The sequence below is a fragment of the Anabrus simplex genome, chromosome 2 (genome assembly GCF_040414725.1).
Source record: "Anabrus simplex isolate iqAnaSimp1 chromosome 2, ASM4041472v1, whole genome shotgun sequence".
Taxonomy (NCBI): domain Eukaryota; kingdom Metazoa; phylum Arthropoda; class Insecta; order Orthoptera; family Tettigoniidae; genus Anabrus; species Anabrus simplex.
In genome coordinates, this window is record NC_090266.1 from 832,137,903 (window position 1) to 832,244,502 (window position 106,600).

The following is a 106,600-nucleotide window of genomic DNA, read 5'->3' on the forward strand; positions in this document are numbered from 1 at the left end:
TTCTACATATTCTGCCCTTCCAGCTTATGATTTTGGGCGCCGGCTATAATCCTAAGGTCGTACACGGGTGATCCCTGGTGATATTTCGAAATAAAATGAACTGATCTTAAATTAATAAGTAGGAAGGGTAAAAGAGAAAATATAATAAAAAGATTATGAATGAGAACATTTTTGCAAACAAATTTATTTAAAACCTAGGCAAAGCGATAATGAAAAATAAACGAGAACACTAAAAGAAAGAAAATTTGTTACTAAATTCTCAATAGGTCAACTGAAACCCATACTTACTTATCAGTGTTACAAGATCGGTTATATCCTCGGAATATTATCTTCCAATTAGCACAAATGCTTCATTTGTTAAATTGAAGAGATCGGCTTATTTCAAATTTAATTAGATTCCACTCATTAAATCACTGACAGAAACCAATACTCTTTCTTAATCTCAAACTCCTAAGCAAAATACGTGTTGAGTGGTTGAAACTTTATTACATAGTTTGATGGGTCCATGTTTACGGCCTCATTATAATACATTTTGCCGACTTCAGTTATTAATTAATTTCATTTTAATTACCTCTTATTGGGTTTCAATATTAACTTACTCAACATTATTTCCGAACTAAAGTTGATCTCTACTACCTTTAAAAGTTAATTTAAGTTACATTCTTTAAAACATTAATTACATTTAATACATCAAAATCAAATTATCGAATTTCCAAATATCAAATTTTAAATTCATTAATTCCTCATCTTTCGTGGCTTGCGACATCTCATCTACAATAGCTATTACGAAACGAACGCGGACTGACGAGTACATCCGATATAACTACAAGATGAGAAAATGGGATTCGAATAAACTTGAATTCACGCATACATAACCAGCTGTCTCAATATTAAGTTCCACTAACATGGAAAATACAACATTAACAATCACACTGAATAAAAATATATGTAGCGAAGGGCCCTACGTAATATGAATAAACACGAAATCCCACAAAATCTTACAACTACACTGGCTTTACTGCAGTGGGAATGGAATCCCTGCCTCAAACATAGCAACCATATGGAACTGAGTCCAAATCAATAAAATCACAACAACTACAAATCAGCATTTGCGTTGCCAACTACACAATGACCATATAATTCACACATGACAACAAACTAAATCCAGCAATGATAGTAATCAGTAAACCACAAGTCCATTGACCTGGTCAAGAGAGACGTCCCTCAGGACATTCAACTACAGTAACCTGAAATTCCCTAATCTAACTAAAGTGGTACTCAGATGACGTTAAACATTTAAATAACTTTGTGCTGTTGTCTACCTGATCAATTGGAATTATATAAAGAATAACATCGTAATTTGTCTGCGGTGACCCTATCTCAACGGGGTATAATCTTTAACATTCGAACACTGTGGCGTGGAGAGTCTTGTCTTGAAATAAAGACATCTGCTTTCTTCGCACCTCGACTATATATCTGTCAGCACTCCGCACTATCTCCGTCCAAGGCAATTTCATTCAGTCTCTTCCAAATACCTTATATAATATAGCCTCCTTAGGCTCGTAACAAAATATTCCTCGCAATCTACATTCAGGAATGCACAATATGTTGCCTTCATTATAATATCCACTGGTTCAAACCTCACCAGGATTCACAAAAATTGTCCCTCAAGAATACTTAATCTCCTGCATTCAATTATCAACTTTGTCATATTTTATTCCTCTCACTAACGTTTTGAATGTTAAAGTATCCGGTTATGTGAATGATGTTGATCCACGAAATATCACTGTAATATTTGTCACAAATGGAAGATAATAATTGCTTTTACTCAAATAAAGTCTCAAATCAAAGTTTGATTAAGAAATAATTCGAAATACTTTATTTTAGAGAATACGTACTTAACTGTCTTACAACTACTATTTCTGCTACGTCGCAGCGCTTCTGTAAGTGTTTCGTTTGTCTAACACTGTCGTGTGTGATGTCTTCGCTCACTGAAGTTCTTTGGTGTCGTTTTATTGATTTTTCTCATTCGATGTAATTTGAAGGGCTGTCATTTCATCTGCCCTAACTGATTCAATAAACGATTTATTGGTCCAGAGATCATGCTATTTTCCTTTTTAAATTATATGTTGGTCCAGGGATCATGCTATTTTTCTTTCAACAAAATACGCGCGCAGGACATATGGAAAAAAGAGAATTCACAGACATAGCACTCCCATTCATCGGTGACAGCCTTGGACCTCAAGAAAGAAACAAAAGACGGCGCGAGCAACGGAATGAGACGTAATGCAGTCCCTGTTACAGACCGTAAAAACGTATACATATGTCTCGCTAGTAACGACGGTATTTCTTAATCAACCTACTATTTGAGACTTTTTTTGGTTAAAATTAATTACCATCTTCCATTTGTGACAAATATTGCAGTGATATTTCGTGGGTCAACATCAATCACATAAGCAAAGTATCCTATCTCAGACAAGGCACAGAAATAAATTCAATAATGAAATATTGGAAAACATGAACTTACAGCACATATAATTAACCTGACAAAAATCAAATAACTTATATACTGTATGAACAAAGACTCTAAGTATAAAGTGCGATATTTACTGATGGTCACTGGTTCAAATCCGTAGCACAACATAGATGAATCTTTCTCGAGGAGCGGAAATAATCATGCAACGTGCCATACTGCTAACATGACCCACGAACTACTTAAAATGTACTAAATCCCATCGAATCTTACAAACATTGCATTAACCCACGCTGATATTATTTCAGAAGATTATTTAACACACGCTTAAGAATATATTCTGAAGATCAAATCTATATATATATAAAATAGCTTGTCCTGACTGACTGACTGATTCATCATCGCCGAGCCAAAACTACTGGACATAATGAAATGAAATTTTGGGGATACATTCATATTAAGATGTAGGTGCTCGCTAAGAGAGGATTTTTGGATATTCCGTTGCCAAGGGGGTGAAAAGGGGGGTGAAGTTTTAAAATGAGTGCACCTATATCTCAAAACTTTAAAAGTTTACAAATGTAAAAATTGGTATTTAGAATCTTCTTTGAAAATAAGGAAACACGTATTTTTTAGTTTTCAGAAAATCCCAATAGGAGCGGTGAAAAGGGGTGAAAAAGTGGTTGAATGCCTTTAATCAGGATACCGGTACTTATATATCAGAAACTGAAGAAATTACAGACCTGAAAATTGGTACTTTTGATCTCTTTTAAAAATAAAGGAACACGTATTTTTTTGTTTTTGCAAAAGCCAATTAATGGGAGGGTGAAAAGGGGGTGAATTTTTAAAATGAGTGAATCTATATCTCCAAACTTTTAAAGTTTGCAGATGTAAAAACTGGTATTTAGAATCTTCATTAAAAATAAAGAAACACGTATTTTTTTGTTTTCGGAAAATCGCAATAGGAGGAGTGAAAAGGGGTGGAAAAAGGGTTGAATGCCTTTAATGAGGCTACTTATATCTCAGAAACTGAAGATATTACAGACCTGAAAATCGGTGTTTGGGATCTCCTTTAAAAATAAAGAAACACGTATTTTTTTGTTTCTGGAAAATCCAATTAAGGGAGGGGGAAAAGGGGGTAATATTTTAAAATGAGTGTATCTATATCTCAAAACTTTTAAACGTTATAGATGTGAAAATTGGTATTTAGAATCTCCTTTAAAAATAAAGAAACACGTATATTTTGTTTTCGGAAAATCCTAATAGGAAGGGTGGAAAAGGTTGAAGAAGGGGTCGAATGCCTTTCATGAGTCTACTTATATTTCAGAACCTGAAGATATTACAGACATGAAAATTGGTGTTTGGGATCTCCTTTGAAAAGAAACACGTATTTTTTTGTTTTTGGAAAATCCAATTAATTGGGGGGTGAAAAGGGGGTGATTTTTAAAAATTTGTGTATCTATATCTCAAAACATTTAAAGTTTATAGATGTAAAAATTGGTATTTAGAATCTCCTTTAAAAATAAAGAAACACGTATTCTTTTGTTTTCGGAAAATCCCAATAAGAAGGGTGTAAAAGGGTGAATAATGGGTTGAATGCCTTTAACGAGGCTACTTATATTTCAGAACCTGAAGATATTACAGACCTTAAAATTGGTATTTGTAATCTACTTTAAAAGTAAAGAAACACGTATTTTTTCGTTTTTTGAAAATCCAAGTATTGGGGGGTGAAAAGGGGGGGTGAATTTTTTAAAATGAGTGTGTCTACATCTTAAAACTTTAAAATTTACAGATGTAAAAATTGGTAGTTGGAATCTCCTCTAAAAATAAAGGAACACGTATTTTTTTTTGTTTCCTGTAAATCCCAATAGGAGGGGTGTAAAAGGGTGAAAAATGGGTTGAATGCCTTTAATGAGGATACATATATGTCAGAAACGAAAGATATTACAGAACTGAAAATTTGTATATGGGATCTCCTTTAAAAATAAAGAAACACGTATTTTTTAGTTTTTGGAAAATCCAATTAATGGCGGTTAAACAGGAGTGACAAATTGGGGTGAATTTTTTGAAAGACTATATCTACAGAATATCTTGGAAACGTAAAATGTTACAGACGTAAAAAGTGGGTGTTTGGAATCTCCTGTAAATGTAAAGAAACATAGGTGATTTGTTTTTGGAAACTCCACTTAAGGGGAATTCAAAAGGGGTGAAATTTTAAAATGAGAATTTTTACAGTATATCTAAAAAAAACTTAACATGTTACAGAAGTGAAAAATTGTATTTTTTATCTCTATTAAACATAAAGAAACGTGTATTTTTAGTTTTCGGAAATATATCACTTTGGCGGAGGGGGGGGGGCGGTAAAAGTGACTGAAAATGGTGTTGAATTATTTTATTTAGGCTACTGATATATCAAAAATGAAGATGTTACAGACGTGAAATTTGATATTTTCAATCTGCTTTAAAGGTAATGAAACACGTATTCTCTTAAAATCCAATGAAGCGGGGGGGGGGGATGAAAGAATTGAATAATTAATTGGCTTAATTGTATGAGAATACATACATCTAATAAAAACTAAAGTTGTTACAGACGTGAAAATTCGTATTTGGATCTCCTTTAAAAACAAAGAAAAACGCGTTTTGGGCGGGAAACCATCTTGGAGGGCGGGAGTGTAAAGGAGTCGATTTCCTTTCATGAGGACACATAAATAAAAAACTGAGGAATTTAGAGTCGTGATAATTGGTATTTAGAAGATCCTTTACTATTAAAGAAACAAGTATTTTTGCGGGAAAGTTCACTTAGGTGGGGGGGGGGGAGTAGTGTGAAATGAAATGAAAAAAGTAAATTACTTTTATGGGGATACTTATACCTCAAAACTAAAGGTAATAGACGTGAACATTGGTGTTTGGAATCTTACTTAAACATAAAGAAACAAGCCTTCTTTTAATTTTTTTTTGGGGGGGGGGTGCGGTAAATAAACTTAACGGCGGTGGGGTGTAGAAGGAGGTGAGACCAATTGATTTTACTGTTATTAATGTACTTATAAGGATCCTCCGTGGCTCAGGCGGCAGCGCGCCGGCCTCTCACAGCTGGGTTCCGTGGTTCAAATCCCGGTCACTCCATGTGACATTCGTGCTGGACAAAACGGAGGCGGGACAGGTTTTTCTCCGGATACTCCGGTTTTCCCTGTCATCAACCATTCCAGCTACACATAATAGTAATAATAATAATAATAATAATAATAATAATGTTCCGGACCGTCGTCAAATGTGCTGACGCGCTGGAAACGTTTCCTGGACAGCTAATGACTAAGAATGCAGTCCGGCCGCGTGTTCAGTGCCGCCAAGGCACCCAATATGACACCACGCCGTATCTTCTGAAGGATTCTATCCATATTAAAAATGATTATAGGAAAAGATGGCAAAGATTTACGGACCCAACTGACCGGGAGGAATACCTGAGCCTAGCCCGGGAAGTACAAAATCGATTGCTGGAAAGGAAGATTGAAAAATGGGAGGAGACACGCCGTTATCTAATAGAAAACGAGTCAGATCGGGAATTTTGGTGGATTCTCGCCGAAAACGAGTCAGATCACAAATTTCGGCGGATTATATATCTAAAACAATAAGCATTCAATTATAAATTTCAGTATAATACCGTAGCGAAGCACGGGTATCTTGCTAGTATATTATATATACATACGCAAACCCCCAAAGCATTGGTACCACAAAATAAACTACCTAAATCTAGCTGACCCTTGCTACATATTTAAATAAAACAAATCTTAAACATTACTTGCAAGTGGTAATTACACATTTACACAAGCAGCTAGTAATGCATGGTATGAAATAAAGTAAAATAAGATGTCTTCAACCCTGAGCGGTCCGCTCCATGTGTCAGCAATGCACCATCTCAGCTATTGGGTCGACACTTCGATGCGGTGCTCACTTTATCACGACGGAAATACAACCGTCTTTAGGGCTCTCCTCCACAATTCTCCTCTTGAAGTCCATGTTCCCGACACAATTTCACGTACGGCACAATCAGAACACTCGTGTCCGCACAATTCCGATATTTACTGAGCATAAAACATACAATCAATTATGAAACAAATTACAAAACACAATAAATAAATAATTCTCAAAACACTCCATTCACGTAACAATTCGATCTGTATCCTATTTCCACCGGAATCTGTTTTTCAATATTTGTTCAGGTTCCAGCGTGCCCCGCATTTTTGTTATTAACTAATTATAATACTGCTTGAAGAACAAGTCTCTCGGTAGTTTACACGTTCTAATTTAATCTGTGACGATTTAATACTATTAACTCCCTTGTGGGAAAATCCCTGCGGATTAAATCCAGAATCAAAATAATGTTTTGTTTCTATCTCAAGAAATGTTCAGTATTCACGTTTTCCGGCGACGATCACAACACGCGTCCGACATATTCGGTCCCGAAGCTAAGAGTGTGTCTCTCTCCAGCGCTTGGCGTCATCAAGTGCGCGTGCCTTGTAGGCCAAACGTCTCAGGGATTCCCCAGCTCGATTACATCACGTCCTGTCTCTGCTAACCACATATTTAATCACAGAAGTTTGCCAGGATTTCTTGATTATATTTTTACGAATATCTTAATGTCTTGTTTACTTTTAGTAATCATTTCTTATGGATTTAGACTTATTTCATAGTGCTTTCACATTGGCATACTTGCCACTGCACCAGTTCTTCCTTCGCGCGCTACCTGGTGATTTGTTGATTCGAAAGTTCAGAAAACATAGCTTAGTATCTCAGTCTCATTTCGAATTCACGTTTCCCTCCCTTCAGAGTAGAAAATTCCATGACCCTTTTCTGATGCAACTTTCGCTGCTCCTTTACATGTGTGCTGTTAAGTACATAATTCAAGCAGTTCAGATTGCTTCATTCTACAATGATTCTCGACGCATAAGAACACCCGTGTATATACGAAGTTTTCATGGTTACAAGGATCGCACAATAAAACATACATTGACACTTAAATCTACGATCTCTCTTCTCCATGATATTACCGAATGCAGTTATAATTATAGCCAACAGATAGCTCAACAAGTTACCAAGGATACCCGTGCGTAAGAACTGAGATATCCGGGGCCGTCAATAACCGCTGGCCGCAGTGCTACGGAGATCTCCGGGACCGGTCGTCGATGTGTTAAATTGGTTTATTCTTGGTTAAAGATTTATTTCAGTCTACCGAGGTAGGGGGCTTGGAGCTGAACTTAGGGGGCTGTCACACAGGCTCGATCGAACGACTGCGATCAACCGACTAAGAAAACAAACCTACAGAGGGCAGTGGCATCTCCTCTCCATACTCGAGATCAACTCAACACCTGTATTTTTTTTCGGCTGGGGTGCCCTCAACTCTAAAATCGCAACCCAGTCGGCCCACACAAGCAGAAATAGGCAGACTCCTAGTTGGTTGTCGCCTCCCCACAAAATCATGTATTATCTCTCCCTCATCACAGGTGTGGAAACCAGCCTATCAGAACATGTCATCAGGACCCAACTACGGAAAGCCGGCCTCCGAGTCTACGATGTCCGCAGACTCCTGGACAGCGCAACCTCTCAACCGTCCACGCAAGTCTTGGTCTACCTTAGAAATGACGTTGACGCATCAGTTATGGAAGTCGACGGAGCAAAAATAAACAACAGGATATACACAGTGATACCAACCCCTGACTATATAATGCAGCAACTGGATGAAAACCCCAACACTCTTCCCACTGTCATGGCAAATCAACCCGCAACCCAGGAACCCCCACCACCTCCCTCCGCCATTTCGTCCATATCAATAACCACTACCACTACTACCATCACTACCTCGGCCATCACTCCTACCCACACCTCTATCATTACTACCACCACTTCTATGCACCCCTCTCCCATAATGTCAATACCCATCACCCCCCTCAGTCCCTCACAACCTAGCACCCAGCAATCCCCTGTCAACAGAGTAGACGCAACCATCACACCTCAGCCAGCCACTCAAGAAGAAGCAACGCCCAACCAAGTAGAACCAACCAGCACAGCTCAGCCAGCCATACAAGAAGAAGCAACAGCCACACCACCAGCACCCCAGCAGCCACCAGCACCGAGTTGCGTCATTCGGGGCATTGACCCTACAATTACCACAAGTGACATCCTCGAACAACTCAAAGCAGCAGGCATCCCAGCCCTCAGAGCATTCAGAATATTCAACAGGAACGGCCCGACATACATGGTCCGCATCCATCTCCCTGCTGAAGAAGATGTACACCACCTCGTCACCACCGGCGTCCGAGTCAACTCACAGTACCACCGAGTAGAGCAATCCCGCTCCCCACCCCCACCCACCCGTATTCCTTCTAACAACTCCCACCGCCGCCCACGCCCACCGCCACCCCCAACCCCTCCACCAGTCATCCATCCACCCATTCCTCAAACCAACTACTTTATACCACCCCTCCCAATACTAGACCTTCTCCGACTATTAGCCACCTCCATCACAAACATCACAACAACCCTCCACTTCCTAACATACCAAACCTACCCGCAACCATACCACCACTTTATGTAAACTTCATTGTATTTGTAATCTCATTTGTATTGTAAACCTAATATGTATTGTAACTAAATGTATCATGTATTGTAACTAAATGTATCTTTAGTAAAACTCAATAAAAAGCACAAGAGCAGGTACTGCACCCTTAGCCAGGAGGCCAAACACCCCCACCTCACAAAAACCTAACACCGCCCCTCTCTAACTTCAAACCACTCCAAATCCCCGAACCCCGCCAAATCTCCTGGCCAGAGAGAAGGCGTTACCTTCTAGGTGGCCCGCCCCTCCCCTTCGGGGAGGGGAATGAAAACATCCCCCTTGGTCCTTGGAGGGCAGTGGCACCAGTCACACAGCATCGATCGTCAGCGATCAACTACGAGCGATGAAGATCGACTGGTTTGTGAAAACAAACGTGTCCGTTTTTCAGTCGCAGTCGTTCGATGATGGCGGACGCAACATAGTCATCTGTTGATGAAATCGAAACATTAATTTGCTTAGTGTATGAAAACAAAGTGGTGTATAATCCTAGACTCCCTGGATATAGTAATAGGGAGACCGTGAATTTTGTATGGCATTCTATAGCGTCGAGAACTGGGACAAAAACTGGTAAGTAATTATTATATTTTTACGATTATCTTATGAATAGTGTTATCTTAGATTATTTATTGATAAAATATATTATACGGAATAGATTGGTAAAAAAAGTTACACTAGGAGAACTAGTAATTATCATTTTGTAACTTAATTGAAGAAATGTTTGGAAAACATAAGCAGTGCTTTCCTAACCTCCATCTCGTACCTAATGAAATGAATAGGCCTACCATTGTTCGCTTTAATGACAAATAAGTGTAGGCCTATGCCATAAGTAGGCCTACTACATGTATATTTTCTTTGTCACAATATTCTGATTCATTGTTTCAGGAAAAAGTTGTGCCAAAACAAGGCAAATTCTGAAGGCTGGAAATCGAACTTGGAGAGATAACATCCTCCCTCTCCTCCCAGGTTCTGCTGTACAGAAAACATAAAATGGGTCTACTTCAATGCTCTCAACTTTCTGGAACTCTTCATTGCTGGAAAAAGGTACAATTCTGTAATATTTATTTTTAAAAGTAGGCCTACACTACAGACCAGTGTTCTAGTTGTGAAAGAGTGAGGGGAAGATTCAGTCTGTAGGCCATAAGTTCCACCCATCTGTTCATTAATTTATCAGATATAACTGAAAGTAATATAATATAATCCAACCTAACAATCATCTTACTAAAATAATTATTGAAAGTAACAATTTCTTAAGCAGAAGGCTTGTGTCCAGACTAAAATATAGCTCCAATTTAGAAGAATTGCATTAATATGTTGTTCATTTTTTCAGTTCTGTAACAAACACATCTATGGAAGTGATACCTGATGTGTGAGAGCCTTTTCACCAAGCTGAAATAGAGGAGGAGGAAGCAGAAATAATTTGTGTTGGAGGGGTCTTACTCCTACAGATCAGAAATTACTGAAGGGTCTTCAACTTCCAGTCCAGTGGGTTCTGCTTCCACAAACAGCTCTGCCAGCAGTTAAAAATAAAAGAAACAGAAATGTGAAAGTGACAGTGACAGTGATGTGTTAAGTGAATATTTAGAAAAGATACTGAAAACTGAAAAGAAAATGTAATCAGTGTTATTTTTAGTGTCTTTGTGATGACATGGAAAGAATGAGTGTACTAGGTCGAAGGGTTTTCAAAGTCAAAATTCAGGAACTGTTGTATACAGTGTTAGATCAAGAAAGAATCGAATAAAATTTATGTTCTTGAGAAATGTTCTACTTTTTTAATTAAATCAGTTTTTGTTATACTTATCTATCAATATTTATTTGAATCCTCAGTGAGTTATGTGTATTAGCACTTGATGGGAAAGAACCTTAACTCCAATTTTTAAAAATTATTAGCATTATTACAACATCTTAATTTGTGTATTTTATGTGGTAGAACATGTATGGTTTACAAGGAAAGGAGTATTTTGAAATACATGTAGTAGGTCCCTTCTGTGTGTATGTAGTAAGCAGTTGTACAGCACAGGTGGTCTGAAACCAGACCGGCGTATTGATAGTTCTGTCCAAGAGCTGACTTCCTTCTTTTGGTACCTATACTGTTGATCACAACTGCAAACTCATTGCATTAGGTATGTACAGCACAGGTGGTCTGAAACCAGAGCAGTGTAAAGACATGAGTATTTTTGTCCAGGAGCTGACTGTCTTCTTACAGAATACTGTTGAACACAACTGCAAGCTCATTGCATTGGGTTTACTGCATCTATATTCAATGTTGCTTACTATACTGCCATCCTGGAAGAATACACATCCTAAATACCTATTTGAAATTATCTACCTGTTCCAATTTTGTATTCTCAACCTGACATTCAGTTCTACTACTCTTCCCTACTGCCATCACTTTAGAATTGAAACGACTAATTTTCATGTCATATTCATTGCATCCTTTTTGAAGTTGCAAGATATTAGATTGCACAGTTTCAATAGACCAAGTCGTCTGCATAGGACAAAATTCTTACTAGAGCTATACCTGACAGAATCCCTCCCTGCCACGTTATACCTTTGTAACTTAGGTAGCCTTTATCTCCTCATTCCAAGTACTCTCCTGCCATTGGTACCTGTCGGCACCAGCAATCGCTACTTTCATGTCTGTTACCGCACTTATAATTTATTAATAACATATAGGCCTACAGGGGGCATCAAGGTAGACCGATTATTTTATTTCTTGTGCTGTAGATCCATATAAACAATGAAAAACAAAGATGAAAAATTCATTTGTAACTATTTTGACAGGTGTTTCTAACAAAGTTTGTAGATTTTAATCTACAACATAAAAAACTCTATTTTGTGTGATGTGATATTAAGGGGATATGATGGCAGAACATGTACATATTTATAAAAAATATCTCCATATGACAGTTACATGCTTGTAATAAAAGGTTGAGTAGATTAATTACCCTGTAAGTCAATCCAAGATCTTAAAAGACCCATACACCCTACTCTGTCAAACATTAATTTATATAATTGGTATTTACAAACAGTTTTGACAGGCAATGTAAGATATAGCAAAATTAAATCATTTACCACCTGAGCAACAGGCCTAAATAACATTTTACTGTAGATGGCAATAGTATTTAGTTGTTAGAAAGGCACACTCTTCACTTCTAAAAATAGAAGGCAAGGTGCTTGTTATTAGCACCTATTATTTTTTGCAGTGTTTGGTTCTCATTTTGGGTTAAATTGAAGGCAAAGTTTTCATTTTCCTTGAACTGATTCATAAGGAAAGTATTTCAGGATGGATAGATAGGCTTGGTAGTGTTCATATCAGTAAAGAAGTTACATATGAACAATACACAGAAAGGCAAAATCAACATTGAGGTAAGAAAGAGAGTCCTACCAGACCTTTGCAGAAAAAGTTGTTACTCTGTACCAAGGAGTTTACCAGTAACTTGGATGGAAGTGCAGGATTTATATTAATTGGTTTATTATTGTCAAGTGAGCAATTAGAGCAGCTTGCCAGTGCGAAGTTTGGGGGGACAGTACTTTATGCTTAGTGATGAGGGTAATAAACAAGACCTTGTGTGTAATTTACATGTAGTTGTGACAAATATCAGTCTATTACACTGCCAACTTATTAGAACAATATTCCAGAAGCTTTTCCTATAGTTATTAAGCTAGTGTAGAGCACTAGCCTCACCTGAACTCCTCAAGAAATGTACACATATGTGAATACACAGAACCCCAAAGAGAATTTACTTTGGAAGAGATGTCCATAGACAACCTTTCTTCACAGCCATTTGGTAAAATTAGCTGCTTTTGAAGCTGCTGTAGTCTTCAATGATATAAATTAAGACAGGATTGTCATTCTTGCAAAGTTTGGATATGGACCTGGATTCTTTGCACAAAACATAGTAGGCCTACAGAAATTCAGCAACATCTTTGTCATGAAAGCAATATGATACTATTCTGAACATGGCACAATAACAAAGAAGAGGAGAGGCAACAAGAGATTTGCAGAGGATCATGAGGGAGAGAAACAGTGTAAGGAACTCCAATACTTTTATCATTTTTACAATATTCAGAGCATATGTGCATTTTTCTTTCTTTCAAAATTATTTACAGGGTTGTAATGAAACTTGACACATTATTTCTACATTAGGTAATGTAAATTTTGACTGGAAGCATTTCTTGATATGTCTATTGTTTTGGTAGGTGGGATCTCACCAAGTGGTATGGAAAAAAAAGCTGTTAACCTCCATCTAATAAACACCTCAAAATATAATTTGAAAAGACAGTAATTATGCTCCAAGATCCAGCATCATTAAAACAAATAAGCATAAATGGTATTAGTCTTATATTTGAAGTACAATGAGCCACTGTTGTGATGCTTTTGTTGGAACTTTCACCCTGTCAAGAATTCTGGCTGTGGTGCTCTATGAATGGCATCACATATAATAGGAACAAATCCACTGATGTATTGTGAGCAATCCTAAATCTGTATGAGTCACCAATGTCCAGAAACCTGTAGGCCTAAATAAATATATTTCCACTGGTCATTGTAGCACCTTCAAATTATGAATTCAAATTGATGTAGGCTACATAACAGTTTTCAGTCCTTTTTTATCAATACTTTATTAGAATCCTACAGAATGCAAAGAAATGTACCTGCCACTAATCTTTTATTTGATATATTTTGCCACGGACATACATTAGTTGTTTCGGAGGTGAACATCACTTCTGACTTTAAACCTAAAAAATTCGTTGTGAATATTGAATTTAACGATAGTGTCAGCCTTTCCTCAGAACTTATACTTTTCCTGTAATTTGTTTGCCTGATATTTATTAGTGACTACATTTTTTCCTCTAATTCCTTATACCGTAATTATTGATGAACATTCGGTACTAGTTCCTGAATTTTTCTTCGTCATTCCACAACGAAGGCACACTTTGGTGGAATTCTCCATGGCTCTTTACCTTGTCCACTGCGATCGTCTGGTTCTTTCCTTTCTCCTAATATATTCATAGGTTAGAATCATATTTCCACCCGAATTATCGCTTTCACAACACATTCTTTTTCTCTCGTGAATATGAATACGTCTGTAGCCTGTACGGTACTGGGCGGGAATATCAGCTGTTTCCGTGCAGTCGATCCCTCTCGATCGATGAGCAGTGTGACAAGGTAAATTAATTTAGTCGTTAGTACTCGATGCCAGTTGGTCGCTCTTGATCGTTCGATGCCCTGTGTGACAGCGGGCTTAGAATCTTGAAAAAGATAGCGACTACACTTTGTACTGATAAGACTAGGGAGATTGTGTAAGACTTAATAAATATGCTTTATTCAAAGGGACGTAACGTAGGAATGCACCCTCAGGGGCTTGGAGCTGAACTTGAAACAAGCTGGCGGCACGGGTCTAGGGAGATGGCGTAAAGCCTAATACATCTGCTGTATTCATACGTGCGTAACGTCGAAATGCAACCTCAGGGGCTTAGAGCTGAACTGAGAATTCCGAAAAAATACATTATATGGGACTAGAGAGGTTGTGTAAGTCCTTATATGTTTGCATTGCTTATATGGATGTAACGTTGGAGGGCGATCTAAGGGTCTCGGACCTGAGCGACTGCAGAGTCAACTGCGCTAGCGTTTGTGCTGATGCTAAGCATTTTGTATCTTAGTGTCTGGAACACCGAATTTTTAATTTTAAGTTTTCGAGCTAATAGATTTGAAATTTAGACTTCTAATTGCCTCCCGTAATGTTAATCAATCAATCAATCAATCAATCAATGTCTGCATTTAGGGCAGTCGCCCAGGTGGCAGATTCCCTATCTTGTTTTCCTAGCCTTTTCTTAAATGATTGCAAAGAAATTGGAAATTTATTGAACATCTCCCTTCCTATAAACGAATGTTTGCCCCAATTTGTCCTCTTGAAATCCTACTTTATCTTCATATTGTGATATTTCCTACTTTTAAAGACACAACTCAAACTTATTCCTCTACTGATGTCCTCCCACGCCATCTCTCCACTGACAGCTCGGAACATACCACTTAGGCGAGCAGATCGTCTCCTTTCTCCCAAGTCTTCCCAGCCAAAACTTTACAACATTTTTAAAGCTACTCTTTTGTCGGAAATTGCCCAGAACAAATCGAGGTGCTTTTCTTTGTTTCTTCCAGTTCTTGAATCAAGTAATGCTGGTGAGAGTCCCATACACTGGAACCATTCTCTAGTTGGGGTATTACCAGAGACTTATATGCCCTCTCCTTTACATCCTTACTACAACCCCTAAATACTCTCAGAACCATCTGCAGAGATCTGTACCCTTTATTTACAATCATATTTATTTGATTACCCAAATGAAGATCTTTCCTTATATTAATACCTAGGCATTTACAATGATCCCCAAAGAGAACTTTCAACCCCTCAAAGCAGTAATTAAAACTGAGAGGACTTTTCCTATTTGTGAAACTCACACCGTGACTTTTAACCCCGTTTATCATCATACCATTGCCTACTGTCCATCTCACAACATTATCTCGGTCATTTTGCAGTTGCTCACAATCTTGTAACTTATTTATTATTGTGTACAGAATAACATCATCTGCAGAAAGCCTTATCTCTGATTCCACTTCTTTACACACATCATTAATATATATAAGAAAACATAAAGGTCCAATAATGCTGCCTTGAGGAATTCCCCACTTATTTATCACAGGGACAGATAAAGCTCGCCTACTCTAATTCTCTGAGTTCTATTTTCTAGAAACAGAGCCACCCATTCAGTCACTCTTTTGTCAAGTCCAATTGAACTCATTTTTGCTAGTAGTCTCGAATGATCTACCCTATCAGATGCCTTACGCAGGTCAATCGCAATACAATCCAATTGACCTCCTGAATCCAGGATATCTGCTATATCCTGCTGGAATCCTACAAGTTGAGCTTCAGTGGAATAACCTTTCCTAAACACAAACTGTCTTCTATCAAAGCAGTTATTAATTTCGCAAGCATGTCTTATATAATCAGAAAGAATGCTTTCCCAAAGCTTACATGCAATGCATGTCAAGCTGATTGGCCTGTAATTTTCAGCTTTGTGTCCATCACCCTTTCCTTTATACACATGGGGCTACAATAGCAACTCTCCATTCATTTGGTATAACTCCTTCATGCAAACAATAATCAAATAAGTACTTCAGATATGGTACTATATCCCAACCCATTGTCTTCAGAATTTCCCCCGAAACCTTATCAATTCCAGCTGCTTTTTTAGTTTTCAAGTTTTGTATCTTACTGAAAATATCATTGCAGTCATAGGTACATATTTAATACTTCTTTAGCATTAGTCGCCTCCTCTATCTGGACATTATCCTTGTAACCAACAATCTTTACATACTGCTGACTGAATACTTCTGCCTTTTGAAGTACCTCCCATACACACTCCCCTTGTTCATTAACGATTCCTGTAATATCCTTCTTGGAACCTGTTTCTTTCTTAAAGTACGTATACATACTCCTCCATTTTTCCACTAAAATTTGTACGGCCGCCAATTATGCTTGCCATCATGTTATCGTTAGCTGACTTTTTTGCTAGATTCCATTTCCTAGTGGGTTCCTTCAATTTCTCCTTACTCCCACCACCATTTCTAACTCTATTTTTTCCAACCTGCACCTCCTTCTTAGTCTCTTTACTTCTCTGTTATAATATAGTGGATCTTTACCATCCCTTACCACCTTTAAAAGTACAAACCTATTTTCATATTCCACAACAATTGCTTTAAACCCATTCCAGGGTCTGTTTACATTATTATTTATAGTTTTCCACCGATCATAATTACTTATTAAAAACTCCATCATGCGTGTTTTATAAGCCATGTGGTACTGCCTAATAGTCCTGATTTTAGTATCTTCCTTTCTTTCACATTCATTTTTAACTACCACAAAACAGCTTCGTTATTACTAATACCATTTTTTACTTCGGTTTCTCTATAGAGCTCATCTGGTTTTACCAACACCACATCCAGAATATTCTTCCCTCTAGTTGGTTCCATCACTTTCTGAATCAGGTGCCCTTGCCATATTCACTTACTTGCCATTTGTTGGTCATGCTTCCTGTCGTTTCCATTACCTTCCCAATTTTCATTTGGTAAACTGAGATCACCCGTTACAACCACCTTCCTTTCCTTATCGTTTCCCATTATCAAATATTTCTGAATCAGCGTCTGCGCTACCCTATCATGGTCTGTACATTCAAAAGACATCAAGTTGCCTATTATCTTTAGAGATGAGCCTTACCCATAGAATTTCGTGTTGGTCATCTTTAACTTTTATTACCTTACAAATTCTTCTTTCACCAGAAAGAATACTCCCCCTCCCACCATTCCTATCCTATCTCTACCATACACCGTCCAGTACCGTGAGAAAATTTCTTAGTCTCATTCACCTCCGTACAGGCCATGAAGGCCCTTGGAGAAGTGGAACGTAAAGGCCTCCACCATTATTAACCTCGGCACGTAATGGGGTAGAGTGGTTAGCTCTACGCCCGGCCGCCTTTGCCGCCATGAATTAACCTGGTACTCATTTTTGGTGTAGGCTGAGTAAACCTCAGTACCATATGCACCTCCGGAAGTGGAAATCTCGTTTCTTAAATTTTACGACTTCCTGACGGGGATTCGAACCCACGTCCTTCCGGGCGAACCGAGCACGCCTTTACCGCCTCGGCCAGGCAGCCCCCGTGAGAAAATTTCTGCATCCATTATATCATTTCTCAACCATGATTCAACTCCTATTACAATCTCTTGTAAGTGTATATCTATTAAATTATTGTTGTTGTTTGAGTCATCAGTCCATGGACTGGTTTGATGCAGCTCTCCATGCCACTCTATCCTGTGATAACCTTCTCATTTCTACGTAACTATTGCATCCTACATCTGCTCTAATCTGCTTGTCATATTCAAACATTGGTCTACCCATACCGTTCTTACCACCTACACTTCCTTCAAAAACCAACTGAACAAGTTCTGGGTGTCTTAAGAAGTGTCCTATCATTCTATCTCTTCTTCTCGTCAAATTTAGCCAAATCGATCTCCTCTCACCAATTCGATTCAGTATCTCTTCATTCGTGATTCGATCTATCCATCTCACCTTCAGCATTCTTCTGTAACACCACATTTCAAAAGCTTCTATTATCTTCCTTTCTGAGCTAGTTATCGTCCATGTTTCACTTCCATACAATGCCACGCTCCACACGATAGTCTTCAAAAACACCTTTCTAATTCCGATATCAATGTTTGAAGTGAGCAATTTTGTTTTCTTATGAAAGCTCTTCCTTGCTTGTGCTAGTCTGCATTTTATGTCCTCCTTACTTCTGCCATCGTTAGTTATTTTACTACCCAAGTAACAATATTCATCTACTTCCTTTAAGACTTCATTTCCTAATCTAATATTTCCTACATCACCTGCCTTCGTTCCACTGCACTCCATTACTTTTGTTTTGGACTTACTTATTTTCATCTTGTACTCCTTACCCAAAACTTCATCCATGCCATTCAGCAACTTCTCGAGATCTTCTGCAGTCTCAGATAAAATAACAATATCATCGGCAAATCTCAAGGTTTTGATTTCCTCTCCTTGGACTGTGATTCCCTTTCCAAATTTCTCTTTGATTTCCTTTACCGCCTGTTCTATGTAAACATTGAAAAGGAGAGGGGACAAACTGCAGCCTTGCCTCACTTTTTTCTGGATTGCAGCTTCTTTTTCAAAGCCCTCGATTCTTATCACTGCAGACTGATTTTTATACAGATTGAAGATAATTTTCCGTTCTCGGTATCTGATCCCTATCATCTTCAGAATAATAAATAGCTTGGTCCAATCAACATTATTGAATGCCTTTTCTAGATCTACGAATGCCATGTACGTGGGTTTGTCGTTCTTGATTCGATCCTCTAAGATCAGACGTAAAATCAGGATTGCTTCACGTGTTCCTACATTTCTTCTGAAGCCAAATTGATCTTCTCCTAACTCAGCTTCAACTTGTTTTTCCACTCTTCTCTAAATAATACGTGTTAAAATTTTGCAGGCATGAGATACTAAATTAATGGTGCGGTAGTTTTCACACCTGTCAGCACCGGCTTTCTTTGGAATAGGTATAACAACATTCTTCGGAAAATCGTATGGGACTTCTCCTGTCTCATACATCTTGCACACTAAATGAAAAACCTTGCCATGCTGGTTTCTCCTAAGGCAGTCAGTAATTCAGAGGGAATGTCATCAATTCCAGGTGCCTTGTTCCTATTGATGTCACTCATAGCTCTGTCAAACTCTGACCTCAAAATTGGGTCTCCCATTTCATGAGCATCAACAGCATCTTCATTTCCAGAATCAATTGCTTAATTCTATTCCTTCCTTCACAATACTTCAACAGTTGAGCACTAACATTTTTATGTCATACCTACTTGATTTCCAGTTCTCTGTTCCCTTAACACCGCTCCCTAGGCTACCCTGTTTCCTTGAATGTACCTCCCTATAACACTTCTAAACAAATTTCCTAACTTATACGTACCACTGCGGTTTAAGTGAAGGCCATGTGAGCGCAGATCCCTATCTCCTACCCACTCATTAGTATCTAGAAATCTCACTCCTAGTTTCCCCACATATCCACTCCATAGTCTCAATTAAATCCCCAATCACCTTCCAGTCAGTATCCCTCCTACACAGGATTCCACTGATAACAATCTCCGCTTCCTTAAACTTCACCGTGCTGCATTTACGTGGTCCTACACATCCCCGACTATGTTGGTACTTATACCTGCTTGTCTTACGTGTTTAGTACCAACGTGAAACACTACCTTTCCCTCCTCCTTCTCTTCTACTTTTCTCAACATCCGCCTTAACTGAATTCCTGGATAACACTCTACCCTGGTTCCCTTTCCTCCACACACTTTTCCGACATGTCTAACGGTGGAATCTCCCATGACCAGAGCCTGAACCCTACCCACTTCATTTGATCCCCGCCCCTCCTGGTCAGCCATATCTTTTCTGACAGCTGCAGAAGAAACTTCCTCGTTCCTTTTCTCCATTCCATGACCCTGTTCCACCTGGCTTTTCCTATCCACTACTCCACATTTTCCTTCCCTACTTCTCCCCTTTCTCCTACTTCCACATATCTCAGCATCAGTTCCCTGTTCCTCATCTTCCCTCGGTTGTTCTTCCTGCTGTGACTCGTACCGATTTCTCACAGACACATGTCCTGAATTCTGATCCTGAGTGGAGCCCTTAGCCTGCAATCTCCTTCCCCTTAAAACATTAGGGCACCTGTCTTCTACAATTTCTCCCTTTCTTTCCCATCCCTCCTTTACACCTACTGTATCCTGTACATTGCTTTAGGGAGGCCTACTTTATTTCCTCTCCTCTGGGAGAATCCTAATTATCTCCCTCAAGGTCTCCAACTCCTCCCTCATACTCTTTAACGCCTGGCCACACCCACAGTTCCTACAATTGCACTCCTTAGCCATTCTTCACTGAATAATGAAAAGGAAAGGAAAAATAAGGTAACTTTTTCTGTGCAAAATAAAAATGAAAGCAAAGACATATTGTCTAGGATAGTTCACAAAGATCACATAACAGTAAGTTAATTAATATAGGCTACTACTACACTATAATACTACTTAATTTTACGATTTTTTCCCTACAACACCCTAACAGGATGAAAATTTCTCTTAATTATTGGAAACAGATTAATACACAAGAATTACACAATTGGGAACATGCATCATTTTCAAAAATATTTTTTTGAAAAGTACACCAATGAAATAGTACGTAAACGTATTGCATTGTGGTATGTTGCCTTGTTTTCTATCATTAAAAAATATTTAATAGTGCCTTTCCGCAAGGCGAGTGAAACGGCCTCTGACGTAAGCGGCGCGCTGTGACGTCACGATCCAGTACCGCATGGAGCTCTACCAGCCGTTGTGCATCAGCCGTTGCTAAAAGCCGATTTTTTATTATTCATGATCGCGAATAACTTCGAAATGACAGAAGAAAGGTTCAAAACAGCACAGTCAGCCAATCTACCATGTGTAGATGTCATCATTCTTGAAAAATGTGACTTTTGTGGCCGCAGAAATTCGCGGATAACAAGGAAGTTTGTAAGTGGCGTCTTTTACATACGTGCAATGTACTGTAACCCATAGTATTAGGATAACAACAAACCTGGATAGAAATAACATCACTTTCAAAATTTCTTTCTAGACTGATTCCCATATTAAAGAATAACATTACATTTTCGGGCTTTCAGCATTAGTAAAGTAAGAAATCGGATTTCAGCACTAACATAAACATATATTTGAATTTGAATTTATTGATCATGATTTACATGCCACTGAGACTGAAGAGCCCCTTTATGCAGCGTCTTCTTTTAATACCATGCAGATTTATGAAAACAGTAACTACATTTTTATAATATTAAAGTATTAAACTAAACAAGAAACTTAAAAAAAATGAAAATACAGATACCAAATCCAGTAAGGTTAAGACATACATATATAATAAGTAAGAAAGTAAATCATTAAGTCCTTCTGTTATTCTGGACTACATGGGTTTAAAGAATATAAAGCTAAAGCAGAGAAACAATTTTCTTCGAAATATACATATTCCTGATTGTTCGACACAAGAATGCCTGATCTCAGCCTCTTGCGTACTCCTCCAGAAAGATAGATGTTAAGAACTGCTTTAGTTGGGTACAGTTAGTGTTACTTGCGAAACGGTGAAGATTAAAGACGTTAAAGATACGTGATGCAGTGCAAACAAAGGATTTGTTAAATTTATTGGTACGATGAAGGGGAATTTGAAGGGTGGTTTTTGTAAACCTATTAAAACCTGTTATGTACCGACTCCATAGGTTTAAATGCATTATAAAGGTAGGATGGTGTCTTCAGTTTGAGAATTTTCTGCGTAGCAACAGCTACTGAGATTTCCCGACGTTCATGGAGTTTCAACCATTGTAGCTGTATATAATAGGGTGTTATGTGTTCATCACGCCTGGCATTTGTAACGTAACGAACACATGCGTTTTGTACCCTCTGTAGTTTTATGTTCAAAGTTTCAGATAAGTCGTTGTATACGACTGAACCATAGTCAATTACTGGAAATATAAGACTTTGAACAAGTAGTTTTAGCATGAAAGGTGGTGTACATGACACGTTACGTTTCAAAATATGCATGGATGACACAACTTTTCGGATTACATTTGACGTATGATCAGACCAGGATAAGGTTCTGTCGAAAATTAGACCTAGATTGTTAACGGTGTCACTATAATGAATATCTGTCTCTAGAATTTTTATTGCTGGGAGGGATTTGAGGTCAACAGTTTTCAGGAGTTTTGTGTAACCTATGCAAATAAGCTGGGTCTTAGCCACATTTAATTGGAGGTTATGATTTGCGCTCCATTCAATCAATCGAGAGATGTCATGGTTAAAATACGTTATAGAAGAAGATGCGTTAGTGGGACAAAAGTGGAAGTAAGCTTGTAAGTCATCCGCATACATGTGAAAGCTACTGCTTTTAAAGACTTCAGATATGTCATTAATATAAATAGAAAAACATAAAGGACCGAGGACTGATCCTTGTGGTACGCCACAGTTTACTGATTCCCAGCTAGAGAATCGACCGTCAACGAACGTGACTCTTTGTGATCTATTTGACAGATATGATTCAAACCACGACAAAGCACTCAGGGAGGAGCCAATTGACTTCAGCTTAGCAAGAAACAACTCATGATTAACAGAGTCAAATGCCTTAGAGAAATCAAAGAGACATAAGATAGTAAGCTGCCTCTTATCGGTGGCCGCGCGTATATCATCTGTAACCTTTAGAAGAGCAGTAGTAGTACTATGGCCCTTCTTGAAGCCAGATTGGTAGGGATTTAGAATGTTGTATTTAGACAAATATTCACATATCTGCTCATGAACAATTTTTTCTAGTGCCTTACTAAGTGCACAGAGGATGTTGATAGGCCTAAAATCACTACAGACTGTTGGTATTTTCTTTTTGGGCACAGGAAGTACATTGGCACGCTTCCACTCTGAGGGATAAACTCCATTCTGTAGAGAGAAGTTAAATAAGTGCACAAGGGCAGGAAGAAATATGTCCATGCAGGTAGAAATCATGGATATTGGAATATTATCTGGACCTTTAGCTTTAGTTCGTATTGATCTGACTGCTTTCTCTACCTGTGAAGGGTGTACGTACATGAAATAGAATTTATCTCTGTTACTTGGAGTGAGATGTCTATAATGTTTGGCAGTCTCTGATACTTTCGGAGAGTTGGAGTTAGAGACTGATGTCATATAATATTCACTTAATTCAGATGGAGTAACAGGCATCTGGCTATCTAGAGAGTGACTGACTCCAATACCAAGAGATTTTGCAGCACGCCAAGAAGCTGAGGTGCTCTTACAATTACGGAAGATGTTGTACGTATACTTCACTTTAGTGTTCCTAATTACTTGTTTTGTCACGTTACGTAAGATCCTGAATTGCTCGTAATCATCTGGAAGTTTAGTTTTAATAAATTTCTTCCTAGCTCTGTCCCGTTTGCTTATCAATTCCTTAATACGCTTATTGAACCATGGTGATGACCGGTGTTTTACGAGAATTCTTTTTTGTGGCGCATGCTTGTCATAGAGTAAAAGTACAAAGCTGTTGAAGAGAGATACGTTTTGATCTACGTCATTAGACTGAAAAAACATATACCAGGGTAGTAATTCAGCGTCAGCACGAAAATTGTTCACGTCAAATTTACTGAAGTCTCGAACAAGAATAGTTTTAGGAATTTGTTTTGGCGTGGATAAAGTGAATACAGCATACAGCAAGTCATGACCAGAAAAACCGGCAGCTGGTTCCTGTCCGTATTCTACTACCAACTCATTGCAGTTCGATGAGATTATGTCGAGAGTGCTATCGGAAGTGGCAGTATGAAAGGTTGGATTGAATGGAAGGCAGTCGAGGTTACAAGCGTTGAGCGCATCACGTATTTTTTCGCTTTCAAACGCCCCAGTTCCGAACCGAGCATTAACATCTCCCACAACGAATATATATTTATAATTCATAACATGAGAATACATATCATTCAGGAATGTATCCATGAACCCTACTTTTGGTGGACGATATATACAAGCGAAAAGAATTTTAGTATCTGAAAGGGCTAAATCAAGGATTATGTACTCAGGTTTCTTACTGTACTCTCCAGGAGATTTACTAAGTACACTACATTTTATGCTATTCTTCAAATAAACTGCAACACCACCAGCGGCTCTGTTTAATCTGTCGTTACGGAAACTATTATACCCATCGAGACAGATGGCAGAATCTGGTACTGAAGGTTTAAGAAATGTTTCACTGACTGCGATAATATCAAACGAACTCTTGCCAAAAATGTGCCGGAACTCAGATATATGGGCGGAGTCGACAAGAGACTGAGAATTGATATGAATGACCTTAAGATTTCTTGTGTTTCTCACACTAACATCGTATAGTAAATCAGATAAGACACACTCATTACTTGTCATGTGTACAATATGGTACAAAGGGTTCAATAGTTCAATAGCAAATCGTACAAAGAAGTACGTAGTATTATAGTACTAGTCCGCTTCTGTGATGTAGTGGTTAATGTGTGCCACTCCCGGAGGCCCGGTTTCGATTCCCGGCTCTGCCATGAAAGTTGAAAACAAATAGTACGAGGGCTGGAACGGGGTCTACTCAGCCTCGGGAGGTCAACTGAGTAGAAGGGTTTCGAATCCCACCTCAGCCATCCTCGAAGTGGTTTTTCGTATTTTCCTACTTCTCCTCCAGGCACCTAAGGCCACGGCCGTTTCCTTCCCTCTTCCTTGTCTATCCCTTCCGATCCTCCCATCCTCCAACAAGGCCCCTGTTGAGCATAACACAGGTGAGGCCGCCTGGGCGAGGTAATGGCCCTCCTCACCAGTTTCATCACCATACTCAAAGTCTCACGTTCCAGGACACTGCCCTTGAAGTGGTAGAGGTGAAATCCCTCGCTGAGTCCGAGAGAAAACCAACCCTGAAGGATAAACTGATTAAGAAAGAAAGAAAGAAAGAAAGAAAGAAAGAAGGAAAGAAATAAAGATCATAGTACTATAGGGCTATAATCTATCATTCCCAAAAAAATATATATTTATGGTTGGGACAACTGGCCTACCCACTTCCGGGGCCCATGAAAGAGAATTAAATACCTTTGTGGAGGGAAAAAGTTAAACATGATAAAGATAAATATGACTTCATCTAGTTTTCACAAGTCGGGCTGAGTGGTTCAGACTGTTGAGGTGCTGGCCTTCTGACCCCAACTTGGCAGGTTCGATCCTGGTTCAGTCCGGTGGTAGTTGAAGGTGCTCAAATACGTCAGCCTCGTGTCGGTAGATTTACTGGCACGTAAAAGAACTCCTGCAGGACTAAATTCCTGCACATCGGCGTCTCCGAAAATCGTAGAAGTAGTTAGCGGGGCGTGAAGCCAATAACATTAATTACATTTGGCTTTTAACAAGCTGCGCATATCAGGAAAGAAAAGTGTCCTGGTGACATTTTAGTCGCTCAATACAGGAATGTCTTTGGGTGCTGTGACTTTTACTTTTTTTTTTTGCTGTTTGCTTTACGTCACACCGTCACATATAGGTCTTATGGCGACGATGGGACAGGAAAGGTCTAGGAATGGGAACAAAGCGGCCGTGGCTTTAGGTACAGCCTCAGTATTTGCCTGGTGTGAAAATGGGAAACCACGGAAAACCATCTTCAGGGCTGCCGGCAGTGGGGTTCAAAACCCACTATCCTCCGGATGCGAGCTCACAGCTGCGCGCTCCTAACCGCACGGCCAACTCGCGCGGTATTTTTATCCTTCGGTTTATTGACTTGGCTTGTATAACCAAAAACTTAGGCGAAGTTGGATAATATTTTAAACACCTACATCACTATTTTCACCTGTGTGCAATTATGTTATTTATTTCATTAATATTATGATAATTATTATAATTGAGCATTGTTAACTTATAAGACCCCAACAGACAAGCATTGGTTTTGTGTAGAGTTATACATTTGTTAAATTCACGTTGTTTCCTTTCATGATGTACACGCCTATTCTTTGTTACATTATAGAGTATTTAGATATAGCCTAAATTTCTTTACCAATTAAGCTCTTCAATAAAGACATACATAACTGTCCCATGCCAAGATATATTGGTAGAATTAGAGCTGTCAAAATGGTTCATAACCCCTTTGATTTATTATCTTGACATGGATCACCCAAAACCTAGGTTAGGTTTGGAGAATACTTTAATAATCAGCATTATTTAATGCACTGTTTATTACTTTCATATTCCAAGATGTAATTGAAGCATTTAAATAAAGCATCATACATTAAAATTTAAAGTTTTACCACTAGAACAGCTGACATGGAAAAGTGATTTGAAAATTCAAACAAATTCATCTTACGTTAAAATCTTCAAAAAAATAAACTGTAGACTTTTCCGATATATCACCAGCATTTCTCCGGCTTGCCAAAATCCATTTCTCCCTAGTTTTAGCGTCTTTGGAACATTTATAAACAATTTGTTTGGTACGGTATGCGATGTGCTATTGCACATCGGAACTCTACACCATTTATAAGTTTTCTGCCTCACTGTCTGCGCAGGATTCATTTTAAGTCTAAAATATACCACTCAGATTATTATCCAATGTATAGACCTCGAATTTAACCATACTAGACACTAATGTAAAGTAGAAACACGCGAAGTGTATCCTGCTTCTCACAGCACACTATGTGTTATTTCGTCTGCTAATTCAGTCAACCTGTACGATGACGTCAGACCAATGAGATCGCGTACTTGCGTGACGTGACATTTTCGTAGATTTTTATCATGTTTGGAGTTATTATTTGTACATTCTGATCACATTTTTGAATTCTGCATGAAATTTTGAATCAGATTAGCATATTTTTAATTAAAACCCCGGATCATGCATGTTCCCTATTCTTAACTGCAGTTATGTGTACCCTAATTACTACAACAGAATTCTAGTAAGAGAGTTACTAAAGATAGCACAGTTACGGTACTATACTACACGAATATTTCACAGTAATAGAATAAACACACTATTTTCTAATAAGATATTATAATACGCTACAGTTATTTTAAACTACGTTCAGACTAAGTTCAGATACTACAATACACTACAATAATTTTAAACTACGTTCAGACGTATTGTAATTATTACAGGTTATTACCAAGCGTAAACAGAAAGAAAATTACCATTAACGTTCGAAATTCGTAAAACTACTCAAAATAATAGAATAGGCACTCTAATTTCTAAAAAGTTACTATACTACACTACAATAATGTTTAAACTACGTTCAGACGGATCCTAATTACAATAGGTTATTACTAAGCTCAAATAGAAATGAAAATCCCAATTAGGCCTAAATTAGATATTCGCAAGAACTACCGGTACTCAAAGATTACCAACAAAGTTAAACACGTAGGCAGATTAATATTAGTACTACTTTATCCTACTACACTGTAATAGAAATGAAACCTGCCGTCTGCACAAAAATACACACGAATATAACAGGCAAGTACACTACAATTCTCAACTGAAAAGTGGTTATGTGATTATTACAGATGGTGGATTACTATTATTTTCCCTACTGCGCGGTTTTGGAGGATAAAAGTGTCCTTAAATGCTGAAAAATATGAGCTTGTTTACAATAATTTCTCAAAAGTATTTCTGTCTAAACTACGCCAGGGACTTGAATTGCAATTATTGGGATGTAGGAACTTGAGTATTTGCTAACCCCTCATAAATACTGAAAGATCGTGGGTGTGAGATATAAATTACGGGTCCTATAACTGCCTACTCAGAACTACAAATGATCGGAATACAAGAATAAGCTGATTTTTATTTATATTTTCTTGACACACTACACCTTGTGTTCACGACTGTAGACAAGGCCAATATTTGAATACGAAGAGCGAAATAATAAATAACAATACGACTGTTCAATATTTTGCCAGTGGAATGCTGTATATTCTGTTGACATCCTTTCTTTAAACAAAATTTACAACAGTATCGCGTTATTTAAAGAAGATATTACCTTCGTGATAGGTGGAACTGTTGAACTGCTATTTGAAATACCCTGTAAAATGCCTGCACTAACGGACTATAACCGCTGCCGAAGTTACGACTCTTTTTAATATCCCGTCTTTGTAAATATTGTATAAACAAACCTACTTATTTTAATACTATTATTAAAAAGAAAGAGGTATTTCTTCTTTCACGCAGTCCTAAATTACCGGTTGTAATCTAGCGACCGCCTACGGAACTACTCAGTATGAAAATTGAAAATGCATATCACTGATCGCAGATTACTACAAACAAACAATAAACACCAATATTTGTTGAACTAAATGTATCTCTCTCTCACACACACACACACAAAATTTGCTAAATTTTACTATTATTAACTACTTTATCACAAGATAATACGGAGCTCTTGGAACAGCCAACCAATCGCTAGCGCATCCAACAATGAATCTTTATATCACATAGAGATTAAATCTTAATGTTAAGAATCGAAAAACAGTTTGCGCTACAACTGTATTGGGAGTCTGCGGGTTTTTGACTTGATGCTATATAGACGACCTGCACAGTTAGAGGTGAAACCTAATTCCAACAACCTACCGTCTTCCGAGTTCGAAAGCAACTTAGGCTAAGTAGCTCAGGCGGCAAAGCGTTAGCTTTTGTATTCTTTAAAACTGCATGGCCACCAACCCAAAGAGCTGATCTAAGAATGTCAGAAAAAAGTGTTGAAGCATAGCAGACTAACTTAAGCTGAAGAGCATAGGCGGCAATGCTCTAGGCTTTTGAGTCTTAAAAACTGCATCGGCTTCAGCCCAATAGGGATAATCATGAATTTAGACTTTAGCTGAGTTGTGAGAATTTTTGGAACAAATAAAATAAAACTCGGAATGTAAAGTCTAGGAATAAGCCATCATTGCGTAGACTATAAATGAATTTTATTCATGCTAGCTGAAAAGGTAGTTTAGTGCGTGGAGTCCAAAATTTTATCCTCGTATATCCGCGCTAGTAGCAGTTTTATCGAAAAATATTACATAACGAAAATTGTAGAAAATAAGATTTATAATCATTTTTGTCTTAAATTTTTTTCTGTATAGGTTATAATAACAGAGATAATCGTGAATGTGTATTGTCGAGGTGCTAGAAAATGGTTGAACAGAATGTAAAGGTCAGGAATAAACTGTAATCGTGTAGACTATAATTAACTTTATTCACTCAATAAAACAAACGTAAGAGTACATGTCGGTGACAGTAATTAGATGCTTGTAGGCCTACCCCTTATTTCTATAGGCATAAGGAATTATTTTTACTAACTTGTTATAGTTCATCCTTTCTACATGTGATGACACGTTTGCAAAGGTAGGTGCGATGAGTTCGTTGACGTAACTTACGTGCAATGCGCTGAAATCTTCTTCTACTATTTCATCCTGCTTTTCTTCTTCTTCTTGAGATGTTTGCACAGCCTATTTCCTGTAGTAGCTCAGGAAATAAAGAAGAGTGAAAAAGCTCTGATGGTAAAGAAAATTAAAGAAGCGCTTATTCACTCTCAAAGAGAGTTTTTAAGTACAGATAGCATTGCAGTAGCACGTACTTCATCAAAACAATTTCTACCGCTTCCTACACATCAACTGACTGCACGTAGTCTCAATGTTAACAACAAGAATCTGTTACCCTATGTAGATCTAAGATACTATAAAGACCACAACTTACTATAGAACGTTTGCAACTCTTACAAGCTTATCAAGATGCTGGTTACACAGAGTATGAAACAGAGATTCTAGAAATAGAGCAAGAATTGCGTCGTACGGGTGTTATTGAGTAATAGCTCTTCATAGTAAAGACCCCGCCTGTAAAGGTGAGCATTGCACATAAGTTACATCAACGAGCTCATCGTACCTACCGTTGCAGACCTGTCATCTCATGTAGAAAGGATGAATTATAGGAAGCCAACTTAGTAAAAATAATTCCTTATTCCTCTATAAATAAGGGGTAGGCCTACAAGCATCTATTCACTGACTCCGATATGCACTCTTACGTTTGTTTTATACCATGAATAGAATTAATTATAGCTTAGACGATTACACTTTATTCCTGACCTTTACAATCTGTTCAACCATTTTCTAGCAGCTCGAAAATATACATTCACGATTATCTCTTATTATAACCTATACAGAAAACATATTAAAACAAAAATGATTAGAAATCTTATTTTCTACAACTTTCCTTTTGTAGTATTTTTCGATGGAACTGCTACTAGCGCGGATATACGAGATGGCAAATTTGGACTCCACCCACTAAACTACCTTTTCAGCTAGCATGAATAAAAATCATTTTTAGTCTACACAATGGTGGCGTATTCCTAACCTTTACATTCCGAGTTTTACTATATTTGTTCAAAAAAAATCTCACAACTCAGCTAAAGTCTAAATTCATGATTATCTGTGTTGGGCTGATGCCCATGCAGTTTTCAAGACTCAAAATCTTAGCGCTTTGCCGCCTGTGCTCTTCAGCGTAAGTTAATCTGCTATGTTTCAACATCACCTTTGTCTGCCATTCTTCGATCAGCACTTAGAGTTGGTGGCCATGCAGTTTTCAAGAATAAAAAGGCTAACGCTTTGCCGCCTGAGCTACTTAGCCTAAGTTGCTTTCGAACTCGGAAGAGGGTAGGGTGTTACAATTAAGGTTCATCTCTAAATGTGCTGGTCGTCTATATAGCATCAAGTCAGAAACCCGCAGCCTTCCATTACAGTTGCAGTGTGAATTGTTTTTCGGTTCTGAACATTAAATTTAATCTCTAAGTGATGTAAACATTACGGCAGGCAATTAGAAGTCTCTAAATTTCAAACCTATCAGCTCTAAATTTAAAATAAAATTTCAGTGTTACAGACACTAAAACAACAGTGCGTTCCTCATCAGCACAAACACTAGCGGAGTTGACTTTGCAGTTTCTCAGTTCCGAAACCCTGAGATCTCTCTGCAACGTTACATACATTTAAGCAATGCAAACCTATTAGGCCTTACACCCGTCCCTAGTCCCATGCAATGTATTGTAGCCATCTTTTTCGGAATTCCAAGTTCAGCTCCAAGCCCCTGAGGTTGCATTCCGTCGATACGCACCTATGAATAATGCAGATATATTAAGCATTACGCCATCTTCCTAGACCCGTGCCACCATTTTGTTCCAAGTTCAGCTCCAAGCCCCTGAGTTTGCATTCCAACGTCACGTCCCTATGAATAATGCATATGTATTAAGTCTTACACAATCTCCCTAGTCCTATTAGTACAAACTGTAGTCGCTATCTTGTTCAAGATTCCAAGTTCAACTCCAAGCCACCTACCTCGCTAGACTGAAATAAATCTGTAACCGAGAATAAACCATTTTAAGAGCGGTACTGGTAACGTGGTACCTTATGAGAAGTGCATGTATCATACTAGATAACCATCAGAATAGCAGTTGAAATTTTGAAATCGAGCATCATGCTTCGATTGACACTTTGATATGGGGTGTAGCTGCAATTGTTTATAAGTTAACATTTTGGTACTTCGAAGGCAGTTAGCCTTACCGTTGTGGTTCATATTGGCGATATGTGATATATTTCTGATGAAATTGAGCCTCCTGTGTCGATTGACACCTTGATATAGGGTGTAGCCGCGGTTGTTTAGAAATTAACATTTTGGCACATTGAAGGCCGATAGTCTTGCCGTTATGGTTTCATATGGGCAGCATGTTGATATATTTCTGATAAAATCGAGCCTCCTGCGTCGTTTGACACCTAGATATGACGTGTAGCTGCGATTGATTGGAGTTAGTCCCATAAGACCCCTTGTATAGCGGCCATCTTGCGCATTAGCCCCTGCATCAGTCTTCTCTTATTATGTTAAGCCCCTATGAATAAAGCATACGTATTAAGCCCTATAGCCACCATCTTGTTCCAATTTCAGCTCCAAGCTAACTTAAGTCGCTTTCCAATGTTCCATCCCTATGAATAAAGCATACGTATTAAGCCTTATAGCCGCCAAATTGTTCCAAGTTCAGCTCCAAGTGCTGGGAGGTTGTGTTAGGTTAACGCGTGGTCAGCGTAACATTAGGCCTGAAGTTTTATACAGTTAGCCCGGATATCGAACTTGAAGTCTGTTAGGTTAAGCTTCCACTCTTATACGGTTAGCCTGTGTGTTGAACTTTGAGTCTCTTAAGGCTTCGAACTGGGGTCTCTACTGTTAACGCCATTAAGCCTGGGGTCGAACCCGGGGTCTGTAATGTTAAGCCTGGGCACGTAGCCAGCGTAGGATCACGTAAGGTTAAGAACGTGCTCTTAGTCAACCACTGTAGTGAGGTCATTTGAGGTTAAGCACGTAGTCTTTGTGAGCACATTCCGGGTGGTGGAGGCCTCTCCCGGGGGGCCTGTCGTGGTGGTGGCTCCAGAACCATCCAAAAGGGTCTACTTATAACTTCTCCCGTTTGACGTTCACGTAGTCCTGGACTCATAACCCGTTAGTTGTGTGAATTAACTGTCCTCAGAGGTTGTTGTTCGTCGATAATAAAACGATCATCATATCGATGTTGTTTTACTACATAAATTAAGAACACACTTCAACTTATAAATTGCAACTTATACAAAGCTTCCCAGAGAGTCCTCATATCACCTGATGTTACACCACTCTTAAATAACAATGCACACAAAACAAACTACACACCATAATATCAATCTTACAAAACAAAAATAAAAATACAAGGAATAAACAGAAAGATTACCTATGAGAAATTCCTGCTTGCTAACATGACGCTTGAACGGAAGTAAATAACTCCTCAGTGTAGTTTCCGATGGAGTGGCAGCGAAATTAAGTACCCTAGCTAGAATCGCTGTTTGCATCTCGTTCAAATATTTTTTGGAAAGATTGATGACAATTATGCTAGCATCAGGGCTCGTGCGAGAGACTGCCTGTTTATGTTTCATGCAACATCGCCCACACATAAATATGTATCAGTGTCAGGTCTACATTATTCCGTAGACGCTGGTAGGGTAAGGAGCAGGGACAATTAAGCGGAGAAATGAACAGAATTTTAAAAAGTTACAGAAAAGTCCCACAACATGATATCAAATTAACAGTAAACTTTCCTTAACGACAGTTTCCCCAAATTGTTTGTGGAAGAATGCAAAGACGATAAACCACAAAGAAAGAGGGGCGGATAAGAAATACATTTTCATGAGATTAATGGACTATCAATATTTATAAATATAAAAGCGGATTAAGTTGAAAATGGAATAAATTGGAATTCAATAAAAATTTGAAAATTGAAAATAAGTAAGTAACCTGCCTAAAATATGTGTTCTCGAAAACCAGCAAGAAAATTCCGTTTATATAAATGGTACCTATTTGTTTTATACAAGAACAGGTATACAGGAACACAACTATATTTTATTGCTTTAGATAGTCTTGACAACATATATACATACATTCAAATAAAACTTTCCTCCAAGCAGTATGAAAATTATAAACAGTTAACGTTGCTTGAATACTGAAATTCAAAAAGAATGTACACTTTATATACATATATACATGAATCTATCTTGATGCGAAAGTCCATTGAAAAGCTAGAGTTCTTGAGAGTTGAAAACTATCTGCTCTATACCGTCACAAGTGTAATCAGTAGCGAAAGCTTGCACTAATAGAATATTAGTGGTTTCTGTAACTTGTCAGGAACTGACATTGAAATGCATAATTAGTAGGATACTAATTGATGTGTTTGAGCCTAGGTGGGACTGCGGGAATATTGTCATCGGGCTCGACGTGGCTGCAGGAAACGGGAGCGGAGGCAGTAACCCGAGGTGAAACCTCAAACATTCAGAATCAGTCCACCTATTCGAGACACCTTTTTAAGAGGGATAGACTCCGTGTTCGACATTCGGCGTAATCTGGTGCTGGGCACTGGCAAGTCCTCGCCTGTGGCTGGAAGGCAGCGCCTTTATATAGCTGGCTGATGTAACAGGCAAGCGCAGTGCATACGTCTCGTAGAGTCGAGAACAATCCAGGCCAGGGAGAGGGCGACACCCTCTAGGTGGCCCGCCCCACCCCCTCAGGGTGGGGAATGAAAGCGTCCGAGCGAGCGAACAATCCAGGCTGTTGCGTGCGCGGAGCAGGCGAGGAGCGCGCAGACACACGACACTATTCATAATCAATTATTTCAAAATCCCCGAATCCAGGTAAGTGTACCTACAGTAGCCGTCATTTTCTGTACTTAGCCTATTCAATCGTGTACTTACCACTGCATACAATGCCAGAATGTGTATCATTTATAAATATGTTATACTGCGTCAAAATAGACCTCACTAGAAATGAGGGAGTAGTATTATTTACAGGAAATCGTTGGAGGAGAGCAGATGCTGTGAGGACTTCCCAGTATTACCGTTTTCACTGGTTATGTTAGTAGTTAGACGTTATTTTTTCTAGGTACAGCGGAGCAGAGGGTTACAGATGTGTGCTGTTGTTACCATGATTGATTTATTTTACTGAAATTTTCTGGTCACCTTGGCTGATTAGCAGATGATTACATTTTGGTATGCAATGTTATAAAGACTGAATCGTTGGGATATTCAAGTTGTACGTTAGATTGATAGATAGCTAGACGATGGAATATAACAGATAGAATATGGGAGGACAAACTTTGGACCAGTAAGTGACAGAAATGAATGAACAAAGTGAATGTTTACAGAATTAATTTCGATTAGCAGATATTTCAAAGAACTATTAAGCAATTCAGTGATCAGCTTTCAGAGAAGTTGTGTTGAATTTAATTATGGAATTTTAAAAGAAATTAATGTCAGATAACTGTTTATGATATGTTTAAATGAAAACCAACAAAGGTCAATCGGCCTTATATTTATTATTTTCAATCATGTTGTCTTGTTAAATGATTATTATTATTATTTTATTTCGCACGAATAATTAATTAAAGTGGAATATCCTTCCAAAAATTATGTTGCGATATTCTTATTCTATTAACTTATGATTAATATGGCCTTATGTAGTTAGGTGGGACGTAAAGTTTACTCTGTTTGTATGAGCCTGACGTTGAATAAGAAAGATATAACCGGTACTCGTCAAATGTCCATGCCCACGAGTGGAATCTCTTGTAATCCGTTGACACCAGCCGAGGCGTAATCGTAAAATAAAACATATCATTCCGAACCACACCCACACGAACGGTTATAATATCATATTTTGGTATCAATTTTCATTGTTGTGATTATTTTTAAATATTTGGCGCAAGGCATTTGTGACGAGACTGTTGCGGTGTTGTGAAAGACGGCAAGAGCAAATAATTTTTACAGCAGTACACAATTATAATAACTCCTACTAGATGTAACCAAGTCCGCCTCTGTGGTGTAGTGGTTAGTGTGATTAGCTGCCATCCCCGGAGGCCCGCCCGGCTTCGATTTCCGTCTCTGCCACGAAGTTTGAAAAGTGGTACGTGGGCTGGAACGGGGTCCACTCAGCCTCGGGAGGTCAACTGAGTAGAGGTGGGTGCGATTCCCTCCTCAGCCAAATGAGTAATATTTAATAATTATATCTTTATACATGTCGCTTGTCTGTTTAACCTGTACAGTTAACCAGCTTTGAATATACCGTTGGCATGTATTGGTGTCCGGAAATGGGAACAACCGAGCGTCTGGAAATAGGAACAAGTATGTCCATCATTCAAATTTCACGCCATGGTCACACGTGCCGTGACCTACATATTCCACCCACACATTGCCTGGATAAACCTTTCATCTTCAATACTACAGATTCTCTTACTCTAAGTTTGTACATTTTCTCAGTTTAAGTGAAACGAAAGATCAGAATAAATATACAGTAAAGGAAAACAGTGGTCCTTTTGATATTGTATAGAGCAAGAACCGTGCCACTCCTGCCGTTCACTACCGTCACTCTACTGCAAGAGGGTGCCGTCAACTAGTTATCCGTTTCGAAAATACATCTGATGCTTATTTCAAATGTAAACCACATAGACGTTACGAGTGTTCGTAAATAGGAGCTGTCCGGATATTGCCCCCCCCCCCCCTTTCCCTATATTTGTTTTCTTTGCGAGAAGTGTGTAGGGCCTCTCAAAGGCTCTGACCCGCCTGCAATGCAGGTCCTAACGTAACGCCCCTGGCTTCCACTATCAATACCCTTGGTACTCTATGTCCCGACGCCTTTGCTGGTAAGCTGGTAATCATTTTTGGTAGAGGCTGAGTGAACATCAAGACCATACGAACCTCCGGAAGTGGAAATCTCGTTTCTTAAATTTTACGACTTCCTGAGTGGGAAACGAACCCACTTCCTTCCGGGAAAACCAAACACGCCTTTACCGCCTCGGCCAGGTAGCCCCTTAGAATTACAACTACTTATTCGCAAAAAAGGAGTGACTACCAGAATAACTTATAGTTTAAGTTGCTAAGGCAGCCTGAAAGTACGAATACTACTAAAGAATGCTTGACTGCCTTGAAGTGTCTCGTGATACTTCAAAAGGCGAATCGTACCAGATGTATTTCTACTTTCGAAACTAATACACCGGAAACAAATATTACAGTGCACTTTATTTTCTGAGACTTTTCATGATTTTCTTCCTGTATCCATCAATACTGTATTCTTATGAATTTTTATTCTTCTTCCACCACTTTTCCCACACGCTGGTTGGATCGCCGATACGAACTGTGTGGACTTAGCCCTGTTTGATGACTGGATACCATTCCTGACACCAACCCAATGTCCAGGAATTTATTCACTGTTGTGTGATTCTGTGGTGGCTGGTAGTGTAGTGTACTATTTGTATTTCAAGAGGATTGTGTTGGTACAAACACAAACCAAGCCCCGAATTAGAGGAATTAACCTAAGCGGTAAAATCCCTGACCCTGTTCCCGGGGCCGCCTTACCGTAGGCCTCGACGCAGACCATTTAGCCAAGGAGTCGAACTTTTGGTAGCCACCAATATACTGTAAGCTAAATAAACATATGTACTGAATTCCCTATATTGCGAGCAGAATGGTGCAGATCTTTGCCATTCAACACACATACTGGTGTAATTAATTTGTTTGACAGGCTGAAGGCCCAGTCAAGGTCAAGGAAATGACAAGATTCTGCCATTCGCTTCATAGTTTGACTGGACTAATTCAGACCTACCACCTATCTTACCGCTTGCGTATACGTCTTTGCTATTCAAAGTGGACGGAAGGCCAAACCATCTTCTGACCAACGAGCACAGAATAATATAGAGAACCGAGCTCGATAGCTGCAGTCGCTTAAGTGCGGCCAGTATCCAGTAATCGGGAGATAGTGGGTTCGAGCCCCACTGTCGGCAGCCCTGAAAATGGTTTTCCGTGGTTTCCCATTTTCGCACCAGGCAAATGCCGGGGCTGTACCTTAATTAAGGCCACGGCCGCTTCCTTCCACTTCCTAGGCCTTTCCTATCCCATCGTCGCCATAAGACATATCTCTGTCGGTGCGACGTAACGCAAATAGCAAATAATAATAATAATAATAATAATAATAATATAGAGATGGCGACGTGTGCCGCAATGCGCTCGCTCGCTGAAGCCAAGTTTTGTGTGCGTCGCCATATTTGCAAGAAAAGTGCAAGTGAATTTCTATGAGAATCAATCATTTCACAGATATTTTAGTTTTTACTTCGTCCTTTTACCAATTTGACGCAATAGAAAAGCATGTTTGTCGTAATGATACTCACTCGACAGTCCTACACTTTTAAAATCTGAGTAGCTTAAAGATTCTTAATTATGCGATCAAACAGCCTAGTATAATAGGCCTACCAGTGGCGTATACTGGGGGCTACCAAGGCTACCAGTGAAGCCCAAATCTAAATTGAGAATTATAATGTAAGCATCTGACACATTGCTCCATTTACAAAACTTGAAAGCAATGATAAAAAACGTCGCACGTATTTCTGAGAGCAAGGCATCGGAGACTGATATTGCAGACCAGTCTCTCGTCCCTCTCCCCTAGACTCGCCACACGCGACTTGCTGCTGTATATCGGATTGGAGCGGGGACCGTGGGGGGGGGGGGGGGATAGGTGTGCTAGGCTTCGGTCCGTTAGATCGCCACTGCTATCAACCATGCGTTACTCATCGTATATACTCCCTCACCTCATACTTCTTACATGGATAAGAGTGCTGGTATTTCACTTCCGTTTACATCTACACCCTTTTAAGGAGACACTTCAGGGCTGCTGTTATAGGAGCAATATGGTTTACTTTTTATTGGTAGATCTACTAAAATGAAATTCAATCTTTCAGATTTAGTGTTCTCTTTTGTTGGTTGGAATCGAAACTGTGATCATGGGTCGGACACCACCACTGAACTCCCGAGGAAGCTAATTAATCAGTAAAGGATGGGTACGACCGCTGTAAAATTCAACATTTTATTTAATATAATAATAATAGTCCGCCTCTGTGGTGTAGTGGTTAGCGTGATTAGCTGCCACCCCCGGGTTCGATTCCCGGCTCTGCCACGAAATTTGAAAAGTGGTACGAGGGCTGGAACGGGGTCCACTCAGCCTCGGGAGGTCAACTGAGTAGAGGTGGGTTCGATTCCCACCTCAGCCATCCTGGAAGTGGTTTTCCGTGGTTTCCCACTTCTCCTCCAGGCGAATGCCGGGATGGTTCCTAACTTAAGGCTACGGCCGCTTCCTTCCCTCTTCCTTGCCTATCCTTTCCATTCTTTCCATCCCTCCACAAGGCCCCTGTTCAGCATAGCAGGTGAGGCCGCCTGGGCGAGGTACTGGTCATACTCTCCAGTTGTATCCCCCGACCAAGAGTCTGAAGCTCCAGGACACTGCCCTTGAGGCGGAGAGGGTAAACAGATGATGATGATGATGATGATGATGATGATGATGATGATGATGATGATGATGATGATAATAATAATAATACTAGGGGGTGGCATCTGTATAGGCTTGGTGGTGACTTAATGAGGATAAAATGAATGGCGAAGACCCAATTCCCAAGCCAGGGGAATTAACTGTATGAGGGTTTTGAAAACTGAACCGCGGCTATCGGACTAAAGGCAAGCATTCTATCCATTTACCTACAAAGCCGGACTTTCATTTGCTCATCTCCACTGATCAGGGGTTGAGCATTGGCAGTAGAAGAGGCCAGGGCAGTAGCTTTTGAAGCAGCCTTGACAACACAGGAGGCTTCTCCGTTGGCTATTAGCTGCAGCTCAAAACGCTGAAGGCTTCACGTTCACTAAACCAACCATCGAAAAGAGGTAACCCAAGTCTCGTGGTAGCCCACGTCTTGATCCCAGCATACGCCACTGAGGCCTACTAAGTTGTATTTAGCTGAAACGTAGTACATATTAGTTAAAAATAATAGAAAAGTTTTGCAAAGGCATATATTAGATAAAAGAACAACACTGTGAACGTTTCATGAGTGTATAGTATACACACATAATACCATACACAACAAAAAGTATACACAGTAGGCCTGTGTATAAATAAGATAATTGCAAGGCCATTAATGAAAATTTCCTAAATTTCACGTACTACCTATACAGAAAACTATCATCCCCCACACCAACCATACATAAATATTATAACATATTATAACATTATATTATACATAAATATTATAACATTGTTAAACCAAGGAGTTTATTCAAGTAAATCATATAAATAGAAAATAGAAACATAATTAGATATTAGTAGCCTACATTTGATGAAATGAACTATCCGGCTCCATGGCTAAATGGTCAACGTCTTGAACTTCGGTCCCTCGCGTTCGATTCCCGGCGGGGTCGGGGATATTAATCGTAAAGGTTAATTTCCTTTGTTCGGGGATTGGGTATTTGTGCTGCACCCAACATTCCTGCAACTCATATATCACACACCACATTATCCTTCACTACACTACCACACAGTTTCTTATGCATGCCAGACGCCGCCCACACTTACAAGGGCAGCATCAGGCTAGCATCATGAAATGATTGCAGACGAACGGTGTCCTCCAAGGCGATCCACTCAGCCCTATCCTGTTTAATGTTCTCACGAACGATGTCACCAAAGGAATGGCAGGAACAAGCACATACGTATACGCTGATGACATGGCCATCGCAGCGACAGATATAGATAAACTGCAAGTATCGCTAAACACACTATGTGAATGGGCAGAGAGAAACGACATCCAGATAAACGAAGAGAAGACGGAATTGGTAGTATTTAGGAAAGGAGGAAGACTCACGGAAGCAGAGAACATCAAATGCAATGGCAAACTACTCAAGAGGGCTAACAATTTTAAGTATCTAGGTATCACAACTGCCTGCTTTCATTTCTTGATGGATACAGTACTTTTGCATCCATCTCTTGGCACAGGCCAGAGTAAAGTGTAGCTTCCACCGAAGTCCCAGTCAACATCCATGGCTGTGACAACATGGAAGTTGCTGGGGTATGGGTAGTGCTGAGTAATGACATTCAGAGCATGACTAGTGCATCTGAGTGTCATGAAAGGTGCTGCTCATAGGGTCAGTTGTGCTGCAATAGTACTTTCTGACCCAGTGAGGAAAGCAATGGCAAACTACCTCACTCCTCATCTTGCCTAGTACGCCTCATTTTAGTGCTGCCATTGGTTTTTGGGGTTTCCTCATAACCGCATAACCTTTGGTGGTGCTATTTGAGGATCCAACCAGCCTCTGGGCTGATGACCTAACAGACAGACAGGTATCACAATTCAAACAACGGGGAAGAGTTTCAGTTTACATATAAGATCTAGAGCAGTGGGGGCCACTAGGGCTATGAATGAAATCAGAAACATCACACAACTATCGATCAGCACAGCTATGGACTTTGTTAGGTTAAAGATACTACCTGTTCTGACATATGGCCTAGAATTAGAGGGAGAATACCTCACGTACAAACAGTTGGAAGAACGGGAGCGAGTAAAGGCTAGATACCTGAAGAGAATTTTAGGAGTCCCGCAGAATGCAAGATCGAGGCTGGTGTATGAGCTTACCAGGGAGACCTTCTTAATAGAGGATCTGAGATGCGAGCTCATACTTCAAGCTAGTACCAGCTTCAAACAGCTTATACAAGATCTGCATGAGAAGAAAAACAACATCCCAGAGGACTTCTATGCAACATCTGCTATGCAAGACAGGATCTGGATGGAAGCTAATCTAATCATGATATGCGACACGTGACGACGAGATTGGTGATCCATGGTTTCCACCACAAGGTGTGCTGCAACAAATTATTTCACGAACCAAATGACGAATGGGTGTGTGAGTTGTGCTTGGAATTCTGTGATAAATACCATATTGTAAAATGCAGGAATAGACAGAAATCCATCGTAGCTTATAGCAAAGAAAAGTAATGTGTATGTAATGTAATGGTACTCTGCACGGCATGTGCGCGGTTTTCAATAATAATTATGAAATAAACTAATTTAATTGGCCAATTTCTAATAAAATGACATTAATTCGCCAAAAGTGATTCTCACAAATGAATACCGGAATGGTAATGAAATGGCAAATGATTTTAAGCTCTTGTCGTGACGGTAGAGCTGTTGCGGTTTATTAGCCGAAGTCTTATCTAGCTGTCGTTTACGGGGTTGGAACACTTGCACGGAGTGACACTTGCAAGGAGCCTTTCACTCTACCTGATGAGTCAGAAGTAGGATGGTGTCACTTGCACGGAGACTTTCACTATCTAACACGAGTCAGAAGTAGGATGGTTATACAAATATAAATTTTGGATACCTAATCTAATTTGTTAGGTAGTTTGACGAAGACATACATAAACACTGGCCTCTCCTGGATATCCAATACCACACGCTTAAATGCTTCAACACGTAAGAAAATGACTCAAAAAGTATAAAATAGTCTTCGACTCGCCAGATGCAGGTCTTTTTTATTTGACTCCCATAGGCGACCTGCGGGTCGTACACCCAGCCCCCCCGTGCCAGCTGAATGAATCCAGAACCCATTATGATTAAACTTCCTGACTGTGCCGGGAATCGAACACAGGACCTCTGTGACCAGAGGCCAGCACGCTAACCATTTGGCCATGGAGCCGGACAATAAATTCCATAAAATGACCACATAACAACTTACAACTTTATAAAATGACCTAATAATACAACATCCTAGCTCTGGTAATCACGGAAGTGAATTTAGATGCAATTTATAAGTAACTATTCATTTTATAAATGCCGGCCCCATGGTGTAGGAGTAGTGTGCCTGCCTCTTACCCGGAAGGTCCGGGTTCGATTTCCGGTCAGGCCAGGGATTTTTACCTGAATCTGAGGGCTGGTTCGAGGTGATTAAATTAGAATTGAGGAGCTATCTGATGGCGGGATAACGGCGCCGGTGTAGAGAGTCAAATATAACTACCGTGAGGATTCGTCGTGCTGACCACAGGTCACCTCGTAATCTGCAGGCCTTCGGGCTGAGCAGCGGTCACTTGGTAGACCAAGGCCCTTCACGGGCTGTTGCGCCATGGGGTTTGTTTTTCTGGTTAATTTTGTACATTGTAAGAGACATTTAGCCGACTTGGCGCCGTTTTCAGGGAACACCACGGGGAGGTAGCCTCTTTGCGTTCCCCACAGATAATTATTTTTCATTTTATGCAAGTTCGACAAGTTTTTATTTTTAAGTGCTGATTCAACATATTTGCATGATTATCCAGTGATATTCCATTGTCACGCTTTTCTTTATTAATTATGATTCAGAATATTTATATATGTACAATATTTTCATGATTTACAAATCCTGTAATATTCCAGGGTAGTTTCACTGAAGTTTCTGAGCGTACGCAACACAAACTAGAAATTATATATATATATTGCTAGTTGCTTTACGTCGCACCGACACAGATAGGTCTTATGGCGACAATGGGACAGGGAAGGGCTAGGAGTGGGAAGGAAGCGGCCGTGGCCTTAATTAAGGTACAGCCCCAGCATTTGCCTGGTGTGAAAATGGGAAACCACGGAAAACCATTTTCAGGGCTCCCGATAGTGGGGTTCGAACCTACTATCTCCCGAATACTGGATACTGGCCGCACTTAAGCGACTGCAGCTATCGAGCTCGGTAGAAATGATCTTAGTTTGCCATCAACTTCAAGTCTTTTTAAGGCCTTCGACATCCTCTCATCGATCTTCACCGCTGATTTATTTCTTCTCTTCCCATCGATATTCAAAACTATCCTGTCAAATTGGTGACATTTTCACATTCGGGTGCGCTCTCGAAATTAAACTGTTTATTTTTTGGTTACAGCTTCCAGAAGCGTTATTGGTCCGATGCCGCCTTCCACAACAGTTCCATACATTCCTTGGCATCTGCTCGTTATCCAGCTATTGATCGACGACATAGTCGTAAAACACTTGTAGATTCTGATTTTCAGGCGTGCTGTCCTGAATACATAGCCGACCATCATCAATCATTTCTGGAGGAATGTGCGCTAGTGCTGAACACATTCGAATATGAAGTCTAATTTCTTCATTTTCCCTGTACGCAGTAACAAGGACAGAATCTTGTACTTTCGTCCATAGACACTGATTAAAATGATAGTTGCCACCAAAAATCTCAAACTTGAGGAAACAGCGTTTTAGCTGATTGGACGATGGCGATTTCGAAGTCCATAATAAGTGTCACAGGGTTCCAGCCTGATACGTTGTTTTTAACAGCTTCAAAAAACGAGCATATGTTTCCCGTTTCTTGTTTGGTAACAGCGCGTAGACAGCCCAAACTGCTTGCTTGAACTTTTGAAGGTCCCGTCGACAAAGAATGAAGAGCAACTTGATAAAGCAGATTTTCCTTTCTCGCTGGCAAACACTAATATCCTGTCTTTAGGCCCCCTGTTGTCGTCTCCAAGTAAGAATTTTCCACCGTCGTTAATCGCTATGTGTCTTTCCTGTATTATTACACCTCCAGAAACGATCGGGTCTTTTGTAGGTCCCATTCTTTTCCGTCGGATGCGATGTAATGATTGTTTGGCACTGCTATGTGATGGCAGCGATGTCGCAAGGTCATAGCCCCTATTGAAGAGCTGGCCTACTTCTTCGGTGTAAACTGTTGAAATCATACTGTCTGTTTCCCTTGCACGTTTTTTTGCATTTACTACACTTTTTTTTCACTTCATTCGCCGCGTCGTCCGGAATGCAAACATGACTTGTCTCGCCTAAAACTGTATTATCCTTCCTTGATATTCTTCCTTTACATTTACTTTTCTTGAAATATACGCACCGCCAATAAGTCTTTTTATATTTATTGGTATAGTTCGCAATATACTGATGTCCGTTGTAAATCAATAAAGGATTTCCCTTAGTGGTCTCAGTGAACTCCATAGCTGCAGAGCAATTATCACCAGTTCAACACGGAACACTAGTTGTCACACAGGTATCAACTGTAGCAATGAACTCCACTTCCCGGGCGGGACTTCCCCTCTCCTGTTTCTGCAATCCAACCCTCTTTGGGCCTTCGTGCAAGTGTCACTGTTTGAAATAGCCATGCTTAGTAATTTCCGGGAATTTTTGGCTTTCCGTGCAAGTGTTAACACATTCCATCTCCGTGCAAGTGTCACAACTTCGTTTATACAGACACTATGATGTATGCCTATCTGGCAAAACACTTATCATACAGTACTTATTATCAACCAGAGCCTTAAAACTGTGACTTATTTCAGCCACTGTTTTCTTCATCCGTCTCTTTTTCTGACGCAATAATGTTATTTTCTTTCTGTAAGCAATTTCCCTTAGTCTTCAATTGGTTTATATGAACGTTAACACAAGTTTCTACACTTGTATTAACGTTCCATATCAGTTATTTCCTACATTGCGATAGAGGAGTCTAATGAAATAACTCTTACAATTTATGGAATAATTTTAACTACCCTCAACTCCCGTAAAATATTTTTTTTTTAAAAGGTACTCTCTAAATATGTACTTCGACGTACTTCTCACATAAAGTGTCTAAAATGGAGAGAAATTAAGCTTTGATTTTGCTTGTAGTTACTTAGGGAAAGCAGACAATACAGATGGCACAGCCCATTTCCCCAGCCTCAAGCCATCCAGCAAATTTACAAAAATAAAGTATATATGTATTGTATTCATTTAGAGCAGTCATTCTCCAATGAATTGTTTCAACTAATATGGCGGTCGCGCGTGTCCTCTGGCTTCAAAACTCTGTGTATCACGTGACGTCCTAGTCCTACATTCTCGTTTCCCATCCTTGGTCTTTTACATTCACCACGAATTGAAAGAACAGGTTCGAGTGAATTGACAGATTCTACCGCCCTCCTCATGTGTTGAGTGGAATAAATCAGAAGTCAACTTTCTTCTCGCTTCAACACTCGTCGGTGCTATTCCTTGTGATTGGAACGAGGAACCGCCTTCTGACTTCTTTTTATTTATTTGCTGTACGTTGCACCGATACAGAGAGGTCTTACGGCGACGATGGGATAGGAATAGGCTAGGAGTGGGAAGGAAGCAACCGTGCCCTTAATTAAGGTACAACTCCAGACTTTGCCGGCTGTGAAAATGGGAATCCACGGAAAACCATCTTCAGGACTGCCGACAACGAGGTTCGAACCCACTCTGTCCGTAATGCAAGCTAACACCTGACTTGTACGGTTGACCGAAACGTCTCGGCGAGTTATTGCTCCCATGTACCACGCAACGTAAGAAGTGTGCTTGCTTTTCTCGAGAAGTTCGTGAGATGTGTCTCCAGTGCAAGGCATCGAAAAGTTCCTGGACATTTCGAGACATGCTCTGTCGGTTTCCGTCACTATTGTCCAGATGTGTATAGAAACTGACAACGTCTGTGGAGATGTTCAGGCTAAAACAATTCAAACAAATTCTCATGTGCCATTTTCCGGTTTCTTAAGTAATTCAGTGTTCAATATTTTATTAATAAATATTGCCCAATTCGTGAAAATAAGAAAGTTTTTCAATTATTCCATATTCAGAAAAATCAGTGTTTTATTGTAATTAATTATCGTTGGTGTGGGACGAATCCCATGCACAGCTATGTTTTGGAACATCAGTGTTTTCAACAATCATAATGCTATAGGATTAAACAACTATTAAGTTCACGGCACACATCCATAAGCAACGATATATCACTTTGAGAACGTTTCGCTGTGTTATAACCAGACTCGGATTTTTAGGTGTTTAAAATCTCGTTTCGGTACCTAAAATAGGTTTTATCCCAACGCAAAACAGATTTCAAAGAGAGAAAATATGTTTTAAAGAATACTGTTAACATTTATAAATCATCTCAAATTATTAAAAATAATATAATTCAGTGCGTAATGTACATTATTATAACGCAGCAGAATCAAACATAAAAGGTGTACACATTTTTTTCTGTTTCATGTAGTTATATAGAACAGAGCTGGGAAATTTCCGTATCCGCTGACGAATTACTGACGATTTGACTGCCGATTTTTAGGATACATGCACTTTTCATAAACGTACAATCACTCTGGAAACATCTATTAGATGCAAGACTTGAGAGAAATCCACCTTAAAGGATTTCAACTTCTGATATTCACAGGGAGAAGTTAACAACGAAACATGGACCAATCTTTAAAGACTATGCCCGGCACAACCGGGGCGTGTTCCTTTACTGTTCTCAGATTTTTGTTAGCAATCTGAAACAACTGCCATGTGAGTTATTTACTGTAGCTTGGGGTTAAAGTGCAAAACAGATTTTTGAGAACTGTTGAGAGAGAGAAAACATTTACATACATGTATTTTATTAGGAACAGAACAGATTTTAAAACTAAAATCCAATGTGATTATAACTTACGTCATACCGTAGCTCTTCTGTGTTGAAAAGATGGACCACAATATAGCAGTGAGTTGTCGTCAACTTCAACAATGAAACCCGTTATTCTAATGTTGAAACTCCGCAAGATTGCGATCACAGTTGTGATATTTTGACAGATGACTTTGACATTATATTTTATATTTTATTTTATTTATTTTATTTTATTTTATATCACTTTATATATTATATTAAACCTTATACTGCAATATATAGAGTGAAATAATGTATTTCGTACTCCACCAAAGGACAGACATAGGAGAAAGCTAACCACAGTCTTCTTCACTTTCCTTAGGGCTTACAAGTTCCTTCATAAACAATTATATCACAATTCTTACACTAAAGCAAGAAAATACTAAAAGCATATCACATTAAATAATAGTAGCCTGAATAAGGAAACAATTGTTACTGCAATAATTGGAAGGTTTTGCCGACAAGTGTGACCAGTGGTAAATTCTGATTCTAATTATACAGAGCCAGTAGCTTTTCGCCGAAGTAGGTATGGAGAGTATGCTCGCCAGTGCACGAAACACTTTTTCAGAACGCAAGCTCCATAATTTATATAATTTTTTCACAGTTTTCAATGGAACTCGTCTTCAATGAGCACAGTTTGCTAGACTATCCAGCCAGGTCTGAATGGTCTGTCCTTAATGAAGTAGTAAATTTATGTTCCAGAATGAATCTACAGTAAAGTTCTTAAAATATACAGTCAATTTACAAACAAGCTTCCATAGATAATTTGAAGAGGCAAAGATGTTGCTTCTAAAATCTTATTTCATATTTACACCATAATTTCCTTTTGAACGTGAACAGTTGTCCATGATAACGTTCGTATTTTGACTTAAAAACAAGCCCCTTAAAAGGTCACAATATCCACAATAAATCAACAATATGAAGATAACTGAATTATAATAAAAGAAATTGCTAAATATGCACAAAAAGGAATAAATCTGAGAGTAAGTCATCATTAGTATCATTGCTAAAAGGACTGAAGCGTATCACTAAAAATACATGATGCCACTGTTTGTAAAAGCATAACAGGATACACTCTGGTCAGTTAAAGGGAATTTTCAACAATCTAAGGTATGTATGTACAGGAGCGCTCATAAATCTTTTGACAGCGTGATCATCCTCTAAACGATGGTGGCTTAAACACAGATGATGCAACTATAGTGTGTAAGGGTGGAAGAGAGTTTCAATGTTTACTAGAACGCAACAGAGTCAACAAGTCTAGGTTAAGTAAGTGTTTTCTAATGGACATAACCGCGAATGTTCAAAAGTGTTTTGACAATAATTCTTTAGATGTTTCATTGTCAATTGTGAAATGCTGTGTGTTGCAAGGCAATTGAAAATCATTAACTAGTCCAATGCCACCTTCTAAGCGTAAAGTGTACTCCATGCATTTTAAGACAGTAATATGTGTCTTGTAGGAGGGGAGATCTTAGGCAGAGGTTAATCGTAAGTATAATGTATCAAGAAAATGGTATCTGCCTGAAAAGAATATACACAGTACGTATTCATGTGCACAGTAAACTGCGACAAGATCAACCTCGAGTAACAACCGGTAGAATAAACAGGCTAATTAGAAGGCAGTCAGTAGTAGACGCTACAAAGACAGCTCGACATATCCCTGCTCATCTGAGGCAGAATTATGGAGAAGATGTCCATGTATTTACTGTAAAACGTAGGTTAAAAGATCAAGGTTTGTTAGCTCACCGCCCTTGAAAGGAACAAGTGTACGCAACAGAAAGAAGACATATGCTTTTTTTTTTTTTGTTAGGGGCTTTACGTCGCACCGACACAGATAGGTCTTATGGCGACGATGGGATAGGAAAGGCCTAGGAGTTGGGAGGAAGCGGCCGTGGCCTTAATTAAGGTACAGCCCCAGCATTTGCCTGGTATGAAAATGGGAAACCACGGAAAACCATTTTCAGGGCTGCCGATAGTGGGATTCGAACCTACTATCTCCCGGATGCAAGCTCACAGCCGCGCGCCTCTACGCGCACGGCCAACTCGCCCGGTGACATATGCTTTTGCAAAAATGCACCGTAACTGGACACAGCAGGAGTGGTCCATGGTACTAATGGAGGATGAAAGGAAATGTAATATGATGTCGCCTGGTGGTATTCGACATGTTCGTCGCCCCACAAAAAATACCATCCACGCTACCAGGTTCCTACTGTTAAACTTGGAGGTGGGAACACCATGGTCTGGGGATACTTCTATGCTAAAAGCGTGGGTCCATTAGTGCGCATAGATGGTATTATGAAGGGTCCTGACTACAAAGATATTTTGGGCGAACATATGCTATATTCTAGAAAACATATGGCTGCACAATGATGTCTTCGACATAATAATGATTACAAACATCGATGTAAATGTGTAACAGATTATGTGAAAAACAACGATATAAATGTTTTGCAATGGCTAAGTCAAAGTCCGGAATTAAATCCAATAGAACAAATATGTGAGCTATTTGACGCACGTATAAGGACAGAGTTCTTTAATAGTTTGACATCTGAATGGGCCAAAATCCCTCTAAAGACAAAATTAGATCCCTTTTTGCTTCCACACCTGCGAGATGTGTTGCTGTGATACAAGCTACGCAACGAGATATTAGTTGCCACAGTCACAACATGAACACTTGGTTGATAGATTTGTCCAAAAGGTCTTTGTCAGAACATGAATGAGTTTTGAATTTCAAAATTTAATTTTGTTATAAACAATGTTCTACCCCCAAAAGGTTGTTTTTAATGTATATTTGTTGTTCATATACCGGGCTGAGTGGCTCAGACGGTAAAGGGTTGGCCTTCTGACCGCAGCTCGGCAGGTTCGATCCTGGCTCGGTCCGGTTGTATTTGAAGGTGCTTAAATACGTCAGCCTCGAGTTGGTAGATTTACTAGCATGTAAAAGAACTCCTGCGGGGCTAAATTACGGAACTTTGGCGTCTCCGAAAACCGTAAAAGTAGTTAGTGGGACGTGAAGCCAATAACATAATTATTTTTATTATGTTGCTCATATTTATGCCAGGTATTGTACTTCAAACCATTTATATATAAATAATAGGCGACCCGCGAAGTATTCAGACTGTTGCGGCAAACGTTGTTGTCAAAACACGTAGGAGCGCTACTGTATGTATGTATGTATGTATGTATGTATGTATGTATGTATGTATGTATGTATGTATGTATGTATGTATGTATGTACCGGGCGAGTTGGCCGTGCGTGTAGAGGCGCGCGGCTGTGAGCTTGCATCCGGGAGATAGTAGGTTCGAATCCCACTATCGGCAGCCCTGAAAATGGTTTTCCGTGGTTTCCCATTTTCACACCAGGCAAATGCTGGGGCTGTACCTTAATTAAGGCCACGGCCGCTTCCTTCCAACTCCTAGGCCTTTCCTATCCCATCGTCGCCATAAGACCTATCTGTGTCGGTGCGACGTAAAGCCCCTAGAAAAAAATGTATGTATGTATGTATGTATGTATGTATGTATGTATGTACGGAGGCTAGTTTGATACTCAACAGCTGTCACAGCTGGCCTAGACATCACTGAAGAGTTATATGGGTACGTGCATGTTTTGTTTCAAAGCTCTGGCATACGAAGGTTAAGCATTACACTATGCAACATTTTGTTGCAAAGGGCTGCATATGGGTTGAGTTGAACAAGCTGAGCTTTGGCAAATTCACTTCCAAGTGCTGCAGCTGCTTCAAAATCATCCTTGGCAAGCTCATGACGGCCTTCCTTACGATGAATAAGTCCTCGCTGACAGAACGCTTGACATCCTGCCCTGCCTCTTCTTCCACTCAAAGCGATGGCCTGGTCCAAATCAGCAAGAGCATCTGATGAACACAATGCATTATTAAAAATACAGTATGTTATACCGTTAATGGTGATACTATTATTCATAATCTGCAATTCAATAAATACTATAATGACACACCTTCACTGATTCCCTTTAATCGAAATGCTTGTGCTCTATTGTTGTATCCTGAAGCCCATTCTGGTGCCATCTGTATAGCCCTAGTAAAAATATCAATAGCTTCATCTAAATCTCCAGATTCAGCTGCTTTAACACCTTCCACTTCCAGACATTTTACATTCTTGATCCTGTCTGTCTCAATTTCATCTGTAACCAAAATGAAAATCATAAGCAGATACTGTACAAATGAGAATTGTTCAATGACCAAATAAAAGGTTACTCGGTACATCAATTTGCATTTTATTCCAATTCTTATGACAGTGTTCCTTTCTGTAACGAAAGGTTTAATGACGAAGAAAATACAATGTGTTCTCAGACATGTGTAAAGTAATCGGGGATGGATAGTAGACCTCAACAAAACACACACAAAAAATCCCTGTGAACATATGTCCTAAGGTCGAGTGACAGATTTTCCAGATTTATACGGGAAATATTGGTGATAGCTTTACCTGGCTCATCCTAGTTCGAGTAAGTTATCTGTCGCCATGTTGGTGAACCAGCAGGGATACTACAATCTAATACAAGAAGTCTTCTAAACGTCCACAACGCGCCTGAACATGCCACCTCATTGATTGTTGGACACTTTCGAACACTCTAGGCATCGATGGCAACCTTGTTTAGGGGCCGATGACCTTTGATGTTAGGCCCCTTAAAACAACAAGCATCATCATCATAAACCTTGTTTCACAAGCTGGCGAAGTACTACGATGTCCGTAACGGCATGCCTGACTCCAAATTTAATCTTAAATACAAACTACCACCTTTTCAGCAAGTAACTGAAACAGCTTTAATTCGTAAATGATCGACCGTAGAGTATATGTTCACCAGGACATTTTTGTTTTATGGTTTGTGTTATCCACCCCTCCCCCCATTATTTTTCACGTGTTTGGGAACACACTGTATAAAATGTGGTTTAGGATAGTAGTTACAGGCAATATTACTACATGTAATATTGTTTATATTTTATGGCATTGCAACCTTCTCCTACTTGAAACTTTTCCTGTTCATTTATGTGTAAAACAAGTGGACTGATTTGTCTGGCAGATAAGTTTAAATCATAAAGCGAATATGAAAAATTTGGAATGCACGAAGTATTGTGCGAGATGAAAGGTCCATTAAATGTTTTTAAATAGTGTTTCAAGTACGGCATCTGGAAGTTATAGAGGCTACTTTTACTATTTATTTTTAGGAGAGTAATCTGAGTAATAATTATATGATATTAAATCTTTTCCTTGAAAATAATACCATCAGTATACACCTGAAGAAGACCAATAAACTCTACTTTATTTTGTCCTTCTTGAATCAGAATATATCCTAGAAATTTGCACTACAATAAAGTTAAAACACCACTGTGATTAAAACACTAACAAATAATCAATACCAAACGTCTTAAGAGATAGCGACTGCCATGTGACTTCATCAAATGGGATTAAACATCAGAGCAACTGATATTTTATTATTTTTGGAAGTAATGTATAATGAATTAAAATCTATGCCTGATTATTCTTCCAGAAGTGCATAGCAGAAAAGGAGCAAAATTCATTACCAATAAGTAAATACAGAATTGAAGTGTTGTTTTCGTCATTACACAGGATGATATTTCACCAGGAATTTGTAAAGGATATTCTGAATCCTACAAGGGAAGCTTTTGGATCTCCCGATGACCATCAACACGAAACATTCTGGAGCGAAGAATCAAAAGATGAAAGTAGCTGGTGTGAAGTGCGGCAATTTGTGATCATCCATAACTCCCAGCCTGCATTCTACTACGTCACGATGTTCTCGTATGTTCTCGGCTCCGCTTCTCTTGCGCTATATAAGTAGGGCATGCGACTGTAATATTTGCGGTTAGAACGTGCCAAACACACTGTACCTGTGAGATTATATACATCTTCAACTTTCAAATGTTATACACACATTTCATTCTACATCATGGCAATGTGGCGCGAGAAGGCAGTGCTACAAACAAAAATGCATCTCACACCACTAGCAAATAAACGACACTGATATCAGAATGAGGAATCCTGCGTGTGTCAATTGACGTCCCACACATTACGGAACGGATGTGACATGCCCTGTGACAGGTATCCATGTGCCTTCCACGCATAGCTAACAATCAATCAATCAGTCAGTCAGTCAGTCAGTCAGTCAGTCAGTCAATCAATGACCTACTTTTAAGGCTGTCGCCCAGGTGGCAAACCCTATCAATTACTTACACAGACTTTTCTGAAATATTATCAAAGAACTTTGAAATTTATCGAACATTTCCCTTCATAAGATTCTCTAATCCCTTACTCCTCGTCCTAAACGTGAATTTTTCCCCAATTTGTATTCTTGAATGACAACTTTATTTTCATATTATGATCTTTCCTACTATGAAAAGCTCCGTTCAAACTTCTTCGTCTACTGATGTCATTCCATGCCATCCCCGCACTAACACATCGGAACATAACACTTGTTACGTGCTCCCTGATCATTCCACTACGTTGATGTTCGATCTTACCTTCTGCCTACTTCGCCGGCTTGCTGCTGTCTATACTGCAACTCAACTCATCTTGCGCCGTCTGCTCACTCGGCCCACCTGCGACTGTTTGTTGACTCTACCTCCCAGCCTGCATTCTACTACGTCACGATGTTCTCGTATGTTCTCGGCTCCGCTTCTCTTGCGCTATATAAGTCGCCGCTGCCCTGTTTCCGGCAACCAAAAGACGAGCTGACTGCCGTAGTGGAAGGACGTACTTGCCTCTCGCTGCGCTCTCTGTCTCCTTGTCAGGCGCTCAGTACTTCTCAAGTGCTAACCAGGCAGCTGTACTTATTAGTACGACTTCGGAAGAGCATTTGTCTGAGCTGAGCACTTCTCAGTGCTCGCTCTTTCTCTTTCAGAGTTTATTACAGGAGGACCAGAATGGACAACCAGGCGGATTCGATGACGACCCAGGAACGGGCGGTGGCGATCGGGCTCCTACTCCGAGATCTCTTCACCGGCACGAAACCGACACCGGAGAGCAACACGGAGCCGCAGACGCTGGAACCAGTGCCGGAGGAGGAGCCGGAGATCGAGGTGGAGACGGAGCCATACAGGGACGTGTGTGACCCCCCTAACGGCTTCTTCTTCTCCGAAGGCTACACCGACCCGGAGCACGAAGCGCTGCTCGTGTACTACAGGCCGGGGCGCCCTGTAACTTCTGAACGGGGCCTCGTCCTGGACAGAATGCGGCGCCTTCGCCGAGGAGGCAGGATCATCTCGACAACCATGGCCGTCGAGAGCTTCCTACCAGGAGGCCTCATTATCCGGCATCACGACCAGGAGCGGATGCGCGACGCAGAGAGGGAGCTTTTTTCTCTGTTCCAGGTCATCCGTCTACCAGGGAGGGACAGAGTGCCAGGGATGAACACCGGCGCAGTCAGGGCCGCGACGGAGACCAGGGAGACGCCGAGGCGGTTAAGGAATAGGGCGGTTAACACCGACCTAGTCCTGGCCACCCAGCCGGCGACCAGCGACGCCACCACGGAGGTGGGGCATGACGCCCCCTGGCGCCGCGACTGTGCGACCCAGGCTGAGCGGCTCGGTACTGTGAAGTGGACGCAGACCGCTCCTCCGTGGACCACCTTCACGAAGTGGACGCAGACTCAGGCCTACCAGGAAAGGCCCGTTACCCGGGCGCAATCCAGGAAAGCGCCCGAGACGACGGACTGCTGTACTTCAGTGGATGAGGACGCCCCCTGGCGTCCTGAGGCTGCTGTCCAGGCCCAGCCTGCCAGCACGTCTATCGAGCTGCAGACCTCGATGTGCGCCCCACAGGACAGGAAACGCAGTCAAGTGTCAGCACCAGCCGACGCCGCCGCCACCGCCAGCCAGGAGATGGAAGAAGACGGCGACGCAGCGGAGCCACCAGCTACCCCGGGGTCACCAGGCCGGGAGGAGTGTCACGAGGCCTCTTCCCCTGCCAAGAAGACACGCCCGGGAAGAAGAAGAAGAAGACGACGTCGGACCACGAAGCAGATGGCGGCGACGCCGACCCACCAGGAGAGGGCCGCCCAGCCGCAACCCAAGACTGCTCCCAGTACAGCAGTCAACCGAGGAGCCAATCAGGAGAGGACCTCAGCGTGTAGCGATAGCGGCAGTCAGGTGAGAGTAAAACGTCCCCCTCAGCAGCTCTTGCAGTGTTTCCGCTGTCTGAGGTGGGGCCACCGTCAAGTCAGCTGTGGACTCCAAGTGAAGTGCAACCGCTGTGGTGGTGATCACCACTACACAGCCTGCGCAACACTTAAGGAGGCGCCGGTGTGCGACAATTGCGCGGGGGGCCACCCGGCCTCCCACCGCAGTTGCCCAGTCTACAGGGCCATGGCGCGGGCAGAGAGGAGGGAGGCCCGGCGCCATGACCCACCCCCTTCCAGGAGGCCCCCGCCTCGGCGGGCTTGGTCTCATTCTCCGGGATCGGAGACTGGGTACGAGGTACCCCAAGGAGGTGGAGTCGTGCGACGGGCCCCAGTGGTACTCGACGCATGGCTCCGCAGCCGGCAAGGACCGTGCTAGTCACAGCAGTGCCCAGATGGACTGATCCCCAGACGATGGAATGGCGAGGAATTGGTTTATGTTTTGTGCATGTTACCTGTTCCTAACTAACACAACCTCTGGTCTTTTTCCAGCCCACATCCTTGCATGTGCTATCAAAAGATGTCAGGTTTTACATGTAGGCTCTTTCTTCTTTCTGCCTATGTGGTTTTTCCCAGACCCTTCAATACCATACTTCAATACCATATACCTAACGCAATATCGCCTGGTAGCGTGTCTGACGTGGAAACAGGCAGATACTCCTTGTATCACTTCCCACTCCTCCCTGCTATCTCTTTCTTATTCTTAGAAATAATAGCATGTCGGAGGCCATGTAGATTGAGTCGTTGGTCACGCGGGGGGAGCGCGGTTCGGGGGCCCCCCCGAAAAAAAAGTTTCCGGCAGTCAGACATTCTGTGTTAACTCGAGCGTTGGGAGCAGAAACTGTTACGCACGGCTGGTCCGTCGCGATTTTAAAATATTTCCATATTCAACGTGACTTTGTGTTATCATCACTATGCTGGGTGAGCAGAGTTTTATTATGTTATTCTAGACACTTTGGACTATTCTTCTCTAACCTTGCCCTCAGGCCTTAATATATATATTTCGAACTCTAGCCCATTCAGGGCACTTCTTACTGTTTATTTGATGAACTTCAAATCATCAAGACTTAGTTAAAAATCTTGCACAAAGGACTCATAGCTTGGGCGAACGTTTCAAAATTAAATCATGTGAAACACTGACTGATGTGGAACTTTTATAAACGACCTGTGTGCGTGTGTTTTGAATAACTTTGAATTATATCAGCCTGATTTTTACCATCTCTCACCCTTGTCATTCCTGTTTCTTTTTTGTCACGGTTAACATTGCTTTCCTCATTCCCTGTCTTTTCCTTTCCTGTCCCTCTAATCTTTTTCTTTTTCATAAGTTTGTGTTTTCCAAAGTTGTAAAAATGGCCTTCGCGTTTTATTAACTATCAATGTTGGTGTGTAACTACTGTACTTTTTTTCTTCTAAGGTGTAAAAATTGCTATTTTGATCCCTTCTTAATAGGCGATAAAAATATTCTGTCTTCAAAGTGGTCTGCCACGATCTCATAAGCTTTTCCTTATATGGACATGTTATTTGTATCCATCTAATTGTACCTAGGTCTAGTTAATGGTCTAATGATCGTTTTTTCTTAAATTCTTCTTGTATTGCCAAAGCAATATTGGAAAACTCTAGTCATTATGAGCACCATAAAACTTCTCGAATTCTATTTTATGGTTGAAAGTAAAGCTATTATAATAATTTAGTCTTGGTATTTGCGAAAATCCCTGATTGTAAAATACTTTCTTCTAATGGTGTTATCAATACATTTTGTAATTTGAAATTTGTTGTTTGAGCTACCTTAGCTATCCCTATTTCCCCTCCTTCCCCTTTTATTATGTACTTACCACGTCATACCTTCTGGAAAAATAGCCCAGCAAACCCTGCGCCAATTCTGCTGATATGTTGATGTTTTGATTTTTGATTTATGCTTCGCTCTATTTTCCCTGTATGGTCTGGCACTGGAGCTTGACTATACTTTGTTTGCCACGCAACGACTTGCCTGGTGACCTCTATTGCACGCGTCTTTTGGCCCAGTGTTTTATTTTTGGTTCTACGCACAGACAGATTTATTCTGCATGTAGCATTCGTTCACCATTACCCATATTATTAGTCATCACCGAGTATTCACCAAGTTTGTGCTATTCAACACACCGAATCTGGATATACACAATGTATCCCCCTATCAAGAATATGTAACAAATGGTAGCAGAATATTCCCTTCTTACACTTATTTGATTCTTTCTCCAGCATATTCAATCGATATTTACTCTTGAATACATATTTTTTATTTCTTTGTCTTTGAAAATGGCATGTATTCCGATAATTTTACGTTAGGCGAAGATTCTACCTCATTAACACCCCCATCGTATCATAATTTGTCTTTGCCTAACCCTCCTGTTGGTGACTTAATTTCCTTTTCTAGTTCTACGTCTTCGTCCATACACCCTCCACCTACTATCTCTACACCTGACCTATTAACCGAAGATATAAAACCTTCTTCGTGTTTTCGACAGTATCCCGTAGCTCCGTCTCCACCTTTTTATTCTTCTCCTCCCATACCTCAACTCACTCCAGTGGATAGTTCACTTAATATACAGATTGTTAAGCAATCATTGCTCCAGATCCCTCAATTACAAGCAACTGACCCTCGTAGCTTAACCATCTGGCTTTTTTCTGTCCGAAAATGTTTAAATATTAAGTTTGTTTCTTTTTCACAATTAATTGGCCTCTTATCCGCTAAGACTACTGGATTTTTTCGACATTTTGGCTAGATTATATGTCCAGTTTTTCTAACTGGTATCAATTACGGCATGCGATACACAATTATTTCTTACCTTGTGAACGGCAATATAAGTTGAGTATCGAGTTCGTTCGATGTAATCAATTACCTACTGAACCAGCAGATGATTACTTAGACTCTATCATTACCTATAGTGATGTTCTCAATATTGCCCATATTACTTCGGAATTAATTTCCATTGTACAATTTTATGCTACCCCTTCTTTCCGTCAACTTTTTAATATGCTTAACCCTCCCGTTTTGTATTCTTTAATTATATAATGCAACTCAATCTCCTGCTATTAATTCCTTAGGCGATCGTTCTTATTATTCTTCTGTTCCACCACCAATTATCAACCCTACTACACTACCACGATCATTGCCTTCCTCTTCCGTTTCTACTGTTCGTCCCCCGGTCATTTGTTTTCGTTGTAAAGAACAAGGACACAATGCTAAATATTGTAATATTCAACCTTCGGGAAACGCCTTTCACCCACGTCGTTAGGCAGTAGACGTTTAATGGGGGAAAACCTGCCTTCTGTTTCTCATGTATCCCAAGCTTCTTCTCAAATACCCTCTTCTGATTTTTCGACTGATTGTGCTTCATTTTTACCTCGGACCTCTCACGTTCTTCTAACCGTAAACAATTTACCCTCCTGGATTCGGGCGCAGCAGTGTCTGTTATTAGTCTCGAGTTTTTTGAATCTTTGAAGTCAATTTCTATCCAACTGCATTATTCTCCATCTTCCACTCAATGTCTTTCTGCGTCTAATCAACCTACGCATATTCTTGGTGCAATTCCTTTGAATGTCAAACTGCAATATTTCTCTTGGCCCTTCACCTTTGTTGTTGTAGAAGAATTATCATCTCCTATTATTTTAGGTTTAGATTTTTCCCCATACTGGACTTATTCTTGATTCTTGATTCCGCGAATTCTAAGGTTTCTTTCCATTTTCCTTCTAAGTCAGTTCCCTTGGTCAATACTTCAGTTTGGTCCGATCATGTCCAGTCTTTGCTTACTGAATTTTCCGATGTTATAACCCTAACTTTTTGTACCGTAAAAAACTTCTACCCTCATATTGACCTTACCGATACCACTCCGGTCCGTTCCTCCCTTTATTTTCTGAGCCCTCCTAAGATGAAAGTTTTAAACCAATTAGTTGACAAGATGCTCAAAGATAACACTATCATCCCTTCATCTTCTAACTATGCCTCACCCGCATTTATTGTGGACAAGCCCGATGGATCATCTAGATTTATTGTTGTCTATCGTAAATTGAACTCTAGGATATTATATGATGCTTACCCAATGCCAAAATTACAATCTGCTTTCCAGCACTTTTCCGGTTTCATTACTTCACCATTTCTGATCTTAACACTGCTTATAACCAAATTCCTTTGGATGAAATCAGTTCTCGTTACACCGCTTTCATTACTCCTAATGGTTTATACCAGTTTAAAAAGTCCCCTTTGGACTTTATCTTGATTATAAAATTATGCACCGTTTTGTTGATTGTTTTCTGATATTAAGTATAAGTATTTGTTTCCCTTTATTGACGATATCCTGATTTATTCTCCTGATCTTCAGTCTCATCTATCACATGTTCGTGAAGTTCTTACCCGTCTTTGCGCTGTTGGTTTAACTGTTAACCCTTCTAAGGTACGTATTGCCCAAACATCTATTAAATTTCTTGGACATATTTAGAGTTCTCAGCGTATCTCTGTTGATTCTGATAGAGTTTCCGCTATTCACAAAATACCTCCTACGAAAAATGTAAAACAACTACTTCCTTTCTTGGTATGGTTGGTTTTTATGCGAAGCATATTCCCAATTTTTCCTTAATTTCCGAACCTTTAAATCTTCTCAAAAGGAAAGGCATTAAATTCCATTGGTCTCCCCCCCCCCCAACAACGCAAATATTCTACCTATGAAAAAGAAGCCCTTGCTCTCATTCTTTCTATTGAGCACTTTGCTGACTATCTTGATCACCGCGAATTCATTGTAAGTACTGATAATCAAGCTCTTTGCTGGTTGCTTCATAACGCCCCTAAAATAGGTCGAAGCGGCCGTTGGATGCTACGTCTATCCCGATTCAATTTTTCTCCTAAGTTTATATCTGGTTATCATAATTCCGTTGCTGACGCCTTATCTCATCGTTTTGAAGATCATCAATCTCATGATTCCGAAATAAACCATCTTCCTATTAATTCCATTACCTCCATTTCCTCAGTTACCAAATTTCCTCTCTCCTTTCAGTCCTATTTGCAACACCAAAAACTTGACCCCTACTGCCAACAACTTGTTCGTGACCTTTCTTCCCCTGATTATTGCGGTCCTTTTCGTTTGCAGAATCAGCTTCTTCTCTTCAAACGTACCCCCAAGTCTACTCATCGACTTGCCCTTCCCTCTGCTTTAAGCTCTATGATTTTTCAGTACTTTCATGATTCCCCTGTCGGAGGACACTTTGGCATGGCTAAGACCTACGCCCGTCTGGCTTCTCAATTTTTCTGGCCTCAAATGCGAAAATATGTTTTTCTTGGGTTCGCTTATGTGAGTTTTGTCAGAAACATAAGCCCCCAATCATCAACCCTATGGTATTTATGCTGCTTCTCCTGCCACTTACCCTGCTGAAAAATGTTATATTTATATTGTTGGTCCACTTGTTAAATCTTCTAAATCTAACTCCTATAATTTTACGTTACTTGACGGCTTTTCTAAATTCCTTATTGTCCAACCTTTGCATAACATTTCTTCACAAATCATTATTAATTTGCTTTCCAATAAAAATTTTCCGATTACTGGTCTTCCAAAGGTACTTGTTTCTGATAACGCATCTATTTTCACTTCTAAAGTTTGTTTACAATTTTTGTTTTTCCTATGGTATTAAAAAGATTTGAACTTCGCCCTACCATCCACAAGCCAATATTGTTCAACGCTACCACCGAAACTTAAAATCCTTTTTATCTATTTTCCATTCCCAGGATCATAAATCATGGCACACCGAACTCCTATATTTTGTTTTAGCTCTAAATTCTACTATCAATATTTCCACTTCGTATACTCCTGCTAAGTTGTTTTTAGGTAGGGAACTACATACGCCTCTGTCTTTTAAGTTGGAATCTACCCTCCTTATTGGATACCCCCTCACCTTCTCACTCAGTCTCAATTGCGACATGCCTTTCAAAACCTTCTCCATGCTAGGGATCTTCATAAAAAGCTTGTAATTCTCGGACCCGAACCCCCACCTTTAAACTTTATGACCTTGTGTTACTTAAAAATAACCCTCTGAGTTCCACATTACAGAATCTCTCTGCAAATTTTCACCTCTTTGGCTTGGACCCTTCCGGATTCTTTCTTTTCCCTCTCCCAATACTGCCCAACTGCAATCCACCCAGTCTCCCACTGATATTAAAAAAGTCCATTTTTCGCAATTAAAACCCTTTTCTACTTAATCTTTGACGGCAGTCAGATGATTGTATTTATCAGTCTGACTTCTTCCTTTTTTCTCTTATAACGTTTGCCCAGGCATGACCCACCTTTTTTTGTTATGCTAGTTTTGTTGGTCGTCTTTCTTATTTGCTCACCCAGCTCTGCTCCCCCCGCTCAAATCCCCTCATGCCTGACTCTCCCCATGACTTGTAAATTTTTCCTTCCGGGATTTGTTTGCTTTCCTTTACATGGGAAACACGAATTGTTAATATTATATTTTATTCTTGAAAATATCTTAGTATGTATATTGTAATAACTTACCAGGCCACTTTTTAATTTTGCTAATTTACTTTGTATACGATCCGGATTGTTCCTTCTTCTCACTTCTTCCCCCCCCCCCCTCCTTCTTCTCTTTTATCCTCTCACCCTTTTTTCTTTTCTTCTCTCTCCATGCTGCTCATGTTTGTTCTTTTGTATCCGTATCTGGTGTTATCGACGGCATCCTTCTGCATGTTCCTGAGATGGCGCCCCTCCGGGACATCGTGGAACCTTCGCCGCATCTTCGACTCCTTCTTCTATGCCTAGGTCTAGTTAATGGTCTAATGATCGTTTTTCTTAAATTCTTCTTGTATTGCCAAAGCAATATTGGAAAACTCTAGTCAATATGAGCTCCATAAAACTTCTCGAATTCTATTTTATGGTCGAAAGTAAAGCTATTACAATAATTTAGTCTTGGTATTTGCGGAAATCCCTGATTGTAGAATACTTTCTTCTGGTGGTGTTATCAATAAATTTTTTAATTTGTACTTTATTGTTTGAGCTACCTTAGATATCCCTATTTCCCCTTTCCCCCCGCTTATTACCGTATGTACTTATCACGTCATACCTTCTGGAGAAATAGCCCAGCAAACCCTGCGCCCATTCTGCTGATATGTTGAGGTTTTGATTTCTGATGTATGCTTCGCTCTATTTTCCCTGTATGGTCTGGCACTGGAGGTTGAGAATACTTTATGTTTGCCACGTAACAACTTGCCTGGTGGCCTCTATTGCACGCGTATTCTGGCCTAGTGGCTTATTCTCTGGTTCAACGTACTGGCAGATTTATACTTAATTTTGTATTCGTGCTATTTGTCATCAACCATCGACTGAGTTTGTACTGTTTAACACATCTAACCTGGATACACTAAATGTGTTCTCCCGTACAATAATATGTAACACACTTAATCGAGCATCCCGTCTCCATACACCCACGTCTTCCCAGGCCAAAGTTTACACCATTTTCGTAACATTACTCCTTACTCGGAAATCACCCAGAACATTAGTGCTGCTTTCCTTTTGATCATTGAAAGGATATTTCCTCTCGGTGAAATTTACAACCTAATTTTTCATCCCGTTCACAATCATAACTTCGGCCGTTTTCCATCTCACAACAATGACTAGGTCTTTTTGTAGTAGCTCACAATCCTGTAACTTATTTACCACTTTGTTTATTGTAACATCATTCGCAAACAGCCTTATGTGTGATTCCAGTTCCTTACATAATTTATATATTTCAGGCGGCCCGCGAGCGCCGTACTTCTTACTTATAAATGCCCCGCATGAACTAATGATGAATGGGATGTCCACTAACTGATTTCCATTGGGGCACTGCTCTCAGCAGGCATATTACGTCAAAATATGAAGAGATCACAACCGGACGGTCGCTCGCAGCATGTTCCTCAGCGCCTCCCGTCTAATGCAACCCCTTGCATTTGTAAGCCTCTTTTTCGACCGCATGGTACTAGGCTGGTGTGTAGTACAGCAGTACTACATTTGCAGTCTAAATATCGCCAATGGCTAGTGTGTTCAGCAAAAACGAATAGAAAGACATCATTTTAATCCATGGGGAATCTGGTCTGAATGCAGCGGAAGCTCGCAGACGGTATGAATAGAAGTTTTCAGATAGACAACTTCCTTCTATACGCGCATTTCTCCGAAGAGAGCTGCATTTAAGAGCTAATGGTCCGTTCAAATCACATACAAGCAGGGACACTCACCGTCTGTGACAATGTTGACGTTGTGCAAAATGTACCACAATACTTGGAACCCAATCCTTCACACGGTAAGTTGAACTTCACCTAACTGTGATGGTATAATAATAATAATAATAATCATAATAATAATAATAATAATAATAATAATAATAATAATAATAATAATAATAATAATAATAATAATAATAATAATAATTGTACCGGGTGGTACACCTCCACGCCGCTAATTCAAACTTTGCGCCAGTTGAAACTCCTCTACTGGAGGAAGTCTGAACTTTATCTACGGTGTTAATTCTCAAGTTTCTCAGAAGATGTCCCTACTTGTAAATTTTGACGTTTCTGAACTGGGTCGTTTTCGATGTATTTTTGTTTTGCCTGTAGTAAGAAGTGTGGACATTCTCTTCCAGATGGCACTACTGAAGGACTACAATTATGCACCCTAGTGCGAAGTGAAAGAACTGTGTTTTTTGGAGAAATTTTGAATTCATAAGTTTGTTCTTTGTTAAATTTCTTTCAGTTATTGTTTAAGTTGGCAATATTAACCCTTTCTTTCCGCCAGTTTTGAATTTAACCAATAGGGAAATTCTGTAATTAATTTTCCACCAATTATGTGTTTCTTCTTCATCTTGTGTAGGGGTTTTCGTGGTTAGCCAATAAAATTCTTGTGGGAGGGTGTTCTCATTCCTGAAACGCCTCGAACTTTCCACGAGGGTATATAAACTGCTGATTTTCGGGTCTCCGCGCCACTTCAGTAACATCTATCTGTGTGTAAAGTACGTAGCAGGGGGCGGGAAGCGCCTCTTTCTTCGAGCAGCAGTTCAGCCACCAGGTAATGGCCGTTTAATAACTTCTTTTCTTGCTAGCTCAGCAGTTTAACTCTCGGGGCAGGTCCGAAGCCTTTCTACCATGTAACTTTTCACCTAAAATGTAAATCCACCTAGTATCAATTCTATCTTTTAAATTACATATTGGGATAGAGAGTGCTTAACCCTCTCGAGCTCCCACTCATATTGCGTTGAGGTGAACTTATTTTCTCAACCGTTTCTTCCTTAATGTAATGTAAATTGTCTTCTTCTATAAGTCACCTCTCTAGTATGGGATTAGCCCTTGCAGTAACGGCCTAGTGCCAAGTAGGTTTTATATAAAGTGTATTAGGAGTGCAAGAACGCCTCCTCTCAAGTTGGTATTTTAGAGGCCATGTAATTGACCTGTTTCTTTACTTAATAGGCCTCAGTAGGTTGGGTATTTTTACCCCTGTTTTCATGTCCTTGGAGGACAACTTGAAAGTGGAGTTTGGTGTGGCCTTTGATAGGCTCGAACTTAAGAGCAGGTTGCTCTTTCTAAAATTTTGTTTTCTGCACGCCTCGAGGAGGCTTTACTGTATAATTGTGAGCAAGTGCTCCTGGGCATGATAGGGGTCTTCTGCCCCTTTGTTGAATTCTATATATCGTAAGGTTGGGCTTATAGCTCAAGAATTGTGTGTCTGGCTCTCGGAGCCCAAATCCTGTAATCACTGTAATTGTACATTTTCGAATTGTGTTTCGGCTACTGAGTACCTGTTCTATTTGTTATTTCTTAATCTTGAAAAGAAAATGTAACCTTGTTAAATTTTATCTTAACTTTAATTTCGTATTTTGAGACCTGTTCACCCCCGCACCTTCTTTCACCTCTGCACATCCACTATACTCCGTAACAATAATAATAATAATAATAATAATAATAATAATAATAATATAAACCATCATTTTTACAACGTACACATGTTTAGTGATAAGGGTAAAAACGAGCTGCAGATGAGCTAGGAGTAATCCTAACGTAAATACAAAGAATTCTGAAGGAGAGAAAATAGCACCCATATTAGACTCAGCAACTCAATGGAGACGATTTTGATCGCAGAGTAACATATTGCCGCTGTACAGACATAGTGCCAACTTGTGAAGACTTTCAGTTTGATGTTTATCAGACAAACAGCATACTGAAAATGCAGTCCTTCATTCATTTTCAATTTTCTTCCCCACGGTTCAAGGACATGATCAAATATTCGTGGTTCGCAAGCAATTATACAACGGAGAGACCTCCCAAGTTCGAAGTGCCAGCGAATTATTGCCTTCAAGCAAGAAAAATGTGACGAACAGTATGGTCTCAAATTGCAAACTCATTGTGAATGGTGCCAAAAATATTTGTGTTTTTATCATACGATTAACGGACCACATTTAGGTTTCACATTCGTTCCGTAAAAATAATGTGACCTTGGCGCGTGGCAGCCTGCCAGTTCGTTCTCTCCCTCTCTCCAGCAGAACAGCAACTCCACTCCGCTGTGCGTCGTGCGAGCTAGCAAGAAGCAATGGTTGTCCAGTAAGCTGCGTTGTCACACGGATTTTGTATCACGATTTTGAAACCTGCCAGTTCAAAATGGCATCTAATTGTTTGTACATCGCTATTTTATGGGTCTCTTCTGAGAAATTTCATTGTTAATTTCGACATGACAGTATGGACAGTTCTCTCGTCAGGGTGGGAAAAGAATGTTCTGACATACGCACAAAATTGGGGATAGTTCAAGCGACCTTTAGCAACACTCATGTTCATAAAAAACAGAACACCTTGAAAGACTAGAGATAGGAAGTTCATATTCACAGGAAGTGTTCATTAGTATGTCCTGCAGAAAAGATTAGCATTTCAGTCACCTAGGTTCAGCATGTATCCTGTTGCCTAGTAGGCACTGGGTCCTCCATGGGCACTGATAACTTGTTCCATGGAGGATATTAGTATTAGTATTATTTGAACATAACAGGCGTTCAGCCCAAATACATGTTCACAATGAAAACAACTTACAAGGAAAGGAAAAAAAGAAGAACACGAGACTCATTGGGCATCCCATGAGGTTCGTCAGATACTCCGGAAACGTGACACTCCCTAGGAAGGGTCACCACAGCAGTCATCCTCAGTCCCTACATGGCATGTCCATCGACCCCACTGGATATTAAGAAAAGAAAAAAATAAGCAGGTAAAATGTAAAACTACCGACCTACTACTACTGCTGTCCGACCATCTCATCACCCCTGGTGAGAAAAAGGAAACCCTCCCCGTAATGACACGACCAGCCCTATCCATGGGGCCCGAAAGAAGCCCCCAACAACTCCTACCAGATGACAGCACAGCTTTCTCACCATTCCATTTGCGGCTGGCCTTGTGAGGCTGAAACCGCTCCCCTTCTGTACACCGCCTCTCTCCTCCTCGTTCAGCATATGACGTACGCATAAAATTGGGGACAGTTCAAGCGACCTTTAGTAACACTCATGTTCATAAAAACCAGAACACCTTGAAAGACTAGAGATAGGAAGTTCATATTCACAGGACGTGTTCATTAGTATGTCCTGCAGAAAAGATTATCATTTCAGTCACCTAGGTCCAGCATGTGTCCTGTTGCCTAGTAGGCACTGGGTCCTCCATGGGCACTGATAACTTGTTCCATGGAGGATATTAGTATTAGTATTAATTGAACATAACGCGTTCAGCCCAAATACATGTTCACAATGAAAACAACTTACAAGAAAAGGAAAAAAGAAAATCACGAGACTCATTGGGCATGCCATGAGGTCCGTCAGATACTCCAGAAACGTGACACTCCCTAAAGAGGGTCATCACAGCAGTCATCCTCAGTCCCTACATGGCATGTCTATCGACCCCACTGGATATTAAGGAAAGAAAAAATAATCAGATAAAATAAAAAACTACCGACCTACTACTACTGCTGTCCGACCATCTCATCACCCCTGGTGAGAAAAAGGACACCCTCTCCGTGATGACACGACCGGCCCTATACGTGGGGCCCGAAAGGAGCCCCCAACATCCCCTACCAGATGACAGCACAGCTTTGTCACCATTCCATTTGCGGCCGGCCTTGTGAGGCTGAAACCGTTCCCCTTCCGTACACCGCCTCTCTCCTCCTCGTTCAGCATATGACGTACGCATAAAATTGGGGACAGTTCAAGCGACCTTTAGTAACACTCATGTTCATAAAAACCAGAACACCTTGAAAAACTAGAGATAGGACGTTCATATTCACAGGACGTGTTCATTAGTATGTCCTGCAGAAAAGATTATCATTTCAGTCACCTAGGTCCAGCATGTGTCCTGTTGCCTAGTAGGCACTGGGTCCTCCATGGGCACTGATAACTTGTTCCATGGAGGATATTAGTATTAATTGAACATAACAGGCGTTCAGCCCAAATACATGTTCACATTGAAAACAACTTACAAGAAAAGGAAAAAAAGAAAATCACGAGACTCATTGGGCATGCCATGAGGTCCGTCAGATACTCCAGAAACGTGACACTCCCTAAAGAGGGTCATCACAGCAGTCATCCTCAGTCCCTACATGGCATGTCCATCGACCCCACTGGATATTAAGGAAAGAAAAAATAATCAGATAAAATAAAAACTACCGACCTACTACTACTGCTGTCCGACCATCTCATCACCCCTGGTGAGAAAAAGGACACCCTCCCCGTGATGACACGACCGGCCCTATACGTGGGGCCCGAAAGAAGCCCCCAACAACCCCTACCAGATGACAGCACAGCTTTCTCACCATTCCATTTGCGGCCGGCCTTGTGAGGCTGAAACCGCTCCCCTCCTGTACACCGCCTCTGTCCTCCTCGTTCAGCATATGACGTACGCATAACATTGGGGATAGTTCAAGCGACCTTTAGTAACACTCATGTTCATATAAAACAGAACACCTTGAAAGACTAGAGATAGGAAGTTCATATTCACAGGACGTGTTCATTAGTATGTCCTGCAGAAAAGATTAACATTTCAGTCACCTAGGTTCAGCATATGTCCTGTTACCTAGTTTACTTATATGGGGTAGGCCCGTCCTACCCCTTCCTCTTACGGGTATGTCCTGCTCACCCTTACCTACCACTCCTTACTATCTCTTACTGTATATAAATAGTGAGAAAGCTGCACATGTCCAGATAAAAATAATAATAATAATAATAATAATAATAATAATAATAATAATAATAATAATAATAATAATAATAATAATAATAACAATACTAATAATAATCAAAATAATAATGAAAATGAAAACCTACAACCTGTTTTCCAGTCATTGACCGGGTCAGGGATGGAATGAATGAGGCAGATATAGGCTATTAGTACGATGGGGTCGCCACTCCCAAAGTGATTTATTAATGACTGATAGATGCAATGAAATGAGAATGGAGAGTGTTGCTGGAATGAATGATGACAGGGAAAACCGGAGTACCCGGAGAAAAACCTGTCCCGCCTCCGCTTTGTCCAGCACAAATCTCACATGGAGTGACCGGGATTTGAACCACGGTATCCAGCGGTGAGAGGCCGACGCGCTGCCGTCTGAGCCACGGAGGCTCCCAAAATAATAATAATATAATAATAAACTCAAAATATGTATACTAATTGGATACCTTAAATAAGACTCACCAAGCCGTTCTCATTCGTTACATTCTACATATATAAGTTACAATCGATCGTTGCTGCAAGAACCGCTGACTTCGCGTTTCAACATACTCCGCACGTGTCCTTGTCCACTCAACTATTTGCGCCACATTCCTTGTTCACTGACCTACTCCCGCTGGATTCCTTTACTCTGATAATCAACAATTACATACCATCCTGCCATATCACAATCAATAAGGCCTCTACAGTAGCAAAATACCACATTATTTGCCTAACTCCACTAACTCACCAACTCAATACTCTTCGTTATAACTTGGTCATACTTAACCTCCAGGCTAAAAATCTACATTCTCAACTATGTACCCACCGCCAGCACTCCACTTACCGTTAAATTTACCATACAAACTCCATCCACTAAATATCATCTAACTATTCAACAAGCTTCCCATAAACACTCATCACCATACCAAACACATACCCCCGTATCCCCTCTAAGCTATACTTCATCATCTTTGAATTCACTGCGCATACTTCCATTACACTTATCACCAATCATTTCATCATACCAAAACAAACCACAATGCGTTCATTTCCTTTACACCCATACATATTCCCCCATGATTCTACCTCTTTCATCTTGCTCTCTAAGGATTTTTTTATCGCACATACTGTAGATACCTGTTCAACTCTCCTCCGTCTTCCCACTGCTTGATAATCCACCTTATAATAGTCTGCTCATCCCCTTTTCCTAATAGTTTCCGATGTTTGTCACTCAATATACTATTTATTATCTTACTTGTTTTTTCGCACTTCCCTAGTAAGTGAAAATCGTCGTTCACTGCCCCACGTAATATACATACTGTCTTGTCTCCACATTTTAACCAACCCTAATTCTTATGTAGTCCCATCAGCACCATACCAACCCACCCCTGCATAACCTATCAACGTATCTAATATTTATCCCCGTTACTTCCTCTACTTTATTAAAAACACTAAGCGCACTTCTTAGTCTACTTTCCTCCAATAATTTCTGCGTATGCATATCTCTCATCCTCCTCGAAAGCACCTTTAGCCTTCTGAGTTCTGTCTTCGTCCACACCTCCCCCCACATGTACCCTAAGCCTGTCATCTCCAAGTATCCTTTAATTTTTACTAGCCAACATCCCTTATAATGCTCTTCAGTTGTTCGTACGCGGCTTGTAGCACCCTCCCGCCTTCTTGTCTTTTCAAAATCATCCAGTTTTTCACTATACTTTTCACACAATCAAATTCCAAATCTTCCCCACATATTATTTCCACCCCTGTATTAGCTGTGCACTGCGGGAGCCGCATCACCGACTTACCGAAATTTCTAATGATTCGTCTTAATTCTACTCTTTTCTCATCTAACCCCCAGACTTCAGCCCCTTACATTACCCTACCAAAAACCACCGATCTTAAAACTAACCTCAAGGTTTTATATCTGATACCCGGAAATTTAGCCAGCAAGTTTTTGACTGAGGCTAGGACGGCCACACCCCTGTTTCTCGCTCTTCTTATTTTGTCGTCCCAAGTCCCTTTTCTGTGACTTCTAAATATTCCATCTTACTTACTTGTTCCAATCTTTCTCCATGCACGACTCATTTCCCATCCTCCTTCCTTCTTTTGTGTACCTGGGCGACTAGCACTTTAGATTTATTCCCGTTAATTTTCAAGGCTCATTTCCTTGCGAAATCCGACCCTGCATTTAAGCACTTCTGCATCCCCCCTGAAGTTAGAGTCATCAATATCACATCAGCAAAAATCAATCCCGGTATCTCCAACCTATTAATCACCGGTACGGCCCAGTTGTTTTCCCAGTGTCCATCCAAGATATCGTTAATAAATAAAATAAACAATATTGGCGATAATTTACACCCTCGCTTTAAACTCACCTTAGACTCTAGTGGTCTGCTCAACCTATCGTCTCCCAATTTTACACAGCACTTGACCACCTTATATATCGCCTCTACTGCCCGTATCATCTCTTCCGAAACCCCCAACCTACCCAATTTCTCTAATAGAGCCCCTCTATTCAACTTATCGAGAGCCTCTTCAAAGTCAATTGCCGCTACATACACCTTACCTCTTGGCAAGCTCATATACTTCTCCAAAACCATCTTCACTATCATTATATTGTCCACTGTTCTTTTCTTTTTTCTAAATCCCCTTGGTAATCTGACAATACTTCGTTTCTTTCGGCCCATTCACTTAAGCTGTTCGCTAACACCCCTGTATAAATTTTACTTAAGGAATCTAACAGAGATATTCCCCTATAATTCCTACTGTTTTTGTTACTCTTTACCTTATATATTGGACATAAAATTCCTGTTTCCCACACCCTAGGGTACTTCCCCTAATCAAAAATCTTATTGAATAGTTTAACTATGTCCTCTATCATTGTCCCATTTTTGCTAATTTCTTTCCAAAACTTATAGATACCATTGCAATCCCCCGCCGAACTGCCCCTAATTCTTCTTATCACTCCCGAAGTTTCTTCTCTTGTAATTTCCTTGTCTAGTTCGTAAATTGCCACTCTTCTATTCCTCCAAATTGCTTTTTCCCCCGTCTCACTCAACCATACCTTCCCCTTTCCCCGAGTAATTCCATAAAGTAGCTCACCCACTGTACATCCCAATACTCGTTTTCTCTAGACTCCTTCCGCCCTTGATTATTCTGTTTATGCATACCCAAACTTTTTCAGTGCTGTTCAAATTGCTTTCTTTATTTATGGCTTCAGTTTGTTCCTCTAAACACGCCTTTTTTACCTCACAAATTTTCTTTTTGTAATCTTTCCTTAACTTACAGAAGAACTCTCTTTCTGCGCCCCCACCTTTTTTCTTATACTCTCCTAACGCTCCCAATACCCTCTTTATTAAACCAATCTCCTCCGTATTTCTTTTTTCTTTTCCCCCTTTTCCGTCTGAGCTATCATCTTTATTGGATGTAGCAGCAATTCCAAGGTTTTATCAATATTATTCTGTTCTAACGCTCCTTCCCATCCATATTTCAGTAAGTGTACTTCTTCTTTTGCTACCCAATCCCGTTCCACTTTCTCTGTCCATTTGTACTTATTATACCCCCTCCCTAGTTCATCCTTCATCTTAACTTCTTTCCTTATATGCTTCTCCTCCCCCTTTTTAACAGAACCCACACTGGGAAATGGTGTGATTAAATCCAGTCTCCTACTTCCATCCTTACAATATCTTTTAACACTCGTTCCGAGATTAAAACTATTTCTATCACACTACCTTCCTGCTCAAAAACATATGTAAATTTCCCCTTACTATCGCCCTACTTCCATCCATTCAGAATATATAAATTCCCCGTTGCGCACAACTCTAGGAGCTTCTCCCCATAACTGTTTATAATTTTATCCTACTTCTCCTACTTCTCAACATACACCTTCCTTCTTCCCTACTATTTATTGGGTTCTGTTCCCCTGTTCTCGCGTTCCAATCTCCAAATGGCAACATGTCCTCTTCTTCTGCAAACTTCTCTCTTATCATACTAATATCCACCAATAGCTCTTCAAAAAGATGCTTATTTGTGTATACGGAACTACTATGATGGCAATATACGAACGCTAGATTTATTTTCTTCATTCTTCCCTCTACCCATCCCATATTAAATCTCATCCATATAGCTTGTTGGATATCTGTCTCGATATCCTCTACTAGTTCACTAATTTCTTCCTTAATTAGTACTACCATTCCTCCTGGGGCGCGTCCCTTATTCCTCTCATTTCTTCTATATTTATATTTAATCACATTCTCCTTCCATGAAATCTCTTTCCCCGTTTCCAACCACGTCTCCAAAAGTGCCACAACGTCGAAACTTTCTACTACTTCCCTAACCTTTTTATTTCCTAGTTTGTTTATTAGCCCCTCAATATTCACACATCCTATTTTCCAATATAGTTTTAACTTATCCTCCCTCCCTTCTAAATTTCCTCCCTTATTCTTACTCCTTGTAGCTCTCGCCCCCTCATTCCCTGTTTCAATTCCTCCTTTTTTAACATTCTTTTTCGTTCCATGCCCTTCGTATCCTCCACCCCCTTGCACACTTTAACCCACAAGCCTTATTGGCTCCTACTTCTCCCTCTGTTCATAACAGCTTTACCTTTTTTTCGATCACTCTTCTCATGTCCTTTCTTGCTCTCTAAACCACTACACTCTGCACCCGCCGGTTCTTGCGGCTCACCCTCACTCACCCCTTCACTGCTCTGTTCTTCTGTATCCACACTGCATTGTCCACTTCCACATGGGTTGATCTCCACTCCTTTCTCCACTCCACCCCTAGTTGTTTCTGCTTCCTTCCTTCCATCTTGCACTGCCATCACTCCCCCTCGGAATTGACGTGTTCGTCCATTTCTTTCAGCTTCGACACTGAGTGCTCTCTAACCCATCTCCAATTCTTCACCACTAGTCTCTGACCTCTTATGTGGGCTTTTAGCCCTTGCTGCCTCGCTCTCCAAAGATGCCTCTTCAAAATATTCATATTTTCTCCACCTTCTTTTCCCATGTCTCTTTTCACCCATACTTTCTGACCCTGCAAGTTGTTGCCGTTTCTTAACACAATTTCTGCCATTAGGGTTGAGAAAGCTGTACCCTGATTGGTCTCCGTCCTTTAGCTTTGCCCACTCTCTCCACATCGTCTATGTCAACTTCACTGAAATTTATCTTCATCCTATCCCGTATGACCTCTACCACCTTATAGATTGAATCAATCTTGCCTTCCTTCTCACCTTCTTCCACACCATATATAGATATGGCTTTCTTCATCCTCTCCTGCCTGTACCCCTCTGCTTCCTTCTTCATCATCACCACCTCCTTTTCCAGATGATTCACCTTCCCTCTTAATAACTATTTCTTTCTCATTGTTGCACGCTCTATTGTTTGATTCCTCAGTCTTCGTTTCTAACCATTTATTCATGCTCCCTATCTCCTTCCTCTGCTCTTCCATCATTTCCTTTATTTCTTGCACCTTATCCCATTGACAGTTTTCTTGTATCACTTCCTTCACTAACACTTTAAGTGCTGCCAAATCTTCCACGCTGAATTTGCCACTGGTATTTGGGTCTGGGTTTATTTCCACCCCCTCTCAATAACCAGAAGCACAGCTAACACTGCTGCTACCAGCACCGCTTCACCCATTTTTAGCTCCTCTATGCTTATTACCAGTCCATTCTTGGTCTCCTTCCTCTGCTTCAGCTGCCACCTCCCAATCGCGGCCTGGTACTGCTCAATACCAACCATGTTCACGGCTAGCACTGTACAACGCGACCTCGCTCCTCGCTTTCTTAAGCTAGACCAACTTGTTTCATGCGTAATGGCATCGACGCGTATAAGGCGCGAATGGCATCCTGGGGTATAACCATCCATACTGCATTCACCCGGTTCCACAGTTCACATTTGGTGGTTGGATATGGGCCAAAGCGCCGCACCCGATCGGACGGGCCAGGGCAACAGTCTGACATCCTTTGACAACAAGATGGTACGTGTTCATGTAGCAACATCTGGTCGCGCATTGTCCTGCTGAAGAATGGCGCATGGGGTGTCGTGCAGAAAGGGTACGGCTACGGGTCGCAGTATGTCATTCACGTAGGACAAACTGGTCACAGGGCCTTGAACACGCACCAACTGTGATTTGATGTTGTACCCAATGGCACCCCACACCTTAAGGCCTTGAGTTGGTGCTGTATGTCTTGTGCGAATGCAGTCAATGTGATGCCACTCCCCCTGTCTGCGGCGAACCAAAATGCGGCCATCATTTTCAAATAAACATAACCTGGATTCGTCCGTGAACACTATCTGCTGCCATTCCTGTCCCCAGGGACGTTTTTCCATACACCATTGCAGTCTAGCGTGTTTATGCACATTAGTCAGAGGTAGGCGGAGAAGTGGACGATGCGCCGGTAACCCAGACCGTAATAAGCGGCGACGGACTGTCACTCCTGATAGCGTACGATGTGTTACACTGTTCCACTGTTGCGCCAGAGCCGAGGAGGACGCAGATCTGTCCTGCAATGCCATTCGGATGAGGTGTCGATCTTCTCGGGACGTGGTTTGGGTGGTGCGACCAGACCCAATTCATCGTGTTCTACGGTCTTCTGTTGACCATTCTGTGCACATCCGTTGCATTGCCGACGCACTTCGTCCCATACGAGCAGCAGTTTTCCGGATGGATGCATCACGTTCTCTCTGCCAATAATGCGCCCTCTTTTAAACTCACTCATTTGACGGTGAGTTCTCGCATACGTCTGCGAGGCATTCTGAAAGTCAAGTCTCACTGATCCATTACCTTCGATTTATAGCGACAACGAGATCCGCAGGCTCATTTTACCAGTCGGTGGTGGTGCGCCGAGATATCGATGTGGACCGTGAACCCGAGGGCCGATATGGTTCAAGTGCTAATCATTTCTTCACAACATACTAGTGCACATGTCCTGTTAATATGAACTTCCTATCTTTAGTCTTTCAAGGTTTTCTGGTTTTTATGAACATGAGTGTACTTTTGGAATCAGTTAACCCTGATGATGTTTTGGAAGAATCAGTTCTAATTAATAATACAATATCTACATAGCTCTCATTTGTGATTGAGAATTATGCAAACAAATATTACTTAGAGGGCTCCTCAGCTCCGCCGTTGGTAATGAACAGAACAAAATATCTTGGTACTGATGGAGTTAGGACCTAATACGAAGAATTAAGATTCCCCCTATTTTCGTTCTTCTTTGTTCTTTTTCTTCATCAACAAGTTGGCTGTGCGGTTAAAGTCAAGCACCTGTGAGCTTGCATTCGGGAGATGGTGGATTCGAATCCCACCGTCGGCAGCCCTGAAGATGGCATTCCATGGATTCACATTTCCACACCGGGCAAATGCTGGGGCTGTACCTTAACTAAATCCACGGCCACTTCCTTCCCAATCCTAGTCCTTTTCCAACCTTGCGTCGCCAAAGACCTTCAATGTATTAGTGCGACGTTAAACCACCAAAGAAATAATGATGTTATGTTATGATCGCTTTTTACCTTTCTTCTCCCTGTCTGGGGTTGGGGTAGTGCTGAACTCCCACAGAAAAATATTGGTGGTGGTGGGGGGTGGGGGTATCCAGCATCGTAGCAATCCCAGAGTTGGCGGCCCTGCTGTCATGTGATCGTCGTGTAGTATCCCCTTTAGGTTGCAGGATTGAAAAGAAAAATCTTTCTAAAAAGGATTTAGTTTTTAACTACATGCCTGTTGTCTCAGTTAAGCTATTGTGGTTCTAATTTGAATTTAGAATTATTGTACGATAGTGTAGTTAGTTTATTAGAAATTAGCGTGCATATTTTATTATTATGAAATACTTGTGTAGTAGGAGAAAAATCTATAGAAATTTAGCTACTACTAGAATAGACTTAATAGGCTAGGACAGGCTTAATTGTAGTTTAGAACTGTAGCGTAACTATTCTTGTTAGACAGGGGATCTAATAAGGAGGGTGTGGTTGAGGGTCTGGTCATGCACGTTTCGATACTTAGGCATGTGGAGAAGTGTGTGGAGGAAAGGTAACACCGTAGAGTGTTATCCAGGCATTAGGTTAAGGGAAGTGTTTAGGAAAATAGACGGGATGGAGAAGGGTAGGGAGAATGTGGCAATTTTCCATGTTGTACCAACAATGTAAGGAAAGCGGGTATAGGTACTAACATAGTTGGGTATGTGTGGGACCTGGTTATAACGGCACGGTGCAAGTTTAAGGAAGTTGATTTTATTATCAGTGCGATACTGTGTAAGGGGAAATTAACTGGAGGTTGTTGATTGGGAATTTAAATGAGACTATGAAATGGGTTTTAGCGAAATAGGGAGTGAGATTTGTAGATCCTAATAGGTGGGAAGGATGGCCTTCACGTGAACCGCAACTGTACATAAAAGTTAGGCGGTTTATTTAGAAGAGATATACATTCAGGGAAAAGGGGTGGAGAAAGGAGCGGTGATGACAGTATAGGAAGCAGGAGGTCAAGTAAGGATGACATAAAATTGTTTATGTTAAACTCTACAGAAGTGATATTATGGATGCGGATATGTTTCTCACGGGGCTGGAGTGTTTATTGTAGAGACAGGTTAGGAACGATAGGAGGGGGATTATTCATACTGGTAAAAGAAGAATTTGTAAGCTACGAAAATGTTAAGCATGCGAAACATGAAATTCTATGTGTAAGACTTATCTCTAAAGGTAATAGGCTAATGTTTGTGGGATGTACAGACCTGACAAGTCTGGCGCTGACGCAGATGCGGAATGATTTGATCAGATAATCAGCTATGTGTAAAACGACACAGAATGGAACGTTATTGTAGCGGGTGATATGAACTTACCAAATGTTAACTGGGAAGGGAGAGAGAACGACAGAACGCTATGGCCAACAAATGAAGAATAAGTTAATATTGGAAAGACAGATGAATCAGAAAGTGTCGGAACCAACTGGAGGGAAAATATACTGGACGTGGTGCTGACAAAACCAGATGAGCTCTGTAGAGAAACTATAGATGGGATAAGTGATCATGAAGCTGTCTTTGTGGTAGTTTAAAATAAATGTGTTAGAAAGGAATGTCCTAAAAGTAGAGATCATAGGCAATACCGTACGGGTGATAAGAGGGGCATGAGGAAATTTAAAAAAAGCAATTATGATCAATGGAAAATTGTAAATAAAATGTAAACAGCCTACGGGACGGATTTAAAGACATTGTTGAGGGGTGTGAAAACGGGTATGTACATTTGAAATTTATAAGGGCCCATTATATTATTTTCCTTTGCTGGCGGGACATTGTGTTTACAGTGCACTAAGTCTTCTGGTATAGGATAGAGCAATTTTGTTACTTTCATTGTTCTGTCTCTGTCTTATCCTTGCCGGGCTGAGTGGCTCAGACGGTTAAGGCGCTGGCCTTCTAACACCAACTTGGCAGGTTCGATCCTGGCTCAGTCCGGTGGTATTTGAAGGTGCTAAAGTACGACAGCCCCGTGTCGTTAGATTTACTTGCACGTAAAAGAACTCCTGCGGGACTAAATTCCGGCACCTCGGCGTATCCAAAGACCTTAAAAAGTAGTTAGTGGGACGTAAAGCAAATAACATTAATTATTATTGTCTTATCCTTGGCTTCAACAATATGAGAGTGACTGGGGTATGAGCGATGCTAGTAATGCCATTCCTTACGCAGCCAGTCCCTGTTATGAATGGTGTGAAATTGTTCCTCATAGGGTCGGTTGTTGCATGCATTTCAGTGGGCTTGGCAGACTGATATGTAATGGCAACTTCTGGCTCGGTGAGGAAAGCAACGGGAAACTAACCTCACTCCTCATTTCCCTAGTACGCCTCTTCAGTGATGCCTAGGCCAGCTATGATAGCTAATGGATGAGGACTGAACATACATTATAAAGGAAAAATAAAGAGATAAAAAAGGAGGGGCAGATTATAAGGAAACAGAGTTAGGAATGATTGAGGGAGTAAGGAGAGATTGTAGGATCTTACTAGGAAATTGAATTTAGCAAAAATGTCAACTAAGGATGACATGATGTTAAACATAATTGGCAACAATATAAATTTTAGTGAGCAACGTGAGGATATGTATAGAAACTTTAAAGCAGAAACAGGTACCAGGAAGGATATTCCTGGGATCATTAATCAACAAAGGGAATGTATATGTGAGGACTTACAGAAGGTAGAAATATTCAGTCAGCAGTATGTAAAGGTAGTTGGATATAAGGATAATGTCTAGACAGAGTAGGTGACTAATAATAGCGAATTACTGAAATTTAGCTATGATAATAACAATATTTACAGAAAGATACTAAAGTTGAGAGCCAGAAAAGCAGCTGGGATTGATAAGATTTCTGTGGATATATTAAAAGCAATGTCTTAAGATATACCTACTTAGTGCCATTTCCGAAATGTTATTGGATTTTTGTTTGCATGTAGGAGTGTTACCAAATGAACGGAAAGTTTATAAACATAAAGCGGAAAATTACAGACCAGTCAGCTTGACATGTGCTGTTTGTAAGCTCTGGGAAAGCATTTTCTGATTATATTAGACTCATTAGACTGGTTTGATAGAAGACAGTTCGGGTTTAGGAAAGGTTACCGGTACTCCAGTGAGGCTCAACTTGTAGGATTCCAGGAAAAAAATACCAGATATTTTAGATTCAACGAGGTTAAATGGTCTGTATTACTATGGACCTACTCAAGACTTTTGACGGGGTAAATCATGGGAGGTTACGGACGAAAATGGCTATTGGACTAGACAATAGAGTGGTTGAATGGGTGGCTACATTTCCAGAAAATATAACTCGGATAAATGTTATGTGATCCTGTAATGATTGAGAGGGGTGACGGAAAGGACAGTATTATCGGACCGGGTGGTACACCAGCACCTTGCGATCTAGTTTCATGCATCCTTCTGCTTTGATCACAAATCTGATATACGTCGGTCCAAGACCAACTACAATCTATCAGACCTTAATGCAGAATCCAACATAGCGGAAACATTGAGCCAATGTTTGCTGTAATACGCAGCTGGACGTTAATTCCTAACTAATATAATTAATGCCGATAACGTTCATAATCTTCGTAAAGAAGAATTAGTATATTAAATATAAATTATATTCCCATTTAAAACATCGATGAAATCGATGAAATTATATTATTGTTTCCTGCTGGAACCTTATTTTTGACATATTCCCTTTTTTAGAAAACACGAAACAATTTAAACTAATATACCAAAATCGAAACACATATTCGACCAACTTAAATAACCTTACACCCAGTACATTTGACAAAGACGCTGCTTGATTATGATGATGATGCTTGTTGTTTAAAGGGGCCTAACATCGAAGGTCGACCCTTGACAAAGACGAAATGTCAGTAATTAATATTCGTTGGTAAGACAACAACGCACAACACATTACAAGAAACACGCAAAACATCCATAACAGCGAAATGACACATCACACTCAGTAAATAATATATTCAGCAGCCAAGGCTACTTTAAATAGATACATGACCCATTTACATAACACCAACAATTGAAATGACAAAATTTAACCAACATTCGTTGGTAGAACACAACAATGTACACACAACGCATTACAAGAAAAAACCCCATAGCACTGGAAATGGCATGCCGTACTCAGTAAATAACAATTTCAGCAACCATGGCTACTTTAAGTATGCACATGATTCACTAACATAAACCTATAGCAAGCACACTTGAAAATCTCAAAATTATACCAACATTCGTTGGTAAACCACATCAGTATACAACATATTACACGAAAAACGAAAATTATCCAATATATCGATGTAACATTTTCAAAAAATACATATTCACCAGCCTAGTCCTACTTGAAATATGCAATTAAAGGTGTATTTAAGAGAAATTTACATGACACTACTCACGATCAGAGACAGAAATATAACTAAACTGACACATTAACTTTTGAAGAGGACCATTTACTGCTAAGTTTGATACTGTAACTTAAGTAATTCAGGTTCTTAATTGTCACTAATTAATACCTGCAAAAGTCTGAACACGTTACAACACAAGGACATGACCATCGATAATGGACACTTCAAACCACTCCTGTTCACTAGATTAGAATAGGCTTACATCACAATTTCCCTGTCACTGTCCACAAGCAATTCATTTTCAGCCTGCAACTATTTAACGTAGTCATCACACGTTTTACATAATATTTCAATAACTTGCAAACTGGTGTGACCAAAATCTGGAGTCTTTCAAGAGGAACACTGATGTGAACCACTTCTTCTAATGCGGCTCTAATGCATCTAAATTATCAATAATAATTCCATCATGGCTATTGTTATAGACATTACGGGTAAAGTCTTTCAAAGAAAACTCACCAAGTTTCGCAGACCTCATCTTCAATACACCTAACACTTTGAGCTTTATTTCAGACTCAAGAATTTGTTCCACGGAAACACTATAAGTGCAACCACTCAATCTTCTGTAAGGACCAAATCTTCTATCTAAACTGTCTGTCTGCAATTTGACAGTAAGCACATATGACCAGTGGTAGTTACTGAAAATATATTTACACAGTTCTACCACTGTGGTTAGAGTGTGTGTCAAAGCAGTGTATGTTTCACTTGTCAATCTTCCTTCTGTTTGTGACATGTGCTTTATATCTATGTATGTCTTTAAACATGTAAGGAATGAGAGTTTCATGTCATCAAGCTCAGTAATTGGACTAGCATCTTCATTTCTGGTATATTTACTTTTCATGGGGTGCTATACATTACTGACTGACCACCACTTTTGAATTAATGTTAGAAACTGGATTCTGCCATCAGAAACAACCACACCTTGACTTTTAAGCAATTCCAAACCAGCAACATAATTAGGATCAAAGATTGTTACTGCTAATGATACATTCTGTCTCCCTATTGGTGTTGAATATACAGCTTTCCCAGATAAATTTGGAGCAATTTTTATCAACAGTCTCTCCTCTAAATGAACTCCTTCAGGTCTGAAAATTTGGCGCCAGTAGTTGTAAATTTGCAGACTGACTCTATACCAACATCAGCATTGATCACTTCACTTAAAGCAGCATATGTTTCATCAACATTTGGTAAAATAAATGTTTAATTTTATATTGCTAGTTTTCTCTCTCTCCCTCTCTCTCTACTAAACTCACAGTCTCAAGTGCATTTTGCAAAAGTTTCATCAAAAGAGAAAGTTTATCAGTGAGGCCAATATTATCATAAGAATAACTTGTGAAATAACATACCAATGTACCTATCAAACTTCGTCCATCTGTCACATTTCATGTCTTCGTAACCACCAGATTCCAATATAAATCTAAAATGCTCTGTAGGTAAACACATATTCACAGGGGACGGTTGCCTAGGTGTTCTTCCTCCTGAAACAACAATCACCACCACCACCACCTCCATTCTCTTCAAAATGGTCACGATGAATATTCCTAACTCATTTTTCTCGCAACACTTTGTCCTTAGGAAATCTAAAAGTTGTAGTATCGGAAGATCCATAATTTGATCGACAACCAGGCACAGAACATTTGCGACCAGTTGTGCTTATCTAACACGTTCATACACTCCGCCAGACTAAACTCCCAGAAGCTCCAGCAAATAACCTCAAAATACTAAAACTAAATACGTCATTAACACATTGAAAGTAACCAATAACCAATAAAAGGACATTGAACCACTATTCAACACACATAAATATTCTGTGGATAATTAAAACGTAAATTCTACTGTAGTAGCAAGATAACCTCTACCAACTAGACATGTGTGCAGTGTAAGCCAAAGCGAATGTAAACAAACATGACCCCACAACTCGGCTACACATGACGCAATGTGGCGGCTATTTCCTCACGTATCGATATATGCATTCAGGTAAGATAATATTGTAGTTGGTCTTGATCGGTCCCTATCCCTAAAAGGGCGTAATATAACGAGAGAGATGTTTGATTTCAGGCTAGAAGACAGCAGGAATCGTGAGGGTCATTATGAGTACCCCGAATTAACCCGTAAAACGAGCACAGGTACGAAGAACATGTACCTAAGAACAGGAGGTGCATACAAGACCAGGAGCAGTTATTATATTGGCTGGGAACAGCGTCCTGCATGTCCTAGGTGTCAAGCCTCGCTGTAGCTCACATGGCAAGGGCGCAGTGGGGTATGTGATAGTGGACAGTGTTCAAGAATTCGACTCCCAAGAAAGTATTTCATTTTTCACCGCAATTGCCTGGAGTGTGATAAGGTTGCATACGTGATAGCTTCCACAGACTGATTTGTTTATTTGGCCCGGTAAAGAGTCGTATGAATCGTCGCATAAGGTATGAAGCTGGGTTGGACGAGGGTGAGGAGATGATATCTGTGGCTAGGACACAGCAAACAGATCGCTATGTCGTACATGATCCGAGCTTCGTAGGCAACATGTAGAGCAAAGTGCACCCCGTTGGAACGATAACAATATGCAATGACAGGTAGTTATGTATCAGAGTAAACTCTCCTCCTTCGAGGCAAGTCACGACACACCACTGCTTCGTGATGTACTCCAGCGACGAGTACTCGATACATGACTCATCTATGGAGAAGACAGACAGAATGCATACCAGGCACAAAACCTGTATCAAGAAAGCTACCGGATAGACGACATAGGCATGACATTTAGGAGTGTGGAAAGACGCCTGGGAGCACTGGAAGCACGCGGCCTGTTCAAGATCATCCCGTGATGCCTGCAGGCAACGAAGAGGTTGACTTCCGGGAAAACCCTCCCACTAGCACACGGGCCATTCCACAGGTGATGAACAACAACCGGGCGTCTGTTATGCGGATATAGCATACACAACGGTTTCACAGATATTATCTGCACGTAGACCAGGAGCTGCACAGTTATGTTTTCGAAGCCCGGGTGGCGTTCTGTCAATGGACCCTACAGCACTTGGACATTGATCCTAACTTTTTAACGATCTTATTTACGGACGAACCGTTAATCGCCGTAATAATGCATTACTGGAGTGTGGATGATTCCCATTGGGTACGAAAGGCAGCTTTCAGAGACAGTGAGGCGTGAACGTATTGTATGGCATCGTGGGAGATCACCTCACCCCCCCCCCCCATTTCTTAGAGGGAACTCTGACGGAGAACGCTATCTGCGGTTTCTCCAAGATGAACTACCACCATTATTGGAATATGTGCCACTCCTTAACCTCCATGAAGTTGCAAGGGCGACAGTCTAGATGATTGACTGACATGGTCTCTTGTAATAATACTCAACATGGTTTAGCTGTGTTGTTACTGTTACACGGCTGAAAGCAACGGGAATCTACAGCCGTAATTAACTCCCTAGGACGTGCAGCTCTCTATGTATGTATGGTGTACAAATCATGGCTTCCTCCCGGGTGAAAGATTCCGCAGGTAAAATAGTCCCCCACTCGGATCTCCGGGTGGGACTACGCGTGAGTGGGAATCATCAGGATTATAGATACTGACATTCTGTGAGTCGGAGCGTGGAATGTTAGAAGTTTGAATCTATGTGGGTGGTTAGAAAACCTGAAAAGGGAAATGGATAGACTAAAGTTAGATGTAGTTGGGATAAGTGAAGTACGTTGGCAGGAAGAGGGGGATTTTTGGTCAGGCGACTACAGAATTATCAACACAAAATCCAACGGGGGAAATGCAGGAGTTGGTTTAATAATGAATAAAAAATAGGGCAGCGGTAAGCTACTATGACGAGCATAGTGAAAGGTCCATTGTTGTCAAGATAGACACCAAACCATGCCCACCACAATATTGCAGGTCTATACGCCTACTAGTTCAGTGGATGATGAAATCGAAAGAATATATTAAGAGAGAAAGATTTAATACAATATGTAAAAGGTGACGAGAATCTAATTGTGATAGGAGACTGAAAAGCAGTGGTAGGCCAAAAAGAAAAGGTAATACAGAAGGAAAATTCTGATTGGGCAAAGGAATGGAGGATGAAGTTGGCAGGTTGAATTCTGCACCGATCATAATTTATTCCTTGCTTATATCTTGCTCAAACACCACAAACGACGGCTGTATACGTGGACGAGACCTGGAGACACTGGAAGGTATCAAATAGACTTCATTATCATTAGGCAGAGATTCAGAAACCAGGTGTTGGATTACAAAACTTTCCCAGGAGCAGACGTGGACTCTGACCACAAATTGTTGGTCATGAAATGCCATCTGAAGTTGAAGAAATTGAAGAAAGGAAGGAATGCAATGAGATGGAATCCTGACAAGTTATGTGAAAAGAGTCTGATTCAAGGAACATGTTGTAGAAGGACTAAATTAATAGGCTGAAGGAGACACAATAGAGGGAGAGTGGACAGTCGTGAAGAATGACGTCAATAGAGCTGCTGAAGAAATGTTAGGAAGAAAGTAAAGATCAACTAAGTATCAATGGATAATTCAGGAAATACTAGACCTGATTGATGAACGACGAAAATATAAGAATGAAAAAATGAAGAGGGCAGAAAGAATACAGGCGATTAAAGAATGTGGATAGAAATTGAAGGACAGCGAATGAAGAATGGCTGAAGGAGTAGTGCAAGGATGTTGCAGATTGCATGGTGTCCTAGAAATGGTAGATGCAGTGCACAGGAAAATCAAGGAAACCTTTGGAGAAAGGAAAACTAGGTGTATGAATATTAAGAGATGAGATGGAAAACCACTTCTAGGGAAACAAGACAAGGGAGAAAGATGTCAGAAACAGTTGTATAAGGACAAGGTGTGGTTGATACGGTTCAGGAATAAGAAGAGCTGTTGATGCTGATGAAAAGGGAGACCCAATTTTGAGGTCAGAATTCGACAGAGTTTGGAGAGACCTAAATTGGTGACATTCCCTCTGAATTCCTGACCGCCTTAGGAGAAACCAGTATGGCGAGTTTTCGGCAGAATGTTGCTATACATATTCCCAAGAAAGCCGTTGCTGACAAGTGTGAAAACTACCGCACCATTAGTTTAGTATCTCATTCCTGCAAAATATTAGCACGTATTACAGTATTTACAGGAGAATGGAAAGAAAAGTTGAAACTGAGTTGTGAGAAGATCAATTTGGGTTCAGAAGAAATGTAAGAACATGTGAAGCAATCCTGACTTTACATTTGATCTGAGAGTATCTAATTAATGACAAGCCACGTGCATAACGTTCGTAGATCTAGAAAAAGCATTCGATAATGTTGATTGGACCAAGTTATTTGAGATTCTGAAGGTAATCGGAATCAGATACCGAGAACGAAAAATTACCTATAATCTGTATAAATATCAGTCTGCAGTGATAAGAATCGAGGGTTTTGAAGCAGAAGCAGCCATCCAGAGAGTAGTGAGGCAAGGCTGCAGTTCCCCTCCCCTCCTTTTCAATATTTGTATAGAACAGGCAGTGAAAGAAATCAAAGAGGAATTAGGATAGGGAATCACAATTTAAAGAGAGGAAATCAAAACCCTAAGATTTGACGATCATATTTATGTTTTATCTGAGACTGCAGACGATCTGGACAAATTGCTGAATGGTAGGGACGGATCCTTGGTAAGGAGTAAAAGATGGAAATAAATAAGTCGAAAACAAAAGTAATGGAATGCAGTCGAACGAAGTCAGGTGATGCAGGAAATTTTAGATTGGGAAGTAAAGTTTCTAAGGAAGTAGATGAATATTGTTCCTTGGGTACCGGTACTAAATAACTAACGAAGGTAGGTGTAAGGACGACATAAAATGCAGACTAGCACAAGCAAGGAAGGACTTTTTTAAGAAATGAAATTTGCTCATTTCGAACATTGATATAGAAATCAGAAAAGCTGGGGATTGTATGGAAGTGAAACATGGACAACAACTAGCTCAGAAAGAAAGAGAATAGAAGCTTTTGGAATTTGGTGTTACTGACGAATGCTGCAAGTGAGAAGGATAGATCGGATCACGAATTAAGAGATGCTGAATCGAATTGGTGGGAGGAGATCGATTTGGCTAAAATTGACGATAAGAAGAGATAGAATGATATGAGACATCTTAAGAAGCCCAGGACTATTTCAGTTGGTTTTAGAGGGAAGTGTAGGTGGTATGAACGGTAGGGATAGACCATGGTATGAATATGACAAGGAAATTAGAGCAGATGTAGGATGCATCAGTTACGTAAAAATGAAAATGCTAGCACGGGATAGGTTGGGACGGAGAGCTGCATTAAACCAACCTGTGTACTGGTGACTCAAACAACAACAACAACAACAACATATTGTATTGTATTGTATTGTATTGTATTTTATTTCGTCCAACTGATCATACAGTGATATGGGACACGTCAATAATCATATTTACAGTAACAAAGGATAAAACAGTAACATACATGCCATGATAAATAAAGAGAAATATACAATGTGGTAAAGAGGCACAGATTTAAAAAAATAAAAAAAAGTGATACATAAGTTAATTTTCAAGAGCTAAGTATTCTTCAATAGAATAAAAACAATGGTTAGAAACAAATTTGAATAATTCTTTCTTAAATTTTGAACATGGTTTTATCTGCTTAATGCAGTCTGGTAATTTATTAAATAAATGTACTCCTGCATAACTCAAACTTGATTCATATAGCTTAGTTTTGTGTGTTTCTATGTGCAGACTGTGTTTATTTCTAGTATTATACCTATGTACATCAGAATTTATGGTGTAGCTGTTTACATTCTCCTTCATATATACAAGTGTATGGAAGATATAAAGGCTAGGCAATGGTAAAATAAAATAAAGTTTAAAGTATTTCTTGCAGCTTGTCCTCCTGCCGACACCGGCCATTCCTCTAATTATTTTCTTTTGTAACTTAAAGATGACTTTGCTATATCGTGAATTCCCCCAGTAAATGATTCCATAGGTTAGTATGGGATGGACATATGCAAAATACATAATTTGGCAAGCCTTTAAATTAAAACTATTTTTCAAAGACATTATCATGAAATAAATTCTACTAAGCTTTTTCCCTATAAACTCTGTATGTTTATCCCAGGTTAATGATTCATCCATCCACAAGCCAAGAAACTTTGTTGATGATGAGTACTCAATTATGGTCTCTCCAAATGATATTGGACTAACTTCCATATTTAAATTAATCTTATGGTGAAATCTAATCACAGAAGTTTTCTGTTTACTTAAAATTAATTTATTATCCTCAAGCCAGCTCAGGATATTACTCACTATATTGCCTGCCTTCAATTCTAACCCTTCAGAACTTTCATCAGCTACAAAGACAGTAATATCATCTGCAAACAAAGTTAATTGCACTCCTTGAATATCATCAACAATTTGGACGATATCATTAATAAATACTAAAAATAATAATGGTCCTAAAACTGACCCCTGTGGAACACCATGATCTATGTTTCTGGCACAGGAATACACATTCTTAATTACATTTTTGCTCAAATCAGTACCGGTATATGATATTTCAACAATCTGCCTTCTATCCCCTAAAAATGATTTGAACCAGTCATAGGCCATTCCCCGAACTCCATACATGTATAACTTTTCTAAAAGCAAGCTGTGGTCAATTATATCAAAAGCTTTTGTTAAGTCCAAGAAAATACCTAAACATGCACCCTTCCCATCTAGTGTGTCATATATCCGTTCAATAAAGTTAATGAATGCTGTGGTAGTTGATCTATTTTTACGAAAGCCATTCTGGCAACCAGCTAATATATTATGCTTCTCTAAAAATGATAACAGTCTATCGTACATAATTCTTTCCAGTATTTTGGAGAATACAGAGGGGAGGCAGACAGGCCTATAGTTACCAGCATCTTCTTCACTACCCTTTTTATGTATCGGAACAATTTTGGTTACCTTGAATTTGTCTGGAAATTTACCAGTGGTTAGTGACAAATTTATCAAGTAACAGAGAGGCTTGATTATGTATTGGTAACAGCATTGAATAAGGTAGTTTGAATAACCATCTAAACCAGAAGACTTCTTTTTACCCATCTGTTTTATTATCTTATCTATCTCTTGCTCAGTCACAGGAGTAAGAAACATGGATGATACATTCCTGTGAACTGTATTCAAGTTTGTTCTTGTCACTGATGTTTGAAAATTTTCCGTTAACCTCAAAACTGCTTCTATAAAATAGTTACTAAATATTTCTGCAACTTCTTCTGGATCACTGATTTCTTTCCCTGCATTTGTAAGAGTAATATTATTTTTTAATGGAACTAGAGTACCTTTCTCCCTTTTTATAATGTTCCACATACATTTAGACCTGTTTTTAGAATTTTTTAGCTCATTCTCATTATGCAATCTTTTGGCAGCCTTCAAAACTTCTTGATATATGTTCTTATACTTCTTATAATAATCCTTCAATTCAGATGAGGTGTTACTCCCTTTCACACATTTGCTTAAAAACCTTAATCGTCTACTTGAATTTCTAATTCCTGTTGTAATCCACCCATTCCTATAATTCTTTACAATTATCCTTTTGACTGGTATTGCCACTTGATAATAATAATCGAACAAACCCAAAAACTCACTGAAGGCCTCATTAGTTGAGTTATTTCTATATACACTCTCCCAAGTTTCCTTGGCCAATAACTGGTTAAAATATGAAATATTTTCCTTGTTGCACATTCTAGTTTCCCTGTAAATTACATTGTTATTTTTTAAATTATGGTTTCCTATTACCCTAAAATTTACATGCACAATTTGAGCAGAATGATCTGAAAAACCTGTATCATAAACTTCTATTTCATAGTTCCACATTTCCTCATTCAATACGACTTGATCTACTGCTGACTTTGTATCCCCAGATATTCTAGTTGGTTGATTTACAACTGCCTTTAGACCGTACAAGGAAAACAACATTTCTAGCCTTTGCTTATCTCGCCCACCATTATTCCCTAAAAAATCTACATTGAAGTCACCCATGATTATTACATTTTTGTTATGATTCTGTAGGTCATCTAAAATAATTTCAATATTATTATAAAAAGTTTCAACATTACTAGAAGGATTTCTATAAATGCATATAAGTATTAACTTATAATCCACTAGTTCAACAAAGCTAGCCTCGAAATGCTCCTCTACATTCAGATATTCAAATTTATCCAACTGCTTACATTTGATATTATTATTCACATATATACATGAACCTCCACACTTCATTTTCTTTCTACAAAACTTACTTGCAAGAGCATAACCTTCTAATACAAAATTTGAAATCTCATCCTCCATCAACCAATGTTCAGTTAAGCATAAAACATCATACCCTTGTAGGTTATCTGCCAACAGAACCTCCATACTTAGAATTTTATTTCTTAAAGATTGAACATTCTGGTGGAACAAATTTAGCTCTCCCTTTAGATTATAACTATTGCTACCTTTTACCATAAAAAATCCTGCTCTAGTAATACTGGTCGTTTCCTTGTCCTACTTGACGTTCTTATTTCTGGTTGTTTAGCTTGCCCTCCTTCAGTTCGTCCTGATGGTGCTCCAACATCCAACTTCTCCAGTAACTCCTCTCCTCGTTCATCCAACTGACTGCTACTGATGATCTCAATGGTTTCCTCACAAGTTTTCCCTGAGTACTCAGTGCTTTCTGGTATTGCTGTCTCTGATGATTGTGGTAGAATCACATTAATCCCTTTCAGCTGATGTTCTTCTCCTAGGCATCCTTCTTTAGTGGTAGCACTCACCTCAACTACTTCCTCAACTCTTCTTACTTTCATTACCTGCAAATGTTCTGCAACTTCCTCATCTTTATCGAACAGCAGTGGTATGGCATTGGTTGTGATAGTTGTTCCTGAAGTCTGTTGTATTTTCTTTCTTATCATATTACATAGCTGCTTTTTCCCTCTTCTGCTAAGATGCATGCCATGATTTGTGAAATATCCTCGATCCATATTGCTCATATCAATATATAATATGAATAAAGAACTCGAATCACAGATAAGGCTATTTCCGAATGATGTTATAGTGTATAGGGTGGTCGATAAGTTACAAGGTTGTGAGCGACTACAAGAAGACCTAGGCAATGTAAGATGAACAACGGAAAATGGTATGGCCATGAATGGGATGAAAAGTTTTGTAAGTTTCACCAAGCGGATAAGTCCTCTCAGTTTTAAATGTTATGTTGATGGGGGTGATAATACGTCATGGGGATCACTGTAAGAACCTATGTGTTAATATAAGGAATGATCTTCGTTGGGGTAAGCACAAGAAATATTACCCATCGCTTCACATCGTTATGAGGGTACTTAGAGGTAGAAGCAAGCATGTAAAGGAGAAGGGACGGTGAGTGTAAATTTCTGATAATACCATAGAGTAAGGTTCCAGTGTGAGAACCATATCAGGACTACTTGATACGAGAACTGGAAAAGATACAAATGATTGCAGCACGATTTGTTCTGGGTTATATCTGACAAAGGTGTAGTCTTACGAAAATGTTGCAAACTCGGGCTGGGAAGACTTGGGTGTAAAGAAACGAGCTGCTCGGCTAAGTAGTATGTTCTGTGTTGTCAGTGGAGGGATGGCGTGGAATCGCATTAGTAGACAAAGAAGCTTGAGTGGAGGTTTTAAACATAGGAAAGATCATAATATGAAGATAAAGCTGGAATTCAGGAAGACAAATTGAGGCAAATATTAATTTATAACATGAGGAACAAGGAAATGGAATAATTTATGACGGAAAATATTCGATAAATTTCCATGTTTGTTGAAAATACTTAAGAAAAGTCTAGGTAAACAATTGATAGGGTATCTATCACCTGGCCGACAGTCCTAAATTGAGATCGTTAATGTTTGATTGATTGATTGATTGATTGATTGATTGATTGATTGATGAAAAAAGATGCTAAAATTAATTCGTCTTCAAAATCTGCTTATGTGCACGAACAGTTTGGAAAGAAAGTGACACCAAAAGACCACTTAACAATCGAACCGGATTCCGAGCCAGGGTATCCAGAAAGAAACTGTACACACACAAGAAGAATCAACAGAGACGACTAGCATTCGCAGAGGAGTAGAAAGTAAACTTGTGTCTTCATCCCAAGGGGATGCAGCTCTTTTCAGGCACATCCCGTGCGAAGGTGAGCTGCATTTACAATTTCAACCAATACCAGCCCTCCTGCCATTCTTAAATTTCTGACAGTACCGGGAATCGAACCCGCACCTCCGAGGACGGCAGATAATAACACTAACTGTTACGCTACGGAGGCGGACGGCAAAGGAGTGCGTGGGATAGAACCAAGACAACTGGAAAAAGTTATTCTCGTACGAGAGTAAGTTCGATCATTTTCTTAATGCTGGCCGAAATTTGATGTGGGAGAATTGTTTGCACTGAGAGATTTCGTTATCTGGACATATTTAGAAGTTATTTAAACAAGAGCATTGAGTCACTTGCATTAGGCACCGATTACTACTTCCAACAGGGCAACGATCCCAGTCATACGACGGAGATTTTAAGACTTTAGTTGCTTTATAACACGCCAAATTCTCCTAAAACTCCAGCTCAGTCTCCGGATCTCAATCCGATTGTGCATCTTTGGACTGAGCTTCACAAACGGGCAAAGAAGCATCAAATTATGAATTAAGTCGCAATTTGGGAACATTCTTCTGCAAGAATGACATGAGGCTGCGGCAGGGACAGCTATAAAGTTTTTGGACTCCACGCCCAAACGGTTGAAGGAAGTCATTTACAAGCGAGGCAGACCTGCGAAGTATTTATAAGAGGAAATCACCGTTATTTTTATGTTGGAAGACTGATTTTCTGTTATTATGCGAATATTTGTTTCCAGCTTAAAATGTCGACAGTAAGAAAAAAAATATTAAATTTTTGTTTATATTCTAAACGTTAAACCTATGGAAATAATATAGCTGTATGCTGATATACTTTTATACTGTACCCAAGGTCTGTCTAGGGAGGTCAAGTCACGAATGCTACTTATGGAGCCGCCATATTGGGTCTTTAAGCGAGCGTAACCAAAGGCAAGTGTATTAGAATTTAACAGCTATTTGAATAGGAAGATAATTAACAGAGCTTGAAATTTCTTTTTTTTTTTTTTTTTTTTTTAGAAACAAGAATCAACAGAAAATCTTATGTTCTTCTCTTTTACTTCCTTACAACTTGGTCTTACTGTGTTTCCTATTAATATCATCTGTCAAATACGTAATCTTATTGAAGAAACATAGAAATCTGTACAATACCTGTGTCATATTATGATTACCGGTACATGAAATACTGAACTTGAAGTACTGTATTTAAAGAACTAAACGACGGTTGTAATAAATTACCTTCAGCGTTTTATTAAGAAAGTAATTTCCGATACTGCGTTTCTAAAAGGTTGACAAACACTGAATGCCCCTTGAGTTGAGTGCATTAAATTATGTATGGTAACTGTTGTTAACCATTCATGTGGTATTTCTTTGGGTTCTAAGGCAAAAATATTCTGCACATATGCAACAAGAGTGATGTTCATAGCTACTCTTAACTACTTTATTGATAACCTATGCAGCTATACAGTACAAAGTGGCGGTGGTGATTATTGTTTTAAGAGGAAGTACAACTGGACAACCATCCTCTATAAACACTAATCAGAAGAAAACAAATGGAAGGGGACCAACACTTCGAAAAATGAAGGTATCAGCAAAAGAAAGATGAAGGCCACAAAGTGCGTGGAAATGAAAAACTTCCTAGGCCTCGAATGCACTAATGCCGTCGCGGTCGGAAAAGAACAAGTGTTGACCAGGGGAGGTCGGTTGGGCTAAACTACTGAAAGCAATCTCAAGACTCAGCTAAGGGCCTCGTAGTCACAACCCAAAATAGATTTCCCCCCGTGGGTGGGGGGAATAGAACAACACCCACGGTAACCCCTGCCTGTCATAAGAGGCGACTGAAAGGGGCGTCAGGCGCTCCTAAATAGGGAGCGTAGGTTGGCGACCACGGGGCACTTAGCTGAGTCTTAATATTCGTGCAGTTGGCCGTGCGCGTAGAGGCGCGCGGCTGTGAGCTTGCATCCGGGAGATAGTAGGTTCGAATCCCACTATCGGCAGCCCTGAATATGGTTTTCCGTGGTTTCCCATTTTCACACCAGGCAAATGCTGGGGCTGTACCTTAATTAAGGCCACGGCCGCTTCCTTCCAACTCCTAGGCCTTTCCTATCCCATCGTCGCCATAAGACCTATCTGTGTCGGTGCGACGTAAAAGCCCCTAGCAAAAAAATATTCGTGAATATAATAATAATAATAATAATAATAATAATAATAATAATAATAATAATAATAATAATAATAATAATAATAATAATAAAGAAAATTAAAGCCATTGGTAGACACGATTCCATAAGAGATAGAAATTCAGTCACTATTAAGTTGAGTTAAGGTAGGTTAGGCTATTTTAGGGATTACATTAGGATATTATGTTAGGCTACGGTACATTAAATTAGAGTAGTTGGTTAGTGCGAGTGAAGCGAGTGTTGTGATCTGTAAGTATTTGTCCAGCCATTTAATGTACTCTATAGAGCATTTAAGATTAATGAAATTTAGCTGTAAATAATAACTACAGTGCAGTATAAGACTGCTATTATCAATGAAATTGTTGTAATGATGGCCAGCTGAACATAAATTGTTGGTTTGAAGTTATAGACCTATTGTTTGTTGTGATTATAATTGGTAAATGAACAGGAACAAGCATTTCAAATATCTGTGAAACATTTCTACGTTGCATGTAGGGTTAGAATGACACTGTCTGTAGTTTACATGGAAAGGAATGGAATGAAATGGCGTTTGGCTTTTAGTGCCAGGAGCGTCTGAGGACAAATTCGACTCGCCAAGTGCAGGTCTTTTGATCTGACTCCCGTAGGCGACCTGCGCGTCGTGATGAGGATGAAATGAAGATGAAGAAGACACATACACCCAGCCCCCGTGCCAGCGAAATTGTCCAATTATGGTTAAAATTCCTGAACCTGCCGGGAATCGAACCTGGGACCCCTGTGACCAAAGGCCAGCACACTAGCCATTTAGCCATGGAGCCGGACACATGAAAAGGAAATTTTCATAAACATCAGTACTACTATTACACATTTCCTGTTACTTTTCTTGCTTGTTTTGAAAGACAATTATCTTTCATTGGAAGGTTTCCTATTATATGTCAAAGACTTGGTTGGATTAGGGGCGTTGAAAATTGTTGGGATGGAATTCCACTTGAGTAGTTTCCGTCCATCTGCCATCTTTAGTTCAAATTGCGATTCTTCAAATTGATGCTAGAAAAAAATACATAATAAGACCTATAAATATAAAACATTGTTCATATAAACATACTGTTATTCAGGAATAAGACGAATGTATAGACCTCGTGCGCATGGATGTTGCTGCGCTCTGGCGGCGAGTTGCTCGAATAGTTCATGTGACTTGCTCTCGTCAGTGAAGTGAAGCAACGCGATTATCAGGCTGCGTTTGTTGAGGTACGAAATCAAGTTTGAGATGGAAGAAAGTTCTACAAAGAGTAGAACAAACTGTTCTGTTGTTGGATGTAACTACTCCTATAAAAATTGTCCTCCTGGAACGAAGTTCTTCGTATTCCCTAATAATAAGCAACACATTCGTAGAAGGAACGCTTGGATTGTGGCTTTAAAACGGGACACGAGTGACGGTAAACCATGGCATCCTACAAATAATTCACGTGTTTGTAGTCGGCATTTTATAAACGGAACACCGACAAGAGATCCTGACAGTCCCGGCTACATACCGAGGCTCCACATGAAGCCATATTTATCGGATCAGCATCAACAAGGTGAGGGCGCTAGAGTAACTGCGAGATACAAGAGGCTAAAAATGAGACATGAAAATGAGAGGGGTGAGGGAAGTGTGATTGAACATGGATCATTCAGTGACGCGAGCACACAGACAGATATTGTGACCGTATATAGTGACAAGACTGATATGAATATATTGTTTTCTTCTTTGAGAAATAATTGCGAAGCAGAAGTCCAGACAAATCTTCCTATTCCTCGTGTGAACAAACAAACAATGACTGACACTTGTTTAAAGCAAGACTGTGGTATTAATGTAGACCTTGTGGATAAGACGCATTTTTGTGGATACCAGTCAGTGAAAGAAAACGAACATCATGTTGCTGAAATAGCGGGTGTAAAGCTGGCAGTGTTTCGTATCTTGTTATCGCTGTTACCGTCTGTCCATCGCAATTGTACTCTTGACAAAGAAAATATGTTACTTCTCCTGTTAATGAAGTGCAAACTGGGTATTAGTTTTGCTGCTCTCGGCGTTATGTTTAACTGTCACAGAACTACGGCTTCTGCTGCCTTTAAATTTACACTCTATCATATTTTTGAGAAGACAAAGGAATGGATTTTCTGGCCACAACGATCCACTATTAAATGTACTATGCCAAATTCCTTTAAACGTCATTTTGAAAATTGCACTTGCATTATAGATTGTAGTGAAGTGTCCTGTGAAAGACCTCAAAGTGTTCGTCAAAGAATTTTAATGTTCTCTCATTATAAAAATTCATTCACTGTAAAATTTCTGGTTGCCATTACTCCGTCAGGTTATATTTCTTTTCTGTCTAAATGTTATGGTGGAAGAGCGACTGATAGCTACATTACCGTACATTCCGGTATACTAAATCATATTCAACCAGGAGACCTTGTTATGTGTGATAAAGGGTTCCCACAGATAAAAACGTGCATTGAAAATAAGAACGCAGTAATGGTAATGCCACCGTTTGCATTTAATCCACAGTTTTCAGCTGAGGAAGTAAAAAAAAACATACGATATAGCATCTGTCAGTATTCATGTTGAAAGAGCCATACACAGAATGAAGGTTTATAAAATATTGAGTAACCGAGTTACCATGGATTTGGTACCTCATTTAGACAAGATTGTTCATCTCATAGGTGTCTTAGTGAACTTGAGTCCTCCGATAATTAAAGCAGACGACTAGTATCTTTTAGGTAAGACCTAAACTTACACATGAATATATAATTATTAAATTGTACATAATTAAACCAATTTAGTTCACTGTTCTTTAAATGTTTTAATTCCAACTCGAGGAGAAATTATACCATGTTTCAAATGTCTGAATAGTGGTAAAATCTATGCATGAGAATGGTAACAATATAACACTATGTATAACGCTTGAAAATTAGCGGAAGGTAATGTTCGAAATAAAACCTCTCTACTGTGGGAATAATATTTGAAAGGAATTCTTCATTTCTGGAGACACCCACTTTCACACTTTTCTTTGGAGAATATACAAAAAAAAAAAGTCACAGGAGTTGAGGTTTAAAATATACAATGATGTCTGTACCTGGGTGTAGTATACGTGAGTTTCCTTTAACTTGATATCACCATCAATGTCAATATACAACTATGGAACATTACACATGTCGTCATCAATCACGGGCTTTTCCCGACACGAGTAAGGGCACTTAATCTCCAAAAGATAGGGTCAGTCCTGACCTAGAACTGTCCCATCCGGGCTACAGCAGAGCCAGAGTTGCTCTTCTTTGATTAACAAACCCAGCTGTGACACGCAACATTGAGACGATAAACAGAAATCCTGAAGTGCCCTCTGCTCATTATCTCTGCCGTATCTCACTGCAGGACTGTTTATGTCTTTAGAAATAAGGATCTGTGTTGCCAGTTTATTAGAATCTCCACTCTGCATTGTCATGATCTTGTGTACACTCTGGCTGGCAGATATGCATAATTTTCTTTGATGGAACCACGCAGGATTTTTAGACTGAGCCCTAATCTCAGTCGCAATAGCATATGTCTGCGATTTTGTGACTTTTACGTTGTCATAATAAAATTTCAGGACGTCACTTGGCAACGAGCACTCATAATATTTTGGCACTAAATGATATCTTGCCACTTGGCAAGTAATTTATTCCGTAACATCTAAACAGTTTATTATCGTTTTGAAGGTCTAATTGCTGAAGACACTGAAGTAAAAGTCTTGTTTCGCTCTGTTCTACAGCATCATCCACGATAGCTTCAGCAATGGAATCGGAGATAATTAAGGATTCACCTTCACACTCGGCCTTCAAAATTCTTGTAAAAGCACAGTTTATAATTTTAATTTTCTCATATAGTTCAGTTTTGCTGAATGTTTCAAATCCTTCACTTTCCAAAACGCTACAGACTGGCCGCTAACTTAATCTGTCCTTGAACATTTCTCCTAAATGTTCACCTTTGGAATATTCCACGGCAACATTCTTTGGTTTTTCCCATTGCTGCAGGAAGGAAGTCTTCGAAGAATCTCTTTCTGTATTAATATAAATGCAAAGCGCAGCAATGTGCTTACAGCGTTTAGAAAGGCCTGCTTTGCATTCACATTCGGCTGACTGAACATTCCTGTTGCAATCGATCTGTTAAATATTAAAACAAGACTAGCATTAATTAATGAAACAATAAATTACAACGGCAATGGACACGGAAAATATGTACTGTATAATAAAGTTATGTTTAAAATTAATAATCTATATATACATATGATTTATGGTACAAAAATAAAGGTAGGTATTACCAAGTTTAACTGCATAAGGCGGTTGATTAATGCTCGTTTCTCTCAAACAGAAGCTGGATATTTCTTCTCCCAATCGTTCTTTCACCTGGAATATGTGATTACTTTCATTGAACTGTCTGCCTTTCTTTAGTGTAGAAGCTCTGAAATACGACTTATCCCACCGAATACTCAGAAAGCCCACACAAATCTCTATGGAGGACGACATTTCAGCTTTAAATAGCTTCCTTCACTGTCGCACTTGATTCTCCCGCACAAGCTACTGCACACATTCGTCACATGGATGTTCTGCGCGAGTTGCCGCTAGGAGCGCCAGCAGGTAAAATATCGCCATTCGCACGAGGTCTATAACTACACTAACCTCGCACAAGAAGCCATTATCTGTAGGTTGCCATTTGTCACGCCAACGGTTTTGTACCCACTGAGCTCTCCATCGCTTATCTCTAGGGAAGCGAAACACTAATTCCGTCAGTTGTCTTCTTTTGACAATTTGGTGCTGCGCAGTATCCCGTTTTTATTCAAAATACAAGTAATAACTCACATCAATACATTGGGCACGCCCACATAACAACGATATATGAGACCCAATATGGCCGCCACCGCAAAGGATTGTGGTAGCGTGACCAGACCTCCCTAGACAGACCTTGACTGTACCGAGTGAATCACTTATAGACAGGGCAGTGTGTTGGGCGTTTGCGATTTGCACTTTTGTGAGTAATGTTCTGAAGCGGAAAAACTTGAATATCTAATCTGTCCGATCAATTTATTATAGAAAAAGACAAACCTAATAACGTTCATTTTTATTCAATATTAAAACAAACTGCGTCAAAGGTTTCGTAACCTAGATGTCTCCTATACAGGGTGTATCAGACCACTACCGACAAAAAAAATCAGAGATGCTCTTTGTGTTATATTAAGAATGATGGTTCAATTGGATTGGCGGAGAAAATTTTTCTGTTTGAGAAAATGAGATTACTCCGTTACTTGCGGGTTCGCGATTCAAATTGACGAACTCGCCGTATTTCCTCTGCCTGAGCACAAGCCGCTGCTGTGCTTCAGGGAATAGAAGGGGCGGGACGGGAAGTGGGGTGTATGATGGAGAAATTGCACAATTTTCCACGTTCGACTCGCACAGGATTGTCCTTGTGTTTTACGGGCAATATCCACAGTTCGTTTATTAAACAGCCGTAACTGCACACATAGTACAAGAACACACTGTCATTACGACACACTCGTCAGTCAAGAAATGCACCAGCGTTTCTCCTCCCGTCTCCTGGTCGCAGTAACGTTCTTTATTATTTAACATACTCGAAGTAGCAACACTGCCGCCCCACGATTGTATATTCCTCCACTCACAACATTGTAAATGGAATGAAATACTTAACGAAGGAAACAATTCGCCCAATGGTTTGATTACAGTAGGTGTTCAATATGACCCACCCCCCTCCTACTTCGATGCCCAGTTAACAACGGGGTAGTAGTGACCTTTGGACTCTTTTCAGGATGTGTGGCGTGTTGCAAACAAGCTGGAAGATGTCTTTATTCTTGGTACAAGTTCATCTTGTCTTTCTACGGGGTTCGCATAGTAGTCGATTTCTGGAGAACAAACTGTACACTGCCTACTGGGGCTGGGACGTGGCTATGCGCATTAGCACGGAGCATTACGTCTGTCTCCCACTTCCCCTCCCTTCACTCCCTTACCCTCCTCGGACGCACGACAACAGGCAGCGGCTGGCTCTCTGGACTGCCAAATTCAGCAAGTTCGTCAATTTGAATTGCGTGCCCGGAAGTAACAAAGTAACCACGTTTTATCGAAAAGAAACATTTTCTACGCCAATCCGATTGCACTATCGTTCTTAATATAACACGAAGAGCATCCCTGGTATAGTTATGAAACACACTGTAGGTCGGATGGTTCACATACTATCCTCGTTTTGTGCACTGATGTAATTTCTTCCACTGTGAACGCCAGTAGGACGGTGACGCATATTACTGTTATGAATTTGTTTACGTTTCTCTGTTGGTGACGAATATTGCTCTTATGACTTTGTTTACGTTTTCCTACCTGTCAAACTGAGTACGTAGGGAACAGGCTTTAGTCTATGTAGAGTCATTGCAATGGAGAGGCATAGGTATTCGAATTCGGAAATTACAGACATGATCTTAATTTATGGTGAATGTGGTGGTAATCAAAGACAAGCAGCACAGTTATATGCTCAACGCTTTCCCGATAATACATCCACATAATGGGTATTTCCAAGTAGGCTGTGAGGGTCTGCTTACTACTGGCAATTTACACAATTCGACTAGACCGTGTCGTCTCAAAACTCACGAGTCCCAAAACTCACGAATTCCAGGAAGAGGATTAGTAAGAACAGGTTTCTCTACCTGGACCGATCTCAAAACTCACGAGCAGGACCATTAAGAAATGGATAAATGTCCACCCGATTAGTCATGGGATAATGGAGTACTTTTAATAATCGAGTAACGTTCATCCGATTATTTAAATAATCGAAAGAGTTTCAAATATCATTCAGTTATATCGCACAGAATAATCCGATGCGTCATAAGTATTTTTTTCGGTTTAAGTGTGTCGGGTAGGCAATCTACTGAAATAAGGGAATAGATGAACTCTTTCTAAAAATAGAAATACGCCTTTTTCCGAATGAATCTGCAAGTGTTGAAACTAAATGAGTGAATGAACTTTTTTGATCTTTAATATCTCTAAATAAAATTCCTTATTCAAGTAAATACCACCTTCCGGCCGCATAATGGAATTAAGCCCCAGTACTACCAACTGACAGTTTCGTTTAACTAGCAACGGGCAACATACCTACTTTAATTTTGTCGTCCGGCTGCATGCATACAAGTGGTCCCGGGGGTCCCGGGTTCGATTTCCGGTCGGGTCGGAGATTTTAACTTTCATTCCTACGGCTCGAGGACTGGGTGTTCGTGCCGTTTTCAGCATTACCCTTCATCTTATGAAGAACCTCATCCTCACAGACGTGCAGGTCACCTGTACGGTGTCAACTCTAAAGACCTGCACCAGACCACCCCGGAGGCCACACGTCATTATTATAAACTTATGTGAAAGGTAAAAAAATGCATTATATTAGCTTTAAGACAACAGCAACATATTTTAATAATAATAATAATAATAATAATAATAATAATAATAATAATAATAAATACACCTCGGTCTCATTCATTCACCAGCCAGTATTCTTTCCCAGTAAGTTAGGGTGGCAAGAATAACATCCACAGTATCCCCTACCCGTCGTAAGGGAAGCGTGAGTCACCGGGCACCTCATCCCTCCTGCGGTCATCTCAAGCACCTGCTGTCAGGAGTCGTGAATTTTGAGACTCATTAGAATGTTTACTTTAGCTACCAGTTTGTAGTCGTGAGTTTTGATACTATCTGTAACTAATTTTAGCCCGTGAGTTTTGAAACTCGTGAGTTTTGAGACGTAACCGACTAGACAGCGTCGGCAAAGGCGAACATCACTTGTGCAGGAAGCGTCAGAAGAAAACCCACATAGGAGCAAGAGACACATTGCAAGGGCAAGAGGTCTTTCGCAGCCAAAAGTACATAGAATATTTAAACAGACCCTGCAGTGACATCCATACAAACGCCATACCACACAACGTCTGGATCCTGGAGATCCACTCCGTCAGTTGGCATTCTGTGATTGGATATTCTATCATGACCCTGTAAATAAATGCAAAATTACCCTTTTTAAGAACATATTTTGGACGGATGAGTGCACTTTTCATAGAGCTGGGTGCATAAATCGAGAGAATGAACACCATTATGCACCACATAATCCACATTGCAGAAAAGAGGTGCATGTCCAGAACGCGTTTACAGTTGAACGTATGGGGTTATATCATAGGAAATCTGGTACTAGGCCTCGAGGTCATCCAAGGAAACGTCACTGGACATTTTATGCTCCGTGAAGGGAGACTCCCTGTTCTACTGTAAGAAGTTCCATTGGCAGAACGGTTTAATTTGTGGTACCGACAGGACGGATATCCTGCACACGCATCTATTGATGCCCGCGAAACTCTCGATCGGCTGTATCAAGATAGATGGATTTGTCCCTAAGGTCCACAAGAATGTCCTCCGCGATCTCCTGATATAAATCGAATGGACTTCTGCTTATGGGATGATGTACGGGATCGCGTATATCAAGATCTTGCAGTGGACAGAAATGACCTGATTCAGAGAATTAGAGTTGCATTTGAATTAGTAACTCCAGTATGCTTCCTCGAGTGCGTGAATCCTTCATGAGACGGAAGTGTACTGTGTGGGAAGGGTGGCTATTTCGAACATTTAACATAAATAAATTATCAAGTGAACTCTACCGTACCGGTACTATCATACTACGGTAGATAACAGTAATAACAATAATAATAATAATAATAAAACATTTATTATGGTGATGATATTATTATTCCTATTATTATTAGTTGTTTCCTTGAAAACTGGGATAATAATGAAGATGTTTCAATTAACGGAAAGTTGCTCTCGCTTCAAACAAGTAAACTTCTCACAATTTATGCATGATTGACAATGTTTGGAACAAACAAAACATTTTGAGTGATTGATATATGAAGAATAGCACAATTTTCTCCATTCCAGAGTCTAATTGTTTGAGGAAAATAGTATGAGGACGTTTCGGACAACCTGAAAATGTTTTGTTTCAGTCAGAGGGGTTTACACCATAATCGTAGAAATGAAATTCTCAAAACGCCCAACACGTTAGGCAACCCAACACACTGCCCTGTATATAAGTGATTCCGTCGGTACAGTAGCCTATAAAAGTAATTAATCATATCAGCATAAAGCTATATCTACGCTGGGCAAATTTGTAATAATAATAATAATAATAATAATAATAATAATAATAATAATGTTATTTGCTTTACGTCCCACTAACTACTTTTACGGTTCTCGGAGACGCCGAGGTGCCAGAATTTAGTCCCGCAGGAGTTCTTTTGCATGACAGTAAATCTACCAACACGAGGCTGTCGTATTTGAGCACCTTCAAATACCACTGGACTGAGCCAGGATCGAACCTGCCAAGTTGGGATCAGAAGGTCAGCGCCTCAACCGTCTGAGTCACTGGGCCCGGCAAACAAATTTGTGAACTTATTTTTGTTAAGTTTTGCTTTTGTCCGTAAACATTCTGTATGTGGATAATAATAATAATAATAATAATAATAATAATAATAATAATAATAATAAAAATAAAAATAATAATAATCATCATCATTATCAGAATAAGAATAAGAATATACTTATATATGTACCGGTATATATACAGATATACGGTACCTCTCTCCCCATTTGTTATGCCAGTACTACAGTGAGAGAACATTTGAACTAAGAACCAGTTATTCGGTGATTTTGCTATCGGCATCCAAAGCGAGGACAGTTATCATTAAGGAACTCTCAATATTTATTAAAACGAGATGTTATTTACGTAAAAGACTACTATCTACTGGATTCGAAATAAAAACTGTCAAAAGGCGCATCTATCTCTTAGTTCAAATGCTCTCCTAGCATAGCCTATTTATGCATTATCAAAGATAACCAGTGTTTTCACGAGCCTTGGTTATGATAGAAATCAAAGTTCCTAAATGGAGTTATCAGTGAATTTATGAGGTTTTGATTCGACATCTAAATTCCTTACCTCAGGAGATAGTGGGTTCGAGTCCCACTGTCGGCAGCCCTGAAGATGGTTTTCCGCGGTTTCCCATTTTCACACCAGGCAAATGCCGGGGCTGTACCTTAATTAAGGCCACGGTCGCTTCCTTCCAATTCCTAGGCCTTTCCTATCCCATTGTCGCCGTAAGACATATCTGTGTCGGTGTGACGTAAAGCAAATAGCATTAGCATTAAATTCCTTACCAAATGCAGATGTATCACTAATACGAAAATGCATGCATTTTGTTGTTCGGTAGACGCGAAATGATAATTTTGAGCCGTATGGACTATTTGGGTTAGTTGTGCAGTGTATCAAATAAAGAAAGAAGCTGTTGGAATGAAATCGTAGTTGTGTGTGCAGTCAGCCTCGTGTCGGTAGATTTATTGGCATGGAAAAGAACTCCTGAGGTACTAAATTCGGGCACCTCGGCGTCTCCGAAAACCGTAAAATTAGAGTAATTAGTGGGATGTAAAACCAATAACATTATTATTCGAATAGTGTGCCTTAAAATGAAGACAGAATACAGTACCAATAGGGTGTATAGGGTGTAAATCAAAATGAACTGCTTGAATTCTCGACGCTTCGCAAAGACCTTCACTCTCAAAGATGGAACCAGGCCTTCGAATACTGACTCCTACCCGCCCCCCACCGCCGAACTCCCACGAGAAAAGTTTAAAATTAATGTCGCTGCCTTACAGCACTGGTGCATGAAGCGTACCAATTACATAATGGCAAAATCGGTTGATTTTGTAAAATATTATTTCACAACTTTAATATGAGAGAAAGATCAAGAAACTAATAACATTTACACTGCACAGAAAAATCGCAATTTTCGCAGCTTCTTGCTTGAATTAGAACAATAAAAGATACTACACTCTATGGCTACAATTAGACACAGAGTATATAACACAGATTGAAATATTCTTTTTCGTTGAATTGTTCAATTCTTGGTTGAAGATGATCTACTACTACTACTACTACTACTACTACTACTACTACGCGTAGAGGCACACGGCTGTGAGCTTGCATCCGGGAGATAGTAGGTTCGAATCCCACTATCGGCAGCCCTGAAGATTGTTTTCCGTGGTTTTCCATTTTCACACCAGGCAAATGCTGGGGCTGTACCTTAATTAAGGCCACGGCCGCTTCCTTCCCAACTCCTAGGCCTTTCATATCCCATCGTCGCCATAAGACCTATCTGTGTCGGTGCGACGTAAAGCCCCTAGCAAAAAAACTACTACTACTACTACTACTACTACTACGACTACTACTACTACTACTACTACTACTACTACGACTACTACTACTAAATAAGTCTCGCTAACTGCTTTTACGGTTCTCAGAGAGCCGAGGCGCCACAAATGTATCCATTTACAAGCCGGTTGATCTAGTAGATCCATCTACCGAAACGAAGCTGTCGTAGTTAATCACTGAGCCGAGATCGAACCCGCCAATTTGGGCTCAGAAAGCCAGCCACTCAGCAGGCATACAGCTTTTCACTTCACATGAATAACAAATTCATCACAAAGACCGAAAGCACTTGTTAGTAGAGCAATTTTTACGATTCCCTGGACGCTATTCTTATATAAGCTCAGCTGAACATGTCTTCGTTTTTTTTCGATTTGCGTCTCTACTATTTCAACATACGAGCTGAAACAGATGCTCCAAATTGGGATCTAAGACATCATCGTGAGATTAGTCCCACGCGAGAAGGTTATTATTGGTTTCGTTCAGTCTATTAGGAGTAAAACAATTATCTAGGCCCTCTACATCATAAAAATGTATCTATTGAAGGTGGAAATGCCATTTTAAAGAATTATAGCTTGGAAGTCAACAATTACTCTGATGTTTCCGGACTGAGTGGCTCAGACGATAGAGCGCTTCTGAACTCTAGATGGGGGATTCGTTCTCTGCTCAGTCTGGTGCACAAATGCGCCAGCCTTATGTCAGTAGAATTACTGACACGTAAAAGAACTCCTGTACGATAAATTGGGGACGTATAAATAATAATAATAATAATAATAATAATAATAATAATAATAAGTGGAAATCCACTTCAAAGGTGACATAGTAGGATTCGATCCACTTTATCTTCTTAGCTGCCCCCACGCCACCCCATCCCCCGAGCCTAAAGTGCCTTCCATTCGACACCCTCGAACCAGTCAAAACATGTGGCAGAGTCCGGAATCGATTCCGATTATCATTATTATTATTATTATTATTATTATTATTATTATTATTATTATTATTATTATTATTATTATTATTATTACACTCAAATGCTTGGAAATATCATAGATAAAAACATCGCTAACAAATTAAACTTGCACCTTCAATAAATTAAACTTAGTACGGTACTTAAATTGCAATGGCTGCGAAGTTTGGCCACTGCAGCTGGTTTTGGCGCATTAAGTTCGTAACCATACGGTAAGGCGAAAATAGAAAAGAAAAGTATGAAGTTGAACGAGTCAAGTTAGCCTTTTTGCCAGTCAAATATTCAGCAGTGAAGTTGTAACCATTTTCTTAAAAAAAGACAAGTTTGCATGGAAGACGTTTAAGGACGTGGAGGTCTGTTACTGACTAACTCTTGGAAACCAAGCACATTGTTCATATATTAATTGAAATGAAGTTCATTACCTTGGGTATCGTCAGGTATTTCCTCACACGAGATCGTTTCCCCTATTGGTAAAAGAGGATTAAATATGCTGTTCAATATAACTTTATCATTCTCGTTAGACATATTCACTTTGTTTCCTGGGACGTCCTACTAACCAAGATACTACGTTCTGGACTGCCGATGAACTAAGAACTGACCAAGAAACCAAGGTCAGCAAGTCCTAATCACAAACAACGTGTCGTTTTAACTCGTGGTCGCACCTGCCTTGCAAGATGAATTGAGCAAGTCTTGACTACGTTTCCGACTTTCAACAGTAGGCTATATGTGTGTTCGAGAAGGCAGGGGGAATGAAGGAGGTAGGGTAGGTGCAATTATTTTGAT

The 106,600-nt window shown here is 39.9% G+C and overlaps 1 protein-coding gene across 1 annotated transcript; it reads right to left on the reverse strand.

Moving 5' to 3' along the window:
* Window positions 1-50,474: 50,474 nt before the first annotated feature.
* LOC136863125 (tetratricopeptide repeat protein 36) lies at window positions 50,475-106,399 on the reverse strand. The gene is made up of 3 exons (XM_067139467.2): window positions 106,240-106,399; window positions 50,951-51,136; window positions 50,475-50,849 (listed from the first exon to the last, which is right to left on the reverse strand). The coding sequence occupies exons 1-3, from the start codon at window positions 106,340-106,342 to the stop codon at window positions 50,593-50,595; spliced, it is 546 nt and encodes a 181-aa protein (XP_066995568.2). The 5' UTR covers window positions 106,343-106,399; the 3' UTR covers window positions 50,475-50,592.
* Between the last annotated feature and the right edge of the window lie 201 nt (window positions 106,400-106,600).

What these genes read in the sequence shown, in the direction of transcription:
- LOC136863125 (XM_067139467.2), bottom strand. Translation starts at nt 106,342, where the DNA reads ATGTCTAACGAGAATGATAAAGTTATATTGAACAGCATATTTAATCCT. An exon ending in AATACCTGACGATACCCAAG is followed by an intron (nt 51,137 to 106,239) that starts GTAATGAACTTC and finishes TTTTGGTTACAG; the next exon opens with ATGAAATTGAGACAGACAGG. An exon ending in ATTAAAGGGAATCAGTGAAG is followed by an intron (nt 50,850 to 50,950) that starts GTGTGTCATTAT and finishes TGTGTTCATCAG; the next exon opens with ATGCTCTTGCTGATTTGGAC.